The 119,780-nt window shown below is 40.5% G+C and overlaps 1 protein-coding gene across 1 annotated transcript; it reads right to left on the minus strand.

The window, feature by feature from the left end:
- Nucleotides 1-32,632: 32,632 nt before the first annotated feature.
- Nucleotides 32,633-109,175, minus strand: LOC138827156 (zinc finger protein 585A-like). Its single transcript, XM_070022637.1, is given in 10 exon segments — nt 32,633-32,687; nt 32,689-33,777; nt 48,123-48,136; nt 64,005-64,822; nt 90,170-91,348; nt 92,974-93,063; nt 93,785-93,911; nt 97,734-97,792; nt 108,599-108,619; nt 109,100-109,175. Coding segments are annotated over 10 exon segments (3,528 nt in total).
- Nucleotides 109,176-119,780: the final 10,605 nt, after the last annotated feature.

Here is a 119,780-nt window from a genome sequence, read left to right on the forward strand (position 1 = left end):
GAAGTAGCACTGTCACTCAAGTGGTAGCACTCACCTTACCCTGAAGAGCTGAGGAAAAACAGCCAGGCCCAGAATTGAAGCCCAAGACCAATAAAAAATTAAAGTTTCCATAATGTATGCAAACACATTTCTGCTGCTAGCAATAGAGACAAGATCAAAACTCTAAGGAGACAATAATCTGGCATGATAACATTAAATCTAAGGAGGTGTCTGAAAAATTATATTATTATTTTTGATAAAATTTCAGTACATACCAGGGTAAAAATGAATTAAACCAATATTTTTCCTGTTTGACACATACTGCTTCACCATAAATCCTATTTAGACCTTCTATTAACAAGTACTCTCAAAAGCAAGCAGCACACATTCAGGATATCACATGGAATACAGAACATAGAACATTGCTAGATCTATGAAAAGCAGTGTCCACATGAATATTAAAAAAAAACAGTAACAGTACTCCAGAAAGTAACTAATGATTGATTAGGCCCTTATAAGATTTAATTCCCACATAAAAATATCCGTGGTTTACCATGTTTGGTTTAAATGCTAAATATTGAAATGTGGTCATAGATACCCTGATATATCCTTCTCATGTAAAAAAGAACTGCTACCATGAAATTTTGTAAACTTTGCCTACATTCTACAATACAAAGTAAAGGTGGAGGGAAAAAAATGTTCCTTACAAGGTTTTCATTTTAGTAGCCCTTCATGGAAGTTGAAGGCGAATATACAGAGGCTCAAGGAACACTCAAGATGACAAAAATGATAAATATGACCAAATGCTCAAATGCGTTACATATTCCTGAGTCCTTTCTCCAGTAGATCTCTAAGGTTATATTTTCACTTGTGTTAGTTAATAGTAAAATACCTCAGAGGTCAAAATCAATTAGTGAGCCAACATCAGTGAGATTTTGTGACAAGTGATATTTCTAATAGAGAACATCTTGTCACTGTATTATTTTTTTTTTCAACACTAGTTCCAATCTTATACTGGCAGTGAATTAAAATATTCAAAAGTAGTGGGAAAGAAAAACAAAACTGAATAGCACATCAAATGAAGTTAGACCAACACAAAATCAGGAGAAAACAGATTTTCTTGCAGTGTATCAATTGGTAGAAGGAAGTACTTTTCTGTAGGGAATTCTGAAGTTGAGCTGAAGGGGAAAAGGTTTGAGAGGTTGGAATTCCAGCCTGACACCACTGAGAGAAATGAGAGCTGGCCGCAGAAGGGTTAAAAGAGAATTCTGGAGAGGGTTAAGAGACTGGAGTACAGGCCTTTTCCTTACTGTTGGAAAGATAGCATCTGAAACTGAGCTGCTGTTGACCTTGAAGGCTAGGTAAGGTGAACTCCATGTCTGCATTTTCTCTGGGTAGCAGTCTTCTGTGTCAGGAGAATAAGGAAACATGTTTTCCTCACAACCTGTTGTGGCTCTGATTGTACTATTAATATAGATACTTCATTTTGGCATGTTATCAATGGTAATCTTCACTGTGTGAACTCAAGGAACTATGCTAGCTTGATGGCACCCAGGGACAAAGTGCCAGAGAGCCTTCAGAACCCTGGTTTCCCCTAAGTCTATCTGTTTATGTTTTTGTGTTTCTCTAATTTTCTTTGTTTCTGGAATCCTGTAGAACTCTCTAGGCAACAATTTTCCTATACTATGGGTAAGAAAAATGTCAATCCTAAGAGCCATGTCAGCAACATAAAGCTGATCTCTAAGAGAATCTTGTTCCAGACAGATCATTTGAAGAAAAGACACAACTGAGACACATATGGAGGAAAGAGGGATTGAAAAAAGAAAAAAATGATAAAAGATAGATACAAAGAGAGAGTAAGAAAAATAACCAACACTAGTGAGTAGAAAATCAAAAATGGAGAGAGAAAATAGAGGAAAGAAATCTTGTGAGAATGCTTTAGAAAACAAACAGGAATGTGTAGAAAGACCATAACGCTTAGCAACAAATATAGGCTAAGTTTCTAGTAAGACCAAGACCATGAAGCAGTGCAAGAACTATATATGGAGAGTAATTTAAGTACATATAGGTTAATCATTCCTTAAGAACACACGAAGGTGTGCATGACCACACTATTTCAGCAATTCCAAGAAAATTTTATTGAGATAGTTTAATGTTAATCATGAGGAAGTGATCAGGTGGCAATCTATCCTTCACCTTCCATGAGAAGTAACCTGCTCGGTGTCACTACATCACATAACAGGTGTGACTACATTTTATGACAAGTTGAAACCTAGACATTCTGAAGCCAATCAGAATTCAACTTAGAATATAACCATTCAATCTGCTAAACCTACAAGCAATCTTTATCTGCTAATTTACAAGCCTTCTTTATCCGATTTTTGAATATGTTCCTGAGGCTGAATCTGTGTGGTTGGTATTGTTTTTAATTCTTGGACATGTTAGGGTGATATAGTGGAATGGAAAACAAATGAAAAATAAAAAAAATTAACTCACCAGAGATCCATTCATTCTATCTTGCTGCTGACAATGAGCAGATGATTCTGGAAGCATGGCTGGGATATAAGGGAAATGATGCATTCAGAAATGAATCTGTGAGATTTTGGGCCCAGAATTTCCTCTTGCAAACATGATACATGGACTGGAAAACCGTAAATCATTCTTTTTTTAATTTTTATTTATTTTTTATTGTGAAAACGTAAAGCCTTCTTATAAGCGAAGAATTTTTAATGTCTTAGTCAGAGCATTAAAGTGTCTAATAAACACAAATCCAGCCCATTTCCTGATAGATAGATATTATTAAACCTACTAATTTATATATTTATGTACACACTAAATTGGAAAAAATGAATGTTCCCACTTAAATTATTGAATAATTGAGAGCAAAATCATATATTTCCACTAAAATTCATTCGTTATTACTGAATATACTTCAGGATGTATGAACTGCTTTTTTTGGGTTTTGTTTTTTTTTTTTTTTTTGCCAGTCCTGGTGCCTGAACTCTGGGCCTGGGTGCTCTCCCTCACCTCTTCAGCTCAAGGCTAGTGCTCTACCACTTGAGCCACAGCACCACTTCCAGCCTTTTCTGATTATGTGGTGCTGAGGAATCGAGCCCAGGGCCTCATGCATGCAAGGCAAGTACTCTACCACTAAGCCAACTTTCCAGCCCATGAACTGCTTTTTTAATGCAAAAGTTTCCTAGGAATCCATTGGATTTTGTGTTCTACCTCATTCATTTACATATTTAAACACAATGGAAAGCATGTATGATGTAACTCAGTAATTTTCACCCAAAGTTAGATAGAAAAATGTATATAGAATATATTTCTGATAGGCGCTGGTGGCTCACACCTGTAATCCTAGCTACTCAGGAGGCTGGGATCTGAGGATCACAATTCCAAGCCAGCCCGGGCAGGAGAGACCATGAGACTCCTATCTCCAATAAACCAGCAGAAAACCGCTGTAGCTCAAGTGGTAGAGCGCTCGCCTTGAGATGAAGAGCTGAGGGACAGCGCCCAGGCCTAGAGTTCAAGCCCCATGACCGACAAAAAAAAAAAAGAATATATTTCTTATGTTATACTATTACAATAATGGGTGTCAAATGGCACATTTCACTCTACCCATTGCACACATATGCAATGATTAGCAATTTGCCATTTAAAATGCTTTGTCCAAAGGGCCATGAGTAAAGATGAGGTAACACAGGTATGAGAAGTCCCTAATGTTCATTTCCAGAAACAGTCATGCAAAGAACCTTGGCCATCCTAAAGATACAACAGAAAATAATCGATATAGGTGTGACAAACCTGAAGATAAATAACACCTACAGAGCATACAACCTTGATTAAGACATATTATCTCAAGTTTTCTTCTGTGAATTTTCTTTTTAGGCCACATGTTCTAGACCAACACTTTCTGTACTACCAGGCACAATCAACACATTAGAGCTAGCATTAGCAAATCCATAGATGGCACATTTAATATAAATTCACATGATTACATACTAAAAATAACGGTGTTAACAGGATGAATAAATTAGCAAAAACAGGATTAGGGATTACTACAAGAATAGATACTTTCAGTCATAACAATTACCCCACCATCACAAACCACAGACTCAGGTACCCTCTCATAACTTGGCTCTGGCTTATTCCTCATCACGCCTCCTAGAAATTAGTTTAATCTTGCAACAACACAAAGTGATTGAGAGTGGTCTAGGAAAGAGTACCACGTGAATCTGGTGCTCAGGGAAGTAGCAACAATTTTTGCAGAAGGCAAAGGAAGCTAGCAACATCTTCCCCTTCCTTGCTTTTCTGCTTCTTCTCTTTAGGGCTTCTCAGAATTGACAAGGTCTGTCCATTTAGGATGGAGATTCCTATTCATAGGGTGCTCTGCTTCAAACATTGCTAGGCTTCATTCCTAAAAATACAGGACCAGCACTCAATACTCCAATATCCAGTGTACAACTGTCTCTAGAAACAGAGTCGAATACAAACAAGTGTGAACTCAAGCCAGGAGATTAAAAACTCAAGCCAAACAAATTAAAATATCTCTAGGAGAAAAATCACAGAAGCCCCAAATACAACTTCAATGTAAGAGGACTCAAGGCAGGCATACACCTTACAATTTCACTAGAATTCTTCCTGTACTCCTCTTACACCTAAGGCAAAGCATATAAAGTCACATAAGTTAATAGAAGAATCCCTTGGTCTTGGAGTACAAATGCACAATTCTTGGGCTCTCTGGACAATCACCCAGCTTGCTCTCAAACATTTGAACCTCAAGCAAATTATCAACTCCATACTGGAGAAAAGTATGGAGAGGGAAGTATGCGCTTTGGTTCAAGTATCAAGCTCTCCCTCTGAGCTGAGGAGATCAGGAATGCTGCTTTCTGGCCCAGAGTTCACCCCCCACCAAACAAACAGAAACAGAAAGACAAACAGAAACCCGTGGAGGGGAGACACCTGCAGCAATCACACAGTTCCTACCTGACATCAGTTCCAAAGCCTGAGATTCCTTCGAGTTACAGCTACCAAGCTCCACTGCACAGAGCTGAGAACCAGCCTCCCGGCTCCCACCTATGGAAGGTAAAACTGTATTTCTGCGCACTTCCAGCGGCAAGGCAAAGGAAAAGAATCCGGAAGACTCAGACTTAAAACGCTGGTGGTGGGCGGGGAGACGCATGTGCAAAAGCATCTTCTGCCCCACCTCCACCCTCCAAAAAACAAAAACAACCCAGGAATTTAAAAGAAAATATCCTCCAAGGAGACTACAATTCCCACAATGCTCGGTGCCACCCTCCTACATACCTGGGAACAAGTGTGCTTGTGTGCATTGGGACTTTTCTCTCCCTGCTGTGGAAGTTAAGCTCAGTTTCTTGAAAACCACTATTTCCTCTTGAAATACATAAGACCAAACAGAAAATGGATATATATGGGGAGAATTGGCTACATTGGCTTTTCGATTCTTAGTTCTAATACTGAAATTGAGGTTATGAGACGGCGTTGCTTATACCATTGTGTTTATTCAATGCCTGCCTTTTGCTGAATGTAAATTATATCTCTGTTTTGTCTTAAATTTTTTTAATACATCTCCTCTTACTTTACAAAGGTATTCACAACCACTAAACTTATACCTGGGTCATTTCCCATTGCTGTAATGTATACCCTGGCATAAAATAGTGAGATTGTTATGTAAGTATGCAGCATAATACTTCTGGTGATTTACATTTCACAAAATCTAACAATTAATTTTCAAGAAACTCCCCAATTCTATCTATTAAATCAAATGAGTTCTTGGTTTTTTCTGAATTTTGTATTTCATTTAAAGATTTTATGTTTTGTTTTGTTGTTGGTCTTGTGGCTTGAACTCACAGCTTGGGCACTGTCTGTGAGCATTTGCTATGCTCTATTTGCATTTCCTTTAATAATTTCTTCAGGTAACTAGTGAAAATTTCCCAAACAGGTATTCTTATGAACCAGGCACATCACCTCCATTTCCCTTGAAAGAGATAGTGGTTATGGGGGTCAGGATGAATGCAGGAGAGATAGAAGAGTGAAGTTTAGGCTAGGCTATGTTGATGTGAAGCTTAATCATTTGCAAATCAGTCTGCTTTTGTCTTTCCATTTTGCATGTGAAAATCTCTTTAGAATTCTTACCTCTTTTCTGATCCTAACAGTTCCTCTCAGTAGCTTGAGGCTACATACCTAAGGAACCTCAGACTTGTCTTCTCAGACCTTAACCATTAAAGTATGCAGTAAATCTTTGTCTCCTGCCACAATCCCATCACAGCACAAGCAAGGCTCTGAGAGCCAATGAGATGATAATTAAGGAGACAGAGAGATGGCTGATGGCACAATTATGCTATAATTCTCAAATGCTTGTGTAATATTGGTCTAGACCCACTGTGCCCAAAAGGGCAAACAGCACATATCTTTCCTCATTCTATTTCAATACATCTTTTCCACCCAAGCCTCCTGTCAGTTAAAGCCCCAGGCCAAAAGCTAGAACACACACTTCCTCAAAGCAAGAAAGACAAGGACTTGCAGTCCTGAGGGTGGGAGTCAATGGCCCTGAAGCCTTTGCTCACATTTTGTCTGCTCCTGGCAGGCACCCCAGGGTCTATAACAGTCTCCCTCTCTCTTAAAAGAGAACCTACACTTGTCTCTTAGGTGTTTATTGTGATTTTTTTGTAATCCCTTCCATAAAAATAATTGGGAAAGACTGGATTGGAAACTTTCACGTTTGATTTTAGTTCTCCAATGTATGGGTTCTCCATGTCTCTATTGTGGACCAGAACTATTCCTCATGAAAATGGGAATGAAAGAGCATATTTGAATGTATAGACTTCAACTTAAATGCACCTCTAACAATATAAAGAAAAAATAATTTCATTCTTTAAATCTAAATTCCTGGGAAATGGGGCTGTGGCTCAAGTGGAAGAGCGCTCACCTTGAGCTGAAGAGCTGAGGGACAAGTGCTCAGGCCCAGAGTTCTAGCTCCAAGACCAAAAAAAAAAAAAAATCCTCCCTTAAACTTAATTCCTGAGATACAAAGAGATAAGGATCAGGTAAAAACTGGGGTGCTCCCAAGAGTACCTGTGAAATGTGGTTTACATTTCTTTTTCTTTTTTGGGGGGAAAGGGGTTCAGTTGTGGGGCCTGAACTCTGGACCTGGGCTCTGTCCCTCAGCTCTTCAGCTCAAGGCTGGTGCTCCACCACTTGAGCCACAGCGCCTCTTCCGGCTTTCTTATTTTAGTTTATGAGGTGCTGAAGAATCAAACCCAGGACTTCATGCATGCAAGGCAAGCGCTCTACCACTGAACCACGGTTCCATCCCTGAAATATAATTTTCATTGTTCAAGCCTACATTTGTGATGAATTTCTTTATTCTTTAATTCTTTTGTTTTGTTTAATTTGGTTTTGGGTCATGCCACTTGAACTGTGAGCCTAGGAACAATCCCTCAGGCCTTCAGCTCAAGTCAAGTGCTCTACATTGTGAGCTAAAGCACCAATTCTGGTTTTCTGTTTTTTATTGGATATAAGTGTCTCACAGACAATGCTGGCCAGGCTGACTTTGGACTGTGATCCTCAGGTTTCAGCCTTTTGAATAGCTAGGTTTAAAGACATGAGGTACCAGCACCCAGCTTGCATTTCTTTTCTTTTATGTCCCAGCCTTGGGGCTTGAACTCAGTGCCTGGACACTCCCAAAATTTTTGCTCCACATTAGCACCCTAGTACTGGAGCAACAATTCCACATTCAGCTTTTTCTTTGTATGTGGTACTGAGGACTTGAACCAGGGCTTCCTGCATGTTAGGTAAGCACTCTACCACTGTTGCGGGACAGCCACAACACAAACAGTGCTCTGGAAGGGCAATGGGATGATAATGGAAGAGACAGAGACAAGGCCAATGAATGATGAATCTCTCTTTATTTCAGCAATAACTTAGCTATAGACACTTTGTAGATCTGTCCAGTGCTTGCATCACATTGTTCTAGGACTCACTGTGCCAACAAGTGCAGACCATATGCATCTTTCCTCATTCTAGTTCAACCTTTGTCCACCAAACTCCTAGAGGTAAGCCCCCAGGCCCAGAATCTAAAAGGAACACTCCCTCCAACAAAAAGCGAAGTACATATAGCACTGAATGCTGGAGTCCGTGGTTGTGGAGCTTTTGCTCACCCCTTGCCAACTCCTGGCACCTCAGGTTCTGCACCACTTCTGCCTTTTTCATTTTGTAAATTGCGCAAGTGTCTATCAGCCTGAACCTGGAAAAAGCGGCAGAATGGAAGAAAAAAGATATACCAAAACAAGAAACAGGAAAATGCCTAAGAAATAGCAAAAAGAGTGCTATTTCCCCAGGTGAATCTCTGCAGGTAATGGAGAACTGATACAGCTAAGCCTGTGTGGTGGAATGACCAATACCAGATATCTGACCCTGAAGCTGCGTAATGTCTAAGTTCAAATTATCAGAGGGCCAGATTCCTCAAATATGTCACTGGATATTGGTCCAAATCATATTTCCATCATATTCAAGAGGGATAACACAGATGTACTGACAATTAGCATGACACATCATTTTTAACTAGGTCTTAAGCAGGTCTATGTGATTATCAACATAAATCATTGCTGTCTCTAAATCATAAAACATATCACAATCATATTATCTACTCCTACCTGCATATCAAGGGTACCAGAAACATTTCAAACTAAAGTATTAACATGTTGTGCTGTAAATATGGTTTCTACAAGGATCATAGGAGAAGCAGGAGCGCTAGCAAGAAGAGTCAGGGTAGCAATAATGAGGGCAACCAATATTCCCCAACATCTGCAGCAATGGATAAAAGTCCTCTGAACCTCAATAGCAAACGGAAACCCAAACTTATACCATGGTTCTATCAACTGAACATGCAATGTAAGTTAAGGGGATTGCATAGTAAGCGAGGATTACTCATGCAGTTAGTGAGAACACAATTGTTCCTGCAAGAGGCATGAAACACCACCACACCCTTGAAAACCATACCCAGCCCAACTACTAGCATATATGGATACATAACACAAGCTTGCACAGTAAACGATACAAAACCATGAAACAGGACAGGTCTCTGAAAGAGAGGTATGGGATGGTGAGAGGCATTAGTTCAAATAGACCTCATGGCAGCAGCCAGGCTCAAGATGTCAGGGTGAGCTTGTCCACACAAACTGACAAATATCAGAGCCAGCAAGGTACCACTGCTCATGTCACTCTTCTGAGACCTGCCATACATACTGGGAGACTCCTACCACCAGAACAGTGGACAAGATGTGAAATCCACAGGCCCTCCAGGGCGATGGATCACTACAACCATGGGAATCGCTGGGCATAGTAGAACCCAAGAAGGATGCACCACATCTCCTGCCAAAGCTATTTTACAAGTGTTATGCATAAGCTCCATCTTTTTCCATTGGTTCACCTTTTCTTCCAAAGGAAGTCAGACCCATAATCTATCCCTGAATACCTTACATATTTGTATCTTCCTCCTCAGGGTCTGCAATAGTGAATAACTGTGATCAGTGAAGTAAGAGGATATAATATTTGTATAATAATGAGTCTTACATCTGTGAGCAATGAACAATTCAAAAATAATGTAAGAAGTAAATTCTATTTATACTAGTACAATAAACATAATATTTAGAAATGAATGTTTGAAAAGTGTAACCAAGAACAATGACAACTATGGGACCCAGCTAATCTAGGAAGCACCCATTTTTACCTGATCCTTATGTCCTTGCCTCTCAGGCACTTACTTTTAACTTTTACAGAAAGAAAGAATTATTTTTCCTTCATATTTTATAGGTGCTCCAATGTTGCTGTCTATATACATCCAAATTTGCCTCATGATCTCCATTTTCATGAGGAATTGCTAAGGCCCACTAAAAGAGGGATGGGAAACCTTTACACTGGAGGAATGAATATCAGGCATGAAAATTTCCTACACAATCCTTCCCAATCTTGATATGGGGAAAGGATTATCAACAATCACAAGAGACCCTTAGGAGACAAGCTTAGGATGACTGATCTGAGGGAGGGAGCAAAAGATTTATTCCACAGTGTAATAGATACAGTCTGGGAAGACAAGTCTGAGGACCCCTAGATATGTGACCTAGACTTGCTGACAGGAACTTCTAGGTTCAGAGAAGAGTTAGAAAATCAAAACATATAGGATATGCAAAACAGAAAAGTAAAAACAGAGTGGTTTGGAGCAAGTAATCAAGCTTCACATGAATATAGACCTGCCTTGAATTCTACCTCCTCCCACATTCATCCTGATCTACCTAGACCACCATTTTTTTTTTTGAAGAGTCTTGGAGAAGTACCATTTTCTTTTTTTTTTTTTTTTTTTTTTTTTTTGGTCGGTCGTGGGGCTTGAACTCTGGGCCTGGGCACTGTCCTTCAGCTCTTCAGCTCAAGGCGAGCGCTCTACCACTTGAGCTACAGCGCCACTTCCGGTTTTCTGGTGGTTTATTGGAGATAGGAGTCTCACGGTCTCTCCTGCCCGGGCTGGCTTTGAACCGCGATCCTCAGATCTCAGCCTCCTGAGTAGCTAGGATTACAGGCGTGAGCCACCAGCGCCCGGCTTAGAAGTACCATTTTCTAAGAAACCCCTGGGAGGAAACTTTTCACTAGTCTCCTGAAGCAATTAATAAAAGAAAGGCAAGGACAGCACAGCAAATGCTCACAGACAGTGCCCAAGCTCTGAGTTCAAGCCACAGGACCAACAACAAAACAAGGGAAAAACTGTATAAGGAAAGGCAAATTTCAAACACAAATAACCAAAAACTCTTTAAAATTTCATAGATGGAATTTGGTAGTTTCTGGGAAAGTAATGAGTAGAATTTGACAAATCAATTTAATCCAAAGATTATAAAGTATATCTGTCTTTAAATTCTGTTATTTTATTCCAGAATATAATTTAGAGCAGAGGAAGATGATGCCAGAATCAGTCAGTTTACTGTCTGCAAGTACCTTTTTTTTTTTGGTCGATCTTGTGGTTCCAACCCACCCTTAGCCCTGTCCCTGTGTTTTTTCAGCTCAAAGTGAGCTCTCTACCACTTGACCCACAAGGCCACTTCCATTGTTTTGGTAGTTAGTTGAAGATAAGGCTTATGAACTTTCCTGCCCAGGCTGGCTTTGAACTGGGATCCTCATATCTCGGCTTGCTGAGTACCTAGGAGTACAGGCATGAGCCATTGGCACCCAGCTGCTAATACCTTTGTAAAGTGAGAGGGGAGATATTAAAAACCTTAAGGAAAAACAAAGACATAATTTGCATTCAGCAGAACGTACTTTTTGAACAAAAACAAGCATAAAACTATGTAGTTTCATAACCTCAATTATATTAAAAGAACTAAGAATTAATAAGCCAAATTATGCAGTGCTCCTAATACATTTGTGTTTTTAATTGGTCTCACAATATTTATGTTGGTAAACTGAATTTTCAAGAAGAAACTCATCTAAGTTCCCGCAGCTGGGAGAGAAAGGTCCCCATCCTTCCTTGCACACTTAGGACCAAGTGTCTTGTGCCACTCAAAACCCTGTAACAAGCCCACTGCCTCTAGGTGAATTGTGCATGCATTCTGGGAATTGTAGTTTAATCGTGGCATAGATCCTGTGAAGTGTGTGTGGGCTGAGGGGAGGGGAGAGGAAGAGGCACTGGTGCCTCCTTGCCCACTGTTGATGTTTTCAGTTTACAAATGGCGGTTACTTTGCTTTTCCCGTGCTGCTAGAAGTGCCCTGAAGTACAGCTTTGCACTCCAGAGTCAGAGCCACGATGTAGAAGCCCAGCTTCTCTTTTTCAGGGGAACTTGGGAGCTGTAACTGGAAGTGAGCTGAGGCTCCTAGCCAGTCTGCCCTTCCCATCTTTCCCCATTCTGGGGTGGATGATATTTTATGGGCTCATGGGTTTGTGCTGCTATTAGCACTTGTTCCTCCAGGTGCCAGAAACTGGCCCACAAACCACTGAGTTTCGAGACAAGGAGAGTCAGGGGTTGTGTGTTTATACTCCTGAACCTAGAGATTCTGGTACTCAACAATGTGATATTATAAACTTGCTTTTTGTGAATTGAAGCCAATGAATGGTAACATTCCTTGAATATTTCTTACATAAACATATTGATCCTCTTTTCATCCTCTGCACTTCCTATGGCTTTTGAAATTTCAAAATGCTGCTGGCACAGATATACTCCAATTGATGTGTCTGTTCTTACAAATTACAATTTCTCCACTAATATAATTAGCCTATTTTACATCACTTAAAATGAGAGAGTCTAGCTGGACAGGTGGTTCAGTGGTAGAGTGATTGCCTTGTGTGAATGAAGCCCTGAGTTTGATTCTTCAGAACCACATAAGCAGAAAAAGCCAGCAGTATAGTATGGCTCAAGTAGTAGAGTGCTAGCTTTGAGCTGAAGGTCAGAGGGACAGTGCCCAGATTCAGAGTTCAGGCCCCACACTGACAAAAAAAAATGAGAGAGATTTCCTATACATGTACAGCAAAAACAATTGTTAAAATATAATTTGAATACAATACAATGCCCTTAATATGTGTCTGCCTGTCCTGAATCTTTAACTGAAGGTCTGGAAACTGACCTTGAAATTATTTGGTTCAATGGTAATGTTCTACCACTTAAGCCACATTTGCACTGCGGACTCCTTTGCTAGTGTATTGGAGATAAGTCTCTCAGACTTTCATATCCCCCTGGCTTCAATCTGTGATCCTTGTAGGGTTTCTTCATGTCCATACCAGGGGAACACAAGCAGGCACAGGAGAAAGATTATTATAAGGTTTATTAGAAGGACCATATTTCCCAGGAGAGGGAGCACAAGCATTTGTCCCTCTTCAGGTTGCAACAGGATCTGGGGGGCAGGAAGTGAGTTAAGTACATGCTCAGGTGAGTCTGAGATGAGAGAGGGAGTGGCCAGCTGTAGGGAGGGAACTCTAGGTCTGGGAGGAGCTCAAGTCTGGGAGGAGCTGAGGACTAAAGGTGAGGATAATACTAACTTTCCTCAGATTTCAGCCTTCTGAATACCTAAGATTACAGCTATTAGACATGATAGCCCAGTTACAATGGTCTTTTTAAAATTCAGATTATATTCTAATGAAATAATATGATATAGAAAACTTGACATTTTTAAGGCAGGATGTTCTGTCACTAAGGTGTATGAGGACAGTCCAAATCCCAAAACACACAGAAAATGACCCCACCTTCAAATCTGTAACACTCTTTTCTTTTTTTTTTTTTTTTTTTTTTTTTTGGTCCAGTCGTGGAGCCTGAACTCTGGGCCTGGGCGCTGTCCCTCAGCTCTTCAGCTCAAGGCTAGCGCTCTACCACTTGAGCCACAGCGCCACTTCTGGCTTTTTTCTTTTTTGTTTATGTGGTGCTGAGGAATCCAACCGAGGGCCTTGAGCATACAAGGCAAGCGCTCTACCACTGAGCCACATTCCCAGGCCCAAATCTGTAACACTCTTGATCATAAGTATTGTGAATGTGAACACTTAGTCTATAATAAATTCTTTTAAGGTTTTCACAGTAAGAAAACATTCTTCAGACCAAAAAACCCAGTAGTAATGTGCAAGTATTGCTTTTAAAGGATTCTTATTGTCTTTCTGAGCAAAAACAACCTCAATGATGTATACAGTATAAATTTTCAATTTTTGTATATGTCACTGTAAAGGTCATGTATTTTATATTAACAATTACCATTCTACGTAATTGTAAAAACTACTCCAGTACTCTGGATAATAGAATATCCTGTGTAATCAACCAAAAAGTACAAGCAAAAGCACATTGTGACATAATTTATTGGTTTTAATTTTGATGGATCTACATTTTTTGGGGGGTATATTTTCTGTTAATATTATTTAGTAACACATAAGACTTCAATCTACTGGTCCCTTGGCTGGGGATGGTTGACTGGGATTTTGTCAATCCTTTGACCTGTATTTTATCTTGCATCTTTATTAGGCCCTGTGTCTCCAGCAGCATGGTCATGGTTCTTAATATGACTACTTAGGAAAGTGAGGGTCTTCTCAATCTGTGTTTATATCATCATTACTGATGTACCTTTGGCCAAAGCAGGTTCAAACTCAAATTGCAAGTCATTGTACAAGGTATGCTAATTATTTGGATAAAGGGAAACATGCCATTTGACAACCATTATTGAAATATTATAAAACAAAAATATGTGTTGTATATATTTTATCTCTATAACTTTGTGTGAAAATACTGTTCATAACATACATGTGTTTGCATCTGTAAATAAATGAGGTAGACTACAAATGCTCAATGGAGTCCTAATATATCTTTAAGGTACATTAATAGAAAAATAGTTTATGTATCCCTAATTGTATTTCAATGATAATTACTTTTACTGAACAGGTGGCATGTTTTCCTTTTTTGGTTTCAATTTTTCAACAATCATTTGTACCAGCTTTAGTTTTTATGTGATCTATAAGCATATTAACCTAGATATAAATTTCTTTTATACTGTTGATCTGCCTTCTAATGCACGGTGCATATGGTTTTTTGGGTGGGGGGGAGGTCTAGTCATGGGGCCTGAACTCTGGGCCAGGGCGCTGTCCCTTAGCTCTTCAGCTCAAGGCTAGCGCTCTACCACTTCAGCCACAGCGCCACTTCCGGCTTTTTTCTTTTTGCTTATGTGGTGCTGAGGAATCGAACCCAGGGCCTCAGGCATGCAAGGCAAGTGCTCTAACACTGAGCCAACTTCCGAGCCCCGGTGCATATGTCTTTAGTGTTAGTGAACACTTTCATGCTCTTCTTAAGACAGGAATGATTCTTCTCCCATAAGAAGGCTTTATGCTTTTCCAGCCCACATATCATGTTTTGAGCAGGAACATCTAGGGTAAAATCACACAGGTTATTTTCTGACTTCCTTATTTGCCTTTGCTCCTAGCCATGGTTCCAGAATCTTTATTCATTGTCAACAGCAAGAAAGAATGAATGGATCTCTATTGAGATTCTTTTATTTCTCACTTCGTTTGACATTTCATTATGAACCTAAGGGTGTCCAAGATGGAAGAAGAGAAAAATAAAAGATTTAGCTTCAGGAACATGTTTTGAAAAATGCTAAAGATGTAGCCAGATGCCGGTGGCTCACAACTGTAATCCTAGCTACTCAGGAGGTGAGAGCTAAGGATCAGGGTTCAGAGCCAGCCTGGGCAGGAAAGTCTGTGAGACTCCTATCTCCAATAAACCACTAGAAAACCGGAAGTGGTGATGTGGCTCAAGCAATAGAGCACTCGCCTTGAACTGAAGAGCACAGGGACAGCGCCCAAGCCCAGAGTTCAAGCCCCACTACAGACAAAAAAAAAAAAAAAAAAAAAAAAAAGCTAAAGATGGCTTAGAGATTTAGCAGATTATAAAATCTGACATTCTAAGTTAAGTGCAGATATGCTTCAGTTTGTTTCTACTTTTTCTAGTGTGAGAGAAAGTTGTCCCATTAGTTATGTGATTCAGTGACACCTAGGAGATGACTTCTCATAGAAGGTGAAGGATGGCTAGCAACTGCTCAGACATCACATCCTCATATGTAATAGTAAACTATCCTAATGAAATTTTACTGGATTTGCTGAAATAGTGTGGTCAAACATAACTTCAAATATTCTACAGGACTGAGTGAGCTATAAGTACTTCAATTAATCTCTGTAAATACTCTTGGACTGCTTTGTGGTCTTTGTTTTACTTGAAACTTAGGCTGAGTTTGATGGTATTTATAGAAATTGCTGTTTTTCTCTATGGTGCTCTCATAGGAGTTCTCTTGCCTATTTTCCCAATTCATTCTATATTTCATGTTTATTAGCTTTCTTTCTTTCTTTTGCATTACATTTATTTATTGTGAAAATACCATACAGGGAGGTTACAATTACATGGGCAAGATAGTGAGTACATTTCTTATCACACATTATTGCCTCCCCCTTTGTTTCCCTTTACCATCCTTCTTTCTTCTTTTTTTTTTTCCAGTTGTAGCTCTGGAACTCTGGGCCTAGGTGCTATACTTAAACTCTGCAGCTCAAGGCTAGTACTCTACCAGTGGTGCCACATCACCACTTCCACTTTTCTAGTGGTTAATTGGAGATCAGAGTCTCACAGATGGTCCTGCCTTGGCTGGCTTTGAACCTTTATGCTCAGATCTCAGTCTCCTGAGTATGTAGGATTACATGCATGAGCCACCACCATGTGAGTTCACTAGCTTTATTTCTCTCTTTCTCTCTCTCATTATCTATTTTTCTCTATGCCTGTTTTTCTCTTTCATTCTCTCTGCTTCTCTTTCCTCCATTTGTCTCTTAATTTTTCTTGTCTTCAAATGGTTTATTTGGGAAGTAGATTTTCTTAATGATCAGTTTTCTTTTGGTGATGTGGCTCTTGGAATTGACATATTTCTTACTCATTATACAGGAAAATTGTTGCTAAACATAAAATAATTTGAGTTTCCCAGATTCTATTATTTTCTCTGGTTTAACCTCATTTGATGTGGTTCCTGCAGTTTTCCTTTTTTTTCTTGCTCTGCTTGCATATTTGCATTCATTGACATTATAACATAGAAGCTTGTTGTGAAAATAAACAATACAGTGACTAAGGTTTTCGTATTTGAAATATCACTCATGGCAAATTCTGACATACATTTGCTAAGTAGTAAACTTTAATCTCAGGAACTTCAATACTAAATAGCATGTGTGGCAATGTATCCTTGGGAATCTAGTGGAAGAAATGGTTCAGGAATATGTGATACATTTGAGCAATAGTCAGTGAAATCATCTGCAAAACCTACACAGATTATAATAATTTGTATTTTTGTCCATGTGTGTTTGTTACTAATGCTATTTGTAGTGTGTATTTCCAACTAAACACTGTTTTAGCATGTGTTCAAACACTTTCAGTTTGTTTGTTATTTTAGTAGGTAAAATAGATATGTTTGTCACCCATATGTCTTCACAGAATCCAAAATTGATTTATCCATGTTTCTTTTGATGACAGGTCTTGCTGTGTAGTCCAGCAGGCTCTTTTTTGTTAAATAAGTTTATTTATTGTGAAAATACCATACAGAGAGGTTACACTTACATGAGCAAGGTAAGGAGTACATTTCGTATTAAACATTGTTGCCTTCTCCTTTGTTTTTCCCCTACCTTCCCAGCCCTCCCATCTCCTTGACTACACTCCCCCACGCTCTTCCAGCAAGGTCTTTATCTTTTTATGTAGCCTAGGCTGTCAACTAAACTTTCTTGAGTTTCCCAAGTCCAGACTGTGTGTGGCTACATTAGCCATTCTTATGTGTACAGTTCATTGATAAAGATAAAACACTGGGCCACACTGTTGTGAAACTATTCCATCCATCCATCTACAACACTTTTCATCTTCCATCTGTGAAGCTGTTTGATCATTGAATAGGCAGCTCCTGTTCCTCTCTATCCCACTCTCTGAAATCATCCTACATTTGGGCTCTACAAATTTGTTGATCCTTGAAAGCTCAGTAAGGGCAATTATACCATGGCTGTTCCTTTATGACTGGTGTGTTTTATTTAGTTTATTTTACTTAAAGTTCCTCTCTGCCATAAAATGTAGTAAAGTTTTCTTCTTTGAACACATTTATTGTTTTACATGCTTCAATGTTTTCCTTATTGTGAGTAGATTTTGAGAAGTGATTTTCCAAGCATTTGTTGTACTCCCTGCTTTATCTGCTGTTGCATACAAGTGTAGAAATGCTGGACCATATTATTATATAATTCTATATTTACTTCTTTTTAGGACTCTTTGTACCATCTTTGATGGTTTATTTGTTTGTTTGTTTGTTTGGTCGATCAAGGAGCTTGAACTCCAGGCCTGAGTGCAGTCCCTAAGCTCTTTAGCTCAAGGCTAGCCCTCTACCACTGGAGCTACAGCACCACTTCTGGTTTTCTGGTAGTTTTTATTGGAGATAAGAGTTTCTCGGATTTTCCTGCCCATGCTGGCTTTGAACTGTGATCCTCAAATGTCAGCCACCTGAGTAGCTATCATTACAAGTGTGAGCCACGGGCGCCCGGCTTCATCTTTGATAGTTTTACATACGTGAGAGAAATGCACCAAGGTTCACATTCTTTTCACATCTTTCCTAGCTTTTCTTAGACTTTGGGAGCATTTTCATTGTATTTATTTAAAACTATGCCCATACTATCATGTATAAAATAGTTATTTTATTAGAATTTGATTTAAATTTTTCTCATGACTACTGAAATTAAACTACTTTTATATTTTAATCAACTACATGTGTACGTCCTTTTTAGAAAAGTCTCTTCAATCTTGTTCCCATTTTAAAATTAGATTTTGTTGTGTGGGTTACTTGAAGGATTTTCTTTATATTTTCTAATTCACATTGGTTAGAAATCCATTTAGAGATATATGCAAATATTTCTGTCATTCTATGCTTTTTTTTCCTTTATTGGTAGTGTTTTTCAGTATACAAGGTTTTCATTTTATTTTCATTTATTTGTTTGTTTGTTTGTTTGTTTATTGTAGGTCATGGGGCTTGAACTCTGGGCCTGAACGCTGTCCCTCAGCCTTTCAGTTCAAGAATAGCACTCTACCACTTTGGCCACAGCACCACATCCGGTTTTCTGGTGATTTACTGGAAGTAAGAGTTTCACAGCTACACCAGCCCAGGCTGACTTTGAGACCCCATCTTCAGATCTCACCCTCTTGAGTACCTAAAATTACAGGTGTGAGCCACCAGAGACTCACATTGTTTGTTTGTTTCTTTGTTTTTTCCATGATGTATTTTTGGAGTTGTATTTATGAGGTTACTGTCAAATCTTGCTTTCTTTTTTTTTTTCTTTTTTTTTCTCAGCCGTGGATCCTGAACTGTAGGCCTGGGTACTGTCGCTCAGCTCTTCAGTTCAAGGTGAGTACATTACAAATTGAACCAAAGGAACACATTCAACATTTTGCTTATGTGGTACTGAGGAATTAAACCCAGGGCCTTATGCATGATAAGCAAGCACTCTACCACTGAGCAATCTTCCCAGACCAGTTACTGTCAAATCTGATGCCATGAAACTTTCCTCCCCTTCTCTTTTGTCTTCTTTTCCCTTTCCCTCTTTTCCCCTCCTCTCCACTGCTCTCTTGTCCTCTCTTCTTCCTTCTTTTTCCTGACCTTTTGCTTCCATTCTCTCCCTCCTCCACTCATCTTCTTTTTCCCTTTATATCTGAGAAGAAGACTTGCTAGTGTCACTACAATTAGGTTTCTAACTTAGAAACACAGTAATACACATACCTCATGGTTTTCTTGAGCTACTATTGGAGCTTGAACTGCAGGTCTCACAGTCAGTCAACTTCCTCACTCACTGTTGGCACTATCACTTGAGCCATACCTCTAACCTGATCATTAGCTGCTTAGTTTGAGTTGTCTATCCAGGCTGGCTTCCAGACCTCAGTTTTCTCATTAGTAGCTAGGCTAAAGTGACAGTCTTGAGCAAGAAGTACTTGCCTTGATTTTTCTTACCTCAACATGAAACATTAAGATTTAATTGGATACTACAATGAAACTGTTTATTGTTACTGGTTTATGTAGAATTAATACGTAACCTAAAATGAAATAGTTTATCTTTCAAATTAAGTGAGGTATTGTGTTTCTAACAATTGTAACTCTTCTAACTGTGGTAGATTTTCTTCACTAAGCAGATCTTTTATGCTGGAGGTATTCTTTTATAATTAATGTAATTTAATCTTATTATGGAGGTGTTGTATAGAGAGATATAATGACATGAGTCAGGTAAAAATACCCTTATTTTCATACAGTGTCTTCCATGCCTTCACTCTCTCCCAATCTCTCCCTCCTATCTCTACTCTTGAGTTGTATATTTTACTTTCATCACCCTATTTCCCTCACATTCTATGGCTCTGCCACACCCACCAGAAGATATACATGTGAATACACCATACATAATTGAAAGCAATTGTTTTTATTCCACAAGTGATAAGAAAGTAGCTCCCTTTAATATTGAATAAATCACAATGATAGCATACATATATTTTTTTACATATTCATTCTAGTTTCCTTCTGCTTGTTTTACTGTTAGATTATTAGAAACATAATGTTGGATTTTATTGTATTTACATCATAGATTTATTTGTCATACTGATTTCTAGACAATTTGTCTTCAGGTCTATTCTCAGTGTGTCTGTCTTGGTAAATATAACTGCATAGTGCTTTATACACAGCATTTAGTAAAGATAATGCCTTCCATGTGTTTCTAGTGACCGTTTGTCTAGTTATTCAGTCATTTAGAGGAGCATTACTTCTCCAATCATAATGATAGATTAAAGAAATTATCATTCTTTGGCCTTTTATTCATGTCTTTGTAGACTTTACTTTTCAGAATAGAACTTTTGTTATACAGATTAATATTTTGCCTGTTATTATCAATGCTCTGTATCTGTGGTAACACAATTTGTGCTGAGCTTCTTTTCCTTTCATATTATGACTACTAGTATTTTTCAGTATTGATTGTTGCTTATGGTATGTTTATATTGATTTACTTTTAGTTCTCAATAATTAATGTATGTCTTTTTGGCTTATTGAGTTTTTTGAGTATGTTTTCTTCTGTTCAAATCAGACTGTACTTGATATATTTGATATTTTTATATTACAATATTAACATGGTTTCATTTTAGTGATTACTTTGCTATTTTTATGTTCATCTCATCTGATAAGTATTTCTTAGTTTGCTTTCATGTAACCTGCACACATCCTTCTATACAGTGCAAATCACCTCTAATATAATCTCCAGGCAATCTTCTATACACTCTAAATCACATCTGATACCTATTACAATTTAAATCCTACAATGCATTGTTCATAGGATAATGCCTGTTTTTTCAAAGGCTGCATGTTTAGTATAAGTGCCATACTTTTTCAAGTATTTGGGTTCTATGGTTTGTTGAATCTGTGCAACAAACAAATATGTAAGGCCTAATATAATGCTTTGAAAATGGCATTGTAGGGGCTGGAAAGGTGGCTCAGTGGAGAGTGCTTGCCTTGCGTACATGAGGCCCTGGTTTAGGTTATTCAGAACCACATAAACAGAAGAAGCTGGAAGTGGTTCTGTGGGTCCAGTAGTAGAGCAGTAGCCTTGAGCTGAAGAGCTAAGGGACAGAGGCCAGGCCCAGAGATCAAGCCACATAAATGATGAAAAGAAAAAACATACCACAAATAACATAGTGCATATAATAATATTTAAACGTGCTGGACACAAGTGTCTCATGGTGGTAAACCTGAGACCTGAGGATTGATATTTCATCCAGCCCTTTTAGAAAAGTCAATGAAACTCTTATCTACAATTAATCACCTAAAAATCCAGGAGTAGAAATTGATAGGTGGCTCCAGTGATAGATCCTTAAGAAAAAATGGTCAGGGACAGCACCCAGACAATGAGATCAATACCTAATATTGGTATATTTTACTGTGTTATATGGAAATAAATGCTACTTTTAAAAAGTGGGTGGAATTGTGCAAAAGTGCATATTGTTTAATAAGTAATGAAATCAATGAAATCAATTGAGTAATTAATCAAGTAATGAAATCAATATCTGGCTTATGGAACTTTGACCTACATATATACATATATGTATATACACACATATGTATATGTACATATATGTATATATGTATGATATACACACATATGTATATATACATGTATGTATGTTGGGAGCCGACAGTGAAGCTCTAAGGTCATCTTGACCCTTGTGCTCACTTGAAGGCACGAACAAGGAACTGGTTTTCATGAAAAGCACCAGGTGCCCGGGTTTGCTTTGCTATGTCTGTAGAGTTTGTTTTACTTTCTATCAGTTGACCTTGTCTCATTTCAATCTACACCTTGTTTTTATTAAAATTTTCTTTGCTTCTCTGCACTATGGTGACCTTAGGTTACCTCTTGACTTCTAATAGTATATAATAAGGAGAGTTAGAAATAAACAGTGCTGCAGTCTTGAGCTGCAGAACTCCCGACCCCATCCTTTGTCTTATGTCTTTATTTTTCCGTCCTTGCCCCCTAATTCAGGAGTCCCTTTCGTTGCCGGCTGGTTCCGGCAAGTGGCGCCCAAACAGGGACCCTGAAAACCTGGGATCAAGGCAGAGGACCCCACTAAGGTAAGAGGACGGGTCTAGAAAAAGAGCGGGTGACAGTATAGCCAGGAGTAAGAAAAAAATTATGGGGCAAGGAAACAGCCGCACGTTATATGTGCAGGCTCTCAAGGGTATGCTTCACCCTCAAAGAGTGAAAGTTAGACAGAGTCAGTTAGAATGTTTCTTTCACTTTATTGAGGAAGTATACCCCTGGTTCCCGGAGGAAGGAACCATTAGTTTTAAAACTTAGAAAAAAAAATTGGAAAAAAGGATTCAGGAACACCATGATTCAAATGGCCTGTACGTTAAAACATTGCTGCTTTGTAATTGTCTGGTATCTGTGTAGCCTGCAGGTTCTGTATTGGGGTTGGCAAGAGTCTTGGCGGACGCGCTATAAGACAGCCAACTGGGCCGGTGGAGATGTCCCCGGGATCCCCATCAGGGTAAACTATCCACTAGTGTGGACATTTGGGCCCGTCTGTAGTCCGGTACTTTCGGTCTGACATGCTGTAAATGTGTTTTTTCTCAATATTTGTGTGTATGGTTTTTGGAATTCTTGGAATGTTTCTTCTCTCAGATTGATCCTGATGCGAGAGCCCGGAGGAGACTGGCTAACACCCCTCAATATCTGCTTCTCTCTAGCTCCTTCTTTTTTACTTACACTTTAAACTGACCCCCCTTTCTACCCTTCACTGCCACCTCCTCCATCCTCTCTAGATCCAGAAGTAGGGGAGTGGTGAAAAAACCTGGAGGATCTAACAATAACTTAAAAGGGCCGGCAGGGAGAACTCACAGCCAGATAAAACTGCCACTGACCACCTGCAAGTGACACCAGCAAGATCTTAGCCTCGGGCCTTGGCCCAGGGGGTCTGAGGATGGGGGAGAAACTGTCAGTCTGAGGGGATGGCCGCAAGGGACTTCTTTCCCTTGCCCCAAGATGACTTGGAATTCTCTTCCACCTTGGAAGGCCCCTGGGTCAACGTTTGCAGGAATCTAAAAGAAATCCTCCAGAGGTGAGTAGAGGGGGTTCGAGTCCCCTGGTAAGTGGATTTTAGTCCACTTGTGAATGGTGGTGAGATGTCACCCTATTCACTGAGACCTGATTTTGTCTTTGTGGCCACTTATCTGTCTTGTTTACTTCAGTGTGTTTTCTGAGGTAAGGATAAATTGGGGGCCATTAGCCCCCAACTCAGCCTTTGGTTGTTGTCTTGTCTAGTTCTGTCTTAGAGTTGGTACCAGTTTTAAATGTATGTACAACTGATTTTGATTCTTGCGCACTTTAAGATCTGTGTGTGTTTTGTATGTGTTTGTGAACATGTTCAAGATAAAAATTATCAGCATGCTGTAACAATTGGGTGAATTTAAGTTTAAAATTCAAAAGGTTATGAGGTTTGGACATTACCAAAACATTTAAAGAATTTTCACATTGTTTTAAATGACTTTTTAAGGATTCTTTAACTTAAAAATAAAAAAAAATCTGGTATTTAAAAATGCATAAGGCTGTTTACACTGTAATCAAGTTATCTGGCTTAACAAAAATGCATTGGCTGTTTGAAATTTAGTTCCCTTGGCTAAAATTTGGGGATGAATATTAAAAGTTTAAATATAAAAGTTTGTTTAACACTGTCATAGACATTACCTGTTCTGTCTGTCTAAAACTATGTATTTTCATTCAAAAACCAAGAGATAAAAAAAAAAGTGAAAAACTTAAAAGCCAACAAAAGACCTATCTTTAGGGGTAAGGGGTAAACAGGTAAAAGTGGAGTTCAGCTGGTCATACACGGTGGGATGGTCCATGGGAGGAGTCCACACATGGTGAAAGAGGACAAGCTGGCACAAACACAGTTCATCTTACCCTAAAGAGTGAGATTAGGTGCGTGTCCATTCCACAGGAGGGACCAAGTGGCCCAGCTTTGTTCTGTCCTTTTTCTCTACAGATGAATACTAGAAACATGATGGTAAATATTAGTGATGTGATGATCTGATTAGTATTGCTAAAACTGCCCCTTGGACTTAAAAAGAGGGTTAAAAAATGTATTTGTATAATGTGACTTGTTTTCAATGATGTTCTACAATTAGTATATGTTTTTAAAAGTCATAAAAATGTGTTAAGTTTAACTTCTTGGTACAGTGATGGTGATTGTAATTCTTGCATTAAGAAAAAATTTGAGTTTAAAAGTTTTAATGTGTATCTGTTTTAAAACAAGCAGCCAAGAGACAATGAATGACACTTGGCCTCAAGATTTTAAGGAATTTTTTTAATGTAACTAAAAACTAAAATATAAAATAATAAAAGAGATTAATAGGAGGCTTAAAAATAGGAATGAATTTTTGGATATAAAGTTTAAAAGTAAAATTGTTCTTAACATTTGCCTCAAAGTGAAAAAATTAGGATTACTAAAACAATTGCTTAATTGCTATTATAGGTTTTTTAAGTTTCCAGCAAGCCAAGAGCAAAGCACAGAGGATTCTTATAAGTTTGTCAGATGTAACTTTGGCTCTTAACAAGTTTCAGGTAAGAGTATGCTTAAAAGCTACTTATATGTTGGCCACCTTGTTGCTTTTAATTGGAGTAAAGTGGCCTTTTGTAAGACTCATTGATCTGCAAACTGGTTCAAACCCAGCCCAGGCAGAAAAAGGTCCCTGTGAGACTGTCACCTCTACCCAACAGGCATAGTGCTGAAAGAGCAAGCAGAGTTGCTTTGGGACTCATCGTGGCAGAGTGCTAGCCTTGAATTGTAGAGCTGAGGGACAGCACTCAGGCCCTGAGTTCAAGTCCAGTGACCAGCTAAGGGAAATGCAAATGAGGCATTTATCTCAGTGTAGAGAAAACACTACTGGGACAAGAGCAATGGAGGAGTATCCAGAGGCAGTAAGCCACTGCTTGGATGGCAAAAATGTCAGCTCCTAGAGTCATTTGTGCGTGGCCCTTCAAAAATTGTTCAGAGCCAGGAGGTCATGGAAAGATAGTTTGTAAGCATGCCTAATATCCATGACTATCTACTTTGTAGGGACAGAAACTTGTTAGTAATCTATGATAGTACTGAAAAGCTAAAGTTATAAAATGTGGGGGATGGTTTAAATCCCAACCCCTGTATGTGCCAAAAGCCCTAATTGACAGTAACTTTTGAGCTAACACCAGCTACATAAAATTTAGCTGTTCAAGAAAAAAGTTTGTAAATCTGAGAGTGTGTTTCATTTAACATCTGTCTAAAGGCCTGCACAGGTGACTTAGGCATTGCTAGTGTCACTAGAGGTCACATTCCTAAAGATGCTTTTACAAACCAGAGTGCTAAACAAGCTACACTGCTGTAGCCAAAAAAAAAGAAAGTGACAAAATAGACAAAAGAAAAAGACTTGGAAAATAGTAGTACAGGCCTGAGCCTTCTATATCCGCCTAGAAAATTAGCCTTATTAAAAGAACTATCTAGTTTAAAAAGTTGTCATCTTGGTAAATTGTCCTGGGCTATTGTCTAAATAGTCTTAAAACCTAGTGGGGCCACAGCCTGCTAAGCCTATGTATTACTTGTATCCTTAACCAGTCTGTGTAGAAATTTACAGCCCAGCACGAGGTGTGACAGTCCTTTGGAGCCACTGAGAGACCCTGCTGTCCCTGCTGCTGCTGCTACAGCCTAACAGTCACCTGGAGAAAATCTACATCCCTGACCACCTCCACCGTGGAAAAAGTAGACTAAACTCCTGCCTGATTCCATCTTTTGGATGGCTTCGCTTTGTCCATGTTACCATATACCTACTCTAATTTTATTATGGCTACTCCTCTTGCCGGGGAGACTAACAAACATTGTATTGCTCATTCCCTACACTGCTTTGCCACTATGGGACTTCCTAAACATAGTAAAACTGATAATGGTCCAGGATATGTTCGACAAGCTTTTCAAACTTTTTGTAAATCTTATCAGATTATTCACACTACAGGTATTCCCTATAATCCTCAAGGTCAAGGAATTGTTGAAGGAGCTAATGGTTTGCTCAAACATCAAATTTTTAAATTAAAAGGTGGGGAATTATACCCCATCTCTCCTGTTAATATTCTTTCTCATGCTTTGTTTGTACTAAATTTTTTAAACTTAGATTGTAATGGCCTTTCCGCAGCACAGCGGTTTTGGGAAAAAAGAGAGCAAAGAGCTTTTGCCCAAGTTAAGTGGAAGGATCGTTTAACAAGTGCTTGATATGGGCCTCATCTGGTTTTAACATGGGGTCGAGGACATGTTTGTGTTTTCTCGCAGGAAAAAAATGAAACCCACTGGTTGCCTGAACATTGTGTTAGGATTGTGGAGGCTCATTCAGATGACACAAATGCTGACACATTGGGCTTGCGTGCCAGATCCCCTGATTGTGCACCCTACAACTTGGGAGGGAGTTGAAGTAATCATTCACATCAATAGATCAGCATACAGTACAGCACCCGATCCCTTCATCCAGCACACCGAGATGGGAGATATCTCAGCTTCAAACATTGGAACTCCTTTATGCTTTACCACCAATTTTATAAGCTCCATTCCAGGCTGTACTTTTATGTAATCCATGACTCATAAAATTTGATTTCCAGACAAAAATCAAATGTACAATATACAGATGACATCTTTGCCAACTGGGCACTTAGTTTATGCAAATTCTACTCCATCCTACAGGATACCCCATTGCATTAATTCTTCACAAGTGGTAGAATCTACAGGAGAACCTCCTCCAATAAGGTGCAGGAACTAATTCTCAAATTATGGACTGGTCTGGAGCTAATCTTACTAATAAGTACAATCTTGGACTGTGGTGGATGAATGGGCACCCTCAACATCATGTTTGGACTCTGGTGGCTGCACTCAACAACATAACCTGGCCCAATTCATCCCTTCTAAAAAATATTATAAATTGTGTATCACCACCCCATGTCATTATGTATGGACCATTTAATATCTCTATAGGAGCTAATTATTTTAATGTCACCTGTTCTAATTGTTCTTTTACAAATTGCTTGTATAGCAGCATAACTGAATCCATACTTATTGTTAGACAACCATCTTTTGTTATGCTTCCTGTAAATATTTCTGAAACTTGGTGTGAAGATTCTGGTATTCAGGTGTTGAAACAATTGAAAGAACTAATGCACCCTCGTCGATTTGTTGGGCTACTTGTACCTGATGTTATGGCCCTTATTTCGTTAGCTGCCTCTGCAGCGGCAGCTGCTGTGGCACTAACAGAAAATGTTGAAATTGCCCATTATCTTAATCAGCTTGCTCATAATACTACACAAGCCCTACCTCTGGACTCTAAAGTGGCAAAAACTGTTAAAAAACTGTTTAAACAATTTCAACACTATATCCCTTCCCTGACTTATATTACAGGATTGCTAATGTCATTGCTTGGCCTAGGAATGCTTTTGCTGATGGTTTTCTATGCCTTCCTTGTATTATATGTGTGCAAAACTCTCTTATGAGTTTAGCCAGCCAGCTACATAAGATCAAGCTCCAAATAAATGAATTCCCCCCTAGAGGAACTGCAGCCAGAGACGGGTAAGAGGGGGTGCCAGTCTGACCAACCTAAGACAGGGCCTTCAGCTTTGCTCTGAAGAAGATCCCAAAGACAGGTAAGGCAGACAAGGTCATCCACCCAACCTAAGACAGGCGGGTTCGCTTCTTCAAACAAAGACAGGGGAGATGTTGGGAGCCGACAGTAAAGCTCTAAGGTCATCTTGACCCTTGTGCTCACTTGAAGGCATGAACAAGGAACTGGCTTTCATGAAAAGCACCAGGTGCCCGGGTTTGCTTTGCTATGTCTGTAGAGTTTGTTTTACTTTCTATCAGTTGACCTTGTCTTGTTTCAATCTACGCCTTGTTTTTATTAAAATTTTCTTTGCTTCTCTGCACTATGGTGACCTTAGGTTACCTCTTGACATCTAATAGTATATAAGAAGGAGAGTTAGAAATAAACGGTGCTGCAGTCTTGAGCTGCAGAACTCCTGACCCCATCCTTTGTCTTATGTCTCCATTTTTCCATCCTCGCCCCCTAATTCAGGAGTCCCTTCGTTGCTGGCTGGTTCGGGCATATGTATATATAGGCATATATGTGTATTTATATATATAGATATATGTGTATATATATCACCTTCACAATAATTTTTTTTAAGAATGCAAAAACTACAGAAACATAGAATAAGTACTCCAGTGGATATAGGTAGCATTGGAGCAGGGAGGGTAAGCAGACACGGTAAAGGAGGTGAATATTGTTTAAAAAAAAATGTGTGTGTGTTGGTATGGGTGGGTGTGTGGTGTGTTTATCAATGAAATTTGCTAACAATGGGTTTTTGTTTTCATTTACTCATTTGTTGTTGTTTGACATTCCTGGGGCTTGAACTCAAGGTGTGGGAACTGTTCCTGAATTTCATTATGCTGAAGGCTACCACTCTACCATTGAGCTACAACACCAGTGCTTCTATGACTGTTTGGTAGTTTTTGTTGTTTGTTAGGTACTGAGATATCAAACTTAATGCTCCATGCAGGCTAGGCAAGCACTTTATCACTAAGCCACTGTGCCAGCCCCAACCACACTGTTTTAAGAAAGGAGGCAGGACTGGAAGTGTGGCTCAGTGGTAGAGTGCTTGCCTTGCATATATGAGGCACTGGTTTCCATTCCTCAGGAACACATCAGCAGAAAATTCATTGTGACTTATCTCCAATTAAATGCCAAAAACCTAGAACTGACATTCTGGCTGGAAGTGGTAGCATGCCAACCTTTAGTGAAAAGCTTAGGGAATATGCCAGACCCTCCCTGAGTTTAAACTCCACAGCCCACAATTAAAAGAAAAAAGAAACAATTATGAACAAACAAAAACCTAAATACTTGTTCATTGCCTTTGCTCTTCTATTTTTCTTAGTTCTTGTAACTGTATACTTCATATCATTCCATTTTCTACTTTCTTCCTTTCAGTTTGGGGGATTAAACCTTGGGACTTGCACATGGAAGGTGGATACGACATACCAACCTATTCTTTCTTCTTTTAACATAAAAAGTCTGCTTATAGGACAGGCAAGGTAGCTTAGTGGTACAGTACTTGCATCGCATGAATGAGGAGCTGGGTTCTATTCCTCAGGTCCACATGCACAGAAAAACCTGGAAATGGTGCTGTGGCTCAAGTGGTAGAATGTTACACTTTAGCAAAAGCAGCTCAGGGACAGCACCTGGCCTCTGAGTTTAAGCCTAAGGACCAGCAAAACAAAATGTCTGCTCATTTAAATTAGTCAATGCTTCCCCTGCAATTTAAATGACAAACTTACAAGTGACATTAGTTCACTTTCAATACTATTGTCCTCCTTTCCAGTGAGTGCAGGGGCCGCACACAGAAGAGACTCTATACCTCTGCTGTCACTTGTAAACTAGCTGTTGTACAACAGTAAGCAGCAACACATACATTTCTGTTCTTATTATTTTGAACACAATGGGCTTTGTCAAGGTAGGTCAAAATAAGTGAAGGAAACCTTTCCTTTTCACTTATTGGTTGTGATTGTAATGGATCTATCTTGCAGTAGACTTAAGTCTGACATTTGTCATTTCAGTTCTCTCTGAACTACTTTTCAATTTGTTTTCTCCTTAGGACACACACACACACACACACACACACACACACACACACACACACACACATCATGAAGAATTTTAACTAGTTCATCAGACAATAGTTTTACTACCAATTCTTCTTGTCCACAGCAATTGTATCATCTACATAAGACAAGACAATTACATTAGGCCACTGGCTTAACTTGACTAACAGGTCCCTGGGTCAACAGTCAGCCCTCCTGAAACCTGGGCACAACATGTCCCATGCTAGAGGTGCCATGTGGTGCTTGTGGTGTACTGATGGGTAGCACAGGCCCGATTCTGGCTCCTCACTCCTATCCCAAGGGGATTGCCAGGCTTGCATATTGCATGAAGACTTTGGCACAATGCTCTTCTCCTCAGCTGGCTCCTCACCAATCTTTTCTTTCCTGTACCTTCCATTTTGAGTTCTGGCCTAGACTATGACCCAGCCAACTTCCAACACACATCAAAGTATTGGTAACAAACATTTAAGTTAGAATGCACATATACAGATTTGGCTTGGTTTTGCTCAGACCCCATGGACAAGTGAAGAAAAGGTGGTTAGCTGTGGATGCCCCAGGTAGTGATCTTCTCAAAGTACTGACAACTCTATAACAGGGACTTCATACAAGGATGTTTCTGATCAAGAAAACTGAAAGAAAAAAATGTAAAAGAACCTCTCAATTCGTTGAGGAAACTGAAAAGAGAGGTAAGGGTAAGATGTTTCTCAAAGGAGCAGGAAAAATGTACACTTAATACTATGCTAATTATGGGAGGAAAAATGACCTAGAGGTGGACAACAATAAAGATATAAGTGCTCAAGGTAATGGAAGGAGGCCTTGGGTGGTACCTACATTCTAGTGAAAATCCTATGATAGCCTTGTTCAGTACCCACTGCGCTCAGTATCCCAGCTTCTGTCCCTTCCAGTCAGGGCCTAGAATTGATGCTGTAGCTCAAGTGGCAGATGGTTTTATTTTTTTGTTACCTTCAATTTTTGAGAGAGATTAATCAATATCTTTGTGTGCTTGATTATTTCCCCTAATGTCAAATCTACTTTGGCCTTCTATGAGATAACACAGGTGTGACACATTGTTCACACTGGTGTTTTATTATAGATCACTCAGCAGAACAACTAAATGGGCTCAGTGTGAATCACTCACAAGTTGTTCATCACCAGTGATTAATTAAAGAAAAGAGCAAGCACTGAAGACATTTTGAGGTTCTCCCCAAAGGCAAAATGATTGAGACTCTTGTCTTTATTAATCCACCATATTTTTTAGAATATATATTTAATTGTAAAGATACTGTATAAATTGGTTATACTATTATATTAATTAGGTTATGAATACATTTCCTATCCAGCATTGTTACCCCTCCGAGAAAGACTTTACTACTATATATGTACTGCAGTAAGGACTAATATCTTCCATTAGATCTTCCATTAAGAAACTGAACTGGAATAAGTTAGTCATTTGTACTGTAATGCTGGATCACACATACAGAGGGGGACTTAAGGGAGCAATAAAAAAAAAGGTGTTCTCATGTTCTTGCCTCCAATCATAACAGTCTTCACACAACTATTGTTCCCCTAACCATGTTGGAGATGATCTGAATCCAGTCCCAAAGTGACAGACCTCACATTTCTAAGAGTTTATCAAATTACTCTGAAACACCATTCCTTAGTATGAAAGATGCAAGTTAATAATTTTAATCTCTGAATTACATGTTATAACTGGTTGTTTCCACACGCTTTGGATAGTATTGAAAGATACCATCCCCACTCACCATGATGAAAGTCTGAGAAATGTTGGCTCAAAGAAAGCTGAAGAATGAAGAATGGTTTCCCATCACACCTAGCTTACCTCTGCCATGAAGGATTTCTCTGTATAATTTGCAGAGGTTTTCTGACAAAGATTTTCCTACATCTAGTTTCTTTCCTGGGTGAATGTTCTAATACTTGCTGAAGGTTGGCTTCTGGTTAAAAGACTTCCTCTCATGTTATATTTACAGAGATTCTGTCATGTGTCCAGGTCTCTGATACCTGTACAGATGGGACTTCTGGCAAAATGTTTTCTATACTCATAATTTCTTTCCTGACTATGCTCTCACATATACTGAGGACTCAGTTCTAATTGAAAGTCATTTCACATATCTTCTATGCACTACTTTCTTTTCTCCTATGTGAGTCAGTTCTCTGATGAACATGAGGTATTCCTTTTTGATCAAAGGATTTCCACATTTGTAATATTGTTAAGATCACCCCACTGTGTGTGTCCTATGAACTTGGATCCATGACTTGGTAAAGAACTCTCCACAATTGTTATATTTGTATTTTCTTGCCTGTGTCTGTTCTCTGAGGCAAACTGAGTTAGGACATTTTCTTGAAAACTTTTCCATTTATTTTTCCTACATAGGATTTCTCTCCTCTTTGTGTGTGAGCGTGTGTGTCTGTGTGTCTGTGTGTTTTGTGTGTTTTATGATGAACCCTGAGCTGTGTCTTGTAGTTGGAGGACTCCACATCTGCTATATCATAAGGTCTCTATCCTGTATTGGTTCTGTATTGCAATTTCAATTTTCTTACAGATCAAAGACTTTCCCCATTTGGTAAAATCCTAAGTTATTTCATTTGTGTGAATCAACTTCTGTGTGTTAAGCTATGACCTCCAGGTCTTTCCACACTGGTTGCATTCATAAGGTTTCTCTTCTTGTGGTCTGTGATGGATGTTAAGTTGTGCCTTCCAAGTGAAAGAATTTCCATGCCTGCTACATACATAACATTTCTCTCTGGTGGGTTTTTTTCTGATGGACAGAAAGGTGTATGTTCTGGGTGAAAGACTTTCCACATAGCTTGCTTTCATAAAATTTCTCTCCTGTGTGTGCTCTCTGGTTGACAGTAACGTGTAGATCTTAGCTGAAATACTTTCCACACATATGACATTCATGAGGTTTCTTTCCTGTGTGTTTTCTGATGCACAGTAAGGTATGACTTCTTGGTGAAAGACTTTCCACACACGTTACATTCATAAGGTTTCTCTCCTGTGTGTGTTCTCTCATGGACAGTAAAGTTTAGCTTCTGGGTGAAAGACTTTCCACACATGTTACATTCATAAGGTTTCTTTCCTGTGTGTGTTCTCTGGTGTTCAGTAAGGTTTGATTTCCTGGTGAAAGACTTTCCACAAATGTTACATTCATAAGGTTTCTTTCCAGTGTGTGATCTCTGGTGGTCAGTGAGAGTTGACTTCTTGATGAAAGACTTTCCACACATGTTACATTCATAAGGTTTCTCTCCTGTGTGCGTTCTCTGGTGGACAGTTAAGTGTAGCTTCTGGGTAAAAGACTTTCCACACACATTACATTCATAAGGTTTCTTTCCTGTGTGTATTCTCTGGTGGACAGTGAGAGTTGACCTCTGGGTGAAAGCCTTTCCACACATATTACATTCATAAGGTTTCTCTCCTGTGTGTGTTCTCTGGTGGTCAGTAAGACTTGCCTTGCAGGTGAAAGACATTCCACAAATGTTACATTCATAAGGTTTCTTTCCTGTGTGTATTCTCTGATGGAAAGTGAGAGTTGACTTCTGGGTGAAAGACTTTCCACACATATTACATTCATAAGGTTTCTCTCCTGTGTGTGTTCTCTGGTGACCAGTAAGATATTCCTTGCAGGTGAAAGACTTTCCACAAATGTTACATTCAAATGGTTTCTCTTCTGTGTGTGTTCTCTGGTGGACAGTAAGCTTTGATTTCTGGGTGAAAGACTTTCCACACATGTTACATTCATAAGGTTTCTCTCCTGTATGTGTTCTCTGATGGACAGTGAGAGTTGACTTCTGGGTGAAAGACTTTCCACACATATTACATTTATAAGGTTTCTCTCCTGTGTGTGTTCTCTGGTGACCAGTAAGATATTCCTTGCAGGTGAAAGACTTTCCACAAATGTTACATTCAAAAGGTTTCTCTTCTGTGTGTGTTCTCTGGTGGACAGTAAGCTTTGCTTTCTGGGTGAAAGACTTTCCACACATGTTACATTCAAAAGGTTTCTCATTTGTGTGTCTTCTCTGGTGGACAGTAAGGTATGGCTTACTGGTGAAAATCTCTCCACACATTTTACTTTCATATGGTTTATCTCTTGTGTGTGTTCTCTGAGGGACAACAGGGTATGTCTTCTCAGTGAAAGACCTTTTACATAGTTTATATTCTTCAACTACAGAAGACACATGAGGACTATATACAGCACACATCTTACCAGGTTCACTGAAAACACTCATGTTCTGACACCCAGTGACCTTTTCTGTCCTCATTCCTAAGGAGTTCCCATTATTCTTAATCAGTTCTGACTTATGTTTTGAGCTCAAAGTAAAACTTTTTATAAGTCTCACTTTTTCCTCCCCTGGGTTACTATTCATGACTGCTACTTCAGAGTGATATTTATTGTGACTTTCCTGACAGGTGCTAATCACATCCTCCATTTCTTGGACATCTAAAATGCATAACAGAAAAATAGACAAAAACATAAATGAGATCCACACATTCCTTCCTATAAAAGTATTTTGTCACATTTTAACTGTTACATGATTTTCAAATACCACAGCATTGTTTCATGCAGAATATAAACTTTTCTCTGCAACTTACTATGAATGTAGTCCTGACATTTTACAATGGAAAATAATGTTTTTCTTTATTTCAGATTTTTCTAGGATATATTTACTGAAATTATCCATCTATGTACTCTTAATGGTTCCATTCTGAATCTCACTCTATGCCCAGCACAATTCATAAGATATTGTCCGGATCAGAGAATAGCAGTGCTACCATTCTCCTATTTTCTTCCTACCTGCATAATACTAGTTTAAAAGAAAATATGATCTCCTTTTGTACATTTTTATTGTCTTTTATCTTAAAGAATGACTTCTCTACAGGCAAAGAGAATTGCTAACATTAAGTACACTGGCACACCAAATTCAGTTTGTTTCCACGTGAATTCTGGATTGAAAATTCCTTGAGACAAAGGATCACCTAGTTCTATGCCACACATGAATCAGGGGCACTAGGAATACTATCGCTCTGTACAGCTCAAGATAAACAGACCAACTGGGCTCAGGACCCATCCATCATCACCATTCAAGATGCTTTAAATCACCTGTGAAATTCTTGTCTGAGGCTTCTCTTATCCATGGATCTGCACCTTGCTCCAACATCACAATCAATTTAGGTTTAGGAACACAGTGCCCTGTGATTAAGAAATAGTGGAGAACTATTACTCTTGCTGGGTCATCATTAATGTAAGGTCGGAGACATCCTGTCCACAAGGTTGCTCCTAAATCTAGTTACTCAATTGTTTTTGAGGTATTGGGGTCCAGTTGTGGGGCATGAACTCTGGGCCTGGGCACTGTCCGGCACATCTTCAGCTCAAGGCAAGCACTGTATCACATGATCCACATCGGCAATATTTTCCTGCTTATGTGGTACTGAGGAAACGAACACAGGGCCTCATGCATGGAAGGCAATTCCTCTACCACTTAACCACCTTCCCAGACCATGGTTTCTCAATTCTTAACAGCTCCATGGTGGAGTAACATCCAGCTTTGGGTTTATTTTGCCAACTGTGTGGCTTGAACTCAGCTCTTTTGCTAAAAGCTAGCATTCTACTAGTTTGAGTCTTGGCTACATTTCTAGTTTTTGAATGGTTAACTGGAGATAAGAGTCTCATGGTATTTTTCTACAGCTGCTGGTTTCAAATTGAAACCTTCAGATGTCAGCCTCTGGAGTATCTAGGATTGGTAGCTTGAAGCACTAAACCTTGTAGCAGGTTTAGCTTAAAAATACACACTTTCACCTACTGATTTCCAGAGCATACTGTCAGTAGAAATGTATGTTCTATTCTAGACTGTAGATCCACCTATAATAATTACCCAAGTCTGGGAAGTCAGTCTCCTGTTAGTGAATCATAGCTTAGAACGTTTGTCCAACTACTGATTTGCCTTCTTAAAGAATGAGAATAAAATTAGCTGTTGAGTTACATATAATGAAGTTGAAGTTTAACTTAGAAAAAAATGACACTACCCATGGCCTAGAATCATTTTTTTTTTTTAGAAAAAGTAATGGTCCAAAGGCTTACACCTGTAATCCTACATTCAGGAGGTGAGATCAGAAGAGGCAGGATTGAAACCCACCTGGGCACAGAAACACAGAATATACCCCAAAACAAAAGCCAAAATAGAATTGTGGCTCAAGCACTAGTGTGAAAGACAAACAACACCAAGCTCTCAGACTCAAATTTGACTGGCTTATATACTAGCAGTTTTTTACCTGGGGATGGACTGGAATCTTCTCCCTAAATAACATAAATAGTCTAATATCTACTAAAATAAAAGCACTTGATCTTCCAAGTAAAAATAACCTTTGCTCACCCAAGGACATTAGGTTGCTATAGGTCTCCAGCATTACATCTCTATGAAGGGTCCTCTGACCAGGATCCAGATGCTGCCACTCCTTCCAGGTGAAGTTCACAGCCACATCATCAAATGAGATCAGCTTCTGTAGTGGTATATTTCCATGAAGAAATTAGACCTGGGTTATGAGAATTCCAACCTGGAATTTCATTATGCTGCATGTATGCTTTGGTCTTACATAAAATGTTTGCAGCTAGCTTTGTTATCTATTCACTGGGAGAATTAAATACCAAACTAGAAATATTTGACAATACATAAACCTGGTCTTAAAATACACAGATTTGCAGGGTGCTGGTGGCTTATGCCTGTAATCCTAGTTGAGGCTGAGGTCTAAGGGTTAAGGTTCAAGGCCAGCCAAGGCAGGAAAGTCAATGAGACACTTATCTCCAATAAACCACCAGAAAATGAAAGTAGCACTGTCACTCAAGTGGTAGTACTCACCTTACCCTAAAGAGCTGAGGGAAAATAACCAGACCCAGAATTCAAGCCCCAAGACCAATAAAAAATTACAGTGTCCATAATGCATGCAAACACATTTCTGCTGCTAGCAATAGAGACAAGATAAAAACTCTAAGGAGACAATATTCTGGCATGATAACATTAAGTCTAAGGAGGTGTCTGAAAAATTATATTATCATTTTTGATAAAATTTCAGTACATACCATGGTAAAAATGAATTAAACCAATATTTTTCCTTCATTTACACATACTGCCTCACCATAAATCCTATTTAGACCTTCTATTAACAAGTACTCTCAAAAGCAAGCAGCACAAATTCAGGATTTCACATGGAATACAGAACATAGAACACTGCTAGATCTATGAAAAGCAGTGTCCACAAGAGTTCAGGCCCCACGACCGGACCCCCCCCAAAAAAAACCCAAAACAGTCACAGTACTCCAGAAAGTAACTAATGATTGATTAGGCCCTTATAAGATTTAATTGAGTTCCCACATAAAAATATCCGTGGTTTACCATGTTTGGTTTATATACTAAATATTAAAATGTGGTCATAAATACCCTGATATTTCCTTCGTATGTAAATAAGAACTGCTACCATGAAATTTTGTAAACTTTGCCTACATTCTACAATACCAAATATAGGTGAGAGAAAAAAATGTTCCTTGACAAGTTTTTCATTTTAATAGGCCTTCATGGAAGGTGAAGGCAAATATCGGGAGGCTCAAGGAACACTCAAGATGACAAAAATGATCAATATGACCAATTGCTCAAATGCGTCACATATTCAAGTATGTCACAGTTTCAAGTAAGACCAAGACCATGATGTGGTCCAAGAACTATATACGGAGAGTAATTTAAGTACATATAGGTTAATCATTCCTTAAGAACACATGAAGGTATGTATGACCACACTATTTCAGCAATTCCAGGAAAATTTTATTGAGATAGTTTAATGTTACTCATGAGGATGTGATCTGGTGGCAAACTATCCTTCACCTTCCATGAGAAGTAACCTGCTTGGTGTCATTACATCACATAACAGGTATGACAAGTGTGAATCAATTTTATGACAACACAAAACCTAGACATTCTGAAGACAATCTGAATTCAACTTAGAATATAACCATTCAATCTGCTAAACCTACAAGCAATCTTTATCTGCTAATTTACAAGCCTTCTTTATCTGATTTATGAATATGTTCCTGAGGCTGAATCTGTGTGGTTGGTATTGTTGTTAATTCTTGGACATCTTTAGGTTCATATAAGGGAATGGAAAACAAATGAAAAATAAAAAAATCAACTCACCAGAGATCCATTCATTCTGTCTTGCTGCTGACAATGAGCAGAAGATTCCGGAAGCATAGCTGGGATATAACAGAAATGACACATTCAGAAATGAATCTGTGAGATTTTGACACAGAATTTCCTCTTGCAAATATGATATATAGGCTGGAAAAACATAAACTTTTTTTTAATTTTTATTTATTTTTATCGTGAAAACGTAAAGCCTTCTTATAAGCAAAGAATCTAATTTCTCAGGCAGAGCATTAAAGTGTCCAATAAACACAAATCCAGTCCATTTCCTGATAGATAGATATTATTAAACCAACTAATTTCTATGTTTATGTAAACACTAAATTCGAAAAAATGAATATTCCCACTGAAATTATTGAATAATTGAAAGCAAAAACATATTTCCACTAAAAGTCATTCCTTATTACTAAATATATTTCAGGATATATGAACTGCTTTTTTTTCCTTTTTTTTTTTTTTTTTTTTTTTTTGCCAGTCATGGTGCCTGAACTCTGGGCCTGGACGCTGTTCCTCAGCTCTTCACCTCAAGGCTAATGCTCTACCACTTGAGCCACAGCACCACTTCCAGCCTTTTCTGCTTATGTGGTGCTGAGGAATCGAACCCAGGACCTGATACATGCAAGGTAATCACTCTACCACTGAGCCACCTTTCCAGCCCATGAACTGCTTTTTTAATACAAAAGTATCCTAGGCATCCATTGTATTTTGTGTTCACCTCATTCATTTACATACTTAAACACCATGGAAAGCATGTATGATGTAACTCAGTAATTTTCACCAAAAGTTAGAGAGAAAAATGTATATAGAATGTATTTCTTATGTTATACTATTTCAATAAGGGGTGTCTAATGGCACATTTCACTCTACCCATTGCACACATATGCAATGATTAGCAATTTGCCATTTAAAATGCTTTGGCCAAAGGGACATGAGTAAAGATGAGGGAAACCCAGGTTTGAGAAGTCCCTAATGTTCATTTCCCTAAACAGTCTTGGGAAGAACCCTGGCCATCCTAAACATACAACATAAAATAATCGATATAGGCATGACACACCTGAAAGATAAGTAACACCTACAGAGCATACAACCTTGAGTAAGACATATTACCTCAAGTTTTCTTCTGTGAATTTTCTTTTTAGGACACATGTCCCAGAACAACACTTTCTGTACTACCAGGCACAATCAACTGATTAGAGCTAGCATTAGCAAATCCATAGATGGCACAAATATAAATTTGCATGATTACATACTAAAAAACACACTGTTAACAGGCTGAATAAATTAGCAAGAAGAGGATTAGGGATTACTACATGAATAGATACTTTCAGTCATAAGAATTACTCCACCATCCCAAACTACAGCCTCAGGTACCCTCTCATAACTATGCTCTGGCTTATTTCTCAATCCAGCACGTCACAATTCCTGGAAACTAGTTTAAATCTTGCAACAACACAAAGTGATTGAGAGTGGTGTAGGAAAGAGTACCACGTGATTCTGGTGCTCAGGGAAGTAGCAACAATTTGTGTATAAGGCAAAGGAAGCTAGCAACATCTTCCCCTTCCTTGCTTTTCTGCTTCTTCCCTTTAGGCTTCTCAGAATTGACAAGGTCTGTCCATTGAGGATGGAGATTCCTATTCATAGGGTACTCTGCTTCAAACATTGCTAGGCTTCATTCCTAAAAATACAGAACCAGCACTCACTACTCCAATATCCCATGTACAACTGTCTCTAGAAACAGGGTCAAACACAAACAAGTGTGAACTCAAGCCAGGAGATTAAAAACTCAAGCCAAACAGATTAAAATATCTCTAGGAGAAAAAACACAAAATCGCCAAATAAAACTTCAATGTAAGAGGAATCAAGGCAGGCATACACCTCACAATTTCACTAGAATTCTTCTTGTACTCCTCTTACATCTGGACAAAGCAAATAAAGTCACATGGGTTAATAGACGCATCCCTTGGTCTTGGAGTACAAATGCACAGCTCTTGGGCTCTCCTCATCTGTAGAATCACCCAGCTTGCTCTCAGACATTTGAACCTCAAGCAAATTATCAACCCCAGACTAGAGAGAGAAGTAGGCCCTTTGGCTCAAGTATAAAGCTCTCCCTCAGAGCTGAGGAGCTCAGGAATGCTGCTTGCAGGACCAGAGTTCACGCCCCACCAAACAAACAGAAACAGAATAAGAAACAGAAACCCATGGAGGGGAGACTCCCACAGCAATCGCACAGTTCCTACCTGACATCAGTTCCAAAGCCTGAGATTCCTTCAAGTTACAGCTCCCAAGCTCCACTGCACAGAGCTGGGCGCAGGGCTCCTGGCTCCCACCTATGGAAGGCCAAACTGTACTTTAGGGCACTTCCAGCAGCAAGACAAAGGAAAAGAATCCGGAAGAGGCAGCCTTAAAATGCCCATGGTGGGCGGGGAGACGCATGTGCAAAAGCATCTTCTGCCCCACCTCCACCCTCCAAAAAACAAAAACAACCCAGGACTTTCAAAGAAAATATCCTCCATGGAGACTACAATTCCCACAATGCATGGTGTCACCCTGCTACTCCCTGGTCACAAGAGGGCTTGTGTGCATTGGGACTTTTCTCTGCCTGCTGTGGGAGTTAAGCTCAGTTTCTTCTTGAAAACCACTGTTTCCTCTTGAAATACATGAGACCAACCAGAAAATGGATATATATGGGGAGAATTGGATACATTGGCTTTTTGATTCTTAGTTCTAATGATGAAATTGAGGTTATGTGACTTGATTGCTTATACCTTTCTGTTTATACAATGCCTGCCTTCTGCTGAATGTAAATTATATCTCTGTGTTGTCTTAAATTTTTTAATACATCCCCTCTTATTTACAAAGGTATTCACAACCACTAAAGTTATACCTGGCTCATTTCCTATTGCTATAATTTATAAACTGGCATAAAATAGTGAGATTGTTAAGTAAATATGCAGCATAATACTTCTTGTGATTTGGATTTCACAAAATCTAACAATTAATTTTCCAGAAACTCCCCAATTCTATCTATTAAATCAAATGAGTTTTTGTTTTTTTTCTGAATTTTGCATTTCATTTAAGGATTTTATGTTTTATTCTGTTCTTGGTCCTATGGCTTGAACTCAGAATTTGGGCACTATCTGTGAGCATTTGCTGTGCTCTATTTGCATTTCCTTTAATAATTTCTTCAGGTAACTAGTGAAAAGGTCCCACACAGGGATTCTTATGAACATGGCACATCACCTCCATTTCCCTTCAAAGAGATAGTGGTTAGGGGGGTCAGGAGGAATGCAGGAGAGATAGAAGTGTGAAGTTTAGGGTAGGCTATGTTGATGTGAAGCTTAATCACTTGCAAACCAGTCTGCTTTTGTCTTTTCATTTTGCATGTGAAAATCTCTTTATAATTCTTACCTCTTCTCTGATCCTAACAGTTCCTCTCAGTAGCTTTAGGCTACATATCTGAGGGACCTCAGACTTGTCTTCTCAGACCTTAACCATTAAAGTATGCAATAAATCTTTGTCTCCTGCCACAATCCCATCAGAGCACAAGCAAGGCTCTGAGAGCCAATGGGATGATAATTAAGGAGACAGAGAGATGGCTTATGGCACAATTATGCTATATTTCTCAAATTCTTGTGTAAAATTGGTCTAGACCCACTGTGCCCAAAAGTGCAAACAGCACACATCTTTCCTCATTTTATTTCAATACATCTTTTCCACCCAAGCCTCCTGTTAGTTAAAGCCCCAGGCCAAAAGCTAGACTTCCTCAAACCAATAAAGGGCAAGGACTTGCAGCCGTGAGAGTGGGAGTCAATGGCCCTGAAGCCTTTGCTCACATTTTGTCTGCTCCTGGCAGGGACCCCAGGGTCTATAACAGTTTCCCTCTCTCTTTTCAGAGAACCTACACTTGTCTCTTAGGTGTTTATTGTGATTTTTTGTAATCCCTTCCATAAAAAATAATTGGGAAAGACTGGATTGGAAACTTTCACTTTTGATTTTAGTTCTCCAGTGTATGGGTTCTCCATGTCTCTATTGTGGAACAGAACTCTTCCTCATGAAAATGAGAATCAAAGAGCATATTTCAATGTATAGACTTCAACTTAAAAGCACCTCTAATAATATGAAGAAAAATAATTTCATTCTTTAAAACTAAATTCCTGGGAAATGGCACTGTGGCTTAAGTGGTAGAGCGCTCGCCTTGAGCTAAAGAGTTGAGGGACAAATGCTCAGGCGCAGAGTTCAAGCCCCACAACCAAAAAAAAAAAAAATCCTCCCTAAAACTTAATTCCTGAGACACAAAGAGATAAGGATGAGGTACAATCTGGGGTGCTCCCAAGAGTACCTGTGAAATGTAGTTTTCTTTTCTTTTTCTTTTTTTTGGGGGGTGGGGGTTCAGTGGTGGGGCCTGAACTCTGGACCTGGGCTCTGTCCCTCAGCTCTACAGCTCAAGGCTGGCGCCCCAACTCTTCAGCCACAGCCCTACTTCCCGCTTTTTTATTTTTGTTTATGTGGTGCTGAGGAATCAAACCCAGGACCTCATGCATGCAAGGCAAGCACTCTACCACTGAGCCACCTTCCCATCCCTCTTTTTTTTTTGTTAATCACGGGTCCTGAAGTCTGGGCCTAGGTACTGTTCCTCGGCTCTTCAGCTCAAGGCTAGTGCTCTACCACTTAAGCCACAGTGCCACTTCTGGCTTATTCTGCTTATGTGGGGCTGAGCAATCGAACCCAGGGCCTCATGCATGCAAGACAAGCACTCTACCACTGAAGCACCTTCCCATCCCTGAAATATAGTTTTCATTGTTCAAGCCTACATTTGTGATGAATTTCTTTATTCTTTTATCCTTTTGTTTTGTTTTGTTTTGTTTTTGGTCATGCCACTTGAACTGTGAGCTTAGGAACTATCCCTTAACTCTTCAGGTCAAGTCAAGTGCTCTACATTGTGAGCTAAAGCACCAATTCTGGTTTTCTGGTTTTTATTGGAGATAAGTGTCTTACAGACATTGCTGCAGAAGCTGACTTTGGACTGCGATCCTCAGGTTTCAGCCTTTTGAATAGCTAGGATTAAAGACATGAGGTACCAGCACCCAGCTTACATTTCTTTTCTTTTATGTCCCAGCCCTGGGGCTTGAACTCAGTGCCTGGACACTGTCCCTAAAGTTTTGCTGAAAAGTAGCACCCTTCTCCTGGAGCCACAATTCCACATTTGGCTTTTTCTATGTATGTGGTCCTGAGGACTTGAACCAGGGCTTCATGCAGGTTAAGTAAGCAGTCTACCACTGTTTCAGGACAGCCACAACACCAGCAGTGCTCTGGAAGGGCAATGGCATGATAATGGAACAGACTGAGAGAAGGCCAATGATGAATCTCTCTTTATTCCAGCAATAACCTTAGCTATAGACACTTTCTAGATCTGTCCAGTGCTTGCATCACATTTTTGAAGAAATCACTGTGCCAACAAGTGCAGACCATATGCATCTTTCCTCATTCTATTTCAACTTTTGTCCACCAAACACCTAGAGGTAAGCCCAAAGGCCCAGAAGCTAAAAGGAACACTCCCTCCTATAAAAAGCGCAAGTACTTATAGCCCTGAGGGTTGCAGTCCGTGGTTGTGGAGCTTTTGCTCACACCTTGCCAGCTCCTGGCACCTCAGGGTCTGCACCACTTCCCCCTTTTTCATTTTGTAAATTGAGCAAGTGTCTATCGTCCTGAACCTGGAAAATCAGCAGATCATCCATCTCAGGAAGAATGGAAGAAAAAAGAAATACCAAAACAATAAACAGGAAAATGCCTAAGAAATAGCAAAAAGAGTGCTAATTCCCCAGGTGAATCCCTGAAGGTAATTGAGAACTGATACAGCTAAGCCTGTGCGGTGGAGTGACCAATACCAGATATCTGACCCTGAAGCTGCATAATGCCTAAGCTTAAATGACCAGGGGGCAAGGTTCTTCAAATATGTCATTGGATATTGGTACAAGTCATATTTCCATTATATTTAAGAGGGATAACACAGATGTACTGACAATTAGCATGACACATCATTTTTAAGTACTTCTTTAGCAGGTCTATGTGATTATCAACATACATCATTGCTGTTTCCAAATAATAAAACATATCACAATCATTTTATCTACAACCACCTGCATATCAAGGGTACCAGAAACATTTCAAACTAAAGTATTAACATGTTGTGCTGTATATATGGTTTCTACAAGGATCATAGGAGAAGCAGGAGCGCTAGCAAGAAGAGTCAGGGTAGCAATAATGAGGGCAACCGATATTCCCCAAAATCTGCAGAAATGTCTAAGAGTCCTCTGAACCTCAATAGCAAGCCGAGAACCAAATTCATTATACCATGGTTCTATCAACTGAACACGCAATGTAAATTAAGGGGATTGCGTAGTAAGCTAGGATTAATCATGTAGTTAGTGAGAACACAATTGTTCCTGCAAGAGGCATGAAACACCACCCCACCCTTGAAAACCATACCCAGCCCAACTACTAGCATATATGGATACATAACACAAGCTTGCACAGTAAATGATACAAAACCATGAAACAGGACAGGTCTCTGAAATAGAGGTATGAGATGGTGAGAGGCATTAGTTCAAATAGGCCTCATGGCAGCAGCCAGTCTCAAGATGTTAGGGTGAGCTTGTCCACACAAACTGACAAACATGGGAGCCAGTAAGGTACCACTGATCACGTCACTACTCTGAGACCAGTCCTGCCTTACATACTGGGTGATTGCTACCACAAGAACAATGCACAAGATGTGAAATCCACAGGCCCTCCAGGGCGATGGATCATTCCAAACATGGGAATCACTGGGCATAGTGGAATCCAAGAGGGATGCACCACATCTCCTGCCAAAGGAATTCTACAAGTGTTATGCATAAGCTCCATCTTTTTCCATTGGTTCACCTTTTCCTCCAGAGGAAGTCAGAAACATAATCTGTCCCTAAATACCTTACCATACTTGTACCTTCTACCTCAGGATCTGTAATAGTCAATAACTGTGATCAATTAAGTAAGAGGATATAATATTTGTATAATAATGAGACTTAGGTCTGTGAACAATGAACAATTCAAAAGTAATGTAGGAAGTAAATTCTATTTATACTAGTACAATAAACATAATACTTAGAAATGAATGTTTGAAAACTGTAACCAAGAACAATGACAACTATGGGACACAGCTAGTCTAGGAAGCACCCACTTTTACCTCACAAGAACTTACTTTTAACTTTTGCACAAAGAAATAATTATTTTTCCCTCATATTTTATAGGTGCTCCAATGTTGCCATCTATACATCCAATGAGCCTCATGATCTCCATTTTCATGAGGAATAGCTAAGGTCCACTAAAACAGGGATGGAAAACCCTTATACTGGAGGACTGAATATCAGGCATGAAAATTTCCTACACAATCCTTCCCAATCATGATGTGGGGAAAGGATCATCATCAATCACAAAAAACCCTTAAAAGACAAGCTTAGAATGTCTGATATGAGGGAGGGAGGAGGGAGGCAAAAGATTTATTCTACAGTGTAATGGATGGAGTCTGGGAAGACAAGTCTGAGGACCCCTAGATATGTGACCTAGACTGACTGACAGGAACTTCTAGGGTCAGAGAAGAGATAGAAATTCAAAACAAAATAGGATATGCAAAACAGAAAAGAAAAATCAGACTGGTTTGGAGCAAGTAATCAAGCTTCACATGAACCTGAAACTGCCCTGAACTCTACCTCCTCCCACATTCATCCTGATCTACCTAGACAACCAATTTTGGAAGAGTCTTGGAGGAGGAGTACCATTTTCTAAGAAACCCCTGGGAAGAAACTTTTCACTAGTCCCCTGAAGCAATTAATAAAAGAAAGGCAAGTACATCACAGCAAATGCTCACAGACAGTGCCCAAGCCCTGAGTTCAAGCCACAGGACCAACAACAAAATAAGGAAAAAACTTTATAAGGAAAGGCAAATTTCAGAAACTAATAACCAAAAACTCTTTAAAATTTCATAGATGGAATTTGGGAGTTTTGGGGAAAGTAATCAGTAGAATTTCACAAATCAATTTAATTCAAAGATTATAAAGTATATCTGTCTTTAAATTCTGTTATTTTATTCCAGTATATATATTAGAGCAGGGGAAGATGATGCCAGAACCAATCAGTTTACTGTCTGCTAGTACTTTTTTTTTTTTTTTGTCAATCTTGTGGCTTGAACTCAGCCTGAGCACTGTCCCTGCATTTTTCAGCTCAAAGTGAGCTTTCTACCACTTGACCCACTAGGCCACTTCCATTTTTTTCATAGTTAGTTGGAGATAAGGCTTATGAACTTTCCTGCCCAGGCTGGCTTTTAACTGGGATCCTCATATCTCAGCTTCCTTAGTACCTAGGATTACAGGCATGAACCATTGACACCCAGCTGCAAATACCTTTGTACAGTGAGACGGGAGATATTCAAAACTTTAAGGAAAAACAGAGACATAATTTACATTCAGCAGAACGTACTTTTTGAATAAAAACAAAAATAAAAAGTATGTAGTTTCATAACCTCAATTATATTAAAAGAACTAAGAATTAAAAAGCCAAATTATGCAACACTCCTAATACATTTGTGTTTTTAATTGGTCTCACAATATTTATGTTGGTAACTTGAATTTTCAAGAAGAAACTCACCTAAGTTCCCGCAGCTGTGAGAGAAAGGACCCCATACATCCTTGCACACTTAGGACCAAGTGTCTTGTGCCAGTCAAAACCCTGTAACAAGCCCACTTCCTCTAGGTGAATTGTGCATCGCATTCTGGGTATTGTAGTTTCTATTGGGGCATAGATCCTTTGAAAGTGTGGGGGGGGGGGAGTGGCGGGGAGGAGTAATCGGGGCAGAGGGGGGGAAGAGGCGCCAATGCCACCTTGCCCACTGTTGGTGGTTTTAGTTTGCAAATTCGGGTTTCTTTTCTTTTGACTTGCTGCTGGAAGTGCTCTGAAGTACAGCTCGGCACTCCATAGTCAGAGCCAATAGATAGAAGACCAGCTTCTCTTTTTCAGGGGAAACTGGGAGCTGAAACTTGAAGCAATCTGAGGATCCTAGCCAGAGTCTGCCCTTCCCATCTTTCCCCAGTCTGGGGTGGATGATATTTTAAGGCTCATGGGTTTGTGCTGCCATTAGCAATTGTTCCTCCAGGTGCCAGAAAGTGGCTACAAACCTCTGATTTTCGAGACAAGGAGAGTCAGGAGTTGTGCGTTTATACTCCTGAACCTAGAGATTCTGATACTCACCCATGTGATTTTATAAACTTGCTTTTTTGTGAATTGAAGCCAATGAATGGTAAACATTCCTTGAAAATGTCTTATATAAAATATTGATCCTCTTTTCATTATCTGAATTTCCTATGGCTTTTGAAACTTTCAAAATGCTGCTGGCAAAGATATACTCCAATTGATGTGTTTGTTCTGACAAATTACAATTTCTCCACTAATATATTTAGCCTATTTTACATCACTTAAAATGAGAGAGACATGCTGGGCAGAAGGTTCAGTGGTAGAGTGCTTGCCTTGCATGAATGAAGCCCTGGGTTTGATTCCTCAGAACCACATAAGCAGAAAAAGCCAGCAGTGTACTGTGGCTCAAGTAGTAGAGTGATAGCTTTGAGCTGAAGGTCAGAGGGACAGTGCCTAGGCTCAGAGTTCAGGCCCCACACGGACAAAAAAAAAATCAGAGAGGTTTCCTATACATGTACACCAAAAACAATTGTTAAAATATGATAATTGTTAAATATAACAAATGTTAAAATATGTTAAAATTTGAATACAATACAATGCCCTTGATATGTGTCTGCCTGTCCTGATTCTTGAACTCAAGGTCTGGAAACTGACCTTGAAATTATTTGGTTCAATGATAATGTTCTGCCACTTAAGCCGCATTTGCACTTCCCACTACTTTGGTAGTTTATTGGACATAAGTCTCTCAGACTTTCCTATCACCCCGGCTTCAATCAGTAATCCTTGTAGGGTTTCTTCATGTCTATTCCAGGGGAGCACAAGCAGGCACAGGAGAAAGATTATTATAAGGTTTATTAGAGGGACCATATGTCCCAGGAGAGGGAGCACAAGCATTTGTCCCTCTTCAGGTTGTAACAGAATCTGCGGGGCAGGAAGTGAGTTAAGTACATGCTCAGGTGAGTCTGAGATGACAGAGGGAGTGGCCAGCTGTGTGGAGGGAACTCTAGGTCTGGGAGGAGCTCAGGTCTGGGTGGAGCTGAGGACTAAAGGTTGGGATAATACTAACTTTCCTCAGATCTCAGCCTTCTGAATACCTAAGATTACAGCTATTAGACATGATAGCCCAGTTACAATTCTCTTTTTAAAATTCAGATTATATTCTAATGCAATAATATGAAATAGAAAACTTGAAAATTTTAAGGCAGGATGTTCAGTCACTAATGTGTATGAGGACAGTCCAAATCAAAAAACACGCAGAAAATGCCTCCACCTTGAAATCTCTAACACTCCTGATCTTAAGTATTGTGAATGTGAACATTTAGTCTATAATAAATTCTTTTAAGTTTTTCAAAGAAAACATTCTTGTAACAGAAAAACCCAGTAGTAATGTGCAAGAATTGCTTTTAAAGGATTCATAGTGTCTTATTGAGCAAAAACAACCTCAATGATGTATACAGAATAGATTTTCACTTATTGTATATGTCACTGTAAAGGTGATGTATTTTATATTAACAATTACCATTCTACATAATTGTAAAAGCTACATCACTATTCGATAACAGAATATCCTGTGTAATCAACCAATAAGTACAAGGAAAAGCACATAGGGATATAATTTGTTGGTTTTAATTTTGATAGATCTACGTTTTGGGGTGTATTTTCTGTTAATATTGTGTAGTAACACATAAGACTTCAATTTACTGGTGCCTTGGCTGGGGATGGTTGACTGGGATTTTGTCACTCCTCTGACCAGCATTTTATGCTGCATCTTTATTAGTCCCTGTATCTCCAGCAGAATTGACATGATTCTTAATATGACTACTTAGGAAAGTGAGGGACTTCTCAATCTGTGTTTATAACATCATTACTGATGTACCTTTGGCCAAAGCAGGTTCAAACTCAAATTGCAAGTCATTATACAAGGTATGCTAATTATATGCATAAAGGGTAATGTGCCATATGACAACCATTACTGAAATACTATAAAACAAAAATATGGGTTGTATATATTTTATCTCTATAACTTTGTGTGAAAATACTGTTCATAACATACATGTGTTTGAATACGTTAATAAATGAGGTACAGTACAAATAATCAATGGATTCCTAAGATATCTTTACATTAATAGAAAAATATGTTATGTATCCCTAGGTGTATTGCAGTGATAATTTCTTTTAGTGAACAGGTGGCATGTTTTCCTTTTTTGGGTTCAATTTTTCAACAATGTTTTGTAGGAGCTTTAATTTTTTTTCTGTTCTTTTTTTGGGGGGAGGGTCTGTTCCTGGGGCTTGAACTCTGGGCCTGGGCCCTATACCTTAGGTGTTCAGCTCAAGGCTAGTGCTCTACTACTTGAGCCACAGAGCCTCTTGCAGCTTTTTTCTTTTTGCTTATGTGGTGCTGCGGAATCGAACTCAGGGCCTCAGGCATGCAAGGCAAGTGCTCTACCACTGAGCCACCTTCCCAGCCCCCATGCATATGTCTTTAGTGGACAGTTTAATGCTTTTCTTAAGACAGGAATGATTCTTCTCCCGTAGGAAGGCTTTTCCAGCCCACATATCATGTTTTGAACACGAACATCTAGGGTAAAATCACACAGGTTCTTTTCTGACTCCCTAATTTGCCTTTGCTCCTAGCCATGGTTCCAGAATCTTTATTCATTGTCAACAACAAGAAAGCATGAAAGGATCTCTAGTGAGATTCTTTTATTTTTCACTTTGTTTGACATTTCATTATGAACCTAAGTCTGTTCAAGATTGAAGAAGGGAAAAAAAAAAAGATTCAGCTTCAGGAACATGTTTCTAAAAATGTTAAAGATGTAGCCAGGCACCGGTGGCTCACACCTGTAATCCTAGCTACTCAGGAGGTGAGAGCTAAGGATCAGGGTTCAGAGCCAGCCCGGGCAGGAAAGTCTGTGAGACTCTTATCTCCAATAAACCACTAGAAAACGGGAAGTGGCACTGTGGCTCAAGTGGTAGAGTGCTCACTTTGAGCAGAAGAGCATAGCGACAGCACCCAAGCCCAGAGTTCAAGCCCAACGACCAACCAAAAAAAAAAGGTAAAGATGGCTTGGAGATTTAGCAGATGATAAAATCTGACATCCCAACTTAAGTGCAGAGATGCTTGTTTGTTTCTACTTTTTCTAGTGTGAGAGAAAATTGTCCCACTAGTTATGTGATTCAGTGACACCTAAGAGATCACTTCTCATAGAAGGTGAAGGATGGCTAGCAACTGCTCAGACATCACATCCTCATAAGTAATATTAAACTATCCTAATGAAATTTTACTGGATTTGCTGAAATAGTGTGGTCAAACATAACTTCTAATATTCTACAGGACTGAGTGAGCTATAAGTACTTCCATTAATCTCTGTAAATACTCTTGGACTGCTTTGTGCTCTTTGTTTTACTTGAAACTGAGGGTGAGCTTGATGGTATTTATAGAAATCTCTGTTTTTCTCTATGGTGCTCCCATAGGAGTTCTCTTACCTATTTTCCCAATTCATTCAATTTTTCATGTTTATTAGCTTTTCTAGGACTCTTCGTACCATCTTTGATTGTTTGTTTGTTTGTTTGGTCGATCAAGGGGCTTGAATTCCGGGCCAGTGTGTAGTCCCTCAGCTCTTTAGCTCAAGGCTATGACTTTACCATTGGAGCTACCTGATTTTCTGGTGGTTTTATTGGAGATAAGAATTGCACGGATTTTCCTGCCAATACTTGCTTTGAACCGTGATCCTCAAATCTCAGCCATCCAAGTAGCTATGATTACAGGTGTGAGCCACAAGCGACTGGCTTCATCTTTGATAGTTTTATATACCCAAGAGAAATGCACCAAGGTTCGCATTCTTTTCACTTCTTTCCTAGCTTTTTTTAGACTTTGAGAGTATTTTTGTTGTTTTTATTTAAAACTATGTCCATACTAGCATGTATAAAATAGTTATTTTATCGGAATTTTGATTTGAATTTTTCTCATGACTACTGATATTAAACTACTTTTATATTTTAATGTACTACATGTGTATGTCCTTTTTAGGAAAGTCTCTTCAATCTTTTTCCCATTTTAAAATTAGATTTTTTGTGTGTAGGTGTTTCTAGAAGGATTATCCTTATATTTTCTAATTCATATTGGTTAGCAATCCATTTAGAGATATATGCAAATACTTTTCTCATACCATGCTTTTTATCCTTTATTGGTAGTATTTTTCAACATACAAGGTTTTCGTTTGTATTTATTACTCATTTATTTATTTATTTATTTTCTTACTTACTTATTTACTTATTTATATATTGTAGGACATGGGGCTTGAACTCTGGGCCTGAATGCTGTCCATCAGCTCTTAAATTCAAGACTAGCACTTTACCACTTTGGCCACAGCACTACTTCTGGTTTTCTGGTGATTTACTGCAAGTAAGAGTATCACAGCTATACCTGCCCAGGCTGACTTTGAGACCCGATCTTCAGATCTCACCTTCTTCAGTACCTAAGATTACAGGTGTGATCCACCAGAGACTCACATTGTTTGTTTGTTTCTTTGTTTTTTCCATGATGTACTTTTGGAGTTCTATTTATGGATTACTGTCAAATCTATCATTCTTATTTTTTTCCCTCAGTTGTGGGTCCTGAACTGTGGGCCTGGGTGCTTTTGCTCAGCTCTTCAGCTCAAGGAGAGTACATTACAAACTGAAGCAAAAGAACACTTCCAACATTTTTGCTTATGTGGTGTTGAGGATTCAAACACAGGGCCTTATGCATGGTAAGCAAGCACTCTACCACTGAGCAATCTTCCCAGACCAGTTACTGTCAAATCTGATGTCATGAAGTATTCCTCCCCTTCTCTCTTCTTCTCTTCTTTTCCCTTTCCCTCTGTTCCCCTCCTTTCCACTACTCTCTTGTCCTCTGTTCTTCCTTCTTTTCCCTGACCTTTTGCTTCCCTTCCCCACCTTCTCCACTCATCTTCTTTTCCCTTTATATCTGAGATGAAGACTTGCGAGTATCAGTACAGTTAGGTTTCTAACTTAGAAACACATGTAATACACATACTTCATGGTTTTCTTGAGCTACTATTGGAGCTTGAACTACAGGTTTCACAGTCAGTCACCTTCCTCACTCACTGTTGGCACTACCACTTGAGCCATACCTCTAACCTGTTCATTAGCTGCTTAGTTTGAGTTGTCTATCCAGGCTGGCTTCCAGACCTCAGTTTCATCCTTCGTAGTAAGGCTCAATTGACAGTCTTGAGCAAGAAGTACTTACCTTGATTTTTCTTACCTCAACATTTAACATTAACACTTACTTGGATACTACAATGAAACAGTGTATTGTTACTGGTTTATGTAGAATTAATATGCAACCTAAATTGAAATAGTTTATCTTTCAAATTAAGTGTTGTAATGTGTTTCTAACAATTGTAACTGTTCTAACTGTGGTAGATTTTCTTCACTAAGCAAATCGCTTATGCTGGAGATATTGTTTTATTACTAATGCAATTTAATGTTATTGTGGGGGTGATGTATAGAGAGATATAATGATATGAGTGAGGTAAAAATTCCCTTCTTTTCATACAGTGTCTTCCATGCCTTCATTCTCTCCCAAACTCTCCCTCTTATCTCTGCTCTTGAGTTGTATATTTTACTTTCATCACCCTATTTCCCTCACATTCTATGGCTCTGCCACACTCACCAGAAGATATACATGTGAACACACCATACATAATTGAAAGCAATTGTTTTTATTTCACAAGTGAAGTAAGAAAGTAGCTCCCTTTAATATTGAATAAATCACAATGATAGCATACATATATTTTTTACATATCCATTCCGGTTTCCTTCTGTTTGTTTTACTGTTAGATTATTAGAAACATATTGTTGGATTTTATACTGTATTTATATTATATTTATGGGTCATACTGATTTCTAGACAATTTCTCTTCAGATCTATTCTCAGTGTGTCTGTCTTGGTAAATATAACAGCATAGTGCTTTATAAGCAGCATTTAGTAAAGATAAAGCCATCCATGTGTGTGTTTCTAGTGACCATTTGTCTAGTTATTCAGTCATTCAGAGGAATATTACTTCTCCAATCATAATGATAGATTAAAGAAATTATCGTTCTTTGGCCTTTTAATCATGTCTTTGTAGACTTTGGTTTTCAGCATAGAACTTTTGTTATACAGATTTATAATTTGCCTGTTATTATCAATGCTCTGTATCTGTGGTAACACAATTTGTGCTGAGGTTCTTTTCCTTTCATATTATGACTACTTGTATTTTTTAGTATTGATTATTGCTTATGGTATGTTTATATTGATTTACTTTTATTTCTTGATAATTAATGTATGTCTCTTTGGCTTATTGAGTTTTTTGAGTATGTTTTCTTCTGTTCAAATCAGACAGTACCTGATATAGTTACTATTTTTATATTACAATATTAACATGGTTTCATTTTAGTGATTACTTTGCTATTTATTATGTTTTTCTCATCTGATATGTATTTCTTAGTTTGCTTTCATGTAAGCTGCACACATCCTTCTATACAGTGAAAATCATCTCTAATATAATCTCCAGGGAATCTTCTGTATACTGTAAATCACCTCTGATACCTATTCCAATTTAAATCCTACTAAAGAGTTGTTACAATGCATTGTTCATAGGATAATGCCAGTTTTTAAAGGCTGCATGTTTATTATAGGTGCCATATTTCTTCAAGTATTTTGGTTCTAAGATTTGTTGAATCTGTGCAACAAACAAATATGTAAGACCTAATATATTCCTTTGAAAATGCTACTGTAGGTGCTGGAAAGGGGACTCAGTGGAGAGTGCTTGCCTTGCATGCATGAGGCCCTGCTTTAGGTTGCTCAGGACCACATAACAGAAGAATCTGAAAGTGGTGCTGTGGGTCCAGTAGTAGAGCAGTAGCCTTGAGCTGAAGAGCTGAGGGACAGAGCCCAGGCCCAGAGAGCAAGCTGCACGAATGATGAAAAAAAAAACATACCACAAATAACATACTGCATATAATAATATTTAAAGGTGCTGGACACAAGTGTCTCATATTGGTAAACCTGAGCTCTGAGGATTTAGATTTTATCTAGCCCTTTCAGAAAGGTCAATGAAACTCTTATCTACAATTAATCACCTAAAAATCCAGAAGTAGAAATTGATAGATGGCTCAAGTGAAAAATCCTTAAGAAAAAATGGTCAAGGACAACACTCAGACAATGAGATCAATACCTAATATTAGTATGCTTTACTGTGATATATGGAAATAAATGCTACTTTTAAAAAGTGGGTGGAATTGTGCAAAAATGTATATTGTTCAAGAGGTAATGAAATCAATCGAGTAATCAATCAAGTATTGAAATGAATACCTGGCTTATGGAACTTTGACATACATATATATGTATAAATACCCTTATGTACATATGCATACATACACGTGTGTATGTATACATATATGAGTATATGTGTATATATACATATATACTCACATGTGTATATATAGACATTTATATGTATGTATATATGTATACATACATATGTATATATATCGCCTTCACAATAATTTTTTAAGAATGCAAAAGCAACAGAAACATAGAATAAATTCTCTTATGGATGTAGGTAGCATTTGGAGCAGGGAGGGTAAGCAGACATGGTATAGGAGGTGAATATGGTTTTAAAAAGTGTGTGTGAGCCGGGCGCTGGTGGCTCACGCCTGTAATCCTAGCTACTCAGGAGGCTGAGATCTGAGGATCGCGGTTCAAAGCCAGCCCGGGCAGGAGAGACCGTGAGACTCCTATCTCCAATAAACCACCAGAAAACCGGAAGTGGCGCTGTAGCTCAAGTGGTAGAGCGCTCGCCTTGAGCTGAAGAGCTGAGGGACAGCGCCCAGGCCCAGAGTTCAAGCCCCACGACCGACAAAAAAAAAAAAAAAAAGTGTGTGTGAGTGTGTGTGTGTGTGTGTGTGTGTGTGTGGTGTGTTTATCAATGAAACTTGCTGACATTGGGTTTTTTGTTTTCATTTGCTCATTTGTTGTTGTTGTTGTTGTTGTTTGACATTCCTGGGGCTTGAACCTAAGGTGTGAGAACAGTTCCTGAATTTCATTATGCTGAAGGCTAGCACCACTCTACCACTTGAGCTACAACACCAGTGCTTCTAGGGGTATTTGGTAGTTGTTGTTTATTAGGTACTGAGAAATCAAAACCTGTGCTACATGCATGCTAGGCAAGTACTTTATCACGAAGCCAGCCACAACCACACTGTGTTAAGAAAGGAGGCAGGGCTGGGAGTGTGGCTCAGTGGTAGTGTGCTTCCCTTGCATACATGAGGCACTGGGTTCCACTCCTCAGCCCCACATCAGCAGAAAATTCATTGTGACTTATCACCAATTAAATGCCACAAAACTAGAAGTGACATTCTGGCTGGAAGTGGTAGCATGCCAGCCTTTAGGGAAAAGCCTAGGGAATATGCCAGGCCCTCCCTGAGTTTAAACCCCACAGCTAACAATTAAAAGAAAAAAGAAACAATCAGGAACAAACAAACACCTAATAATTGTTCATTGCCTTTGTTCTTCTATTTTTCTTTGTTCTTGTAACTGTATACTTCATATCATTCCATTTTCTACTTTCTTCCTTTCACTTTGGGTGACTGAACCTTGGGACTTGTACATGGAAGGTGGATACTACATACCAGCTTATTCTTTCTCCTTTTAACATAAAAAGTCTGCTTATAGGACAAGCAAGGTAGCGACGTGGTACAGGGCTTGCATTGCATGAATGAGGAGCTGGGTTCTATTCCTCAGGTCTACATGCACAGAAAAACCTGGAAGTGGGGCTGTGGCTCAAGTGGTAGAATGCTACACTTTGCAAAAGCAGCTCAGGGACAGCACCTGGCCTCTGAGGTCAAGCCTAAGGACCAGCAAAACAAAAAGTCTGCTCATTTAGTCAATGCTTCCCCTGCAATTTAAAAGACAAACTTACAAGTGACTTTAGTTCACTTTCAATACTACTGTCCTCCATTCCAGTGAGTGCAGGGGCCACACACAGAAGAGACTCTATGCCTCTGGTGTCACTTGTAAACTACTGTTGTACAACAGTAAGCAGCAACACATACATTTTTGTTCTTATTATTTTGAACACAATGGGCTTTGTCAAGGTAGGTAAAAATAAGTGAAGGAAATCTTTCCTTTTCACCTATTGGTTGTGATTGAATGGATCTATCTTGCTGAGGACTTAAGTCTGACACCCTTGTCATTTGAGTTCTCTATGAACTATTTTTCAATTTGTTTTCTTCTTAGGACACACACACACACACACACACACACACACACACACACACACACACACACACACACACACACACACACACACACACAAATATCCTGAAGAATTTTAACTAGTTCATCAGACAATAGTTTTACTACTAATTCTTCTTGTCAACAGCAATTGTATCATCTACACAAGACAAGACAATTACATTAGACCACTGGCTTAACTTGACTAACAGGTCCCTGTGTCAACAATCCGCCCTCCTGAAACCTGGGCAAACCATGTCCCATGCTAGATTTGCCATGTGGTGCTGGTGGTGTACTGATGGGTAGCACAGGCTCTGTTCTGGGCTCCTCACTCCTGTTCCAAGGGGCTTGCCAGGCTTGCATATTGCATGAAGACTTTGGCACTGTGCTCCTCTCCTCAGCTAGCTCCTCACCAATCTTTTCTTTCCTGTACCTTCCATTTTGAGTTCTGGCCTAGACTACAAGCCCAGCCAACTTCCAACACACCTGATGAAGTCTCCGCATCAAACTATTGGTAACAAACATTTAAGTTAGAATGCACATATAAAGATTTGGCTGGGTTTTGCTCAGACCCCATGGACAAGTGAAGAAAAGATGGTTAGCTGAGGATGCCCCAGGTAGTGATCTTCTCAAAGTACTGACAACTCTATAACAGGGACTTCATACAAGGATGTTTCTGATCAAGAAAACTGAAAGAAAAAAATGTAAAAGAACCTCACAATTCACTGAGGAAACTGAAAAGAGAGGTAAGGGTAAGATGTTTCTCAAAGGAGCAGGAAAAATGTACACTTAATATTATGCTAATTATGGGAGGAAAAATGATCTAGAGGTAGACAACAATAAAGATATAAGTGCTCAAGGTAATGGAAGGAGGCCTTGGGTGGGACCTGCATTGTAGTGAAAATCCTATGATTGCCTTGTTCAGTACCCACTGTGCTCAGTATCCCGGCTTCTGTCCCTTCCAGTCACTCTGAGATGCCTCATTCCAGGTTAACCTCAGGAAGAAACAAGGATTCACCTAATATCCTGCTCTCTCATTGGGATCAAGATTGCTTAGGAACTGGAGGGTTTTGGTTAAATACTTAGATCTCTGGAGAGCAGACTCTTCAGGGTCATGACTTTGGGTCATATGAACTGCCCCTGCTGATAATATCACAATGTTCTGTAACATAGATGTGACTACGTTTGTGTACTTTATCCAGTAACATTCAATGAATGGCTATTGAAAATAATCTAATTTAGAGCTGAAATCTTTGAACAAAGGCACAACTCTTCTAAAGCCTAACTTTGGATATTGCTACAGGATGAAACTTGTGATAGGACTGTTGACATTCTGAAAATTTATATAACAGAATCCACTCTTAGTGATTAGGTTTAAGGTGGATATAAACCCAAGTCATGGTTCACCACTTCTCTTCTCAGGACATAGGAGCTTTTAGAATGAGCTGAAACTAAACATCCACTCATTCACCCCTGGGAGTGGCCTTGAAATAAAGTGCAATCCATAAGGGAAGAACAGCAAAAGTGCTTCTACACATCTGGACAGAACAGACTGAAAAGAGTATATCTCCTACATCTGTGTGCACACAGTAGAAGACCATTGTGTTCTCGTTCAAATATATTGGTATTCTGAGATCTTAAATAATCACAATTGACTCTCTATGATACTGTTTCATGTATACTGAAATATTTGGCCACATTTTATATGTTGAGATCTCTCTTGGAATGTCTAATTACATACCTTACAGATGGGGACCGCACTGTGATTCATAGTATCCTGAACCTCTGCAAGGACCTATGAACTAGTCAGAAACATAAAGGAATATGCATTTCCATTCACATGACAAAAGATATAAATGATTTGTGACAATTTATCATTACCCAGGCGTATAAGACATTTCAATATCAACTTCAATTGACGGACCATGACTATATCCTATAGAGTATTTTAGGTTTCTATAGGAATGGAAACTTTCCTGCACGAAGGCCAAAGAACCCATTTTTACAAAATATCTTCCCCGGCCTTGAAGTTCTTTCTACTCAGGGCCTGGGTACTGTCCCTCAGATTTTGTAATAAAGGAACAAATGTGATGACAGTCTATCAACATGATTCACAGCACTACTTGTGGGAAATTTGGTGAAAATTGGTGATAACAGTCTCACAGCATTACCTACTTAGTTGGTCTTTCAATTGTGATTTTAAACCTCATACTCTTTAGCAACTAAGAATTCTGATATGAAGCACCAGTGCCCTGTTAGATCAGGAGATCTTAACTACTTGATCTAAAGGACTCATGGTTTCCACAGAATTGGATATAAAATTCATAACATCATATAGACATATGCAAAGGTCCTTTTGCAATCTCAGTAAGGGACTGTTTACCTATCATTCTGTAAACCACATCCAAATTCTTCCAATAAATATTTGAAAGAATGCATTGTTTGTACAGATCATATTAGTGGTCCTCACGTTGAATTCAGGGGCAAAATTAGTGAGGCTTCCTTCACCTTCTATACCAGATGCCCATTTGTATCATTGATATTTCACCTTAGGGTCTTGCTTCTTTGTCTGTGCCTTTCAACACACTAATTTTATAATTACATATCACAAGTAACAAACAAGATAGGCACATATGACCAGATCCATGCTTTTATTGCCTAAGACACCATTTTCATGAAGCTTTTGCATGGCATGGCCTACAAATACTATCTTTCTAATTTCAGCTTCCTGAGTAGATAAGATTCAACACATGACGGAGTGTAATTGCTCATTTTTAATTGCTGGTTTTAAATTAAAAGAAGGAAAGGGTACTTTACCAATTCAGTGAGCAGTATGTCCCTTAACTTTTGAGGTCACGCAAAAGTGTTGGACAAACGATAATAACAAAAATAATAAAATCAAAAATAAAATGTTATCATCAGGGCTACTTTGAATGAATGTGGTATGTTGGTTTATGTCTTTTAATTACAGCTATATGACAGGCCTAGGTTGAAGGGACTTCAGTCCATAACCATCCTTTATCAGAAAGCATCCAGTTTGTAAAAATGGGAGAATGAACTATATCCAATGGCCGGGGTGTGTGTGTGTGTGTGTGTGTGTGTGTGTGTGTGTGTGTGTGTGTGTGTGTGTGTGTGTGTGTGTGTGTGTGTGTGTGTGTGTGTGTGTGTGTGTGTGTGTGTGTGTGTGTGTGTGTGTGTGTGTGTGTGTGTGTGTGTGTGTGTGTGTTACAAGTAGGAAGACAAGGGCCTCCCTAGCCCCCTATTTTAGTAGATAAGCAGAAGGGTGAACAGTGTGAGGGAAGGGGTTCAGCTAGCAACCTAGCTAAATCTGGCAATGTGAAGTCCACTGTCCTTATCTTGTAAATGGAACCCTGGCCAGGATTTAAGGATTCTCTTTGAGAAATTAAAATAAATACCAAAATTGTTGAAGGGACAGTAATCATGAGGTGAAGCACTGAATGAAACCTCTTATTCCCAGAGAGACATTTCTTCAGAAAAGCCCAAAGGGCTCATGCTTTGATTCCTAGCTTTTATGGAGGCCAAGATGAGAGAATCTCCTTTGAAGCCAGCTCTGGTTGGCTTCAACTCAGTTCCTGAGTTGAACAGCTCATATTGGCACAAAAACATTTCTTCATGAAAGTGTGAAAGTAGAGCTCTTCATGTAACCAAACTGCTCTAGACATATGTAGAATGACTGGCTTATATAGGATCTGGAGTCTTGGTCTTGGTTTACTAATTAAGCACTTTCTGATATAACAGATATTTTTTCTAAATGACTCCAGGATATCTTTAATTACATAACTATAATGTGGCATCTACCTTGGCTCTAGAAATTCTAAATTTAGGTCAACCTTTGTGTTTCTGTAAGAGAAGATAGTATATTTGTTGGAAGCCATATTTGGGAAGATGGAATACTGGAGTCTTTATTACACAGCTAGCAGTCTGCAAGCAGCCTGATGTAACAAAGACTTGCAGTCCACAAATACATTTAGACAGGTTGGAAACAGGACAGAAAGGGAAAAAAAGAATAAAAACAACACTAAGAAACCAATCAGCAAAATAGGGATACAGGTGAAACCGTTGCAACAATGAGAAGTACCCTTTGTCATGTCAAAAACAAACTTAACAACTTTGGTTGGGGGGGGAAGTATTGGGTGAGGGGGCAGAAGGCTGGGAAGGGATGTGAAGGGGATACAAAGGAGGAGGCTACAATAGTTGATAAGAAATGTACTCATTATCTTGCCCATGTAATTGTAACCCCTCTATACAGTATTTTTACAATAAAAAATATATTTAAAGGCAAAAACACAATACAGTGAAAATGTAAAAAAAAAAAAAAAAAAAAAAAAAAAAAAAAAAAAAGAAAAGTAAAAGAAAAAAGAAACCAATCAGCACAAGAGAGTGCTGAATTGACACACTATGATTACCGGAGACAAGCCAAGAGACAGGACACAGGACATGATCACAGAGACATGTACCATGGCATCTACTGCCACTGCTGGTCCAGCCTAAATAGGGCCTAAGCAGGAGGCAGGTCCACAGGAAATTCCAGTCCCAGGCACTGGACTAACAGATTGAGTAACATATCAGCCAAATGCCCATGCCTGCTTCCAGGGAACCAGCCACAACCATCCGTTGGGTGACAAGTGATGGATGGGGGAATTTTCTTCACCCTGCATGAAGACAAGATGCCAGACCCCACCATCCACCATGTGGCCAATAGGGCACCAGCCACACCTGACCTCATTACTTAATATTACTGAATTATTAAATCAATTTATAAAATGTTACATCCTCTTTACCATTTTGCAAACAGTTCAAGAATTTGCTTTTTATTAAAGCCATTTTTCTTGAGCTCCACTTCTGAAAGAATAATTCTCACAGTCACCAAAAATTAAACATTCTTCTTTTGAACAGTTTATTTCTTCCTTCTTCCTTCTTCCTTCCCTTCCCCTTTCCCTTTCTAACTTCCCTCCTTCCTTCTTTCCTTCCTCTAAGGCCTACAAGTGATGCTGTAGCTCAAGTGGAAGATATTTTTTTTTGTTTACTTCAATTTTTGTGACAGATTAATCAATATCTTTGTGTGCTTGATTACTTCCCCTAATGTCATATCTACATTGGCCCTGTATGAGATAACACAGATGCGACGCATCGTTCACACTGGTGTTTTATTATAGCTCACTCAGCAGAACAACTAAATGGGCTAAGAGTGAATCACTCACAAATTGTTCATCACCAGTGATTAATTAAAGAAAACAGCAAGCACTGCAGATATGTTGAGGTCGTCCTCCAAGGCAAAATCCTGAGACTCTTGTCTTTATTAATCCACCATATTTTTTAGAATATATATTTTATTGTAAAGATACTGTACAAATTGGTTATACAATTATATGAATTAGGTCATGAATACATTTCCTATCGAGCATTGTTACCCCTCCGAGAGAGACTTTACTACTATGTATGTACTGCAATAAGGACTAATACTTCCATTCAAAAACTGAACTGGAATAAGTAAGTCATTTGTACTGTAATGCATGGATCACACAGAGGGGGACTTAAGGGAGAAATAGAAAAAAAGTTGTTCTCATGTTCTTGCCTCCTATCATACCAGTCTTCACTCAACTATTGTTCCCCTAACCATGTGGGAGATGATCTGAATACAGTCCCAAAGGGACAGACTTGATGATATTTCTAAGAAGAGTTTATCAAATTACCGTGACACACCATTCCTTAGTATAAAAGATGCAAGTTAATAATTTCAACCTCTGATTTACTTATTATAACTGGTTGTTTCCACATGCTTTGGATAATATTGAATGACACCATCCCCACTCAACAATATGATAGGATGAGAAATGTTGGCTCAAAGAAAGCTGAAGAGTGAAGAATGGTTTCCCATCACACCTAGCTTACCTCTGCCATGAAGGATTTCTCTGTATAATTTACAGAGGTTTTCTGACAAAGATTTTCCTACATTGGGCTTCTTTCCTGGGTGAATGTTCTAATACTTGCTGAAGGTTGGCTTCTGGTTGAAAGACATCCTCTCATGTTTATAGTTACAGAGATTCTGTCATGTGTCCAGGTCTCTGACACCTGTACAGACGGGACTTCAGGCAAAATGTTTTCTATACTCATAATTTCTTTCCTGTCTCTGCTTTCACATATGCTGAAGACTCAGTTCTGATTGAAAGTCATTTCACATATGTTCTATGCACTACTTTCTTTTCTCCTATGTGAGTCAGTTCTCTGATGAACAGGAGGTATTCCTTGCTGATCACAGGATTTCCACATTTGTAATATTTTTCATTTTATTTTTTTGTGAACACACTGTACAGTGGGGTTACAATTACATGGGCAATATAATGAGGGCATTTTTTATCAAGCATTACAGCCTACTCCTTCGTTCACCCTTCACATCCCTTCCCAGCCTTACCCCACCCCACCACCCTATCCTCCTCCCCCCCACCAAAGTTGTAAAGTTCATTTTCGACATGACAACTTGTACTTCTCATTGTTGAAACGGGTCCACCGGTATGCTTAATTGACTTGTTTTTCCCCTTCTCCTCCAAATTATACCTACATCAAATATAGTGAGAGCAGGGATTGTACTGTGGGTGAGGGACATACAAAGCAACAAAGAAATAATCTTATAAATGCATTAGAGAGAAATGCATGAAAGAAATAAAACATTTAAATACATATCTAAGGGTTCATTTTCCTAACATCACATTATCTGACTTTTTCTGCTTGACTCATACATATACTAGATATTGCAAATAATAGGTCCCATGGTTTCCCTTATTCACATTTGTAATATTTTTAAGATTACTCCGCTGTGTGTGTCCTACGAACTTGGATCCATGAATACTTAGTAAAGGACTTTCCACAATTGTTACATTTGTATATTCTCGCCTGTGTCTGTTCTCTGATGCAAACTGAGTTAGGACTTTTTCTTGAAAACATTTCCATTTATTTTTCCTACATAGGATTTCTCTCCTCTTTGTGTGTGAGGGTATGTGTGTCTGTGTGTCTCTGTGTTTTGTGTGTTTTATGATGAACCCTGAGCTGTGTTTTCTAGTTGGAGGACTCCACATCTGCTATATCATAAGGTCTCTATCCTATATTGGTTCTGTATTGCAATTTCAATTTTCTTATAGGTCAAAGACTTTCCCATTTGGTAAAATCCTAAGTTATTTCATTTGTGTGAATCAACTTATGTGTGTTAAGCTGTGACCTCCAGGTCTTTCCCCACTGGTTGCATTCATAAGGTTTCTCTTCTTGTGTTCTGTGATGGATGTTAAGTTGTGCCTTCCAGGTGAAAAAATTTCCATGCCTGGTACATATATAACATTTCTCTCTGCTGGGTTTTTTTCTGATGGACAGAAAGGTGTATGTTCTGGGTGAAAGACTTTCCACATACCTTACAATCATAAAATTTCTCTCCTGTGTGTACTCTCTGGTTGACAGTAACGTATAGATCTTGGCTGGAATACTTTCCACACATATGATATTCATAAGGTTTCTTTCCTGTGTGTTTTCTGATGGACAGTAAGGTATGACTTCTTGGTGAAAGACTTTCCACACATGTTACAATCATAAGGTTTCTCTCCTGTGTGTGTTCTCTGGTGGACAGTAAGATGTGCCTTCTGGGTGAAAGACTTTCCACACACATTACATTCATAAGGTTTCTTTCCTGTGTGTCTTCTCTGGTGGAGAGTAAGTTGTGACTTCTGGGTGAAAGAGTATCCACACACGTTACATTCATAAGGTTTCTCTCCTGTGTGTGTTCTCTGGTGGACAGTAAGTTTTGAATTCTTGGTGAAAGACTTTCCACACATGTTACATTCAAAAGTTTTCTCGCCTGTGTGTCTTCTCTGGTGGACAGTAAGTTGTGCCTTCGAGGTAAAAGACATTTCACACATATTACATTCAAAAGGTTTCTCGCCTGTGTGTCTTCTCTGGTGGACAGTGAGAGTTGCCTTCTGGGTGAAAGACTTTCCACACACGTTACATTCATAAGGTTTCTTTCCTGTGTGTATTCTCTGGTGGACAGTGAGGTGTGATTTCTGGGTAAAAGACTTTCCACACATGTTACATTCATAAGGTTTCTTTCCTGTGTGTATTCTCTGATGGACAGTGAGAGATGACTTCTGTGTGAAAGACTTTCCACACATATTACATTCATAAGGTTTCTCTCCTGTGTGTGTTCTCTGGTGGACAGTAAGATATGTCTCGCAGGTGAAAGACTTTCCACAAGTGTTACATTCAAAAGGTTTCTCTTTTGTGTGTGTTCTCTGGTGGACAGTAAGGTTTGACTTCGAGGTAAAAGATATTTCACACATGTTACACTCATAAGGTTTATGTCCTATGTGTGTTCTCTGGTGGCCAGTAAGGGCTGCCTTCCAAGAGTAAGACTTCCCACACATGTTAACTTCATAAGGTATCTCTCCTGTGTGTGTTCTTTGGTGGCCAGTAAGATGTAGCTTCTGGGTGAAAGACTTTCCACACACGTTACATTCATAAGGTTTCTCTCCTGTGTGTGTTCTCTGGTGGATAGTAAGGTTTGACTTTGTGGTGAAAGACATTTCACACATGTTACATTCAAAAGGTTTCTCTTTTCTGTGTCTTCTCTGGTGGACAGTAAGGTGTGAATTCTGAGTGAAAGACTTTCCACACACCTTACATTCATATGGTTTATCTCCTGTGTGGATGCTCTGGTGGACAGTAAGATATGCCTTACAGGTGAAAATCTTTTCACACATGTTACATTCATAAGGGTTCTCTCCTGTTTGTGTTCTCTGAGGGAGAATAAGGTGTGTCTTCTTGGTGAAAGAGCTTTCACATTGTTTATATTCTTCAACTACAGAAGACACATGAGGTCTATATGCAGCACACATCTTACCAGGTTCACTGAAAACACTCATGTTCTGACACCCAGTGACCTTTTCTGTCCTCATCCCTAAGGAGTTCCCATTATTCTTAATCAGTTCTGACTTCTGTTTTGAGCTCAAATTAAAACTTCTTATAAGTTTCACTTTTTCCTCCCCTGGGTTACTAGTCATGACTGCTACTTCAGATAGATATTCATTGTGATTTTCCTGACAGGTGCTAATCATATCCTCCATTTCTGGGACATCTAAAATGAATAATAGAAAAATAGACAAAAACATAAATGAGATCCATAAATTTTTAAGGTAAAGATATTTCCTCACTTTCTGTTACTAGATTTTCAAATATCAAAGCATTGTTTTATGCAGAATATATACTTTTCTACACAATGTAGTAATTAAGAAAGTAGTACTGATATTTTACAATAGAAAACAATGTTTTCTGTTTTTCAGATTTTTCTATTTTTCTCCAGGAAATATTTACTTAAATTATTCATCTACATCCTCTTAAGGCTTCAATTCTGAATCTCCCTCTATGCCCAGTACCACTGAAAAAAATTGTCATGATGACAGGATAGCAGCCCTAGCATACTCCTCTTTTCCTCCTACCTGCATCATACTAGTTTAAAGGAAAATGAGATCACCTTTTCTACATTTCTCATTGTGTTTTTCTCTTTCAGAATTACTTCTCTACAGACAAAGAGAATTGCTAACATTAACTACACTGGCACACCAAATTCAGTTTGTCTCCACGTGAATTCTGGATTGACAATTCCTTGAGACAAAGGATCACCTACTTCTCTGCCATACATGACTCAGCATCACTAGGAATACTATTGCTCTGTACAGCTCAAGTTAAACAGACCAACTGGGCTCTGGACCCATCAGTACCATTCAAGATGCTTTAACTCACCTGTGAAATTCTCTTCTGAGCCCTCGCTTATCCATGGTTCTGCACCTTGCTCCAGCTTGACAATCAATTTAGGTTTAGGAACACAGAGCCCTGTGATTAAGAAATAGTGGAGAACTATTGCTCTCGCTGGGTCATCATTAATGTAAGGTCGCAGACATACTGTTCCCAAGGTTGCTACTAAATCTTATTTCTCAATTGTTATTTTTTGGGGGGGGGACGGTTGTGCTGCCTGAACTCTGGGCTTGGGTACTGTCCCTCAGATCTTCAGCTCAAGGCTAGCACTCTACCACTTGAGCCACACCGTCACTTCCTGTTTGTTTTCTGCATATGTGCTGCTGAGAAATCGAACACAGGGCCTCAAGCATGCAAGGCAATTCCTCTACCACTGAGCCACCTTCCCAGCCCATGGTTTCTCAATTCTTAACAGCTCAATTGTGGAGTTTCCTCAGCTTTGGGTTTATTTTGCCAATGTGTGGCTTGAACTCAGCTCTTTTGCTCAAAGCTAGCATTCTACTAGTTTGAATCTTAGCTACATTTCTAGTTTTTGAATGGTTAATTGAAGATAAGGGTCTCATGGTCATTTTTCTACAGTTGCTGGCTTCAAACTAAAATCTTCAGATTTCTGCCTCCTGAGTATCTAGAATTCGAAGCTTGAAGCACTAAACCCTATATCGGGTTTGGCTTACAAATACAAACTTTCAACTACTGATTTCCACATCATAATCAGTAGTAATGTATATACTATCTAGACTGTAGATCCACCTATAATAATCATTCCAAGTCTGGGAAGTCAGTCTTGTATTAGTGGAACATAGTTGACTTTTGTCCAACTACTGATTTGCTTTCTTAAAGAGTGAGAATAAAATTAGCTCTTGAGTTACATATAATCATGTTGAAGTTTCCCTTAGAAAGAAATGACACTTCCCATGGACTGGAATCTTATCCATAAATAACATAAACAGTCTAATGTCTAGTAAAATAAAAAGCACTTGATCTTCTAAGTAAAAATAACCTTTGCTCACCCAAGGACATTAGGTTGCTATAGGTCTCCAGCATCACTTCTCTATGAAGGGTCCTCTGACCAGGATCCAGATCCTGCCACTCCTTCCAGGTGAAGTCCACAGCCACATCATCAAATGATATCCAATTCTGTAATGGCATATATCCATCAAGAAATCAGACCTGGGTTATGAGAACTCCAATCTGGAATTTCATTATGCTGCAGGTATGCTTTTTTTTTCTTTTGGGGGGGGGGGGGCGGTTCCGGTCATGGGGCCTGAAATCTGGGCCTGGGCGCTGTTCCTTAGCGATTCAGCTCAAGGCTAGCACTCTACCACTTGAGCCACAGCACCACTTCAGGCTTATTTCTTTTTGCTTATGTGGTGCTGAGGAATCGAACCCAGGGCCTCATGCATGCAAGGCTAGCGATCTACCACTGAGCCACCTTCCCAACCCCTACAGGTATGCTTTTGTCTTACATAAAATGTTCACAGCTTGTTGTGTTATCTATTTACTGAGAGAATTAAATAGCAAATTAGAAATATTTGACAATATGTAAACCTGGTCATTAAAATACACAGATTTGTAGGGCACTGGTGGCTTATGTGTTCAATCCAACCTACTCAGGAGACTGAGGTCTGAGGATCATGGTTCAAGGCCAGTCCAGGCAGGAAAGTCCAGGAGACACTTATCTCCAATATACTACCAGAAAACTGAAAGTTGCACTGTGACTCAAGTGGTAGAGCACTCACCTTGACCTGAAGAGCTGACTGACAACAGCCAGGCCCAGAATTGAAGCCCAAGACCAATAAAAATTACAGTTTCCCTAATGCATGCAAACACATTTCTGCTGCTAGCAATAGAGACAAGGTAAAAATTCTACGGACGGCTGGTAAGGTGGCTCAGTGGTAGAGCACTTGCCTTGCATGCATGAGGCCCTGGGTTCTACTCCTCAGTACCACATAAGCAAAAAGAAAAGAGCCAGAAGTGGCACTATGGCACAGGTGGTAGATCAATAGCCTTGAGCTGAAGAGCTGAGGGACAGCGCCCAGGCCTCGAGTTCAGCCCCAGGACCAGACCCCCCAAAAAAAAAAATTCTAAGGAGACAATAATCTGACATGACAACAATAAGTCTAAACAGGTATGTTAAAAATTATATTATCATTTTTTGATAAAATTTTAGTATATATCAGGGTAACAATGAATTACACAAATATTTTTCCTGCATTTACATATACTGCATCATCATAAATCCTATTTAGATCTACTATTAGCAAGTACTATAATAAGGAAGCAGAACACATTCAGGATATCACATGGAATACAGAACATAGAACATTACCAGATCTATGAAAAGCAATGTCCACATGAATGTTAAAAAAGAGTAGCAGTACTGCAGAAAGAAGCTAATGATTTATTGGACCCTTATAAGATTTGATTTAGTTCCCACATAAAAATATCCTAGGTTGGGCTCGGAAGGTGGCTCAGTGGTAGAGCGCTTGCCTTGCATGCATGAGGCCCTGGGTTCGATTCCTCAGCACCACATAAGCAAAAAGAAATAAGCCTGAAGTGGCGCTGTGGCTCAAGTGGTAGAGTGCTAGCCTTGAGCTGAAGAGCTGAGGGACAGCGCCCAGGCCCAGAGTTCAGACCCCACAACTGGACCCCTCAGCCCCCCCAAAAAAGAAAAAAAACATCCTCCGTTAACCATGTTTGGTTTAAATACTAAATATTGTAATGTGGTCATAGATACCCTGATATTTCCTTCCTACATAAAAAAGAACTGCTACCATGAAGTTTTGTAAAGTTTCCCCACATTCTACAATACAAAATATAGTTGGGTGGGGAATAAAATGTTCCTTGACAAGATTTTCATTTTAATAGGCCTTCATGGAACGTGGAGGCAAATTTATACAGGCTCAAGGAACACTCCAGATGACAAAAATCATAAATATGACCAAATGATCAAATGTGGCACATATTCCTGAGTCATTTCAACAGTAGATCGCTAAGGATATATTTCCACTTTTGTTAGTTAATAGTGAAATTCCTCAGAGATCAAAATAAATTCCTGAGCAAACATCTGTGAGATTTTGCAACAAGTGATATTTCTAATAGAGAAGACCTCAGCACGGTATTGTTTTTTTGTTTGTTTGTTTGTTGTTGTTGTTTTTTGTCGGTCATGGGGCTTGAACTCTGGGCCTGGGTGCTGTCCCTCAGCTCTTCAGCTCAAGGCGAGCGCTCTACCACTTGAGCTACAGCGCCACTTCCGGTTTTCTGGTGGTTTATTGGAGATAGGAGTCTCATGGTCTCTCCTGCCCGGGCTGGCTTTGAACCGCGATCCTCAGATCTCAGCCTCCTGAGTAGCTAGGATTACAGGCGTGAGCCACCAGCGCCCGGCAGTAGTTCAAATCTTATACTGGCAGTGAATGAAAATATTCAAAAGTAGTGGGAAGGAAAAACAAAACTGAATACCACATCAAATGAAGTTACCAAAGATAACAGAAGAAGGAGAAATCAGATTTTCTTGTAGGGTATCAATTGAGGGAAGGAAGTACTTTTCTGTATGGAACTCTGAGGTTGAGCTGCAGGGGGTAAAGGATTGAGAGGTTGAAATTCCAGCCTGACAGCACTGATAGCACTGAGAGCTGGCTGCAGAAGGCTTAAAAGAATTCTGCAGAGGGTTAAGAAACTGGAGTGCAGGCCTTTTCCTTAGTTTTAGAAAGACAGCAGCTGAAACTGAGGTGCTGTTTACCTTGAGGGCTAGGTAAGGTGAACTTCATGTCTGCATTTTCTCTGGGCGTCAGTCGTCTGTCTCAGGAGAATAAGGAAATATGTTTCCCTCACAACCTGTTGTGGCTCCAATTGTAATATTAATATAGATCCTTCAAAACCCTAATTTCCCCTAAGTCTATCTGTTTATGTTTTGTGTTTCTCTAATTGTCTTTGGTTCTGGAATCCTGTAGAACTCTCTAGGAAACAATTTTCCTATATAATGAGTAAGAAAACTGTTAATCATAAGAGCCACGTCAGCAAAGTAAACCTGATCACTAAGAAAAACTAGCTCCCAGATAGATCATTTGAAGAAAAGGAACAACTGAGACACATATGGAGGAAAGATGGAATGAAAAAAGTAAAAAAAAAATGATTCAAAGATAGATACAAAGAGTGAGGAAGAGAAAAATAACCAACACTAGTGAGTAGAAAATCAAGAATTGAGAGAGAATATAGAGGAAAGGAATCCTGTGAGGATACTTTAGAAAACAATCAGGGTTTTGTAGAAAGACCATAAAATTTAGCAACAAATATAGTTTCAAGTAAGACCAAGAACATGAAGTGGCCTAAGAAGTAGATATGGAGATTAATTTAAGTACATGTAGGTTAATCATTCCTTAAGAACACATGAAGTTGTGTGTGACCAGACTATTTCAGCAATTCCAGGAAAATGTCATTGAGATAGTTTAATGTTACTCATGAGGATGTGATCTGGTTGCAATCTATCGTTCACCTTTCATGAGATATAACCTCCTTGGTGTCATTACATCACATAACAAGTGTGAATCAATCTTATGACAACACAAAACATAGACATTCTGAAGCAAATCTGCATTCAATTTAGAAAGAATATAACCATTTAATCTGCTAAATCTACAAGCAATCTTTATCTGCTAAATCTACAAGCCATCTTTATCTGATTTAAGAATATGTTCCTGAGGCTGAATCTGTGTGGCTCCTATTGTTTTTAATTCTTTTTTTTTGGGGGGGTGGGGGGTCTAGTCATGGCGCCTGAACTCTGGTCCTGGGTGCTTTCCCTCAGCTCTTCAGCTCAAGACCTGCGCTGCACCACTTTAGCCGCAACTTCCCGCTTTTTTCTTTTTGCTTATGTGGTGCTGAGGAATCGAACCCAGGTTCTCAAGCATGCAAGGCAAGCGCTCTACCACTGAGCTACCTTCCCAGCCCCTTGTTTTTAATTCTTGAACATTTTTAGGTTCATATAATGGAATGGAAAACAAATGAGAAATAAAAATAAAAAATAAAATCTCACCAGAGATCCTTTCATTCTTTCTTGCTGCTGACAATGAACAGAAGATTCTGGAAGCATGGCTGAGATATAAGGCAAATGACATATTCAGAAAAGAAACTTTGAGTATTTTGCCCCAGAATTTCCTCTTGCAAACATGATACATGGTTTGGAAAAGCATAAAGCTTTCTTAAAGAGAAGAATCTTTAATGTCTCAAGAAGAACATTAATGTCTCCTATAAACACAAATCCAGCCCATTTCCTGCTACATAGATATCATTAAAGCAACTAATTTCCATGTTTATGTACTCACTAAATTTGTAAAAATGAACGTTTCCTCCCAAAAAAATGAATAATTGAAAGCAAAAATATTTCACATTTGCACTAAAAGTAGTTATTACTGAATGTACTTCAGGATGTATGAACTGCTTTCTTTTAATGCAAAGGTATCCTAGGAATCCATTGGAATTTATGTGCTACCTCATTGATTTACATATTTAAAGTCCATGGAATGAATGTCTGAGGTAACAGTAATTTTTTATCAAATGTTATAAAGGAAAATATATACAGAACATATTTCTGGTGTGATATTATTTCAATGATTGTCAAATGGCAAATTTCACTGTACCCATTGCACACCTATGCAATGACTTGTAATATGACAGTTAGCATGCTTTGGCCACAGAACATGAGTAAAGATTATGTAAACCCTGGTTTGAGAAGTTCCTAATGGTCACTTTCCTAAACAGTCATGGGAAGAACCTTGGCCATCCTACTGGAGATACAGGGCTAAAAAAATGTATAACAAGCCGGGCGCTGGTGGCTCACGCCTGTAATCCTAGCTACTCAGGAGGCTGAGATCTGAGGATCGCCATTCAAAGCCACTCGGGCAGGAGAGACCATGAGACTCCTATCTCCAATAAACCACCAGAAAACCGGAAGTGGCACTGTAGCTCAAGTGGTAGAGTGCTCGCTTTGAGCTGAAGAGCTGAGGGACAGCGCCCAGGCCCAGAGTTCAAGCCCCCACAGCCGACCAAAAAAAAAAAAAAGTACAACATAAAATACACAATATAGGAGTGACACACCTGATGATAGGCAACATCTACAAAGCATACAACCTTGAGAAGACATATTACCCCAAGGTTTCTTCTGTGATTTTTCTTATAAGACCAAAGGTCCCTGACCAACCTGAACTACCAGGCACAACCAACTGATTAGAGCTAGCATTAGCAAATCCACAGATGGCACATTTAAGAGAAGTTTCAATGATTACATACTAAAACTCTTAGTGGAAACAGGCTGCAAAAATTAGTGAGATTAGGGATTTGTACATAAATAAATACTTTCAGTCAAAATAATTGCCCAACCATCCCAAATCACTGCCTCAGGTACCTTGTGATAACTACGCTCTGGTTTATTCCTTAATTCAGCACATCACAACTCCCAGAAATTAAACGTTGCAACAGCAAAGTGATTGAGAGTGGTGTAGGAAAGAGTACCATGTGAATCTGGTGCTTAGAGAAATGGCAACAATTTTTGCATAAGGCAAGGGAAGCTAGCAACATCTTCCCCTTCCTGTGCTTTTCTGCTTCTTTCCTTTAGGGCTTCCCAGAATTGACCAGGTTTGTTCATTTAGGATGGAGATTCCTATTCATAGGGTGCTCTGCTTCAAACATTGCTAGCCTTCATTCGTAAAAATACAGGCCCAGTACTCACTACTCCAATATCCCATGTACAACTGTCTCTAGAAACAGGATCATGTACAAACACTTGGGAACTCAAGCCAGGAAAATAAAAAATCAAGCCAAACAGATTAAAACATCTCTAAGAGAAACAACACAGAAGCCCCAAATACAACTGCAGTGTAAGAGGACTCAGGCAGGCACACACCTCACAATTTCACTTGAATTCTTCCTATACGCCTTACATCTGGGCAAAGCAAATAAAGTCATGTGGGTTAATAGAAGAATCCCGTGGTCTTGGAGTACAAATGCACAGCTCTTGGGCTCTCCTCGTCTGGAACTAGCTTGCTCTCAGACATTTGGAAACCAGGTTCTTGCATCTGAAGGCCCAGAGGCTAATGGCAGCACAAACTCCTGAACTTCAAGCAAATTATCAACCCCAGACTGGAGAAAAGCATGGAGAGGGAAGTAGGCACTTTGGCTCAAGTATAAAGCTCTCCCTCTGAGCTGAGGAGCTCAGGAATGCTGCTTGCAGGCCCAAAGTTCATGCCCCACCAAACAAACAGAAACAGAAAAACAAACAGAAACCCATGGAGGGGAGACTCCCGCGGCAATCGCACAGTTCCTACCTGACATCAGTTCCAAACCTCAGATTCCTTCAAGTTACAGCTCCCAAGCTCCACTGCACAGAGCTGAGCACCGGCCTCCTGGCTCCCACCTATGGAAGGCCAAACTGTACTTCAGGGCACTTCCAGCAGCAAGGCAAAGGAAAGAATCCGGAAGAGGCAGACTTAAAATGCCCATGGTGGGCGGGGAGACTCATGCGCAAAAGGTTCTTCTGCCCCACACCTACACTCCAAAAAACAAAAACAACCCAGGACTTTCAAAGAAAATATCCTCCATGGAGACTACAATTCCCACAATGCTCGGTGCCACCCTGCTACATACCTGGGAACAAGTGTGTTTGTGTGCATTGGGACTTTTCTCTCTCTGCTATGGGAGCTAAGTTTCTTTTTGAAAACCACTGTGTTTCTCCCGAAATACTGTAAGACCAATCAGAACATGGAAATATATGTGGAGAATTGGATACATTGGCTTTTGGGGTCTTAGTTCTAATAATGAAATTGAGGTTATGAGACTGCATTGCTTATACCTTTCTTTTTGCTCAATGCCTGCCTTCTGCTGAATGTAAATTATATCTCAATTTGGCCTTAATTTGTTTAATACATCCCCTCTCACTTTACAAAGGTACTCACAGACACTAAACTTATACCTGTGTCATTTCCCATTGCTGCAATATATACACTGGCATAAAATAGCAAGATTGTTAAGTATATATGCAGCAAAATCCTTGTGTTGATTTGGATTTCGCAAAATCTAACAATTTTCCAGGAACTCCTCAATTCTATCTATTCAATCAAAAGGAGTTTTTGGTTGTTTCTGAGTTTTGCTTTTCATTGAAGAGTTTTTGTTTTGTTTTTTTTTTGTTGTTGTTCTTTCCTTTTGCTCTTGGTCCTGTGGCTTGAACTCACAGCTTAGGTACTGTCTGTGAGCTTTTGCTATGCTCTACTTGCATTTCCTTTAATAATTTTCTAAGGTAACTAGTGAAATGATTCCTCATAGGATTCTTAAGAACATAGCAAATCACCTCCATTTCCCTACAAAGAGAGTAGTTTGTGGGTGGGGTGGGTCAGGATGAATGCAGGTGGGATATTAGAGTGAAGTTTAGGATAGGTCAATGTTGATGTGAAGCTTAATCACTTGCAAACCAGTCTGTTTTTGTCTTTTCATTTTGCATGTGAAAAACTCTTTAGAATTCTTACCTCTTCTCGGATCCTAAAAGTTCCTCTCAGTAGCTTTAGGCTACATATCTAGGGAACCTCAGACTAGTCTTCTCAGACCTTATCCATTAAACTGTGGAATAAATCTTTTGTCTCCTGCCACAATCCCAGCAGAGCACAAGCAAGGCTCTGAGAGCAAATAGGATGATAATTATGGAGACAGAGAGATGGCTGATGGCACAATTCTGCTATATTTCTCAAATGCTTGTGTAATATTGGTCTAGACCCAGTGTGCCCAAAAGTGCAAACAGCACACATCTTTCCTCATTCTATTTCAATCCATCTTTTCCACCAAAGCCTCCCTTCACTTAAACCCTAGGCCAAAAAGCTAGAACACACACTTCCTCAAACCAAGAAAGGGCAAGGATTTGCAGCCCTGAGGGTGGGAGTCAATGGCCCTGAAGCCTTTCTTCTCATTTTGCCTGCACCTGCAGGCACCCCAGGGTCTGCAACAGTCTCCCTCTTTCTTATTCAAGATACTATACCAGTCTTAAGGGCTTATGGTGATATTTGGTGATCCTTTAATTACAACATAATTGGGAAGGATTCGATTGGAAACTTTCATGCCTAATTTTTGTTCTCCAGTGTATGGGCTTTCTATGTCTCTATAATGGAACTGAACTATTCCTCATGAAAATGGGAAACAAAGGGCATATTTGGATGTATATACATCAACTTAAAGCACTTCTAACAATATAAAGAAAAACTAATTTAGTTCTGTAAAAGTAAATTCCTGAGAGGCAAGGAGAAAAGGATCAGGAAAAACTGGGGTGATTCCAAGACTACTTGTGAAGTGTAGTTTTCATTGTTGAGGTCTACATTTATGATGCAAGTATTTATTCTTTTATCCTTTTTTTTTGGGGGGGGGTCGGTCATGGCACTTGTACTCTGAGCCTGGGAACCATCTGAGCTCTTCAGCTCAAGGCAAGTAAGTACTCTACCAGGTGAGCCACAGCACCACTTCTAGATTTCTGCTGGTCACTGGAGTGTCTCACACATGTTGCTGCCGAGGCTGACTCTGAACCGGGATCCTCAGGTTTCAGCCTTTTGAATAGCTAGGATTACAGACATGAGGCACCAGTCCCCAGCTTGCATTTCTTGTGTTTTATGTCCCAACTCTGAGGCTTGAACTCAGTGCCTGGACACTGTCCCTGAACTTCTTTTGCTCAAGACTAGCACCCTACTACTTGAGCCACAATTCCACATGCTGCATTTTCCGTGTATGTGGTACTGAGGATTTCAACCCAGGGCTTCATGCCCTGGTAAGCACTGTACCACTGTACCACTGCTGGGGCTACCCAAAATACCAGCAGTGCCCCGGAAGGGCAAGGGGGTTATACTTGAAGAGACAGAGAAGGCCAATGGTAAATCTCTCTTTGTTCCAGCAACAACCTTAGCTATAGACACTTTCTATATCTGTCCAATGGTTGCATCACATTGTTCTAGGACTCAACGTGGGAGCATGTGCAGACCCTATGCATCCTTCTCCATTCTAGTTCAATCTTTGTCCACCAAACAACGATAGGTATGCCCACAGGCCCAGAAGCTAAAAGGAACACTCCCTCCTAGGAAAAGGGCAAGTACTTATAGCCCTGAAGGTTGGAGTCAGTGGTTGTGGGGCTTTTGCTCACACCTTGCCAGTTCCTGGTACCTCTTGGTCTGCAACATCTCCCCCTTCTTTATTTTGTAAATTGAGCAAGTGTCTATCAGCCTGAACCTGGAAAAAGCAGCAGATCTTACATCTCAGGAAGAAAGGAAGAAAAAGTAATACCAAAACAAGAAATAGGAAAATGCCTAAGAAATGGTAAAAGGAGTGCTATTTCCCAGGTTGAATCCCTGCAGGTAATGGAGAACTGATGCAGTTAAGTCTGCATGATAGAGTGACCAATACCAGATATCTGACCCTGAAGCTACATAATGTCTAAGCTTAAAGGATCAGAGGGCTAGATTCCTCAAATATGTCACTGGATATTGGCCCAAATCATATTTCCATCATATTTAAGAGGGATAACACAGATGTACTGACCATTAGCATGACACATCATTTTTAACTGGATCTTTAGCAGTTCTACCTGATTATCAACATACATCATTGCTGTTTCCAAACCATAAAACATATCACAATCATCTTATCTTTGCCCACCTGCATCCCAGTGCACCAGAAATATATCAAGCTAAAGTATTAACATGTTGTACTGTATATATGGTTTGGGTAAGTGTCACAGAAGGTCACAGAAGAAGCACTAGCAAGAATAGTTAGTGTAGCAGTAATGCTGGCAACCAAATTCCCCAAAAATCTGCAGCAATGGCTAAGAGCACTCTGAACCTCAATAGGAAACATACCCAAACTTACAATACCATCATGGTTCTATCAACTGAACAGGCAACATAAGTTAAGGTGATTGCATAGTAGTCTCAAAGGATTTATGCAGTTAATGAGAACACAATTGTTCCTGCAAGTGGCATGAAAGACCACCCCACCCTTGAAAGCCATACCCAGCTCAACTACCACCATGTATGGATATATAACATAAGCTTGCACAGTAAATGATACAAAACCATTAAACAGAACAGGTCTCTGAAACAGAGGTATGGGATGTAGAGAGGCATTCATCCAAATAGGCCTCAAGGCAGCAGCCAGTACCAGATGTCAGGGTGAGTTTGTCCACACAGGCTGACAAACATGGGGGCCAGCAAGGTACTACTGATCACGTCACTCCTCTGAGACCAGTCCTGCAGTGCACACTGGGAGACTCCCACCACCAGAACAGTGGACAAGATGTAAAATCCACAGGCTCTCCATAATCCACAAGCCCCCCATGGTGGTGGATCATCGCAACCACAGGAATCTATAGGCATAATGGAACCCAAGGGGGATGCACCACATCTCCTGCCAAAGGAATTCTAATAGTGTTATGTATAAGCTCCATCTTTATCCATTGTTCACCTTTTCCTCCAGAGGAAGTCAGAACCATAATCTATCCCTGAATACCTTACCATACTTGTAAGTTCTACCTCAGGATCTGCAACAGTAAATAATTGAGATCAATGAAGGAAGAGGATATAATATTTGTCTCCCAAATAATGAGACTTACGTCTGTGAGCAATGAACAATTCAAAAATAATGTAGGAAGTAAATTCTATTTATACTAGTACAATAAACATGATACTTAGAAATGAATGTTTGAAAAATATAACCTTACAATGAAAACTATGGGACACAGCTAATCTAGGAAGCACCCATTTATACCTGATCCTTATCTCCTTGCCTCTCAGGAACTTACTTTTCACTTTTACAGAAAGAAAGAATTATTTTTCCTTCATATTTTATAGGTGCTCCTAAGTTGACATCTATACATCCAAATGTGCCTCACGATCTCCATTTTCATTAGGAATGGGTCATGTCCACAAAAAGAGGTATGGAGAACCCATACACTGGAGGACTGAATATCAGGCATGAATATTTCCTACACAATCCTTCCCAATCATGATGTAGGAAAGGATCATCAACAATCACAATGAACTCTTAGGAGACAAGCTTAGGATCTCTGATAGGAGGGAGGGAGGCAAAAGATTTATTCCACAGTGTAATGGATACAGTCTGGGAAGACAAGTCTGATGTCCCCTAGATATGTAGCCTAGAGTTGCTGGCAGAAACTTCTAGTACAGAGAAGAGGTAGAAAATCAAAACAAAATAGGATATGCAAAACAGAAAAGTAAAAACAGACTGGTTTGGAGGAAGTGATCAAGCTTCACATGAGTATAGACCTACCCCAAACCCTATCCGTACCCACATTCACCCTGATCTCCCTAGACAACCATTTCTTGAACAGTCTTGGAGGGGGAGTACCATTTTCTAAGAAACCCCTGGGAGGAAACTTTTCACTAGTTCCCTGAAGCAATTAATAAAAGAAAGGCAAGTAGAGCACAGCAAATGCTCACAGACAGTGCCCAAGCTCTTAGTTCAAACCACAGGAAAACAAAAGGAGTGAAAAAAACTTTTAAAGGAAAGTCAAATTTCAGACACAAATAACCAAAAACCCCTTAAAATTTCATAGATGGAATTTGGGAGTTTCTGGGAAAGTAATGAGTAGATTTTGTCAAATCCATTTAATTCAAAGATTATAAAGTATATATATCTTAAAATTCTGCTATTTTATCCAAGTATATATATATATTATAATACATATATATATATATACATATGTGTGTATGTGTGTGTATATATATATATATATATATATATATATATATATATATATATATATTAGAGCAGGGGAAATGATCCCAGAATCAATCAGTTAATTGCCTGTAAATACCTGATCGTGTGGGTTGAACTCTGGGCCTGAGCACTATTCCTGAGCTCTGCAGCTCAAGGTGAGCCCTTCCATAAGACAACTTCCATTTTTCTTTTTTTTTTTTTTGGTCGGTCGTGGGGCTTGAACTCTGGGCCTGGGCACTGTCCCTCAGCTCTTCAGTTCAAAGCGAGCCTCTACCACTTGAGCTACAGCGCCACTTCCGGTTTTCACGGTCTCTCCTGCCGGGGCTGGCTTTGAACCGCGATCCTCAGATCTCAGCCTCCTGAGTAGCTAGGATTACAGGCGTGAGCCACCAGCGCCCGGCCATTTTTCTGATGGTTAATTAGAAATAAAGCTCATGAACTTTCCTGCCCAAGCTGGCTTTGTACCACCATCCTCAGATCTCAGCCTCCTGAGTACCTAGGATTACAGGCATGAGCCACTGGCGCAAAGCTACAAATACCTTTTTAAAGTGAGAGGGGGAGATATTCAAAATTTTAAGGCAAAACAGAGACATAATTTACATTCAGCAGAACGTACTTTTTGAATAAAAACAAAAACAATGTATTCTCATAACCTCAATTACATTAATAGAACTAAGAATTAAAAAGCCAAATTATGTAATGAGCCCAATATATTTCTATTTTTTGGTTTGTTTTACAATGTTTCAGGAGGTAAACTGATTTTTCAAGAAGAAACTCACCTTAGTTCCCGCAGCTGAGAGAGAAAGGTCCCCATGCATCCTTGCACACTTAGGACCAAGTGTCTTGTGCCAGTCAAAACCCTGTAACAGGCCCACTTCCTCTAGGTGAATTGTGCATCGCATTCTGGGAATTGTAGTTTCTATCCGGGCATAGATCCTTTGAAAGTGTGTGTGGGCGGGGGAGGGGCGAGGGGAAGAGGGACCAGCGCCTCCTTGCCCACTGTTGGTGTTTTTAGTTTGCAAATTCAGGTTTCTTTCCCTTTGCCTTGCTGCTGGAAGTGCTCTGAAGTACAGGTTGGCACTCCATAGTCAGAGCCAAGAGGTAGAAGCCCAGCTTCTCTTTTTCAAGGGAACTTGGGAGCTGTAACTGGAAGCGATCTGAGGCTCCTAGCCAAAGTCTGCCCTTCCCGTCTTTCCCGTCTGGGGTGGATAATATTTACGGGCTCATGGGTTTGTATTGCCATTAGCACTTGTTCCTTCAAGTGCCAGAATGTGGTTCAAAAACCTCTGATTTTCGAGACAAGGAGAGTCAGGAGTTGTGCGTTTATACTCCTAAACCTAGAGATTCTGGTACTCACCCATGTGACTTTATAAACTTGCTTTTTGTGAATTGAAGCCAATGAATGGTAAACATTCCTTGAAAATATCTTATATAAACATAGTGATCGTCTTTTCATCCTCTGCACTTCCTATGGCTTTTGAAACTTTAAAAATATTGCTGGCAAGCCGGGCGCTGGTGGCTCATGCCTGTAATCCTAGCTACTCAGGAGGCTGAGATCTGAGGATCGTGGTTCAAAGCCAGCGCGGGCAGGAGAGACTGTGAGACTCCTATCTCCAATAAACCACCAGAAAACGGGAAGTGGCGCTGTAGCTCAAGTGGTAGAGCGCTGGCCTTGAGCTGAAGAGCTGAGGGACAGCGCCCAGGCCCAGAGTTCAAGCCCCACGACTGACAAAAAAAAAAAAAATTGCTGGCATCTGGGCACTGGTGGCTCAAGGCTGTAATCATAGCTACTCAGGATGCTGAGATTTGAGGATGGCTGTTCAAAGCCAGCTTGTGCAGGAAAGTCCATGAAACTCTTATCTCCAATAAACCACCAGAAAACCAGAAGTGGTGGTGTAGCTCAAGTGGCAGAGTGCTATATCCATCTTTGAGCTGAAGAGCTGAGGGACAGCACTCGGGCACAGAGTTCAAGCTCCATTAAAAAGCTCCGAGCCGGGCGCTGGTGGCTCACGCCTGTAATCCGAGCTACTCAGGAGGCTCAGATCTGAGGATCGCAGTTCAAAGCCAGCCCGGGCAGGAGAGACTGTGAGACTCCTATCTCCAATAAACCAACAGAAAACGGGAAGTGGCGCTGTAGCTCAAGTGGTAGAGGGCTCGCCTTGAGCTGAAGAGCTGAGGGACAGCGCCCAGGCCCAGAGTTCAAGCCCCACGACCGACCAAAAAAAAAAAGCTCCGATTAAAAAGAAAAATGTTGCTGGCACAGATATAGTCCACGTTATGTGTTTGTTCTTCACAAATTACAATTTCTCCATTAAGATAATTAGCCTATTTTACATCACTTAAAATGAGAGAGCCTGGCTGGGCACGTGGTTTCAGTAGTTGAGTGCTTGTCTTGCATGAATAAGGTCCTGGGTTTGATTCCTCAGAACCACATAAGCAGAAAAAAGCCAGCAGTGCACTGTGGCTCAGTTGGCAGAGTGTTAGCTTTGAGCTTAGGAGCTGAAAGACAGTGCCCAGGCTCAGAGTTCAGGCTCCCCAACTGACAAAAAAAAAAAAAAAATGAGAGAGAGACTTCCTATACACGTATTCCAAAAACATTTGTTAAAACCTAATTTGAATACAATACAATGCCCTTTTACTATGTATGCTTGTCCTGATTCTTGAACTCAATGTCTGGAAACTGACCATGAAGTTATTGGGTTCAAAGATAATGTTCTACCACTGAAGCCACATCTCCACTTCCAGTGACTATGGGTACTTTATTGGAGATAAGACTCAGACTTTCATATCTCCCTGGCTTTAGCCTGTGATCCTTGTAGGATTCCTTCATGTCCATCCCAGGGGACCACAAGCAGGCACAGGAGAAAGATTATTATAAGGTTTATTAGAGGGACCATATTTCCCAGTCTTAGAGGGAGCACATGCATCTGTCCCTATTCAGGAAGCAACAGGATCTGGGGGGGGGGGCAGGAAGTTGCATGCTTAGGTGGGTCTGAGTGAGACAGGGAGTGGCCAGCTGTCTGGGGGAACTCTAGGGCTGGGAGGAGCTCAGATCTGGGTGGAGCTGAGGAGCAAAGGTGGGGATAATACTAACATTCCTCAGATCTCAGCCTCCTGATTGCAGGCATGAGTCACCACCATGTAGCTTCACTAGCTTTATTTCTCTCTTTCTCTCTCTCATTGTCTATTTTTTCTCTGTCTCTGTTTCTCCTTCATTCTCTCAGTTTCACTTTCCTCCATTTGTCTCTTAATTTTTCTTTTCTTCAAATGGTTTATCTGGGAAGTAGTTTTTCTTACTGATCAGTTTTCTTTTGGTGACATGGCTCTTAGAATTGATATTTTTCTTACTCAATATACAGGAATATTGTTGCTAAACATAAAATAATTTGAGTTTCCCAGATTCTCTTATTTTTCTCTGATTTAACCTCATTTGATGTGGTTCCTGCAGTTTTACTTTTTCTTCTGGCTCTGTTTGAATATTTTCATTCACTGACAGTATAAGATAGAAGCTGGTTGTGAAAATAAACAATATAGTGACTATGGTTTTCATATCTGAAATATCACTAATGACAAAATCTGACATACATTTGCTAAGTAGTAAACTTTAATCTCAGGAACTTTTCTACTAAATAACATGTGTGGCAATGTATCATTAGGAATCTAGTGGGAGAAATGATTCAGAAATATGTGACACATTTGAGCAATAGTCAGTGAAAACATCTGCAAAACCTACAAGCAAGATGCACAGATTATAATAATTTGTATCTTTTGTCCATTTATGTTTGTTATTAATGCTATTTTTAGTGTGGTTCCAGCTAAACAGTTTGAGCATATTTTGAAGCAATTTCAGTTTGTTATTTCAGTATGTAAAATAGATACATATGTCACTCATATCTCTTCCTAGAATCCCAAATTTGATTTTTCCATATTCTTTTCAATGACAGGTCTTGTTTTGGAGTCCAGCAAGCTCTTGAACTTGTTTTGTAGCATAGGCTGGCACCTAATCCTTCCTGAGTTTCCTATGTTCAGGGAGTATATGTTTGTTCAAGGCTGTGTGTGGCTCCATTAGCTATTCTTATGCATACAGTTCACTGATAAAACACATGGCCACATTGTTGTGAGGCCATTCCATCCATCCATCTACACCAGTTTTCATCTTCCATCTGTGAAGCTGTATGATCATTGAATAGGCAGCCCCTGTTCCTCTCTATCCCAGTCTCTGGAATCATCCTACATTTGGCCTCTACAAGTTTGTTGATCCTTGGAAGCTCAGTAAGGGAAAACATACCGTGGCTGTTCCTTTATGTCTGGTGTTTTGTTTTGTTTTTGTTTTTTGCCAGTCATGAGGCCTGAACTCTGGGTCTGGGCGCTGTCCCTCAGTGATTCTGCTCAAGGCTAGCTCTTTACCACTGGAGCCACAACGCCACTTCTGGCTTTTTCTGCTTATGTGGTGCTGAGGAATCGAACCCAGGGCCTCATGCTTGCAAGGCATGCACTCTACCACTGAGCTACCTTCCCAGCCCCATGTCTGGTGTGTTTTATTTAGCTTATTTTATTTAACGTTCATCCCTGCCATAAAATGTAGTAAAATTTTCCTCCTTTGCCACACATTTATTGTTTCACATGCTTCGATGTTTTGCTTATTATGAGTAGATTTTGTGAAGAGATTCTCCAAGTATCTGTTCTACTTCCTGCTTTATCTTCTGTTGCGTACAAGTATAGAAGTCTTTAACCATGTTCCTATGTAGTTCTATATTTAGTTCTTTTCAGGACTCTTTGTATCATCTCTGATAGTTTTACATACATGAGAGAAATGCACCAGACTCACATTGTTTTCACATCTTTCCTAGCTTTTGTAAGACTTCGGATGGATTTTTGTTGTTTTTATTTAAAACTATGTCCTTATGAGCATGTGTAAAAGTTATTTTATTGTAATCCATTTAGAGATATATGCAAATATTTTCTCTCATACCATTCTTTTGCTTCTTTGTTGATAGTGCTTTTCAGTATACAAGGTTTTCATTGTAGGCACTTAATCTTGTGTGGTTTTGTATTTATTTTTTAAATTTTTGTTTATTTATTTACTTACTTATTGTCAGTCATTGGGCTTGAACTCTGGGCCTGAGCGCTGTCCCTGAGCTCTTCAGTTCAAGGCTAGCACTCTACCACAGCATCACTTCCAGTTTTCTGGTGGTTTATTGGAGTTTCACAGGTTTTCCTGCCCAGGCTGGCTTTGACCCATAATCTTCAGATTTCATCTTGCATCACAGGAGAGAAACCCTATGAATGTGATAAATGTGGAAAGTCTTTCAGACATAAGTCATCTCTCATTTTGCATCAGAGAACACAAACAGGAAAGAAACCTTATGAATGTAACAAATAGGGAAAATCTTTCAGACAGAAATCAGACCTCACTTTGCATGTAAGAATACACACACAGAGAGAGAAGCATTATGAATGTAATGAATGTGAAAAGGCTTTCAGACAGCAGTCAGACTTCACTTTGCATCCAAGAACACACATAGGAGAGAAGCCTTATGAATGTAACAAATGTGGAAAATCTTTCAAGTGGAAGTCCCACCTCAACAAATATATGAGAATTCACAGGAGAGAAATCCTATGAATGTAACAGGCATACGTGAATTCACACATGTCAGAAACCTTAGGAATGTAATAAAGTGTGGAAAGCACTCTCCTGGAAGAAAGCTCGGTTTGCATCAGAGCACACACATCAAAGAGAAGCCTTCTGAATGTAGCAAATGTTCAGTCTTCCCCCAGAAGGCACAGTTCAGGATTCATCTTTGAACGGACACAGGAGAAAAATCTTATGAATGAAACAAATGTGGAAAGTTTTTCAATAAAAAGTCATACCTCAGTTTGCATCAGCAAACAAACACAGGAGAGAAGTGTTACGAATGAAAGAAATGTGAAAAATCCTTCACCAAGAAGGCAAAGCTCAGTGTTTATAGAACATACGCAGGAGAGAAACCTTATAAATATTACAAATGTGACAATTCTTTGACCTGGAAGGCATACCTCAGTGTTCATCAGAGAACTGACTCAAATAAGAGTAAAGAAAATTAACAAATATAACAGATGCACAATGACTTTTAATCAGAAGTCAGTCCTCAGTGCCCCTGAGATCTGACACAGTAGGGATAAATGTATAACAAATGTATAATAAATGCATAAAAACAAATCCAGAAGTCACATCTCTACAGGTAACAGAGAGCTGAACACATGACAGAATCTCTTTAAATGTAAACATTAGAGGAAGGATTTCAAACAGAACTCTATCTTCAGCAAGCATGAAAGCACTCACTCATACAGAAACCCAATGTAGGAAACTGTCAGAAACTTCAGAGAGAAATCTTTCATGGCAGAGGTAAGCTAGGTGTAATGGGAACCATTCATTGCTCTTGGCACTCACTGAGTCATCTATAAGGAATGGTTTGTCAAGGTAATTTTATAATCTCTTCTCAGAAATAAGCACTTTGGCCCTTTGAGACTGAAGTCAGATCATCTCCAAGGTGGTTTGTGTAGTGATAGATGGGAAAAGACTGCCATGATATGAGCCAAGGATATGAAAGCATCGATTTCTCCACCACTCCACCGAAGTCTGCCACTGTATGTGTGGTCTATGCACTATAACACAAATGACTTACTACTTCCAGTTCAGTTTTTGAATGGAAAATCTGATGAAGATACCATTCCTTGTTTATTACAAAATGTGCACAGGAGTAAAATATTTCTCATCATCTTTTGTTCCCAAATTAGTTAATAAAACATTCAGTTAACATGGAAGGACACATTTGGGGGTACACACATTTTTGTGTGTGTGGGGGGTACAAGCTCTGAAACTTGAACTCAGAGCCTAAGCACTGTCTTCAAGCATTTTTGCTGAAGGCTAATCTACCATTTGAGCCACAACTGCACTTCTGGTTTCTTTGGTGGGCAAATAAAGACAAGAGTCTTAAGCATTTGGTTTTCAATGAGTAATCCCCAAATGACTTCAGTACTTACTTTAGATTTAATTAACATCTGATGATGACTCACTTCTGATTGATTGACAGTAAGCCCATTCTAACTGTGGATAATGTGAAGAGCCTATGTTTTCTCATTATTCTGGAGGCTGAATGTAAAGTTAGAAGGATGTATATTTCTCTACCCCCACTACTATCCCTTTCTCCAACTCTCTTCAGATTTTACCAAACCATTATTACGACATTGTTAGGGGCTGGGAAGGTGGCTCAGTGGTAGAGTGCTTGCCTTGCATGCATGAGGCCTTGGGTTTGATTCCTCAGCACCACATAAGCAGAAAAGGCCAAAAATGTTGCAGTGGCTCAAGTGATAGAGCGCTAGCCCCATGACCGCCAAAAAAAAAAAAAAGACTCCACAGAGCTCCCCTATGACCCATAAATCCCACTTTTGGGATCACAAACAAGACCACACTAAAGCTACCAGCACAACTATGTTTGTTGCAGCATTATTTACCATAGCTAAGATATGGAACCAACCCAGATGCCCCTCAGTAGATGAATGGATCAAGAAAATATGGGACATATACACAATGGAATTCTATGCCTCCATCAGAAAGAATGACATTGCCCCATTTGTTAGGAAATGCAGATTTGGAAAAATGTGTATTAAGTGAGGTAAGCCAGGCCCAAAGAAACATAGGTCCCATGGTTTTCCTTATTTGCAATATCTAGTATATGTCTAGAACAAGCAGAAAAGGTCAAAAGGTAAGTATATAGGAGCATATGAGATGTTAAGCAAAATGAACCCCAAGATAGTGACACAAGATGTTTTATCTTTGTTGCTGTTGTTCTTAATGTATTTACAATGTACTAAGTGATTTTTTTTTTGGTATGTTCTTCCCCCATGGTATTACCCCTGTTTTTTTCAACGTATTTGATTCTGGTGCCCTGCATCTTATATATACATTTTTCTAATTTGAGAAGGAAAATAACAAAATGCTGAAAGAATACAAGTTGATCCATTGTACCAATGAGATAAACAAGACACTATGTTGAAAATGAACTTTACAACTTTGGGCCAGGGGAGAGGAGTTGGGGCCAGAAGAGTTGGCAGGGAAAAACAAAGCAGGGGGTAACAATACTTGATACGAAATGTACTCATTACCTTACTCATGTAACTGTAACCCCTCTGTACAGTATCTTTACAATTATATATATATATATATATATATATATATATATATATATGATTTTTCTTTTGGGGACTAGGAAGGTGGCTCAGTGGTATAGAGCTCTTGCCTTGCATGCATGAGGCCCTGGGTTCAATTCCTCAGCACCGCATAAGCAAAAAGAAAAAAGCTGGAAGTGGCACTGTTGCTCAAGTGGTAGAGCACTAGCCTTGAGCTGAAGAGCTGAGGGACAGCGCCCAGGCCCAGAGTTCAGGCCCCACAACCGGACCCCCCCCCAAAAAAAAAGATTTTTCTTTTTAATCCTTTGGCCAAATTGATGTGAATGAGAATATGCTTTTGTATTTTTACCAGTGTGGCATGGGCTTGACCATCACAGAATGGTTAAGGGCAAAAGTCTTCACTGTGGGGAGTTCACATGAAACAGATCAGACATAGGAAGTGGTGACAGAAATCACAGGGTTGCAGCCTGATGCCCTGGATTTAAAAGAACGGTGGAATCTATACCATGTATAGATGATTCTGTGCCAAAGTCCCATATTTGATGTTGTGGAAATGTTACCTGTGCCTGTTAACCAAATTTACTAACCTTGGGGGAAAAAAGGTAAGCCTTCACTTGCTTCCTTTATGTGGTTAAATAATTTGCAGCTCATATGAATATCTGTTTCCTGTGATCTCAACCATGCTCTCAGGGAAGGGCAGAGCAAGAATTGAGAGATTTTTGAACACTTCCTCAGATTCCCAACACTCCTGAGTGATGGTAATGAGAAAAAAGTCTCATCAGGTGCTGAAATTAAGAGTTCCCTCAATGCTTGATTCCTTGCCTGATGTCATGGAATCTAGAGCCCAAAGCAAGTCTTAATCCCTTTCTTAAACCCTTCTGCAACAAAGGGATCCTGGAAAGACTGATGCTCTAGATTGCTTGAACCAGGGGAAGGTTCAAATCATTTCCATTCCTGAACAAAATTAGATCAGCTTCTGCATGATGAAGAGACTACTTGTGAAAATCCTCTCTAAACATATACTTGTTGTCAAAGGCTTCTAGGGGCCTTCATTATCAGTAAGTAGGTGACCCCATCTATGACCAGTGTTCTACTTGGCCCCCAAGACTGCTCAGAGCTCAGAACATCCTGAACCAATTGCCACTTGATGTTTGTGCCAATAATTTTTCTTTGACCAGCCCCAATGAGCACTTAAGCTAATTAATAGAGGCCTTGTGCCCTAGTAAACTGATGCTTGGAGGATGATGACTTTCTGTTGATTACTGAGCTGAGTTATCGAACAAGCCAGGGGGCCAGGACACATGAGAACAGGTATCTTCCTTCTCAAGTCCTCCTCCCCAATGAAGGACTCAGTCAGTCTTATCATCTTTAGGACAGGGGAACAGCAATTGATTTCCCATGTAAAGTTAGTGCCACAGTCCCTAACAGCACCAACCACTCAGAGGAACACCCAAGTTGTTTTTCCTCCACCACCCAGTGTCTACTACACTGTCCTGATGGCGCTACTCCCTCTGATCACTTCCCCAGTAGGGCCCTATTAACAGGGACTAAGATAGCAGTACAATCTCAGTACTATGCCCTGAAAACACACCTAAGTATCTGGATTTCCGTGTCTAACTTTCTCTATTTGGTTATCTACAGGAAGAAGATGATGTATAATTACTGTCTGATGAAATTCTATTACTATATCTGTTTTTCTTTTGTTTGCTTTTACTGGTTATTAGCCTTAAGTTCATGGCACTCTTCTTTGGCTTCTATTAGCCTTAAGTTCATGGCAGTCTTCTTTGGCTTCTATGGTAAAGCTTGGCACTCTACTCCACGTGCCACACCTCAAATTCTGACATTGTTCTATTTAGTATCACAAGTTCATTCATCTAATAAAGGCAGTGTATGTGTGATCCCTGTTATTTGTTCTCTTACAAGATGTTTACCAAAACTAAATTAGAAAAACTACAATACTTGAAATTGGGAAAAATATTTTCATAGCATAAAAATTGAGTAATGGAATTTTGTAACAAATTTAAAAAATAAAAATTGCAGAATTTTAAAACAGTGAGGAATATAGATTAACATTGAACAGTCATGTGTAGAAACAGCATTCAGATGCTCTGTATGAACATACTTTCCACAGCAACTCACATTTCCCATTTCTCATGACTAGACACGGGAACATGAGAATGTTCCAACCATTTAAATGTGAACCTCTTGACTGAGTATAAGGCAAGACTGTATCATCTCATAATCATGGCGAGAGGTCATCATGGAATGTTCACAATGAGCACCTGCCACTAGAGTTTGCCATGAACAGTTTTGTTTCAAAAAAATAAATCCTTCAACCACACATTATAATGTGTAACCAATGTAGCGTGCCATCATGACAATGAGCAGCATTCAAAATGTATTTTCATAGTGAAAATATCTGTTTGAATTAAGAATAAATGTGACATGTAAAATAAAAAGCTTTCTTGGCTGGGCACTGATGGCTCACGCCTGTAATCCTAGCTACTCAGGAGGCTGAGATCTGAAGATCACGGTTCAAAGGCAGCCCAGGCAGCAAAGTCCATGAGACTCTTATCTCCAATAAACCACTAGGAACCCAGAAGTGGCACTGTGGCTCAAGCGGTAGAGCGCTCATCTTGAGCTGAAGAGCCCAAAGACAGTGCCCAAGCCCAGAGTTCAAGCCCCAAGACTGACCAAAAAAATTTTTTTTCTTGATTTGAAATATCAATCTCACTAATTGGTAATTTATTTGATATACTCTTTCAAATACAGGCAAATAGATCAATAGATAGCGATATATATTTATGTCGCTTTGGAGTAAGCAGTAAGATTACGGTTCATTCATTGAATGCGGTGCTTTGTATAAGTGAGCACAAACTCACCCAGTCATTTGAAACCACGTAGACTCCTCTGTAACACCTGTCAATTTATCAGACCTTTGGCACAATCATTGGCTCCTTACATTCCTAAGATTTCTCACTAGTGTGAATTCTCTTATGCTTGATGAGGTGTGAATTCTGGGTAAAGCGCTTTCCACACCTGTTACATTCATAAGGTTTCTCTCCTGTGTGTATTCTCTGATGGATGTTAAGCTCTGTCTTCCGGGTGAAAGACTTTCCACACCTGTTACATTCATAAAGTTTTTCCCCAGTGTGTTTTTGCTGATGGACATTAAGATCTGCCCTCCGCATGAAACACTTTCCACACTTGACACATTCATAAGGCTTCTCTCCTGTGTGTGTTCTCTGATGGACAGTAAGGTTTGCCTTCTTGATGAAAGACTTTCCACACATGTTACATTCATAAGGTTTTTCTCCTGTGTGTGTTCTCTGATGATCAGTAAGGTGTGTCTTCCGGGTGAAAGATTTTCCACACACATTACATTCATAAGGTTTATCTCCTGTGTGTGTTCTCTGATGATCATTAAGGTGTGTCTTCCGGGTGAAATGCTTTCCACACCTGTTACATTCATAAGGTTTCTCTCCTGTGTGTGTTCTCCGATGGATAGTAAGTTGTGATGTCCAGGTGAAAAACATTCCACACCTGTTACATTCATAAGGTTTCTCTCCTGTGTGTCTTCTCTGATGCGAAGTGAGGTATGACTTCAGTCTGAAAAACATTCCACATTTGTCACATTCATAAGTTCTCTCTTCTGTGAGACTTCTCTGATACTGGTTGAGAGCTGACTTCTGGGTAGAATTTGTCCTACATCCTTCATATTGATAGGGTTTCTCTTCTGTTGGTGTTTGAGGTGGGAAAGTCAGATCTGACTTCTGAGACATAGATTTTTCACACTGGATATAATCATTGGACTTCTCTGCATATTTGCTATGGGGTTTTGCAAGGACAATTTCCTTACTGAAAGGGTTTTTACTTACATTATATGTACAAGGATTCTCTCTTGTGCACATTTTCTGATGTGTAGTGACTGTATGTCTTACAAAGAATGTTTTTCCACATCCAGTGCATTCAGGTGTTTTCCTCTGGCCCTGAAGTATTTCTTGGGCAAGGAGAGTAGACTTATATTGCTGCTCATCACTCAAATCAAAAGTTCTCATACTTTCTTCAACTGTGTTACTATTTTTGACAGCTACTTCACACAGACATTCACGTGGACTTTCCTGGAAGTTCTTAATCACATCCTCCATTTCTTGGACATCTAAAATGAGTCAGAGAAAAAAAAGACAAAAACATAAGACCAAAAATTCCTTAATGAGGGGGCTGGGAAGGTGGCTCAGTGGTAGAGTGCTTGCCTTGCATGCATGAGGCCCTGGGTTCGATTCCTCAGCACCACACAAGAAAAAAAGAAAAAAGCCGGAAGTGGTGCTGTGGCTCAAGTGGTAGAGCACTAGCCTTGAGCTGAAAAGCTGAGGGATAGCGCCCAGGCCCAGAGTTCAGGCCCCAATGACCGGACCCCCCCAAAAAAAATTCCTTAATGTAAAGGTAAAGACATTTTCTCCCATCCTATCTGTTAGAGACTTAAAATACCAAAGTATGGGGCTGGGAATATGTCTTAGTGTTAGAGTGCTTGCCTAGCATTCAAGAAGCCCTGGGTTTGGTTCCTCAGTACCACATAAACAGAAAAAACCAGAAGTGGCATTGTGACTCAAGCAATAGACTGCTAGTATTGAGCAAAAGAAGCTCAAAGACACTGCCCAGGCCTTGAGTTCAAGCCTCAGGACTGACAAAAACTGTATCAAAGTAGGAATAGCTTTATGAAAAATATAGTCTTCTGCCTAATACATTAATTAAGAAAGTAATAATGATATTTTACAATGGAAAATGTTTTTCTGTATTTCAGTTTTTTCTTCTTTTTATATCAGGAAAAATATTTACTCAACTACATACTGCTAGAGTTTTAAGCTGAGTATTTGCCCTCTGCCTTTAGTATTTTTGTGGTTGTGTTTTTCAAATATTGTTTTGTTTGACCATAGGGGAATACTGCTTTGTTTCCTTTTCTTTTCTTGAAAAATGTATTTTTCTACTTTGCTTTTCATCTATTAGGTGAGGCATATGAATAATTACTAGACTCAGAGACCATTAAGAGTATTTTATACATCCCCTTGCCTTTCACCTAAGCAGGAATGGTTTGTTTGTTTTTTTTAATTGTGAAGATGATGTACAGAGGAGTTACAGTTATATACTGTAGATAGTGAGTACATTTTTATGTCGGTTGTGGGGCCTGAACTTTGGGCCTGGGCGCTGTCCCTCAGCTCTTCAGATCAAGGCTAGCATTCTTCCACTTGAGCCACAGCACCACTTCCGGCTTTTTCTGCTTATGTGGTGCTGAGGAATCGAACCCAGGGCCTCATGCATGCAAGGCAAGCACTCTACCACTGAGCCACCTTCCCAGCCCCCTTAAGGAGCCTTTTTAGACTAAATGCGTTGCTTCTGAATCCCACCACTTCTGCCCACCACTGATAAGCTATTTTCCTTATTAAAGGACAGCAACTCTGGCATACTACTTATTTCCTCATACCAGCGCACTCCGAATTTCAAAGAAAATGAAATCTCATATTCTAAATTTCTCATTTTATTTTTTTGTTTCAGAGTAATTTCTACAAGGAGAAAGAGAATTGCTAACTTTAATTCTACTGCCACACAGAGTTCAATGTTTCCGTATAAATTCTGGATTCACAAGTCTTTTGAGACAAAGGATCACCTAGTTCTCTACCACACTCAGGACTCAGGGGAAGTAGGAACATTATTGCTCAGTACAATGCAAGATGAACTTACCAACCAAGCTCTCAATCCAACATCACTATGCAAGGTGTATTAACTCACTTGTGTAATTCTTGTCTGAGGCTTCTCCTATCCATGGTTCTGCACCTTCCTCCAGCTTGACAATCAAGTTAGGTTTAGGAACACAGGGCCCTGCTAATAAGAACCAGTGAAGAACTGTTGCTCATGCTGGGTCATCACTGCTATAAAAGTTCAGACATCCTATTCACAAGGTTGCTACTAAATCTTGTTTCTCATTCCTCACTGGATCCATAGTTAACTTGCCCCCAGCTTTGGATTTATTTTGCCAGTTATGTAGCTTGAATTCAGCTCTTTTGCTGAAGGCTAGCATTCTACCAATTTGAGCCCCAGCTCCACTTCCAGTTTTTAAGTGGTTAATTGGAGATATGTCTTGTGGGGTGTTTGCTGCCATTACTGGCTTCAAACTGAAATCCTGGATTTCAGCCGCCAGATTAGCTAGGATTAAAGGGATGAACCACTGCACCCAGTACCACACTTGAATAATAAATACCCACTTTCATCTAGTGAGTTCCAGATCATGCTTCCAATAGTTATATACATCCTACTCTACATTGTATATCCACCTACAACAAATCGTCTCAAGTGGGAAGACTGTCTTGTGTTAGCGGAACACAGTTTAGAACTTTTGTCACACTTCTTACTTGGCAGCTTGAAAAAAGAATACAAATGCCTCACGAGTTATATAATCAAGTTGAAGTTTTCCTGAAAAAGAAATGATACTTTGCATGGACTGGAACCTTCTATTCAAATACCAATGCAAGTTTGATAAATATTCAAATATCTACTGAAAACAAATCACTTGACCTAGAAAATGAATGGGACTTTTGCTCACCCAAGGACACCAGGTTGCTGTAGGTCTCCAGCATTACATCTCTATATAGGGTCCTCTGAACAAGGTCCAAGTCCTGCCACTCCTCCCAGCTGAAGTCCACAGCCACATCATCAAATGACACCAGTTTCTGTAATGGCACATTTCCATCAAGTAAAAATATGTGTTTGTGTGTATGTGTAGGTGTGTATGTATATGTGTGCATGTATGTGTGTATATATGTGTATGTGTGTATATATGTGTATGTGTGTATATATGTGTATGTGTGTGTGTGCCTTTAGTCATGAGAACATCAAGTCTGGAATTTCATTCTTCTACATGCATGTTTTTGTCTTAAATAGAGTATTTGGGGCTTGATGTATTATCTATACAATGCAAGAAAGAAAAATCAAAGTAGAAATGTTTGCTTAAAGAAACTAGCTAATTATTCATTTGGCCTTTATAAGATTTGGCACTGTGGCAAAACCCTAGCCTTGAGCTGAAGAGCTGGGGACAGTGCGCAGGCCAGAGTTCAAGCCCCACGACCATCAAAAAAAAAAAAAGTTAAGAGGCATGTGATCTAAGAAATATACAAGAAACTTTTAAAAGTTCAAATGAAATATAGTACTAATTTGTTCTGTAGAGACTAAAAGGAGGGATTTTTTTACTCCCATATCAAACCCATTACAAATGAAGACTGTACAGCAATTTTTCCAATCTAGCCATACTTGACAATACTAGAGGTGTAGGCTGACTAACACCAAAAATGGAAATATATCTGTAAGAAAGAAAATATCCTTCAATTCACAATTGGGCTGAGGCACTCTCCTAAAATGCAGATTGGAGACATTTTCAGGAAATGATACTTCATTAAAAACACACTGTATTTAAGAGTATTACAAGAAATTATTCTCCCCCAAGAGAACACCAAAAGGAGTCAACACAGATATAAAACAGTAAAAGTGCCATGTGCTGGTGGCTCACACCTGTAATCCTAGCTATTGAGGAGGATGAGATCTGAAGATTGCAGTTCAAAACCAGCCCAGGCAGGAAAGTCTGTAAGACTTTTTTTTTTGGGTCCGGCCGTGGGGCCTGAACTCTGGGCCTGGGCACTGTCCCTCAGCTCTTCAGCTCAAGGCTAGCGCTCTACCACTTGAGCCACAGCGCCACTTCCGGCTTTTTTCTTTTTGCTTATGTGGTGCTGAGGAATCGAACCCAGGGCCTCAAGCATGCAAGGCAAGTGCTCTATCACTGAGCCACCTTCCCAGCCCTCTGTGAGACTTTTAACTCCAACAAACCACAAGAAAACCAAAAGTGGTGCCGTGGCTCAAGTGGTAGAGCGCTGGCCTTGAGCTGAAGAGCTCAGGGACAGTGCCCATGCCTAGAGTTCAAGCTGCATTACCGACAAACAACAACAACAAAACCCAACAGTAAATGTTTAGGTAAGGATAAAGGAATGTATGAATGTATAGAACATACATTTTATGTAATTTCTCTAAAATGATTTGTGCAAGGAAAATGTAGCACGATATTCATTATTCATAGAGCATGAAAATTCAATATACAAACATATAAGTGTATTAAAAATAAAGTACATGGGCTAGGTAAATGGATCAATTGATATTGTACTTCCTGGGCAAATATGAGGGCCTGAGTTGAAAGAATTAATCCACCAAAAAAGAAACTAAAAGGTCAATAGTGTTAGGTTATTAATGGAATTATCTCACAGAAAAGTAACTATATTATATGATGTCATATGCTGGTACTGTGAGAATAATGTAAACTGTTAAGAGTACCTAGCAATAATACAGTGAGCATGTTAGTGTCCTTTGTCTACCATACAAATTAATCAGACTGGACAGGAAATTTATTTTCTTGCAGTTCCTGTATACAATTTTTTTTTGGGGGTCCGGTCATGGGGCCTGAACTCTGGGCCTGGGCACTATCCCTCAGCTCTTCAGCTCAAGGCTAGCACTCTACCACCGGAGCCACAGCACCACTTCCGGCTTTTTTTTTCTTTTTGCTTATGTGGTGCTGAGGAATCGAACCCAGGGCCTCAGGCATGCAAGGAAAGCGCTCTACCACTGAGCCACCTTCCCAGCCCTCCTGTATACAATTTTTGTGCATGGTTTACTTCTGCCAAAGCTCTATGCTTCAGTCCGAGGATGGCCTTTGTTCTGTACAAAAAAAATCTCTAATTACTTCTTTATGACGAACACAGTGTAACTATCAGACAAGATTACAGGTACTACATAACAGCCCTTTTAAAGGGATATATGGGCCTTGCATATTTATAAGTTGCACAGATGCAGTAAACCATAGAGCCAAAATATTTGAAAAAGTATGGCACCTGTATTAAACATTCAGTCTTTGAACAAACCATCATTATCCTATGAACAATTCAGTATAATAGCTATTTACATAGGATTTAAATTGTAATGGGTATGATAGGTGATTTACAGAGTAGAGAGGAATGCCTACAGGTTATATTAGAGGTGTTTTACAGTATATGGAAGGATGTGTGCAGGTTACATGGAAACAAAATAGGAAATAAGTATCATATGAGACAAACAGATAACAAATAGCAAAGTGGCCATCAAAATTAAACTGCATTAACACTGTAATATATAGTTAATATATAACGTACTGTCTGACTTGAACAGAAAGAAAAAACTCAATAAGCCTTTGAAAAAGACATATACAAAATATAGAGAAAGAAAGAAATGAATACAAAGATATCAGAAGTAAAAATCAATAATGGAAAACACAAATACTAATATGAAATGAAGCAAACATCAGCCCAAATTGTATGACCACCGATACAAACTATTCATAATAATATACAGAGCTGACATCTAGATAATAAAAGCTGTATGTTGAAACCCAAAGTCTCCAAAGCCATGTTTAAAAGGCCATAGAATTACAATTTCTTAAATCTACCATCCTGTGTAGCTACATTAACCATTCTTTGAACCACAATCTATGACTCTGCTTTCTGAGTAGCTATAATTACAAGTGTGAGCCATTCATGCCCGGCTCAATGGTCTATTTTTTACAAGTATCCATGGTAACTTTCCCTTTGTAAATTCAAGCAAATATGCTTGCCTGTGGAGACTCAGGGCCCAAGTGCTAGTGAGCCTTGGGATGCCCCGTTTCACCCTCTCTCTCTCAGTTTATGTCTGTGTTTGTGTGATTTTCTTTGGTTCCAGAATCCTGTAGAACTACCTCGGGTAGCAACAATTTCCCTCTATAATAAGCAAGAGAAATGTCAATTATTAAGAGCCCACATCAGCAAAGGTAAATTGATCAGTAAGAAAACTAGTTCCCAGATAAAGCATTTGAAGAAAAAAATGAGAAATATATGGAGGTAGAAGAACTGAGAAAGAGACAGAGAAAAACAAATAGAAAGAATGAAATAAAGAAACCTAGTAAGCAAGAAACAGAATGAATAGAGAAAATTTTAGAAAGAGTCTTGTGAAGACACCTTAGAACAAAACAGAGGAATTTCTAGAAGGCCATAGACTATATCATCAAATATAGCCTAAGTATCAAGTAAGATAAAGACCATGAAACAGTCCAAGAACTATGTATGGAGAGTAATTTATGTACATATAGCTACTCAGTCCCACAGAATATCAAACGTTGTGTGAGACCACACTGTTTCAGCAACTGTAGTAAAACTTTATTAAGAGCTTAATGTTACTCATGAGGATGGGATCTCTTGACAAGTTGCTAATGAACCTTCACCTTCCATGAGAAGTCACCTACTTTAAATCTCATAACTAATGTGACTCCTTTTTCTCACATCAGAAAAACTAAACAAACTGAAGATTTCATAATCTGCAAAATCTACAAGCCATTTTTAACTGATTTAGAAACATTTTCCTGAAGCTGAGTCTGTTTTTCAATCTTGGACACTCTTACGTTCATAAAATGGAATGTAAAACAAAGTGAGAAATGAAAAGCAACTCACCACAGATCCTTTCATTCTTTCTTGCTGTTGACAATGAACAGGAGATTCTGAAACTATGGCTGCAAGAGAAAGCAAGTGAGGTAGTCAGGAAAGAACCTGTGTGATTGTGCTCCAGATTTTCCTTCTCAAAACATTATACATGAGCTGGATAAGCATAAAGCCTTCTTGGGAAAGAATCTTGACTGTGTCAAGTAGAGCATTAAACTCTTTACTAAAGACGAATCCACAGTCCATTAGTATACGAGATAGTATAAACTCATTTCATTTCTTAGTTAATATACATATAGAACTGATAAACTAATGTTCCCACAAAAATAATTGAATAATTGAAACCAAAAGAACACATCATATCTTCACTAAAACTAGTTATTAGTGAAATACACTTAGAAACATATAAAATATTTTTTTAATTAATGAAAAGCTATCCTAGGACTCCATTGAGCATTTGTACTCTACCTCATTCATTTACAAATTTAAGCACCATGGACAGGGTGTATGTTATAATTCAGTATTTTTTACCCAAAAAATGTATACAGACCTATTTCTTATGTTATAATGTTTCACTAATTTTTATCAAATGGCATATTTCCCTGTACCCAAATACTCAGTGCACCCTGGTGCAATGACTTACAATTTGCCATTTAATCTGCTTTGGCCAAAGGGATATCAGTAAAAATGATATAGACACCAGTTTGACAAGTTGTTCACTGTCCTAAACATTCATATGCAGAGCCTTGGCCATCTTACTAGATATATAATATGTAATAAAGACACGACATGAAATACTGGTCATAGGAGTAACAGAATCCCAACCAGCAACCCTCAACCAAGGAACTGGAAGATTGAAGTCTTATATGTTATTTAAACAGTATTAATCAAAATAACAAGCTGAGAATACCCGAAAATGTAGACTGTAAAACTTAAATAATTTAAGTAATTCTTGGTTCACTTATTACACAGGAAAAGCTACTATCCACAATTCTGTTTTTTTTTTTATTTTTGTTTTTTGGTTTTTTTTTTTGGTCAGTCCCGGGGCCTGAACTCTGGGCCTGGGCACTGTCCCTCAGCTCTTCAGAACAAGGCTAGTGCTCTACCACTTGAGCAACAGTGCTACTTCCAGATTTTTCTGCTTATATGGTGCTAAGGAGTCGAACCCAAGGCCTCATGAATGCAAGGCAAGCACTCTACCACTAAGTCACCTTCCCAGCCCATTCTGTTTTGGTGTGTTTTTTTTTTTTGTAATACAATAAAGTAGACTGGAAACTTTTTTTTTTTTGTCAGTCGTGGGGCTTGAACTCTGGGCCTGGGCGCTGTCCCTCAGCTCTTCAGCTCAAGGTGAGCGCTCTACCACTTGGGCCACAGCGCCACTTCCGGTTTTCTGGTGGTTTATTGGAAATAGGAGTCTCACGGTCTTTCCTGCCCAGGCTGGCTTTGAACCGAGATCCTCAGATCTCAGCCTCCTGAGTAGCTAGGATTATAGGCGTGATCCACCAGCACCCGGCTGGAAACTCTTAATATAAGATAAACTTCATGTGTGTGCAGGTGCATGCTCATGCACACACTAGTGTTTGTACTCAGGTCATGGGCACTATCCCAGCACTGGCAAAAAAAAAAAAAAAGATAACTTTTCTTAAAAGGAATTGGCTTTATCCAATGATTTAATGAACTTCAGAGAGAAGACTGAGGTTACTCAAATTCTGCTACTGTGCTGCAATATAGAAATCCTACTTGTCTCCATTTATAGGCTCCATGATGCAACATGAGCTCTTGCTTGAGCTGTCAGGCCTGACATCTCCCAATCTATATAAACACCTCTGTGTGTATATAAAATATATATGAAACATACCTGCATATGTGCGTGTGTGTATGTATATACACACACTATATGCGTACACACACACACACACACAGAGGTATGTTTCAGTTCCATGTTTTTGCTCGTGTGTGGGAGATAAGGCTTTCTATTGCCTTTGAACCTCGATCCTCAGATCTCAGCCTCCTGAATAGCTAGGACTGTAGGCATGAGCCACTGTCATATGACACATACATGTCATCTTGGTTCTGTACATCTGGGTCTACTTCCATCATGTGGAACTTAAACCCAGTTCTTCCAGGAGCTAGAGTTACCCGGCAGCAAATCCCAGGAAACTCCATGGATTTGGGTCAGGCCTAGGGTCTCACACAAGATGCCAGGATCATACACTGGCTGCTGGAAATGGAGATTGTCTTGGGTGATAGTTAGCAGTCTGCCATTTTTTCTTTGGTGCCAGTACCAGAACTTGAACTCAAGATCTGATCACAGTCCCTTAGCTCTTTTACTCAAGACTAAGAATGACTACCACTTGAGCTACAGCTCCATTTCAGGCATTTTAGTGGTTAAGTGGAGATAAGAGTCTCACACTTTCTTCAAACCACCATCCTCAGATCTCAGCCTCCTGAGTAGCTAAGATTACAAGCTTGAGCTACCAGCACCTGGCTCAAATAGTATTAAGGGTCATACTATTTTCAATTTTGAGCTGTGTGGCTCTAGTCAAGTGGCCTAATATCTCTAGTCCCATTTCCTGACATGTGAAGTGAGGATTTTAAAAAAGCATAGTAATAATAATACTCTATGGGGGGGCTGGGAAGGTGGCTCAGTGGTAGAGCGCTTGCCTTGCATGCCTGAGGCCCTGGGTTCGGTTCCTCAGCACCACATAAGCAAAAAGAAAAAAGCCAGAAGTGGCGCTGTGGCTCAAGTGGTAGAGCGCTAGCCTTGAGCTGAAGAGCTGAGGGACAGCGCCCAGGCCCAGAGTTCAGGCCCCATGACCGGACCCCCCCCCCAAAAAAAATAATACTCTATGGGGGTGGCTATGCACATCTGATGGGGTAAAAATAAGATAAATGAAACATTCATCTCAATACAGCAGTTATTAGTAATCAATATTTATTATTTGTCACTGCTATTATTTGGGCTGGCCTTGATCTGAGACGCCTTCTAAGGTGCAGGGTAGATGAGAAAGGTCCCGCTGCAGCCACCCACCCTTTGAAGTCACCAGAGGCCCTGGGGTAATAAATGTCCCAACCCTATTGGTTATGACTTGCTGCCAGATTTGACTTGAACCACTGCTGCTCTGGCTGTGTGTTTGAGGAAAGGGGCTAAATGCAGCTGGGGCCAATGGGGAGATTGCAGCCCATTCTAGACTCTGGTCTTTGAAGGCTTCCCCAGTCATTATGGAGAAAGAGAGAAAGAGAGCAGAGAGGGAGAAATAGAGAGAGAGGAGGCTGCTCCACAAAGCTGTTTAGTCTACTAATCACGGTGCTGACAAGAGTCTGTGCTGGCTCAGGGCTGCCAACTAGGCTGGAGGGACCCACCCTGCAGCCACTGAGGGGGCTCACTTTCTTTTCCTGGGATGCTGGTGTTGTGGGTCTTTTTCACAGGCTACCAGAAGAAGATGAAGTAGGAAAAAGATCACATTGGAAGATTTTAGGAATGTCATGGAAAGGCTCAGATTCCAGGGAGTGGACATCCATCTCTGCTTCTTCTGGTCAGAAGAGGTCCTTGATGGCCTCAGTTTCCTAGTTTTTTCAAGAGAAGCAAAGGCTAGCACTTCTTTTCCAGGGCTCAGGAATGCAAGGGCACTGTAGGGGGAATCTGACCTTCAGCACCAGCCAAGGACACATGGTTAAAAAACTCAAGTTTGTCTCCTGGCTCTCTAGAGGTTCCCAGATACCCAGCTCATTCTATTTCACTCAACTCTGGAAAAGAACTACTTCTTTCCTTCCCCTCCCTCTCTCTTTCCTTCTCTGGCATCCTTCCTCTCATTCTTTGCACTTGAACTTAGGGCCTGTCCCTGAGCTTTTTCTCTCAAGGCTAGCTCTCTACCATTTTCAGACACAGTTCCATTTTTGGCTTTCTGGCTAGGATTACAGGTCTGAGCCACTAATGCCACCTTTGTTCCTGTCCTCACTCATTCCTTCCTTCTCCTCTCTCCTGCTATCCCTCTTTCTTTTTTCTTTCTCTTTCTTTCATTTTGTGCTGGTCCTACAGCCTGAACTCAGGGCCTGGGCATTGTTCCTTAGCTTTTTAGTTCAAGGCTGGAATTCTACCACTTGAGCCACAGCTCCACTTCCAGATTTTGGTAGCTAATTGGAGATAGGAGTCTCACAGTCTTTCCTGCCCAAGCTGGCTTTGAACCACAATCCTCAGATCTTAGTCTCCTGACTAGCTAGGATTACAGGTGAACCACCAACACCTGGCCAATTAATTGTTCTTTTCAAGGATTTTAATAGCAGACAGAGTAGTTAGTGCTATACTGAAACACAAGCCAGGCACTGTGAAAAGGACATATATGTCTCAACTGGCTAGGATCAAACATTATTAAAACAAATTCACACTGGGGAAACTTAAAGCTCACTTTAACATATTTACCTTGAAGATTCAAGAAATCTATGCCTGATGCCAATGGTTCAAATCTATAATCCTAGCTACAGAGGAAGCTGAGATCTGAAGACTGTGGTTCAAAGCCAGCCTGCACAGAAAGGTCTGTGATACTCTTATCACAAATGAAGAAATAAAGAGCAAGAAGTGGAGCTGTGGCGCAAGTGGTATAGTGTGCCAACCTTGAGAATAAAAGCCAGGCTCAGCTCCCAGACTCAAAGTTCAAGCCTTAGCTGTGGTATATGTGCACATACATGGACTCACATAAACACACACACACACACACACACACACACACACACACACACACACACACAAATGCCTCTAGCCTGTTTGTCTCTTGGGTCACATACGTTGCTCCAAAGAAAGGTACTGGGACAATGGCAGATACTTGTTTAAGGCATTGATTCACCAGAAATTTTCCTCCCCTGTCATATGGAAATGAGGATACCTGACTTGTATGATTGTTGGAAGCATTAGATGAGCTAACAACAAGGGGTGTATGTGTGAGTATGTGTGTGTGCCAGTCCTAGAGCTATCCCTGAGCTTTTTTGCTCAAGGCTGGCACTCTACCACTTGTGCCACTGGCCCACTTCCAGCATTTTTTGATGTTTAATTGGAGATAAAAGTGTCATGGACTTCCCTACCCAGGGCTGGCACTGAACCACAATCATCAGATTGTTAGCCTCCTGAGTAGCTAGGATTATAGATGTGAGCCAGCTTCTGGCTATAATAATGTTTTAATGAAGGGGAGCTGGTGAGATTCTTCAGTACCTATTCCATACTGACCTCCTCTGAGATCCCTAAAGTACAATCACAGCAGGGCTCTGCCTTCAAGGAGCCAGGATGAGTCAAAACCAGCCAAGTAATACTGTGACGACAAACATCCTGACCTTAATTCTACTCACAATATGAGTTCAAGGTGAGTCAGTAGGAGCTTCTGTTCTTCCTGTAGAGGACAAAGGTCACCAAGCAGTCTCTGCTCTGACACACTTCCAAGATCACTGGCAAAGAGAAATGAACTCAGACTTCATACTGACACATAGATTCTACAGCTAATATGTGGTAATCACATGATTGTGCCTAACCTTGAAAAGAACAGAAAATATAAGTCTACCATGTCCCAAGAAACAACAGCTGTGTGTCCCATGGTCTGGGAAAGCAGGTATGTGTATCAACTACTTATAAGTGTTGTGGGCTCTCAGATGAGAAGTTGCTTTGTCATTTTTAAAAATTTTTGAGCTGGTGGTAGAGAGTACAACTTGAACTGAGGGCCTAGGCACTGTCCCTTAGCTATGCTTTACCACTTGAGCCACAGCTCTACTTCTGGCATTTTTGATGGTTAATTGGACCTAACAGTCTCACAGACCTACCTGCTCAGACAATCTTTGAACCATACTCTTCAGCTCTTAGCCTCCCGAGTAGCTAGGAATACAGGAATGAGCCAGTAGGGCCCAGCTGTCACCTTATCATTTTTAAAAAGTCTCTTGTCTACATATCTAGGAGCTCCTTTGACTATGTATATTTCATATAAATATAAAGAGGCACCTAGGCACCTTATCGTGTATGCAGATAAGAATCCCACGACATCTAGTCTTGTGTTCAGTGCAATGTTCAATACTCACATTACTTCAACAGACACATTTGGCATTTGTCCAAAATGAGAAATCCCAGAAAGGAGCTGGTGACTCACAGCTGTAATCCAATCATGAGGTTGAGATGAGAGGATTGCAGTTCAAAGCCAGCCTGTATAGGCAAGTCTGATGCTCTTATCTCAATTAACAAGGAAAAAAATCAAAAACCAGGGGCTGGGAAGGTGGCTCAGTGGTAGAGCGCTTGCCTTTGCATGCCTGAGGCCCTGGGTTCGATTCTTCAGCACCACATAAGCAAAAAGAAAAAAGCCGAAGTGGCGCTGTGGCTCAAGTGGGACAGCGCTAGCCTTGAGCTGAAGAGCTGAGGGACAGCGCCCAGGCCCAGAGTTCAGGCCCCACGACCGGACCCCCCCCCCCCAAAAAAAAATCAAAAACCAAAAACCAGAAGTAGAAATGTGGATCACAAAGTAGAGAATCAACTGTGAGCAAAAAAAGCCAATCAAAAATATGGGCTGGGGTTGGAGATTTAGCTCAGGGGAAGAGCACTTGCCTCAAGTACAAGGCCCTGAGTTCCAATCCTCAAATGTGAAAATATAAACAAAAACAAAAAACAAAAAACAACTACTACATTGAAACCTATTCATGCCTAGAGGCAAACTTTAAAGGAAATCACTTCCCCCTCTTTAAAAAACTATCTGGGCTGGGCCTCAGTGGCTTATGCCTATAATCCTAACTACTCGGGAGGCTGAGATCTGAGGATCACGGTTCAAAGACAGCCAAGGCAGGAAAGTACGGGAGACTCTTATCTCCAATTAACCACTAGAAAACTGGAAGTGACACTGTGGCTCAAGGAGTAGAGCATTTGCCTTGAGCTGAAGAGCATAGGGATAGCTCCCAATCCCAGAGTTCAAGCCCCAGGACCAACAAAACAAAATAAAATATACGATCTGGGTGCTGGTGGCTCACATCTGTAATCCTTGCTACTACTCAGGATGCTGAGATCTGAGGTTCACAGTTCAAAGCCAGCTTGGACAGAATACCATGGGACTCTTATCTTTAATAAATTAGTCAGAAAAAGCCAAAAATGGTGCTGTGGCTCAAGTGGTAGCCTTGAGAAAAAGAATCTCAGGAATACTTCCCAGGCCCTGAGTTCAAGCCCCAGGACCAAAACAAAAAACAAAAAAATAAGAATATGAGGTCCTGAGATCAACACACACCTGCATGCCTGTGTACATGCATGCACATGTGTGCGTGTGTATGTACACACACACATAAACATAAACATAAACACACACACACACACACACACACACACACACACACACACACACACACACACACACCATATTCCCAGCCCAGCCTGAACAACTGAGTCCAAGTCTCTGGGGCTGCCTCCTAGCAGTCTGCATTTGAGTCTAGCTAAGACACATCTGTCATCCTAGCTATTCAAGAGGCTGAGATATGAGAACCAGGGTTCAAACCAGCCTAGGCAGCAAAGTTCATGAGACTCTTATCTCCAATGAACCACCCAAAAAGCTGCAATTGGAGCTGTAGCTCAAGTGGTAGAGCCTTGAGCAAAAAAGCTCAGGAATAGTACCCAGGCCATGATTTCAAGCCCTAGGGCTGTCATGAAAAAGTATAGAAAAAGGGCTGGGAAGGTGGCTCAGTGTTAAAGCGCTTGCCTTGCATGCCTGAGGCCCTGGGTTCGATTCCTCAGCACCACATAAGCAAAAAAAAAAGAAAAAAAATGGGCTGGGAAGGTGGCTCAGTGGTAGAGTGCTCGCCTTGTATGCATGAGGCCCTGGGTTCGATTCCTCAGCACCACATAAGCAGAAAAAGCTGGAAGTGGGTGTTGTGGCTTAAGTGGTAGAACGCTAGCCTTGAGCTGAAGAGCTGAGGGACAGCGCCCAAGCCCAGAGTTCAGGCCCCACGACCAACCAAAAAAAAAAAAAAAAGCAAAAGTATAGAAAGACTTACCAGCTAGTAAGCAAGACAGCACACACTGCATTCACTCCCGCACCACGCTCTGCTGGGCTCAAATAGGTGGGTAAGAAAATGTGTTGGTTTGTGCCAGTGCTAGAACTTGAATTCTGGGTCTGTGTGCTGTCTCTTGACCTTTTCTCTCTAGGCTGGTGCTCTACCACTTGAGCCACAGCTCCACTTTCAAAGAAAAGAAAGTTACGTGAAAGGAAACAAAAAAGAACAGCTTTGGGCACAATTCCAAGGTGGCCAGCAGTCATGTAGCTGGTGATGGGTTTCTCAAAGAAGTTCAAGTGCCAGAACCCTAGTTTCCTTACAGGTTCTTGGGGATCAGTGTCCTACCTGAGTCTAGAACTGCCAGCCTAGCAACATTTTTTTTTTTCCGGTCATGGGGCTTGAACTCTGGGTCTGGGCACTGTCTCTGAGCTCTTCAGCTCAAGGCTAATGCTCTACCACTTGAGCCACAGCTCCAATTCCGGATTTTTCTGTTTATGTGGTGCTGAGGAATCGAACCAAGGGCATCATGAATGCAAGACAAACCCTCTATCACTGAGCCATCTTCCCAGCCCGAACTGCCAGCCTAGAACAGCCAGCCACACCATAGTTCTCTCAAAGTTCCCAAGAGAGTAACTCTGTTTTATTTTTTATGCTGGTCCTAGGGCTGGAACTCAGGGCCTTGATGCTGTCCCTATGGTTTTGTGCTCAAGAAGAGGAGAAGAGAAGAATTTCACAGATTTTCCTACCCAGGCTGGCTTTCAATCCTGAGCTCAGCTCTTAGCCTTCTGAATAGCTAGGATTACAGGCGTGAGCCACTGGTGCCAGCTAAATAATTCTATTCCTTTATTCTAGCACTCTAGTAATCCACAAGCCCATGACTGAAACAGTAACTGGTGCCAGGGCCCACTGAGGGACCCAGGAAACTAGGCTCTCACCCAGAATTCATCACCCTGGAGTGGAAGTGAGCATCCTGAGGGGCTCCTGAACCTCTCCTGCTGACAGTTCCACTCCTCCAGGATAAAGCCAGACCTGCTAGTCAGCCCTAGCTGAGGAGAGCTTAACCCTGCCTGCAGACCCTAGGCTAGGGTTCGCAGACTTGGCTACCAACTCCAATGCTCCAGTTCTTACTTGAAGTCAGGAAAGAGGAGAAGTCTCAAAGAGGGATCTAGGCCAGGTATGGGAGGCTCACCTCATTTTCCCCATTCCATTGCACATGCTACAGAAGCTCCCTCCATTCTCCATTACATCGTATTGGTTGGAGAAGCCAAAGTCTCAAGTCTTTCTCTTTCTGACTCTGACACATGTGTAAGATGCAGAAGGTCAGGCATATGCAAAATACAGAAGACACACAACTTGCCCACACAACTCAAACACTGTTAGGGGCAATTAGCTGCTTCAGGACACACTGTCAACTGCCAAGTTCACCTCAAGATACTAACTAGAGCATTTGCTAACCTCCAATTGATTAGTACTATGACAAAGAGTCCTCAGTGCTCAAGATACCAAAAGAGCCATGGATCAGCCTGACAGTGAGGAAAAAGGAAAACCATCCATCTCAAAGAGTCAGCCTTTTCCCTTCAGGCCAGCTAACAATCAGTCAAGACTGATCCTGATACACAAATTACCCACTTCCTACAGTATTTTCACAATTAAAAAAAATGTGAGAAAAAAAAAGAAAAAAAAAAATTACCCACTTCCTATAGTACCAGGAAAATCATATAGATAAATCTGAAATGTCTTACTCTACGAAGCAATTCAAGCATGCATAGACTTACCAGGAGATGAGAGAGTTGGAGTGATGTAACTGAGTAAGAAAATGCTAGTCAAAACCAGATACCAAGCCGGCTCCCGCCTGTAATCCTAGCTACTCAGAAGGCTGAGATCTGAGGATCATGGTTCAAAGCCAGCCTGGGCAGGAAAGACCGTGAGACTCCTATCTCCAGAAAACCAGAAGTGGCACTGTAGCTCAAGTGGTAGAGTGCTCGCTCGCTTTGAGCTGAAGAGCTGGGGGACAGCACCCAGGCCCAGAGTTCAAGCCCCAGGACTGACAAAAAAAAAAAAAAAAAAAAAAAAAACCAACCAGACACCAGTGGATCGCACAACTAATCCTAGCTACTCAGGAGACTAAGATCTGAGAATCCTGGTTGTAAGCCAGCCCAGGCAGGAAAGTCTGTAAGACTCTTTTTTTTTTGGGGGGGGAGGTGGGTAGGGGGGGTTCTGTTGTGGGACTTGAACTCTGGGCCTGGGCGCTGTCCCTCAGCTCTTCAGCTCAAAGCTAGCCCTCTACCACTATGAGCCACAGCGCCACTTCCGGCTTTTTTCTTTTTGCTTATGTGGTGCTGAGGAATCGAACCCAGGGCCTCATGCATGCAAGGCAAGTGCTCTACCACTGAGCCACCTTCCCAGCCCCTCTGTAAGACTCTTATCTCCAATGAACCACCAAAAAGACAGAAGTGGAGCTATGGATCAGGTGGTAGAGCACTTGCCATGAGTGAAAAAAAAATAAAGAACAGCACCCAGGCCCTGAGTTCAAGACCCAGGATCTGAACACACACACACACACACACACACACACACACACACACGCTAATTTAGTCCAGATGCATATCCACATCAGGAGGTGCAGGAGTAAGTTTCAAAGAGGCAGAAATAAACCTGATCACAGTTTGGGCTGTAAAAAATAGCCCCATCAGTTCAGAGGAGAAAAGGAAGGCATGTGGCATTCTCCCCTCTGGAAACTGCACTCTGGGAATTGTGGGATCCCTCTACCAAGACATCTCTATACTCCTGCAGAGTCAAACGTGCCAAGTTCCTCAAGAACCAGAAACTCACCTTTCACCCCATCCAAAGGAAACTCCAAGAAGGTCTTTTGCACTCACTCCCCAAGGAATCCACAGGACCTGAAAAAGAAATAAGGTGGGGAAAGCGGAATAGGGAAAGGGGACGGGGGAGGCAAATGGTAAGGTGGGAAAGGGGCTGACCAGAGCAGAAGCACCAGGATCAGCAGGTGGGGGTGAGGGAGGGGAGCAGAGAGGATGAGATGATGCCTTCCTGCATCACACCCTGGGATACAGGCATATACAGACAGGGTACTCCCCAGAAAGAGAACGCTGGCCGAGATCAGGAGACCGGAGAGGGCAACCGAAAGGAGGACTGGAAGTAAGAGTCCCAGACTGGGGCACCTAGGGCCCTGGGTTCTAATTCTGAATCTCCTCTGGACAAATCCCAGTCCTTGGAGCCTCAATTTACCCCATGGGGCGGGGGGGGGGGGGGGAGGGAGGACGGGGAAAAGCACAGACTTTTCCCGACAAAAGTAAGCGGGAAAAGGAGCCACACGCCAGCGTTTGGGGGAGAAGGGGAGCAGCAATTCCTGGCCCCACCGCACCGATCGGCTGAGACCAGCACCCCAGGGATGCCGTCGGGCTGCGGAAAGACCAGGGCTACTAAGTCCCACATGTACCGCCTGCAGAAGCCCCTTGTCTCCCGCCTCTTCTCCGCGGGCCGCGAGCCCTGCACCGCACCTGGGCCTCGGCCACGTGGCGGCAGCGACCACAACCCGCTAAACACGAGCAACCACGGCGCCCTCAGCGCTCCAACTCCGCAGCACTCCCGCCACTGGCTGGCCCGCGACCCGGACCATACCACTAGGTCACCGCTGCAGGGTAAGTCGCCCGTGTGGGGCACTATGGAGCCACCAGACCCACGATTCCCTAGTCTACACTTGCTAGTAAATGCCTGTAGCTGTCCGGGCCACGACTTCTTGTGCAGTCTTGCAGTCTATCCGGGTGCGACCTGGGGCGGAGAGGGTCCCACATCGACATCTGATACCCCCCCTCCGGAGCTGCCATGGTGCGTCCCGCTCCTCGGTGGCTCCCCACCCCCACCCCCAGGGCGGTGAGGAAGAGGCCGAGTTGGCTTGTTGGGAGCTAATTGGTGCACGCGGGAGGCTGATGATCGTGGTGCATTTGGGCGCGGTTTCAGTGCGCTCCAGGATCCAATCCCGGCCTCCCCTGCTGCTGCTGTGGTCGGGGGAGTAGAGCCATTGCCCAGCCCCCTGCCTGGGACTCCCCACTGGTCTTGGCCTGGGCCTGAGGACACCAAGACCTGCTTTGTCTCCGGGATCTCAGTGTCTTATTCAGGCCCTCAGCCGCTCCCACTACCTTTCCTGGGGCAGTCTGTAGCTCCAACCTGATCTGAGCTTTCTCCTGCCCTAGAGTTCCCTCCAGGATAGCTGGCCACTCCCAATCTCTGCCCAGATCTCCCTGTGCGTGCAGAGTACCCCCTCTACCTCTAGCCCCAGAGTTAGAAGCTGGATAGGGGTAAACACCAAGTTGCTCTCTCTCCCAAGAACAAGATGACCCCACTAATAAATCTCTTTACAACAATCCTCTCCTTTATGTGTCTGCCTCCCCCATGATGTCCTAGGATGGCCCCGATGGATTCTTTCGAAGTCCTTGGCCCTGAAATGGGATTCACGCTGTGATCTCTGTGTATTTCTGCCCATCGGCCCTGGGGTTTCTTCCTGAATAAGACACCAGATGTTTGGTATGTACATGCCCATACATAAACAAGAATGTAGTCAGTGCCACTGCCATGCCTACCAAAGTGGTGGACAGGTGACCCAAGCCTGTCTGTAGGCCCCTTACTCATGCAGGTCCAGTACCACGTATATCCTCTGGACACTCAACACATGCTAAGCCCTGCCCCAAACCTCCAATTTGGGGCTTGGCTCCATTCAGCACTATTTGGTAACCGATCAGCCAGCACCCACGTGTGCCAGAACCTGTGCCAGGCTCCAGGAGTGGAGGGAGTTGAAACCATTGGGGGCTGAAACATTAAACAAATATGCAGTCACCCAAGATGAGGAAATGTGTGCATCACTGTGATGAGGGATCTGAAGAAAGACTGTCTGCACCACAGAGAATCTGGCCCCTTGCTCCAATCATCCCTTAACTGCTTCCTCCCCAATGCCCTCCTCTCTGCCACACTCCACACGTTCCCTCTTGATTCTCTGCTTCTCCAGCTCAACCACGGATCCTGGTAACTTATCTCCCCCAGCCCTACACCTGTATGCTGATGACTCTTGCCTTCCAGCCTCCCATTTTTTCTAGCTCCAGGCTGAGCAGTAAGGGGTCTGTTCTTCTGACCAACCACAGCTTGAGTCTTAACATCTGTAACAAAACTTTGAAGGCTTCGGTCATCTTGCCTCCAGTCCATATTCCTGTCTGGGGATGACACACAAGAGTTCATCAAGGGCTTGGAAGGTGGCTCAGTGGTAGAGCGCTTGCCTTGCATGCATGAGGCCCTGGGTTCAATTCCTCAGCACCACATAAGCAGAGAAAAAAAAAGCTGGCTGTGGCTCAAGTGGTAGAGCGCTAGCCTTGAGCTGAAGAGCTGAGGGACAGCGCCCGGGCCCAGAGTTCAGGCCTCACAACCGGACTCCCCCCCCCCCAAAAAAAAGAGAGTTCATCAAACTGGGCAGTAGTCGCTTATGTCTGTAATCCTAGCTACTCAGATGGCTGAGATCTGAGGATCAATCTCTGTTGGAAGCCAGCCTGGCTGTCAAGTCCATGAGATTCTATCTCCAATGAATGACTCAGAAAAAGCCAGAAGCAGTGCTGTGGCTCAAGTGGTGGAGCACTAACCTTAGGCACAAAGAGACTCAGGACCAGCACCCAGGCCCTGAGTTCAAGCCCCAGGACTGCCAAAAAAAAAAGAGTAATCATAGGCTGGGAAGGTGGCTCAGTGGTAGAGCACTTGCCTTGCATGCTTGAGTCCCTGTGTTCAATTCCTCAGCACCACATAAGCAGGAAAAAAAAGCTGGAAGTGGTGCTGTGGCTCAAGAGGTAGAGTGCTAGCCTTGAGCTGAAGAGCTGAGGGATGGCGCCCAGGCCCACAACCCGACCCAAAAAAAAAAAAAGTAATCAAACCTTTTCTGTCTTTGCAGCCCTTCCTTCCTAGCCTAGGGCTGGCTTTGTGTGCTCTGTTCTGCCATAGTACTGTTGACCAGGCAGATCTTTGCACCCAGAAAACTTGCTCTTACTCTCCTGCACTGACTACCTCAAAGTTGAACTTCTGTGCTCAAGGCTGATGTTCAACTGTTGAGTTCTACCTCTATTTCTGGCTTTTTGGTAGATACCTGGAGATAAGTGTCTCAGAGACTTCTGTCTAGTCTAGCTTCAAGCCTCCATCCTCAGTTATCAGCCCTCTGAGTAGCTAGTATTATAACTGTGAGCCACAGGTACCCGGCAAATTTATTTTTTGATAACTTATGTATGTGGAAACATAAATTATAGTTTTTCATATCTGGTTTATTTCATTTACGGTATTTGAAAGATTCATTCATGTTGTAGCATGGGTTAGAATGTCATTCCTTTTTCAGATTAAATAATATTCCTTTGGATGGAGATACCATATTTTGTTTATCCATCAAGTGACACGGGTTGTTTCTACCTTTCCACTACTGTGAATAATGTTATAACATTATCTGTCTTTTACATTGAGCACAGAGCAGCCGGAGGCATCCTTTCATAAGAAACTCAGATGAACTGTGGGGACTCACGTGTGGCTTTCCTTCACATTAACTATCCATCAGAATCCTTTCAGCCTGTGATGCCACGCCGACCCCAGTAGAGTCTGCTTAGCATGGGAAACCATCTATCAGACCATGATAGGGTCCTCGAGACCTATCTCTGAGTTTTGGGACTTCACCGAAGTCTACCTCAGAGAATGGGGCTTTACAGAAACCTATCTCCAAGTTTTGGGACTTCACCGAAGTCTACCTCGGAGAATAGGGCTTCTAAGAGGCCTACTCCTGGGAAAAGGCTGGCAAAACCCCTGGAAAAGATGTGTTTCTGCCTATCTTCTCCTCATAAGAGTGCCTATCAATCTTTTACTGTTTCTGCTGTTCATTGTACTTACTCATTGTCAACGTTCCCTTATTCAAAGCTCTTTCTTTCTTTTTTTTTTTTTTTTTTTTTTTAATTTTTTATTGTAAAGATTCTATACAGAGGGTTACAGTTACATGAGTGGGGTAATGAGTACACTTCCTCTTGAACATTGTTACCCCCTCCATTGTTTTCTCCCTACCATCCCCTCCCTCCCTCCCTTCCCCAAGGTTCTTTTTTTTTTTTTTTTTGATTGTGATTAAGTGATTACTTAATTTCCGGAAATTCACAGTATTGTGGAATAATGATGCTCATTTAAAGTCACACGTTCATTCTAACTTTCCTGGAGCAAATTGTCTATCACAGTCTGTAATATATAACGGTGTTCATATGTTATATACCATACACGTGATCAGCAGCATGGGGATATTTAGTAGTGGTTCAACCAGATGAGTGGGAGTTCTTTGTTTCTTAAGTCCTGTTAGTTTTGTCATATCACCTAACATTTTGGATTTATCATCCGCTTATCAGGGAGACCATGTACTGTTTGTCTCTTCGTTCTTGGCTTACCTCGCTCAACATGATTCCTTCTAGCTCCATCCATTTCCCTGCAAATGCCATTATTTTGTCATTTCTAATGGCTGCATAATATTCCATTGTGTATAGATACCACAATTTTTGGATCCATTCATCTGTGGTGGGGCATCTAGGTTGTTTCCATATCCTAGCTATTGTGAACAGTGCTGCAATAAACATGGAGGTGCATGTGTCCTTGTATATTGGTTCCTGTTGTTCAGGGTAGATGCCTAGAAGTGGTATGACTGGGTCGTAAGGGAGGTCAATCTTTAGCTTTCTAAGGACCCTCCAGACTGCTTTCCAAAGTGGTTGTATGAGTGTACATTCCCACCAGCAGTGTAATAGCGTTCCTCGTTCTCCACATCCCCTCCAGCATTTGTCGTTGGCTGATTTGTGGATGTGGGACATTCTGACTGGGGTAAGGTGGTATCTCAGGGTTGTCTTTATTTGCATTTCCTTCACCACCAGGGATGATGAACATTTCCTCATGTGTTTCTTTGCCATTTTTATTTCTTCATTTGAGAAGTCCCTCTTTAGTTCCCTTGCCCATTTAGTAATTGGTTTGTTAGGTTTGGGAGGGATTAGTTTCTTGAGTTCCCTGTATATACAGGATGTTAACCCCTTGTCTGATATATTGCTGGTAAATATTTTTTCCCAATTAGTTGGTTGTCTTTCTAGCTTGGTTGCGATAGCTTTATCTGTGCAGAAGCTTTTTATTTTAAGGTAGTCCCATTTGTCGAGTCTCTCTCCAATTTGTTGTGACCCTGGGACTCTGTTCAGGAAGTTCCTTCCTGTGCCTATTAGTTCAAGTGTCTCTCCTACTCTGTCCTGCAGTAGTTTCAGAGATTCAGGTTTAATGTTAAGGTCTTTAATCCATTTTGAGTTGATGTTGGTGCATGGTGATAGGCTGGGGTCCACTTTTAGTTTTCTGCATGTGGCTGCCCAGTTTTCCCAGCACCAGCGGTTGAAGAGGCTGTGTTTCTTCCATTGTATGTCTTTGGCTCCTTTGTCGAATATCAGCTGGCTGTAGGCCTGTGGATTTATTTCTGGATCTTCTATTCTGTTCCATTGGTCTTCGGGTCTGTTTTTGTGCCAGTACCATGCTGTCTTTGTTATTATAGCTCTGTAGTAGAGTTTGAAGTTTGGCATGGATAGCCCTCCCATATTGTCTTTATCCCCTAGAATTGTTTTGGCTATTCTAGGTCTTTTGTTGTTCCATATGAATTTTTGGACTGTTTTCTGTATTTCAGAGATGTACGTCATTGGGATTTTAATAGGAATTGCGTTGAATTTGTATATTAGTTTTGGAAGTATTACCATCTTTACTATATTAAGTCGGCCTATCCAGGAGCATGGGAGGTCTTTCCATTTCCTAGTGTCTTCTGCAATTTCTTTCTTTAACTTTTTATAGTTCTCATTAAATAGTTCTTTTACATCTTTGGTTAGGTTAATTCCTAAATATTTTATTTTTCGGGAGGTTATTGTGAATGGGGTTGCTCCCTTTATTTCCCTCTCTTCCTGTACGTTATCAGTGTATAGGAAGGCAACTGATTTTTGTGGGTTTATTTTGTATCCTGCTATTTTGCCAAAGTGATTTATGATTTCTAAGAGTTTGGGGATGGAGTTTTTGGGATCTTGGAGGTATAGTATCATGTCGTCTGCAAAAAGGGATAGTTTAACTTCTTCTTTTCCTATGCGGATCCCTTTAATGTCTTTTTCTTGCCTTATTGCCCTGGCTAAGGGTTCTAGGACTATATTGAAGAGGAGTGGAGACAGTGGGCATCCTTGCCTTGTTCCTGATTTTAGGAGAATTGGTTGTAGCTTTTCCCCATTAAGTATAATATTGGCTATTGGTCTGTCATAAATGGCTTTTATTGTTTTTAGAAATGTTCCTTCTATTCCTATTTTTTCCAGAGCTTTTAGCATGAATGAATGTTGAATTTTGTCAAAGGCCTTTTCTGCATCTGTAGCGATAATCATGTGATTCTTGACCTTGGCTCTGTTGATATGTTGGATTACATTTATTGACTTACGTATGTTAAACCATCCCTGTGTCTCTGGGATGAAGCCTACCTGGTCATAGTGAATTATTTTTTTTATGTGTTTCTGGATTCTGTTAGCTAGAATCTTGTTAAGGATCTTTGCATCTGTGTTCATCAAGGAGATTGGCCTGTAATTCTCCTTTTTGGTTGGGTCTTTGCCTGGTTTGGGGATGAGTGTGATATTGGCTTCGTAGAATGAGTTTGGGATAGCTCCTTCCTTCTCTGTTTCTCTGAAGAGCTTGAGGAGTATGGGTATTAGTTCTTGTTTGAAGGTCTTATAGAATTCTGCTGTGAATCCATCTGGTCCTGGGCTTTTTTTTGTTGGAAGACTTTTGATAGCTTCCTGTATCTCATTATAGGATATTGGCTTATTTAATTGGTTAACTTCTTCTTTGCTCAGTTTGGGAAACTTGTATTTCTCTAAAAATGCATCCATTTCTGCCCGATTTTCTTCCTTTAGAGAGTATAGCTTTTGAAAGTAGTCTGTTAGAATTGTTTGGATATCTTGGGTACGTGTGGTGATGTTTCCCGTGGCATCCCTAATCCTATTAATATGGGTTTCCTCTCTTCTTTTTTTAATTAATCTAGCCAATGGGCCATCAATTTTGTTTATTTTTTCAAAGAACCAGCTTTTTGTTTGGTTTATTTTGGTTATGGTTTTCTGATTTTCTAATTGGTTAATCTCTGCTTTTAATTTGGTTATCTGGCTTCTTCTAGTAGCTTTAGGTCCCATTTTTTTCCTGTTTTTCTAGCTGTTTTAATTGCAACATGAGATTATTTACTTGGTCTGTCTCCATTCTCTTGATGTGGGCACTGAGGGCAATAAATTTGCCCCTCAGGACTGCTTTTGCTGTGTCCCACAAGTTTCTTTGTGAGGTGTTTTCATTTTCATTGAGTTGTAGGAAATGCTTTATTTCTTCTCTGATCTCTTCTGTTATCCAGGCATTGTTAAGGAGTGTGCTGTTCAATTTCCATGTATTGGAGAAATTTCTGCGGTATGCTTTGTTATTGAGAGCTAGCTTGATTCCACTGTGGTCAGATAGGATACAGGGGATTATGTCGATCCCTTTGTATTTGCTTAAGTTCCTTGCATGAACTATGATATGGTCTATTTTGGAGAAAGTTCCGTGAGCTGCTGAGAAGAATGTGTACTGTGTTGTTTTAGGGTGAAATACTCGGTAGATGTCAGTTAATTCCGCTTGCAGTATGGCCTCTCTTAATTCGGTAGCTTCTTTGCCAATCCTCTGGTTGGTAGACCTGTCCTTTGGTGAGAGTGGTGTGTTAAAGTCTCCTAGTATTATCGTATTGGGATCTATTTTATTCTGTAAGTTTGAGAGCATTTGTTTGACATATCTGGGTGCACCAATATTTGGGGCATATAAGTTGATGATGGTTATATCCTCCTCTTGGATTGTTCCCTTTATTAATATGTAGTGTCCGTCCTTGTCTTTCTGTACTGATTTTAATGAAAAGTTTATTTTGTCAGATATCAGGATAGCTACACCTGCTTTCTTACTGGGGGCGTTTGATTGGTAGATCCTTTTCCACCCCTTCACTCTGAGTTTGTTTGTATGTTTGGCTGAGAGGTGGGTCTCCTGAAGGCAACAGATGGATGGGTCTTGTTTTCTTATCCAGTCCTCAGTTCGTTTTCTTTTAATTGGCGAATTCAGCCCATTTATATTAAGAGAAAGTATAGAGAGATGCATTGTTGTCCCTGCCATTCCGTTTTCCTAAGTTTTTCTTTTTTCCTTTCCTCCTGTGCTTGCTCAGTTAGACTTTGAGTAACGCCTGTTTGGGGCAGGCCCCAGTTCCTGGCTGCTTTCTTCAGGTTGTGTCCCCCCTCTTAGAATTCTTTGTAATGTGTAGTGACCGCCTACTCGACCAGCGAGGAAAAACGACCACCACTCCAGGAGTCTTCTCAGATCACGCTTTATTGGAGAGCCTTTTAGTTGTAGGAGAGCTTGGGCGCGAGAGAGCGTGCACCCGAAATACAGCCGCTTATATAGGGAATTCGAACACGGGTCTTTTCTATTGTTGGTCGCCTGCCTTTTACCGTCACCAGGTGTCATGGGATTGGCTGGGGACACTACCTTGCTCGCGCACGGGCACAGCCCAGGCGTCCCGCCAAGCACCGTCTGGAGTGGTAATCCTCAAAACTGCAAGGGAGTGGGCGGAGTCTCGCCTCGGCTCCCTACAGTTCCCCCTTCTTTGTTTTATGGCAACAGGTAAGAGTAGAGGTTGGGCCTCTGTCTAAGACATTAATGAGAGGACCTTGCACTGGCCTTCGCCTGAGGGGCGCCTTCCCCAGTGATGACCAGGCCCGTCCGATGCCTTTTTTGCAGAGGTGGGATCTTGGGCATCAACCCACTTGCAACCCAGCATGCTCTTCTTGAGGAGATGAGAACCATCTCCTCAAGTGCAGTGCACTTGCCTTGCACCCTGTCCCAAATTGCAAATTGCATACCTGTCCCGGTGCAATGGGATCCCCTGATCCCTCGGGGTGCTAAGGCTATGCAGAACGGTAAGGCTTAACTGCCTCTTAGGGCCGACAGCCAAATCTGGGGTGAGGATCCACTCTCCAAAGCGGCTAATGCTTGCAAGATAACAACCTTGTCCCTTCTGGTTTGGGCTCGAAGGCGACAGACCAACCATAGGCAGACCACGCATCCTCCCAAGCAGCAGGCTAAAAACATTCCGACTCCCACCCGCTCTTTGACAAAGGACACCACAGAGGCAATCCAGTCAGTAAATTGTAACAGCCCACAGCATCATTGGTTTAGCTATCACAGGGATTGCTATTAGCACTGTTGCTAACAGCAAGAAGATCAGCTGTATCAGGAGACGAGTGGATGGCATCTTCAAGATGGGGTTCTTCTGCAGTCTCCACTGGCCTGGTCAGTCTCGTTGGCACCCAGTGAGGTACTTCTTGACTCTGTGGAAAAACACAAACAGCTCCCCTGGATCTCGTTATTACCGGATCCGGTCCATACCATTTATTATTAATAACATCCTTCCACATAACCATGTCTTTAGTATCCATGGAGTCTCTTGTCATATGCCGATCTGCGGCAGACTGATCGTTGTCATTTAGAATTAAAAAATTAAGGGTAAAGAGCGCAAGAGAAAGTCTTTCCCTGGGGGACGCGGACTCAGCAACTCCCCCTTTTTGTTTTTGAAGCATTTCTTTTATGTTTTTATTAGCTCTTTTCACTATACCTTGTCCTTGAGGATAGTAGGGCAATCCAGTGGTGTGGGCAACCTGCATTTGTGCGCAAAAGGCACGAAAACCATGGGAAGTATAAGCAGGGCCATTATCCGTCTTGAGTCTAAGGGGCTTTCCCCAAGCTGCCCAAGCTTCTAAGCAGTGTATTCTGACGTGAGACACCTTTTCTCCTGCCAGAGGTGTGGCATGAATGACACCGGAAAAGGTGTCCACAGACACATGTAAATATTTTAACTTACCAAATTCCGTCAGATGAGTAACATCCATTTGCCATAGGGCATTTGGTCTCAACCCCCTGGGGTTTACCCCCACATGGGGAGGATGAAGAAAGGTAACACAAGATTTACAGGCTTTAACAATATCTCTTGCCACATGCCTGGACAAATTATATCTTTTCCTAAGGGTATTAGCAGGTACATGATACAATCTATGAAAGTCTTTTGCCAATTCTACAGGATCAGCAGCAACCAGAGCCATAGCCCGAGTTGCCTGGTCCACCAAATCATTACACTTTGCCATTGGGCCCGGCAACATAGAGTGGGCACGAATATGTCCAATATAAAAAGGATGTTTTCTGTTTAAGATAAGGGATTGAATCTGTAACAAAACATTAGAAATTGTACTGGCCTGCTTAATTGAAGCAGCAACTTCAAGAGAAGCAACGGCATTTACAACATATAATGAATCAGAAAATAAGTTAAAAGGTTGATCAAATCTTTTAAAAACTTCAAGCACAACATTCAACAGCCTGTGGGACATTCGGCCGAAAATTAAAGACTACCGGCTGTTTGTGTCCTTGAACAAAAAAGGCACCTTGTCCAGATTTTGATCCATCCGTAAAGATGGTTAGAGCATCAACCAAGGGCTCCTTTGAAGTGACAACAGGAAAATACACTAAATTTTTGTTAACTATGGCAAGCAGAGGATGCTTAGGATAATGATTATCAATTACATTTGGAAATGAGCAAACAAGAATTGCCCACATATCCATTGTGGCTGCTAAAATTTCAACTTGCTCGCCATCCAGGAGCGGACCTTACATTCCAGCCTTTTAATAATCATGAAATAGGGCGAGGATTCTCTCTGGCTACTTCCTGCTGACAAGGGGCATCGACAATAGGGGTAAAAGGCTGGAATTTGGTCTCCTCCCAGAGAAGGTAGTGAACAGCAGCTGTCCCTTGGTTGCGTGAGTCCTTAGATGAAATCTGGAGAAGTCTCATGAGCATTGAGGGGCTGGAAAAAAAAAAAATACTAGAGAGCAAATAAATGGCAAGAGGAAGGACTTGGGGCTGAAAATGTTGGTAGAAATGTCCCTAGTTACTTCTGACATCTG

This window comes from Dipodomys merriami, unplaced genomic scaffold, assembly GCF_024711535.1.
Source record: "Dipodomys merriami isolate MVZ:Mamm:240054 unplaced genomic scaffold, mDipMer1.0.p SCAF_151, whole genome shotgun sequence".
Classification (NCBI taxonomy): Eukaryota; Metazoa; Chordata; class Mammalia; order Rodentia; family Heteromyidae; genus Dipodomys; species Dipodomys merriami.